We start from the raw sequence: 144,179 nt of genomic DNA, 5'->3' as shown, positions 1-144,179 counted from the left end.
ATTAGGTTTATTGGAATCATTAGACATGATTCAAAAGAGATGTTTGACTGGGTATAAATTATGTAAAGGACAATTTATTTTGGGACTTATGGGGAAATTTTCAAGGTCACTAGAAGAGCAAAAGCAAATTACATGGCTGTAAAACAGATTTTGGTGGAATGATAGCAAAACCCCTGATGATAAGTCACAAAATAAGGACAAATTAATACACACAGAGATAAAAGATTGAATAAAACACTTTGAGATTGTTATCAAGCCATTATGTTTGTAATTATGGTCATAAGTTTGTTGAGGTGGGCAATCAATTGTGTTTCATAATTAAATGTCTTTAAAAATGAGTATTTCAGTGCTGATACTAACCAGAAACTTGTAAAAATATTTTACTTATGAGCTTGCAATGTGAGAAGTGGCCTACAATACTCAACTGATTTTGTTATGCAAAATATTAGAAGGTAAAATATGAAATACGACTATTTTTTAAACAAGGAAACACACATACAATTGCACAACCAAATGTAGCAAATACAGTGCAATTCTGGTTGCCTTGAAGTAAGCAAGTTTCCCCTTTACTAGGAATTTCATTTCTTGGTAGTTGTCAAGGAATCAAGGGACCAGTTGGAACTGAAACACTGGTCTTGCATTCCTCATGTAGCTTTATTGATTTTCAATAGGGTATCTCAGACTCCATATGTTTAAATTTCCAAATTCATTTTCATATGTGAAATCTGTCATATTCCAACTAAACCTGAAGTATGAAAGTTAAACAGTTAATGAATTTTATTTCAAAAAAGAATGATAGAATGAGTCCAGTCTGGTATTAAGTGTAGTGATAGCAGGATTTCATCCAGTAATTCTTGTGTTAAATTAAGATTTCTTGATCATATCTTGCTCAAAAATGTAATATATGATTTCACTTTCTCAAAATTGTGGCAGACATTGTTCCAATTGCTTATTGTTTGTACAATATATTGTAAAATATGTAATATATTGAAAAAAAATCTGTTTGAGACTGTACGGATAAACAAACATGAAATATTTACATATCAACAATGCTTCATGTTATAATAGTCTGAAGGTTTTTTGATTTTCTGAAGTGTCCTTTCTTCTTATGTTAGGAAATGATTTGAGGGTTCACAAAGTTAATAGGTGTCATGACATTTTTCTGGTTTTACACAGAAAGTTTTGAACATGGGAATGGTGAGAAACTTCTTCCATCCAGGCTTTTCTGCTGTGAGGAAGGACATGGCAATTTGTAATTTTTCCAAGATATAAACAATATATATATTCCAAGACACATGATCTTGGCAAATGACAACATAATGGACAAAACCTTACCAAATCTAGACATATGGGACTATTTACCTTAAACCTAATGTTAATTCTAATTAAGTTTTATTACTCAAAGTAGGCTGGGTTTTGCTATATTTTCTTAGTATTTTTTTCTTTTGCAAATGAGTAACATGAGCTACGTATATCTGTGAGACACCTCCATCTGATGCAAAATTGATGTTTATGTTTTTTTCCATCTTTGTTCTCTCTTCCTTATTTTCTGTCACCCTACCTGACAATCACAAATTTTAAAATGTACCATTTGACCTAGTAGCAGACAGCTTTGATTTTGCTTTGAAAAACAAGACATCTAGCTTATCATCTAAGCCACGGTCTATGATAAAGGACAAGAGTGGGTGCTTAGGAAATAGTATTCCTAAGTATGTCCTCCCAGGAACATCTTTCATAGAAACTTCACAAGGTGCAGTTGTATCCATACCATTATTTGTAATACTGCTAGATGAACATTTCTTCCAAAAATATGCCTAACTACTTTTGAACCTGTTTTTTATATCTTTATTATCCAGAATTTGCTGTGGCAATGAGTTAGCATTGTGAGAAAAAACTTTAAAGTGATTGTCTGTGATCACTTTAGCTACTTTTAAGTATTCATTGGTGTTTTCCACGTAAGGAGGGCCACTGAAATGCTTAAAAGCCTACAGGCATAGTGCTGATGGACAGGCAAAAAGTTTCATCAAATGTATATCAACCTCAGTCATTATCTTCCTTCTAATTCCTCTTATGGATCTATCCTTAAGAGGAATTATTGGGGAGCCAATAGAAACTCACCCGTCTAAATCCTTCTGGATTTTTTAAGAGTATAATGAGCATTTTCATTTCCCATCTTGAGACACTGTATGGTATCTCTTTACATTCCTCTTTCACCCTTGTCAAAAATGGATGGATGAAACAATATCTTCTGTCTTTCTAGCTTCTAAGAACATTGTTCAATGTATCTCATTAACATTTCTACAGTGGCTGAACAGGACTACTACAGAAATCTGAAGTACTAAAGAAAAGCTCACTGAAGTTAATGAAAAGATTTCCATTGACTCCACTGAGTACATGTCACTCAGGCTCCAGAAGAGCAAGGACCTGACAGCCTTCTTAAGAACATCTCCTTTTGTACGTTTATCACAGGCTAGAGGCTTTTCTTACAAGGCTAGAATGTCTGACATTGCTCTTGGATGTTAACCTTGAAGATACTGCATGAGTGTAAATAATGACATACTCTAAAGGCTGCCTATGTAACGATAATAGTGAAAACAGAAAACCCTGCTGATACATCAGTGCAAAACATAGCGTGTCACTTATCTAATGTATTATTTTGTTGCAGAAGCCAGACTGTTAAGGACACAATATCTTTCCAATCTGTTCAATTGTATTATCTGCCAGCTAGAATGTTATATCAGTGATCACAGGCACAACACAGCTGATGTAGTAGATATGTGTAAATGATATAGCTGATGCCAGGCCTGTAAATTTACCTTGATGTTTATCTGGAAGGAGAAGAAACAGCTCACCCTGAAATTCACAATGCCTCTAAATGAGGAAGTAGTAAGGAGGTAAAAGGTATAAGGAAGAACAATTTCACAGTAATTTTCTTACTTGTCCTATCTTGACTCAAATGAACCATCTGCTAGGGCTGGCTCTTCAGCTCCACAATAAGAATGACATTTAGCATGTAACCCCAGCCCAGAGCCCAACACAGAATTCACAATGTTAGTGTCTGTCCTTCAGAAAGATGCTAGGTGAGGAGAGAAAAAGATCCATCCATGTGTTACACTGGAGCCTGGCACAAAAGTGCCCAGGCTGAGTGACAACTAGGTGTAGAGGTATGCACACACCTTTAGAATATGAACAACTGATTGTCTGTCCTTCCCAGCATTTTGAACATCCTACTTCAATTTCCTAGTAGAAAATCTTCATTGCCAGGCCATAAGTAAGACTGAGAAGATGTGAGAATAGAACCATAACCATTCCTTCTGAAGAAGTTGTGCAAATGGTTGGTCAAAAAAAGCAAGGAACTATAGTGTGAAAGACAGCATACATAAGCACACATACCTACTGCCTTGTGATAAGGTCTCTCTGTTTGGAGGATGGAATCTCAGTAACTTCCTCTTTTGCCTACTAGGATGCCGTTTTGAAACCTTAAACAAAAAAATTGCATTTGACCATTGTTGAAAAATGGATCAAAAGAAGAATCCAAAGCTATTTAAAACTGCAGATGCAAAGAAATCTCCCCAGGGAAAAAGTGTTCTGCCAACATCTGCTGGCAAGTAAAGGTAGCTGCCAAGGTAGGCTAATCCTCATTTGCAATCATGTTATGTAAAGACTTGAGGCATTGTTAGCATTCCAAGACATTTTGATACTCTTTTATTCCGAATCAAAAACCTGTGGTGAGAGATCTCAGTTCAGTGTACCTGGGTGAACAGGTAACCATGCTGTAGCCTGTGACAGTGTGAAGTTTAAAAAGAGTAAAATCAAGAAAATGGGAAGGAGACATCAATTACTTTTCCCTGTCATGTTAAGAATTTAGTCAGGACCCCCTGGTTCCTCTGCAAGAGATGAAACTCTGCTGGGTTTGCTGGAAAAGGTGGGCAGAGAAGGGTGCTAATTACAGCAGTAAAGACAAGTGTTAATGATGGTACTATCATGACTGGGGCAAGAGATGAACCTTTCCAGCAGCTAGACTTCTCTATCATAGACTACAAAATAGAAGCCGGGAATAGTCTAACAGAGAGATACAGTGATAAGTTTTCCTAAGATTTCCTGCCCATACAAACACAAGGAAGCCTTTTTTTTTTTTTTTTTTTTCTGCAAGTGGGGAAGTCTTGTTCATTACTGAGTAACCAGACAGTGGTGTTTACTTTTTTCAAGTTTCTTCAGAATGCTTGAGACATATTAGTCATATATTTTGGTGGAAGAAATCTCCAGAAATTTTACCTCCAAATGTTCAGAGGACAACATGCAAAACTGCAATAAGGACAGATGTCTGTTGCTTCAGTGGCAGGTGGCATCTAGTATGTGGATGTTGACACCTGTTGCCGATAACAGTGTGCTAGGCTATACATAAAAGGCAGGGAATAAGACCAGGTTTTTTGAACAGTTGTAGGAGAACGGGAAGTTATCAACTTGGTTTGAGTGGAGCAAAGGTAAAGTCAGCTTCAGGGAGAAGAAAAGATGTTACTAATTTCATTGTCTTTACTAGCAGGAATATGATTCGTGCTTGATCCAGAGTGATTTTTATCTGCTTAGCAGGTAGTTAGGGGAAAAATGAGAAATGAGCACTGAGGGAAGGGAATTTTGTTTATGCACTAAAAATTCCTACATGTGTGCCTTTCAATTTTGAAATCATGCCGTGCTTACCTAGGTCATAAACATCTAATTCACAATAGAACTAATTAATGGATTTGCAGTGGTGACATATTTTTAATTTTTTTTATAATGTTATTCATAGTTTTTAAAACCTTAGTATGAAACTTCAAGATCAAGAAATGATGGCAACTTTTATTCCTATAACATGAGACAAAAAAGAAAAAAATCTGAAAAGTATTCAGAAATACTTGAGCATTAGAAAACTAAAATAATTCTTTTCACTAAAGCATTACATGGAAAATTAGCTCTTTCTATAACCATTTCTGGTCTCATAACAGTGCAACAACCATTATCATTTGCAATTGTGAAGGCATTTGGAATTCGAAATCTATGGCACTTTTTGATGGATTGTGACATGCAGAAATACATTTCAGTTTATCAGTGCTACTAAGTATGAAAGTGTGAGTAGCAGAAGCCTTGTGTGGACAACGAAAGCCTAGGGTTCAAAATGGTGTAGTAAAAGAATACCCGATGGGGAACGAAGCCTGTGGATTTCAATTTATTAATTGAATTAATGTGGAAATACTGAACAAGTCTATTTTAACTATTAATAATTCAATCCAATTCCATCCATGGCATTGTGAAGTAAAATGTATTTCCTGAACTTTTTTTGGAAGAGATTTTCTGCAGTAATTAAATACCTTGTTTGTACCAGTTTCAGATTCAATATTCAATTTCAAACATATTTTTTTTTGAAACTGCAGAACATTTTTCATCTAATTGCTGGATTCCTTTATGATGCAAAAAGTTAGGCAATTAAAAATGGTGCCAAAAAGACCAATGATCAAAGCTCTTCAGCCAGCAGGTTATTTCAGTGAATATAAGCACCTAATATACTTTCAAATAACTCAACCCTAGTTACTTATTAAAATCTTGACCTTCATTCTTCGCAAAAGTTAGCCATTAATTTATGCTTTTCAGTGTGATGAAATTAAAATGACCATTAATTGCCCAAGCTGAATTTTCCTGTTATAAAAATAGTTATTAACAGTTGCAATTAAATTAAAAAAATTATGATGCAGAAAATGGCAAAATCTGAACTAAGCATTCCAAGGTATCTCTAAAAATGAGATGTTAAATAAATAATGTACAGTATACCATTATGTTACCATTCTGTAGTTTTCTAGACCATAGTAATATCTAGTAATACATATTAAAAAATACCCCATTTATCTCTGAAGTGCTGATCCATTTACAGGAGGTACAAAATCCTGACAATAAGCCTGGCCATAGCAGCTCTTCCAAGATGACAGCTGCTAAAGGGGTCATGCGGATACTATCGAGGAGATATTTAATTACATGAAATAGTATTTGAATGGTTTTGTTCAAAGTATGTTTGACTTTTTAAAGTAAAATTATGTTTCTCAATGGATCATTTTGGTGGTACGTCACGTATTTTTGGGGGATGTTATTTAAAATTATTATTTGGTTAATTTAACTGTCCTTAATAAATGTTTATCTGAATAAATATCTAATGTGGAAAATATACAAATGAACTTTTTTAGGACTGTTCCTAAAATAAATGTCTGAAGACTAATCCATGAGCACCGATTTCTAATATATAGTTGAACATGCACAATTCCTTTTCTTCGGCCTATTCAAAAGATACGTTATAAATAAGTAGTTTTCCCATATTGTTAAAATAATCTTAGGGAGATGAATGATCTCATACACACATCCTTCATTTTTGTGGTCACACAGGTTAGTATCATGATTTTCTTTTGCAACCATACTACATCACAGTTTTGTATGTATATGTTTATAAGTAATATTTCTACATTGCTAACTATCACTATTAAAGTGATGGTGATGACGAAGCTGGAGTCTTTAAAGAAGGAGATTAAGCAATGAACTATTAGAAATATTAGTTTTTTCAGCCCTTACCAAGCCTATTTTTGATAAATCTGTAATGTTGTAGATGGTAGCTACCCAATGGTGCACATACATGCAAAATGCAACAGAACAAAGAGAGGAATATTTCACACAGTAGAAAGGTGAAAACAAAATGTTTGGGTTAGTAGAGAAGCAAAGGTGGCAGAAGGCCTGCATGGATGCACAAGGATCTCCTCACTAAACTCCAACATAAAATAGAGGCATACAGGAGGTGGAAGCAGGGACAGATCACTCCGAAGAAAAGCTGGGCTATACAAGGGTAGGAAGGCTGAAGCCCGTCTGAATCTGGTCAGGGATGTGAAGGACAACGAGAAGGGCTTGTATCAGCAGCAAAAGGAAGACTGAAGAAAATGTAGGCCCACTGCTGAATGGGGCAGGGGTCCTGGTGACAAAGAAAAAGATTGAGGATGATAATCCAAGGTACACAATGACTTTCTTGCTTTGGTTTTTAGTGGTAAGACTGGACTTCAGCAATTCCAGGCCCTTGAGATGTGGGTAAACACTGGAGCAAGGAAGACTCACCTCTGATACAGAAGAAATAGGCTAGGGAACATTTTAAAAACTGGAGATGCCAAGTCCACAGGATTTGATGGCATGTGGCTACAAGTGTGAAGTGAGCTGGCTAATGTCCTTGTAGACTACTCTTAATTATCTTTAAAAAGGCCATCATGACTGGGGTACATTCCTGAGGACCGAAGGAGAGAAAGTGTCACTCCTGTCTTCAAGAAGGGCAGGAGGGTTGATCCACAGAATTACAGGACAGTCAGTCTCACTTCAATCAGAAGGTGATGGAGAAAACCCTCCTGGAAACCATTTCCAGACACATGAAGGACAGAAAAGTCATTGGGAGTAGTCGGCATGGATTTGCAAAGGGGAAATGATACCTGTCCAACCTCATTGCCTTCCACAATGAGATGAGTGGCTCAGTAGGTAAGGGGAGAGCAGTGAGTGTTGCTTATCTTGACTTGAGTGAGGCTACTGGCAGTCTTCATCACATCCTCATAGACAAACGAATGAGACATGTGCTAGATAAATGGACAGTGAGGTGGACGGGAAACTGCCAGCACTGCTGGGCTCGAAGGCCTTGTGATCAGTGGCATGAAGCTGGGCTGGAGGCTGGTCACTAGTGGTGTATCCCATGGGCTGATACTGGGTCCACTACCATTAAACATCTTCGTTAATGATGTAAGTGGTGTAGCAGACCAGCTGCACCCTTGGCAAGTTTGCAGACAATACAAAACCAAGAAGAGTGGTTGGATCACCAGGTGCCTGTGCTGCCCTTCAGAGGGACCTCAGCAGGCTGAAGAAATTAGCCTATGGGAATGTAATGACTGGGTATCCTGGTAGACAAAAAGCTGATCATGATCCAGTAATGAACATTTGTGCCAAAGGCCGATAACATTCAGGGCTGCATTGAAAAGAGCACCGCTGGCAGGTTGAGAGTGGCAATCGTTTCTCTCTACTTAGTACTTGAGGCAACATCTGGAGTACTGTGTCCAGTTCTGGGCTCCCTAGTACAAGAGAGACATGGACTTACTGGAGCAAGTCCAGTGAACGACCACAAAGATGATTAAGGGCTTGGAGCATCTGTCAGATGTAGGGTAGAGTCTGAGAGAGTTGGGATGATCCACTTTAGAGCAAATGTGGCTCAGGGATCTTTTCAATCGGAGTGAATGAAGAAGAGGGAACTAGACTGTTGTCATTAGTGCCTGCTGACGGGACAAGAGGCAATGGGTGCAAACTGAAACACAGAAAAAGGTGTTTAAAAATAAGAACAAACCTTTTTATAGTGAGAGTGGTCAAACACGAACAGATTGCCCAGAGAGGTGATGGAGACTTCATACTTGGAGATATTCAAAGCCAAACTGGACATAGTCCTGAGTTACCTGCATTAGTTGACCCTAATTTGAGCTGGGTGTTGGCCTGGATAGTCTCCACAGGACCCTTCCAATGTCATCCATTCTGTATTTCGGTGATTTTAATTCTACCATGAGTAGTTTTATCCTGCTTGGAACATGATTAAAAAACAAAATTACAGTGTTAAAAGTAAATGATATGCCCTGCTGATAGATAGAACATTCCTGAGACAGTGATTCTCTTGAAACAATGATTCTCTATCCCCTTCTCAGTCTATTAAACTGATGATATACATAATGATTTTATAGGTTTATGAGATTTGGAGAAAAGGTTATAAAAAATGCCCGATATTGTTATACATGTTCACACATAATAAGGTCAGCTACTGTTCACAGATCTTTGCAGATTACTAGGGAAATTTGGGAAGTAACTACGGAATAATGCTGCCCACAGGTTTCTTTTTTCTTAAGGAGAAACTGGTGCAGATGTTTTGTAGGTGTATACAGTATCTTTTGGCAGTGCACCTGGTTTTATTGGGGTTGTTTAGTTTGATTAAACAATAGGCATCATTTCATTCATCTATCTCAGATGACTTGTGGGCAAAACTTTGAACATATCTCTTTCAAGCAGAATCTCTATAATAAAATATTTCTTGTGATTCCTTAGTTTTGTTCATAAGTAGGCAGCACCTAATTTAAGATAATTAGATGCTTATTTCATGGTCTTTTGAAATCCTTTTCATTAATAGCAAATGAGCATCTCCCTAGATAGGCAGTCTCATATTCTGGCTATGTTCTGGGCATTTCTGCACAGTCTAGAAGTGTGCAGTGCTATAATTTAGGACAGATCTTTCCCTACCTCTCTAATTTGGCACCAGATTCCAAAGAATGTATCTGATGCGTGGTACTGATATTCAAACGGCAAGATATATCAGCAGCAAGAAATCTGGGGAGTCCTTACTAAAGGATAATATTTCTTTGGAGAATGAAAGACAGTCCTGATATCCATATAAAGGGAAAGAGATACGTAACTTGGGGGACAGACTGCTAGGTGTGCTCCCTGATAAGACAGTTTTTTATTAGCAATGAGAAGGTAGTTGAGGCTGGACTCAGAGTACATAATGACAGGTTGCCTGGACCCAGGAATATTGATCCATATGTAGAATTGGTCTTTTAAACTGTTACGCCAGTAGGCAGTTTGCAGTAATAGGAACCAATTAGGATATTCACAGTGGTGCTCAGATACATTTTCAAAGATGTATGGGACAAGTTGGGAATATGAGCCTTTTTGGTGAGTCCAAGACATCTGGAAAAGTTCTGGGATCTGGTGTTGGGCTTGTCACACCCTATCCTATTTAGTTGTTCTCAAATCTGTGTGCAAATGCATTGTGCTCTGACAAAAATGTAATATCATGGTTTAGCTACTTTTGTCCAGCCTTCCCTGACCTAGACCAGTCTGCCTTGGCTTCACCCATCCAGTTGCTGTTCCAGGTCTTGCTCTCTTTCTGTATCTGTGCCACTCCCCTGACTATTTGTACTGTTATTGCTGTGTTCTCACCTCTATCTGATATTCTGTGTGCTATTGCTGTATTTCATTAGTTCCTCTACCTTCTACCTGTCCAATGGCATGATATCAAAACCTGAAATTCCCCCAAAAACATGGTCATGCTTGTTCTTCCCCTCTTTTTCTCCTACAGTCTCAGCTCATCCTCTCATGTGTCCTATCACCAGGTCAAGCCAGTTCTGGAAGCTGAAATATTTAAATTTCCTCATGAATATCATGGGGTAGTGGAAATAAATGGCAGACAGAAGTTCAACACAGCCCATGTGAAAGTTATTTCTTGGAAAGTTTAAAACATTTTTTTTTTTCCTTTCTGATTTGGAGGTTTTCTGAAATGCAAAAGCTGGAAATACAACAGAATTTTAGAGAAACTGTTCCAATTATTACCTGCTTTCTACACCAAGGACTGGGAAAAAAGGGGTCTGAGTGGGAAAGAAGGTAGTAGTTAAAACTATTGAAGAACCTGAGTAAGTGAATAGGCAAGGCCAAAATACTGTGGTAGCGTGATCAATTGTAGCAGGATAAATTAGCTGAGGCTTTTCTCCCAAAGTTCTCTTATTGAGTCTGAGTCTTTGTGATGCTGCAGAACACAACGTTCCTAACAAACTAATCTATCTAACTAGCAATATTGGATTCCTGTGGCATTCAGATGAAATTAATGTAAACTGATCACTGTAGAATCCCTTCCTTTTCTGTAGCTATCTTTGAGAAAATTCATGTAAGGGGCAGCTTCCTTGTAAGCACTTTTGATTGTCTTAGAGTACAAGTGCATCACATGCTGAATTTGGGGAGAAAAGGTCTCATAATGCTGTAAATATGCATGGTCTTCCATGCATGAAGATGAATTGTGTTAGAAGATTTTTCAACACTAGTCAGACAGGAATGTTGCTTTCTCTCCATCTCGTATGATATGCATGTAAAGTGGCAGTGCAGGCACTATTTTAAGGTTTAAACGGTAACTGTCAAATGTTGGCCAGCCCATAAACTTTAATAAGATACATTTTCCTAGTTCTATATTTTAAATATGATAGACTTTTAATGAGAATATAAATTCCATGCCCACACCAAGCATGGTTAAGCCTGGTCTCATTACAGTGCCATAAATACAGAAACTCATATAGATACGTATTCACCTAACTTCTGAATGAATTTTATCTACTGTTTGATGTCACCTGACATGATCTTTTATATGCATCATACATGAAGAAAGAACAAGCCTGTCAGTCATGCAGTATCTCGTGCATGATCAGAAGTTCACCTGGGATTTCCTAGTGTATTCTTGATCTCTTATCCAAAGAGCATTCATTTTAATTTGCCAGCCTGCTTAAAGAAGATGCCTACAAAGATTAAACTTATATCTTTAAAGGAATGATCTAATAAGATAAATACATAAAGCTATATGCAATTGTGAAACTTTATCATGATTCCTGTGGGGTGATAGAAACATCAGGCTCTTGTTGCTTCTTGAATAAATTTGAGCTGTATTTACTGTAATATCAAAAGAGAACTCACATGCTATTCATGAAAGACTCAGAGTAACATAGCTCTGTTGGTATCTTATTTTAACAATACCTGTGTCTATTAAAATGGCAGCTACTCTGTGTTTTTAATTTACTGTGCGTGAGACTGCTTTTTCAGCCTCTCTAACAAGACACATAAAAATATATTTCCATTAATAATGTTAAACATGAACATATAATTTAACAGCCTACGTTTCTATGGGTATCTAAGTCAGATTTTAGTAGTGCCAAGCCAATAAAAAATTATATTACTTGAAGTATTTTGCTAGGAGAATCAGTGGTCTTAATAGATCCTGTTACATCACCCCCCTGAGCTATATGCAAATTAAGAGGAAAGACAAAGACAGGAAACGGAGATTGTGAATGTCAGCGTGAAGGTGCTATACTTGGTATGTATGTGTTTGAACACTGACCTCATTAAGTAATTTGTGGACTTTCAGAATTTCTTTGTGGAAAAGATTTGTGCTTGTTGATATTTGGCTAGACCTCAAGTTGCGCTGTGTTTAATTTAATCAATCACTTTCTGACAGTAAAGACACAACCCTGTATCACTGGAAAACAAAATGTGTTGACTTCAGGTCTCTATGTCAGATTTTGAGCAAAGGATCAAGAGTTCATATTTTTCCCAACTCAGCACATCTAGGTGCATATTTCAACAGAATGCTTTGGAGGGACTTTAACTTGTATAATTTGCTATTTTAATTTATAAAAACAATTCAAAATGAATTAGGAGTTTATCTGGTGTTTGCATGAGATACAGCCAATTCTCGGAAAAGTCAGGGCCAGTTTGCTGCAATTTGGAGAATAAAGTGGTGGGAGTTACTATGTAATAAGTCCAACTGAGTGTGAAAGAGCAAAACTTATTTTTAGTTTTTGTTTCAGAGTTCTGAAAATTAATTCTCATCCTCATTTAGGAGATGCTCATGTAATAACATAAAGCCTCTTAGTCCTTGGGGAAGTGCCATGGACAGTGCTTCCCATTACATCAGAGACTGAGCTGTCTGTACACTGAAATCAATACAGCCAAGAGGATGATTTGGTATATCCCCCTTCTCAGCTGTGATTCATCATTACTAGTCATTTAGCTTTCAAAGACTTTTTCCTCTAGTCTTACTGTCCTGAGCAACCAAAAATACATGCTTTAGGAGAACAGCACCTTACCAAATTATTTCTCCATTGAGAAACCAAGACCTGTTTACCTATTTCTACTTGAAAATCACCTACAGAAACTTCAGAAAAATTTAAGACCATCAGGATATGTCCCCATTCATTCTTTTTTTCCAACCACTGCTAACAATGTTAGCAGAGAATTCACAATGTAGCAGAGAAATTTTCGGAAGTAATGGCTAAAGGATGAATATGAGAGGGAGACAGGTAAAAGCTTGCACTAAAACCAGTGAGATTGATCTCATCTAATTCCAGCCATGTAATAATTAGGCTTCTGAACTAATCTATTTGTTTAGGCTCTTTCTGTAGTCAGAAGGAACAAATAATTAGCTCATGGGGGTGGTTCAACCATGGATAATTAGTGCTATTGTTCAACAATTCAGCTCCACATTACACCGCTAGGTATCTATTTTATGGTGACCTGAATCACTCTTTCTATTTCTATTGATTCTGTTGACTAATAGTCCACTGATGATAATGAAAGTTTAAGAAACAGTATACCTGCAGACATCTATGTGTAAGCACCTGCACTTGGGTGTCTTAATTCTGAATTGAATTCCTTCAAGCCTGGGTAGCAGGCAGAGAGAATCACTGCAGAGACTTCCATTATTAACTGATCTGTTGTGCGCTGCCATCTACACACTCTTAATTCACCCTAAATGTGAGACAAATGTATTATCTTAAGTTTCAGTGAAAGAAGTCTAATTTAATGCACTTGAAGCACATTTGAGACAGGCTAGTAATACACATGGGATTGGGTACCTCAGTGAAATAGGTTTACTCTGATACATCTATGTTAACTCAAACTGACTGAGCAATAATGCTGAGTTAGTGCTATTTTTATTCATCAGTCCCTGTTGTAACTGCCTGAACCAGAACAAATCCTCCCTGAATGAAAAGAGACAGAAATGTGTCCATTTAAGCTCATTCTCCTTGTTGCCTGGAAGAAATGCAAAGCTCTTCTACTTTGCATTGTATAATTACTATTTATTGAGCAGAAAGGAAGGAGGAAAAACAGAAAAACTGATTCATTATCCCAGTGATCAGACAATTTATCTGAACTATTTATTTATCTAATTTCTTTTAGTCTTTACTTCATGGTTCTGGAGACTTAATCCAAGAAAGACTGATTAAAAGACATGTAGGTTCTCAACAGTTTACTCAGCTGGATAAGGCAGAGCTTTTGAGGTTCTAATGTTTAAATTTATGTGCCTGAGGTTGAACTAATATGTAGTGCATACTCTTAGAGGCTGGTAAATCTACAAAGGACAGCACAGTGGAGTATCACTTCTCAGATGAAGGACAACTGTGTGTAGCACTAAGCTTGAGGAAACACACCCTCACTTATATATTTAATAAAGCTGCTTTAACTTGCACTCTTTTGCACTACCAGGCTCAATGCCTGGTTTGGCACACCGACCTGCATCTGAATGCACCCAGTGCACTCATGGCCTTCATGGGTCTGGTCAAATACTCTGCCAAAACCTCAAGAGCCATACTTCTCTGAGCATCTTTGAGATATCCCATTTTTTTTGGAGTAAATCCATACAAAGCAAAATAATTCTTGGCTGGAAACAGTGAGATGACATAAAAGCTAAAAAACTTGAGCAGATGTTTGATTTAGGAAGTATATGAATGCTACTGTGATTGAATGTTTTATTAGGTGATTCATGATAGCTGTATTAAATTTAGGTTGTGCTTGTTTACTTTTGGACAGAATTTTTCTTTCTATTTTACTACCATCTTAGCAGTGATGGAAAGAATCATGTTGAGACTGAGTTCTAGCATCACCTTCAACATTTCTAGGCAAAGCTGTTGTTCTGATATACTAGGAATGTGATAAACTTTGCACGTTTACACATTTCAGGACTTGAAAGGGCCTAAACTTCATCCTGAACTTCAACAGAAACCAAGCTGAAAGGTAAGTATTTTATAAAATCTATCTTTCAGAAGAGGCAAAGAAGAAACACAGCAGAAAAAGAAAGTGCACCCCCCCCCAAAAAAAATGGTACCATAATCAAAGAATATTAAAATATTTCCAAAATTAGGTATTCACAAGAGCTAACTTCCAAGAAAGTTTCCCTGAACTTTAATACTATAATGTCCATTATCAATAAAGAAAGTATATGGAAATCCATAAGATAAACTTAATTTAGTTTATCTAGAAGTTGATTTGGAGGATCCATCTGTAGGCAAGCTGTCATCCTCTCTCTTGCCTTGGCCTTTTACAAGTACATCAGTAAGATAGAGCCTATTGAATGGTTTTGTTATTGGTTACTTTGAAAGGCTTTGAATGTCGAAACAGGAGAGAATAGCTATCAAGCTCACTGGAAAAAAAGGTTTAAGTGCCACATCTATACATCTTTTAAATACTTCAAGGGATAGTGACTTCTATATAAAGATAACCACTATTTTATATATATATATAAATATAAATATATATATAATATTATATATATATAGATAGCATATATATAAGATAACCACTTCCCTGTTCCAGTGCTTGATAACCCTTTCGATGAAAAAATTTTTCCTGATATCCAATCTAAACCTCCTCTGGTATAACTTGAGGCCATTTCCTCCTGTTCTGTTGATTGATACTTGGGAGAAGAGACTGACTCCCACTTTGCTACAACCTCCTTTCAGGTAGTTGTACAGAGTGATAAGGTCTCCCCTGAGCCTCCTTTTCTCCAGGTTAAGCAACCCCAGTTCCTTCAGCCACTCCTTGTAACACTTGTGCTCCAGACCCTTCACTAGCTTTGCTGCCCTTCTTTGGACACATTCCAGCACATCAATGTCTTTTCTGTAGTGAGGGGCAAGAAACTGAATACAAGATTCAAAATTCAGCCTCACCAGTGTGGAATACAGGAAGGCAATCACTTCCCTTCTCCTGCCAGCCACACTGTTTCTGGCACAAGCCAGGTGGCCTCCCTGGCCACCTGGGCACACTGCTGTCTCATGTTCAGATGGCTGATGACCAGCACCTCCAGGGCCTTTTCTGCAGGTCAGCTTTCCAGCCCCTCTTCCCCAAGCCTGTAGCATGTCATGGGGTTGCTGTGACCTGAATGCACAAGCCGGCACTTTTCCCTGTTGAACCTCATACAATTGGCCTTGGCCTATTGGTCCAGCCTGTCCAGATTCCTCCACAAAGCCTTCCCACCCTCAAGCAGACCAACACTCCTGCCCAACTTGGTGTCATCTACAAACTTACTGAGGGTGCACTTGATCCTTCCGCCCAGATCATTGATAAGGATGCTAAACAGAACTGGCCCCAATACTAAGCTCTGAGGAACACCAGTTATGACCACTTGCCAACTGATTGTAACTCCATTCACCACCACTCTTTGGGCCTGGCCATCCAGCCAGTTTATTACTGAGTAGAACTCAGTACAGGTACAGCTGTCCAAGCCATGAGGAAGACTAAGACAGCAGATCATTTCAATACTTATTTAACTCATTGACAGGACTGACTCTGGACAAAAGAATTGCTACGGTGCCTCTGGGGAGTTGCAGTTCTGAGTCATGCAAGAACACCATATAAGCTCTGCCCTTCAGCTGCACTGTCTCTCCTTCAGTATCTGTATACCATTAATGGAGATCTTTATGGTTCTCAGGAGCCTGGATAGAGCATAGTGCATATAGAAATAAACCCAAGCCATCAAATGAGTTAATTGCAGTTTTACCAATGAACAGTTTTCAAAATTCAGTTCCTTTGTGCAGAAAACTTTACCCACCCTCTAACAGGCAAGTAAAAGTTTTATTCATATGTTGTAACTTTACTGAGGTTATACAGCTGTGGTGGTGCATCTTGCCCTGTCCCCAGGGCCGCTCTGCAATTTCAGCAATCCCTGTTAGGCCTTAGCCCCTGTGTAATGAGTTGGGCAGCTAAGGGTCCCCTGACCATACTCTTGCATGGCTGAGGTGGGAAGCAGAACTGACTGTACCAGAAACATTCATTATCTGAATCCAAGTAGTACAGTATTTTTTAAAAATATTTTTTGAAAACTCCAGTAATTGTTGACTCGGATTGTGGTCAGGATGAAAATTTACTGTTGACTAAAGCCAATCATCACTGAGGCTATAAACAGCATTCCCAAGTGAAGCCCTTTTGAGCTCTCCTGGACCACAGCACGTTGTGAGCAGCGTCTCCCTCTGAGTGGGACACCTCTCAGAGCTCACACTCTCAAGTTTCTGAAATTAGGAGGATTGTCTCTGAAACCTGATGATGGAGCCTGGCTGATACCCCCACTCCTTGAGGCTCAACCCTCCACCTGTTGAGAAATGCAAAGGCATTCGATGTGAGTATTTCACTGAAGTCAGGGTGAACATTTAACGAGTATCACAGAATCACAGAATCACAGCATGATCAGGGTTGGAAGGACCTCTGGAGATCATCTAGTTCAGTCCCCTGCTAAAGCAGGTCCACCCACAGCAGGTAACATGGAGCCATTTCCAGGTGCCTTTTGAATGCCTCCAGAGGAGACTCCACAGCCCCTCTGGGCAGCCTGTGCCAGGGCTCTGGCACCCTCAAAGGAAAGAAGTTCTTCCTCATATTCAATAGGAACTTCTTCTGTTGCAGTTTGTGCCCATTGCCCCTTGTCCTGTCACTGGGCACCACTGAAAAGAGCCCAGTCCCATCCTCTTGACATCTGCCCTTAAGGTACCTGTAGGCATTGATAAGATCCCCTCTCAGTCTTGTCTTAGGCTAAACAGGGCCAGCTCCCTCAGCCTTCCCTCATAAAGGAGATGCTCCAGTCCCCTCATCATATTTGTAGCCCTCCTCTGGGCCTTCTCCAGTAGTTCCCAGTCTCTCTAGAACTGGGGAGCCCAGCACTGGACACAGCACCCCAGATGCGGCCTCACCAGGGCAGAGCAGAGGGGCAGGATCACCTCCCTCCACCTGCTGGCCATGATCCTCCTGATGCACCCCAGGGTCCCACTGGCCTTGGCCACCAGGGCACACTGCTGGCCCATGGGCACCTTGCTGCCCACCAGAGCTCCCAGGCCCTTCCCCGCAGAGCTGCCTCCCAGCAGGCCAGCCCCAGCCTGTACTGGTGCGGGGGGTTATTCCTGCCCAGGGGCAGGACCCTCCACTTGCCTTTGCTGAACTCCATGAGGTCCCTCTGCGCCCAGCTCCCCAGCCTGCCCAGGTCTCGCTGAATGGCAGCGCAGCCTGCTGGGGTCTCAGCCACTCCTCCCAGTGCTGTGTCACCAGCAAACGTGCTGAGGGGACACTGTCCCTTCATCCAGGGCACTGGTGAATCAGTTGAACAGGACTGGACCCCGTACTGACCCCTGGGAACCCCGCGAGCTACAGGCCTCCAGCCAGACTCTGCATCACCGATCACAACCCCTGAGCTCTGCCACTCAGCCGGTTCTCAGCCCACCCCACTGCCCACCCATCTCACCCACACTGCCTGAGCTTGGCTATGAGGGTGTTATGGTAGACAGTGTCAAAAGTCTTGGTATAAATTTAAAATATAAATATAAAAAAGTGTACCTTTGTACATATATATATCTACACACAAACACAGCTATTCCTTTGTGTCTGTGTCGTGTGTGTGAATTGATTTAGGTACCTCATTAATAAGTATAGAATAAATGTTACCATCTTGGATCTGCAATTAGGTTACTGTTGTGATTGTAGTAAATCCTGTTGATCCACTTTATAAATGATAAATTAGTCAATGATTAAGTGCTGTTAAAATCTTATGATAAACCTTAAACTGTGAATAAACCTTAGACATTCTTTAGACGTAAACCTAAGACTAGGATTAGATCTAGCCACACTGAAACTCTAATAATGGTTTGGAAAGCAAGGGTGTCCACTCTAAAGCTTGTGACTCAACGGGAGGTTTTACAGTTTCCCTTACTCTTTTACATCTTTAGTCACTGTGTAAATCATTCCAGTTTAGTTTTACTTTGATTCTTCTTAGTGTGATTTATCTATGTAATAAGTAATAGAGTGAACCTTGCCACTGAACCTCATAAAGTCATACTCCCACAAATTAATATTAAAGGAATTTTGCTAATACCTTTAATGGTGATTCTTTAAGTGACCTAAACTACTCATATGTGACAACAGCTTAGTTATTTTTGTATAAACAATTTTATCATTAGAGAGAAAAAGTATGAATAAAACATTTATTGAACTATGTGTTCATTCATGTAACTCTGCATTTGTTGGTAGAAGCAACATCTTTGACAGTTGTGATATTTCAGTGCGTACTAGCAAATATGTTGGTGCATCAGTCAGAGTTGGTTTGTGAAATATATGAAATAACTTTGTAAAAGTCTATGACAACTATAGTATGTAGTCAGGTAATCATGGAAATTTTACCTCACCTAATGTAGAACTGAAATTCAGTTGCCTAAACATTTGCTGCTTTATCAGATACTTGCAGTGTTCTGTTTGGTTTCCAGTAGGTGCTGCAGATGGGTATGAGCCTAACTTCTGTGTTGTCTCTGTTGGTTCCAAGAGGATACCTCAGATAATCTTTAGCATCTCTATATAGGCACCTGAATCATTCCTGAAATATCTAAAATCTGTCCTTTTAAATCTAGGATAATTATGCTTTTTATAGTCAATGGAGAGAAAAATATACTTACAGAGGGTGACTCAGGTAACTATCTCATCTTGGACACCTATTTTATGATTCTATGAATCATTTGGTGAAGATGCCTCTTATACTCCATTGCATATAAAGGGAGTGACTGAGTTAAACTTAGGCATCTAACTTCTTAGACTTGGTTGTTAGATGCAATTAATCTTTTCTGTACTCACAACTAACACTGTAACTTAGCATCATAGTTTAAATATATGTTGGTGTCCTGGTTTCAGCTGGGATAGAGTTAATTTTCTTGGTGGCTGATGTAGTGCTGTGTTTTGGATTCGGTGTGGGAACAATGTGGTCGGGGACTTTTTGGTTTCTCAGGCCCTGCCAGCGAGAGGGCTGGAGTGGCACAGGAAACTGGGAGGGGACACAGCTAGGACAGCTGAGCCAAACAAGCCAAAGAGGTATCCCATACCATGGGGTGTCATGCTTCGTATATAAGCCGGTGGTGGTGGTGGGTTGGCCAGGGCTGCCGATTGTTGCGTGGGGACTGGCTGGACATTAGTCAGTGGGTGTGTGAGCAATTGCATTGAATGTCACTAGTTTTCTTTTCCCCCTTCCCTTTGGATTTCCTTCCTCGCCCCTTCCCCTTCTTTTCATTATAACTGTTATTGTTATAATTACCATTGTCCTTTCATTTTTATTTTATTTCAGTTATTAAATTATTCTTATCTCAACCTCATTCCTTTCTGATTCTCATCCCCACCTCTCTGGGTGAGGGGGTAGTGAGTGAGCAGCTGTGTGATACTTAATTACTGGCTGGGATTAAACTATGACAGTTGCCTTTATTTTTGGTCTAAAAACCACTGAAGATGAGCTTAATTTTTCAACTGATTTTAACAGCTGTTCAATCAATCTTAGACTGAAAACTCCGGGGAAAAAAAGAATAAAATCCTGAGAAAGGAAAATGGTTTTGTAAATGGAAAGGTTTGTACAGAAATTGGTTTTGCACTCCTAAATTTTGTAATTCTAGAATAGAATGTAAAATGTTTGTTTCTTCTAAAATCTTACAGTGCCTCCATGTTTGATATTGTGCTGTCAACAAGAGATTCTGAAAAAATCATGGACAAGGCATGTCTACACTCTAGCAACAGAAGTCTGTATAGGAAAATTGGGTCATGATTCCACAGCAGAGTGTGGAAGAATGAGCTCAAACTAACTAATGTAAAGCTCAGCTCTTTCTGATCTATGCTGCAATAAAGGCAAGAGACTTGAATTTCATCTATAAGTACCTACATAAGGAACAGAAATCTGCTAATAGAAAGCTCTCCAAATCTAGCAGGCAAGGTTATAACAAAATCTAAAGATTGGAGTCTGAGGTAAGTAAAATTTGGATTATGATTTAAAGCATGAGTGAGTTAGGTACTACAAAAACTTTAGGTAAAGAAAACATCAGGAAAACCTGGTGGCCACTGTTATGCAAGAGATCAGAGCAGAGAATCACAGTGGCCTTCTAAATCTTGGAGTTTCTACAGCCAGAAATTACATGATGACTGAAATAGAAAAAGTATTCAACAGGGCCATTGCTGAACCTGGTAGAAGACATTGCCTTTTCTCTGTGGAACTTGCTGATGATCAAAGATTTATCCTCAGTGACAAGAGTTAGGAATCCAAAAGGAAACTGTATCTTTAGTATTCCTTCAAACCTCTCCAGGGATTATAATTGTCACACTTGCTACTGTGGTATATAAAAGTGGTGATCTCTCTTCTCAAGTTTCTTTTAAATGAAGAGCAATTCTTGTTCCAAGCTGAATAAGCCAGAATTTTAAGTGGTCGTTAGACTCTGGTACACTTGATATCTCAAGCAGCTCATGCTAGCTTGATGTAGGATCGTTCCCCTTAGCTGACTCCTTCCTTGCTCGCTTGCTAGCAGGAAAAGCCTTCTCCACTTTAGATTTAGCCTGGTGCTGTCTCCTGCCTTTTATTTTTATATCAAGTCTTGACAACAAATGGAACAAAATGAAACCTGTTCAGAGCCTGAGTGTCAGAAATCTTTAGCTCTTTTACATGGCCATGCACTCCAGGCCTGGTGCAGCTAGAAGAGGCCATGTGGCTGTTATGGCTTCATGAGTCCATCTGGCTCACTTGTAGCGTGTTACACTGCTGATCTGATAAAAAGCTTTTATTAGTAGGAATGATTTGTGGGGAGTATTTTGGAAATTCAGCTTAAAATTGTTTGTTGTTATTTTCACTGCTAAACTGGAAGCTCTTCATGACTGAGTAGATGTGGGTTTATGACACACTTTGTCTGAAAAATGCCATAAAGATGCATTGTAATTTATGTGTACTTCTTTATTTGCTTCATAATATCTACTAAATTCAGGAGGTCAATGCTTACTAAACCTAACTTGGGTTTACTAGCAGAGGATTTTACTAATACAGTCACCATAAAAGACAAGTGAGAAGTGACTACAAAGCCCACAAAGGTCTGATTTACCCAGCAGATTTACTGAGAGAAAGCTCTAAGCAGGAGTTAGCGTATGTGAATGGGCATAGGCAAGCTTCTGCTGAGTAAAATGTATTTATGGTATTATGTGGACAATCATGTGTTTTTATCAACTGTGTTTAAACACAGATTATTTTCCAGTCTTCTGTCACTTCAAATAGAAAAAAAAGATAAGATGAATTACGAAATCACTGCTTTGATATTAGAGGTGAGACTACATTTTGGAAGCTATGCAAAGCTAATGTAATAACAAGTCTTCATTAACACTGGGCTATAGCAGATTACTCGCCTTTATGCAGGCTAGCACATAAGGTGAGTGAAGCATGTGTTTTGTAGCAAGGCTCAGTGATATTTTCTGAAAGCAAAGAATTAGAAAGGGTAAGAAATCTAGTTCCATTCAAGATTAGCATATGTTAAACCTGTTTATTAATCTTTTATATTTATACAGGTAAGAGTAAGTGCATGGGTGCACATGGATTTTCTGTATTTAGAATGTAAGTTGAATATAGCTTTTATAACATAATTCTCCAGATATTTCTGGAAACAGACCTGGAAACAGGTACTGTTTTCAAGGTTCCTTATTAAAGAGATTTTATTGATCACTGTCTATATCATTAATAAAGATATTGAACAGTACTGGTCCTGATATGGAGGGATACCACTTGACACTGTTTTCCATTTGGACATCGAATCATTGACTGCAACTCCTCATATGCAGCCATCCAACCAATTCCCCATCCATCAAATAGTCCATCCATCAGATCCGTCTTTCCTATTAGAGATATGGTTGTTGTCTGGGACCATACCAACAGCCTTCTAGAGGTCCAGATAAATTACATCAGTTGCTTTCCCTTAGCCACCAATGCAGTCACTTCATCATAGAAAGCCACCTGGTTAGTCAGTGCTGGGCATCCTGCTCTAGGTGACCCCACTCTAGGTGGGAGGTTGAACTAGCCTATCTCCAGAGGTGCCATTCAAACTTAACACTTTTGTGTTTTTGTGACTTCATGATCATAATTTAGGAAAGTGACATATTAAAGGGGAGTGTTATTTCAGTGGTGTCTCTCTTTTCAGTCCAGGGGTAAAATTGTAAAAGTGCCTAAACATGTAATCCACAAAGTTCTTTGAGAACGGAAAATATTTTTATTCAGTATTATCTGTAGTAGGCTGCACGATATATTAGTGAAAAATACTTCCTTGTTTAAACTTTGAATTTGATGCAGCCTGATTAAGAAAATTAAAAAGACATCACTTGCTCACATGTGGAGATAACTGAACTTATTTGGTGAGGCTCTTTATCAGCAATAATGCTGTGAACTGGGAAAACCTACATGTACTCTCACTGCTTGCCCAATTTATTATCATCATCCGTAAGCTGTTATAATTATAGAAAAATGTTGTAAATCAGGACAAACCAGATTAGTGTGAAAAATATTAGTCATTGGTTTTATTAGACTTACTCCAAGACAATGAGTTTTCCTTCTTCAATATATAGATAACCCTTTGGATTGAGTTTTGAGATTGTAAGGAGAAACCTTGACAACTGAATTTGAGTTACAATTTTTTCCAACCAGCTACCCTATTTCACTATGGTTCAACTTTCAGAAAGTAGTCCACTACAACTTGATATGAGCATGTTAGATGTAACTGTCAAAGAATTATCTTTGTTATCTATTAACAAGAGTGTCCTGCTTTCAGCTGGGATAGAGTTAATTTTCTTAGTAGCTGGTGCAGTGCTGTGCTTTGGGTTTGGTTTGAGAACAATGTTGGTAGCACACAGATGGTTTTGGTTGTTGCTGGGTGATGTGATGCTAAGTCAGGGACTTCTCAGTGTCTCAGGCCCTGCCAGCGAGAGGGCTGGAGGGGCACAGGAAACTGGGAGGGGACACAGTCAGGACAGCTGACCTGAACAAGCCATAGGGATATTCCATACCATGTGACGTCATGCTAAGTGTATAAGCTGGGGGAAGAAGAGGGAAGGTGGGGACATTCAGCATTATGGCGTTTGTCTTCCCAAGTTACCATTATGCGTGATGCAGCCCTGCTTCCCTGGGGATGGCTGAACACCTGCCGGCCAGTGGGAAGTGGTGAATTAATTCCTTGTTTTGCTTTGCTTGTGTGCGTGGCTTTTGCTTTACCTATTGAACTGTCTTTGTCTCAACCCACAAGTTTTCTCACTTTTTTCTCTTCCAGTCCTCACCCCCATTTCACTGTGAGGGGAGTGAGAGAGCAGCTGCATGGTACTTTTATTACCAGCCAGGGTTATACCACGACACAAGAGCTGTTATGTTTATTTACTGATTATCTAAGCTAGTAAAATGGGGTGCTTTTATTCAGCACTTTGTCCAACAAAATGAAAATCCTATCCTATGTGTTACCATTACTTTTTCATATTATTTGATTTCAAAGTAACACATGTGGGTAGCATTCAGTATAAAGCATAAACTTAGCAAATGTGAAGAGTGAATACAATTTTAAACTATAATTTTATTGATCATAAAGAGAAGCATTGAGAGAAGCAATATAAATTTGTGCAAACAGAATAGCAGAACTGTGGTACTCCTTCAGCAATGTAATATACATCTTTTCAGCAGGACTTTAAAGCAGACTTTTAGCAGTTCTGAAGTTGTAGTGCTGCTAAGACTAATAGGCCCAGATTTATCTCTCCTAATTTAGGTGCTTAACTGAGGAGCTTTGCTGTTCAATGAAGAGAGGAAATGACAGGTATTTCCAGATGGTAATTCACTCAGATCTATGTTCTCAGATAGATTGAATTACTGAAGACACCTATTTCTTTTCATCATTGAGGGTGAAAGTCCTGGGTAATTAGACAACTTAGCCATCTTAGCTGAGTATTTAAGTATAAGGAATATAATGTACTCTCAAATTTGGCTTAGCTATGGATCTGAATTTTCACTGGATCTAAAATCATTCCTGAAATTCTACCAGTGAAGGGTCAGAAACAAATGCAATTTGTGTGGATTTTTACCTGCATCCATCTTTGGGATGCCAATCTCAGTGGGTCTAGAAAAGGGAAAGAATAACAGCCCTCAACCATTCTTCCTACCTAACTGATTTAAGAAAAGAGGGGGGGTAGCCTTGCAAAGGGCAGATCAGTTTATGTTATTTCTAGTGTCCAGAAGTACAATGCTTTCTCCATGTCTCCCAAGGACTGATGTAGCTCTACTCTGTTTCTATTTCCTGCACTTACAAATTAACGCAATTTTTCCTTTTGCTAGAGATAGGCAAGAAATACTTTTTCCATGCTGGGAAAATGAAATTAACAAAATATTGCCATCATGAATTATAACTAACTCTTCAAACTTTCAATTAATATTTATCCAAGGAAATCAAGTACCCTGTCAGTTAAAATGTCTTTTTTGTCTAATTTTTACATGTGTCATTTTGTTCTGTGCCCTAAAAAGACTACTACTCTAATTTGCTTACATTTAAGATCTGGAAGAGATATTAAACAGAGAAGATACATCTTTACCTATGGCACTTTCAAAGCTATAAAAAAAAAATCCAAAGAAAATCATTATAATTGTATTACTTGTGAACATTTTTTGCTTTAAGCATACACCATTTATTATGAAAAAAAGCATTTTCTTAAAAAATGCTTTGCTAGCTTTACTTAGTTTTTGGTTTTGTGTCCTTACAAAATTCCATCCTTCAGGTAAGTGAATCTCTGCAGGGATCAGATTGGACCTACTAACTATGCTGATGTCTAAGTTTTACCATTGGCTCTTTCAACACAAAGATGAGGCCTATTGTTCTGCCTATCTCCTTAAATTGTCACGCCACTGCTGTCAGTATGGTAAATTTTAACTGCACAGCAATTCAGAACAAGAATAAAGAACAGAAAAGATTAGCTCCATTGCATTTCAGAATTTGCTAGTGCATCATTTGAATGATTCAGTTCTTGTGTTGTTTTTAAGCTTATTTTCTAGAAAGTGTTCAGCAATTCAGTGTTTGAAAGTCAGTTCTTGCATCTATAAAATTTCATATGCTTGATCCCCAGCTGTTTCAACAATTCTAAATCATTATCCACTCTTGAAAATTTAGACCAGGCTTCAACATTTTTAATTCTGTGGCTTGTTATTGGTAAAGGTAGGTGAGAGCTGAAGAAGTATGTGATCAGATGAATACCCAAGATGTGAATCAACAGCAGCAAGATTTGCACATCTCTTTAGTTACCTGAAAACAGAGATAAAGGTACACAGAAGAGTCAATATAAACTACAGCTGTAACTCATGTAGTAAGTGAAAACAATCTTCAAAGTCAATTGCCAGTTGAAATATACATAATTCAAGAGTTCTTTCAGAATTTTTAGGTGTTTCAGTTTTCTTAAAATCTTGCTCCAACAGGCTGCATACACTTAAAAAATTTAGTCTTCTGTCATACATGAAGACGATGTCAAAACAACAGAAAGACATGAGGCCTAATTAGATTAAACAATCATCTCCTATTTAAAAGTATTTAAAGTACTATGGAGTTGTGCTCTTCAATAGAACAGTTTTATTCAGGTTGGGTTTTTTTTGTGGAAGGGGGGTTATTGACGCTAATTTTTTCTAGAGGATTTTTATTTCTTATGGAGTGACTATATGCAGAATAGTTGGTCATCTACCAGGAGCTGAAGAGCCAGTGTCCCCCAGCCTAAGGAGACTTCAATATATGCAGAGAATGACATGCACTGTGGTTCCTGTGACAGGAGCAATTGTTTCTATCAATTCTTTCAGCTTTCTAATGTTTTATACAGATTATGCCTTGTTAGACAGGTTTCATAAATTTCCAGTCTCATCCACATACTGAGTCACTTTCTCAGAAGTTCTGGATAGATCTGATAGAAAAGATGCAATACTAAGTATGCTTTGTAGTCCATGTCTCCCCATTAAACTTCCCACTAGGTCTTTATGCATATTTAGTGAAGACTAAAATCTTAGGAAATGTGGCACATCAGTACCCTGCCAAAAAAGAGCAATAGTATAGCAGGCAGGCTTTTGGGGATTATCAGTAATGAGGGAATAGGTACTTTTTGTTGTCTAGCAGAAACTTCCCTTTTATTAATTCAAAAAGAATATTCAACTTTGGATCATTTTACGAACAAGAACCTTTTGCAAGATCTTGTCCTAGGTGGCATTGACATGCTCCTTTCTTGATGGACCTTGTCCTTCTCTATTGACAGTTTTCAGCCAGAATGGATGCTGAACTGTTTCTGATAAATCAAAGTCAGACATAAACTACTTAAGACATATGATTTGTCTATTATGCCCTTTCCTGAGTACTGACAGATGCAGGCATGCTGGACTGAACCTATTTTATTCTGGTGTTAGACAGCTTTCAAGCAAAATGTCTTTTATTTATAAACAGTTCCTTTGACTTTTAGAAACTTGATGGAACTTTATGAACACCTTTAGCTTTTCCTGACTTTTCTGATTTTAAGTCAATATTACGTTAACATATTTTAACCAAAAATCATGCGTAATGTTTCATTTATGTTAGTCTTGTTTTTCTTGCACCTACTTTCAGGAGTGGAATCTTTCTCAAGATTTGAAAGTAATTTCTTTATTTCTGATATTTATATACAAGTTCATGAGGTATCATGGGGAAAATATGCATTGGACTGGAGTGTTTCATAGTGGCAAAAAGTATAAATTGTGAACTTTCAAGGAAAAAATTCCTTAAAATTTCCTTAATTTCTTTTATGTCACCCTACTTCATTTTATTCACAAACTGAAAAAGAATTATCACACTAGAAACAATGAGCCACCAAATAGAGGCAAGTAATGGATGAAGAATTAAACTTCCAAGTTTACCAAGTTTCCAAATCCACCAAGTAGAGCAGATTTGCTAATTAGTTAGTCGAAGAACCTTGCCTTTATCTCCCAAAGAACATACGGATAAAATCTCAATTCATTCTCAAACTTTAACTGTTGGTGGTATAGTTGTTATTCTTTCTGCATCATCTGTTTCAAATCATCTGTAAACTTAGGTCCCCCAAGAGGCCAAACAGAAACAGAACTTCACTCTTAAGATTTAAATGTGTATGGTTTGGTCTTCTACCAGTGAGACCAACTGGAGTTTTGTTGTTGACTTGGACAAACTACCTTCTTTGATGGAAAACTGTTGTGTACATTTCTAGTATCAGAGTTTATATGAATGGAAACTAATGGTCTTTTACTTTCTTATTCTTTTGCTATGCCTATCAGATGATAGCATCACATTTGCTTAATTTAGAGATTATGGTCCAGATTGTCAACTGGGATATGAAACAATGAATACAAATAGAAAACCTTAGAACTGATTATGCATTTCCAATTTAAAGAGCTGAAAGTCTGGTTATGTTTCATGTTTCACTAAACACTCTTCCATAGTAAACAAATAAACTAGGTTCACTATCCTCTAGCTTCTAGACACAGCTGAAAGAAATGAGAAAGAACAAATGTGTGGTGTTAAAGGATCATATTGCTCCATTCATTTTCATGCGTTAAAAAATGAATGAGTGCTCTGCAATTTACAGCTGAACCAGGAGGAGAAATCACATGGAAGACATATTTTCAATGAACATCCTCCTCATTGGCAGTCCAAATATTTTGTTAACATAGAGGTTAAAATTCAAGTAAGCTTCAGATATAGAAATACTGTGTTCCTATATGTGTTGTATGACTGAAACAGAAGAAACTCTCTGCAGTATGCACCAAATGCCAAAGGCACAAAATGTGCCTCTACATAGTAATGCTCAGAGACATTGAAGATTTGTGAGGCCATATTGAGGTATGTGTGGCTCCACCTGCCCCAGCCTTTGCCAGCCAATTTTTGTCTGACCCATCTTGAAAAATGCATACACATTAAGGCATAGGATCAGTACAGGGAACCTGTGTTCCATTTAAGCATACCCATAATGCAGTCCAAAGGTCAAATGTGTAGGCCAAGATCTTCCTGAAGGGTGATGGGATCTTTGTGGATGATGGGAGCTGAATTAGATCATATGATAGCCCTCCTTTCCAAGCAGACACAGAGCTAAAATCAAAGTAAGCTTTGGAGAACACTGCTGATGAACCTGGCATTAAAAAGATGGCAGCACTTCTTTGCTGCAGATTGTTACAGATTGTTATCTACAGCAGCTGATCTTGGAAAAAATACAAAGCCTTTTCTGCACAATGTTTACAAATCTGAAGGTAGATGCTTACACCATAGTTCACCAGGCTGTTGCATAGATGCTTGAAGATGCCTTCAACAGGATATTTAATGGGCCTATTCCACTTATGGGGTGGTTTAGAAAGATTTATGATTCTCCGTCTATTGCCTGAGCAGGCCATGCACAAAACAGCTCTGACCTGATAATAAATTAGGCACTTCATGACTAAACCTTTGCTAATGAGAGCAGAATACTCTGTGTACATGTCCAAAGAAGCCACTGAGTACTTCTGTTGAGGAGCTAGAAATGGACCCATTCAAGCGGATTCCTGAGGCTGAACCTTCAATTAACTAAGAGAAGATAAATGCAGGTCATTAGAGACTAAACCAAATAAATATGTGTGTCAAAAGGACATTTATCCAATAGGTACTTGCATCAGCACATAAGGAAGCAAAAGAAAAAGTTTATTATCAAAATTAATTTTGGACTCTGTGCTTTACCTATTATTTACATTTTGCTAATTCCTTGTTGCTTTTGCTCTCTCTCACCTTAATATAAATTGTTTTGTCTTATTATACGACAGATTTAAGTAGTGCTTGAGAATAGGAAAGTGTTGACTACCTTTGGCCTTCAGAGGAAGGGTTTCATTTTCCCAGGTGCTTGAATGAATACTCATCTGGTTTTGTTTTGTAATTTTACAAAGAACTCATAGATTTTGAACCTGACCCTTCCTGTTGCTGACAAAACTTGGCAAAATTGTTTCAGTGATATAATACAGAAATGCAACGCTGAGTTGTGCCTCTCCCTGTGATATAATGCACCTACAGTGACCTTACAGAGAGTGACTCATAATATAAATTTATTATAGACTTAAAGAAAAACAGTACTGCTTTAATCTGAAGGAAAGTAGAAGCAAGTAATTGTACTACAAGTGCAGCTATCTTCCTGCATCCAAGAGGGAAAATAAAAATTAGACTGCTAGCTTTGCTTTATGAAGAGAAGAAGCTTCAGTCATTTTATGTCATTTATAGCAAAGTATGTGTTTCAAGCAGGTTATCTGTGGTTCCAACAGAAGAAGTTGCTCTCTTGTATGTGCAATAAACTGGAGAATGGGGTTAGTATCAGAAGCAGAAGAAAATGCAATATTGGGAGGTAAGGAATAGGATATGGAAATAAATACCCGATATTAACTCTTCCCCTAAAAACATCCATGGAAATTGGGCAATATGAAAGTCAAGAAAACATTAATAATTATATCATTAAAGTTTTCAGTGCCTAATATTATTGATTAGAATATTGATTACTTTATGATGAAAAAAAAGTAGAAGTCATTCAAATGAAGGCACAATTCAGATCCAGAATTTCAGAGGGAAAGCTCTGAGTACAATTTCCTTTACACTGATCTCTTTGTATACTTTTTATGGTGGTTTAAATTAGCCATATGGAAAAAAGAAGGTAAATGTAATTAAAAGTACAGACCAATAAGGATATGTGTGGAAAACTAGACCATAATATAGATAGAAAATAAAAACAGATTTGATGATATATAATGTCTATTCTGAAACAAAAAATAATAGCATACTTAACTGCTGTATTCCATTAAAATGTCTACTACAAGTGAAAGTATCTCTGATAAGGCCGACTCAACAAGCTCTCTCCACTTGCCTAGACTATTGCATTATACTTAATCTGTAATTACATTTCTTTTTTAAGCATTGTGTATCACACACCATGTCTGTGGTTGCAGTCACATGTCTAACAAGCATACAAAAATGCTTCCAAGGATATTTTTTAAAACATCCATGAAAGTAATTTATAAGCAAGGTAAGAGCAGCAGTCCTCCACAGGTGCACTGCTGCTAATTTCTACTCTTAGTTTTTATCAGGGTCCTTGGATTTCCTTTATCCTGACAATGATACCAGACTCCTCTGTTTCCATTTCCCTGTCTATTTTTCTTACATGGTTCAAATTTCTTGATCTTTCTCTAGCTGGAACCAAAACATGACCTACTCCCTATTCTCCTCAGTTGTCTCCACCATATATATACTTATGTGCCCTTGAACTGTCTGTTCTAATGGACCTGAATTGCCTGCAGATGAGGACAGAGAAATTTGATGTATATGTAGTGGGAAAATTTAATTTCATGGAATACATAGTATGTTGGTTTTTGGTGGGTGGATCTGTGGGATTCTGAAGTGATGGATCACACAGAGGCAAACTTTATTGCTGAGAATTGAAACCTGTTTTTAATGCCCATGAAGAAGACTTCCCTAACTGCTGTGTATGTGAATATAATTTCTACAGCTGGAATAGCTTTTCTTTGGGCCCTTTTATGGACTAACTTGTGGTCAGGATTTTGCAAATCCTGAATGTCAAAGAGTTAGTAGAGTAAGTGAAAGACAGAAGATAATGCTAAAAGCAATTTTTTCCTGAATTATTAATCCTTAAAGGGTTATTTTTTGTGTTAGTTTTTAAATTAATATATCATGAAACCTCACAAACAGCTCTGTGATCTGGTTGTGAGACAGTACACGGATAGGAAGGAACAACTGATATGAGGGCAGGGAGAGAGTGGTATGCCATCTGCATGCAGTAGCTCTACTGCTGAAGAACATCGCATTTAACCATACCTTGGAACTTCTTAAGAGTGGGCAGCTTCCCTAATAGTGGACATGCTGATTTACTCATTTCTGGATTTCTGAGTTTATTCTGTCCCCATCTTTTTCCACTTAATAATGGTTTCAAGATTCAGCTTATGAATAAAGAAGCATTACTTGATAAAAATAGCCATGGAAGGTAATTTGTTGCCCAAATTCCTGGTGAGGGAATCCAATACATTTTGCTGAAAAATCACAGTTTTTAATATATTTTTAAATTTTATTTTGTTTGTTTGTGTTATGATTAAGTTTATTAAAGGACTCAATGCAGTCCTGAAACTTTAATGAAGAAACACATGTTGGAATATACAAGATCACTAATCTGGTATGGTATAAATCTTTCATTCTAAGTGACTTTTAAATATTGGAAAATTGGACATACCTCACCACTTTTACAATTATGTTTATGGTTCTAACAAGTTACGTTACACCTTTCTTCAAATTTTGACTCTAGCTAAATATAAAAATGAGTGTTTGGTTTTACTGGAAACAGAATCCTCTTCCTTACGTTATTATAGAGAGATTCCCAGCTGTAAGCTTTGAGTTTACACTTTTTTACATAGAAACTCCGTGTTTAGTGAATTAAAGATGAAAGTACTTGATAAAATTTGTTGACAAGGCAAGTCTTGTAGGGAACAAAAAGCACCTTGGAGGACTCATAATGATTTTGGTAAATTGGAGAAATGGTCTGTAACAGTAAGAAGAAAACTATTACAAACAGACTGTTGAGACGAAGAGTCAGATACAAAATGTAGATTAATAAATATAAAATACAGCATAATAACTCCTGCTTTTTTAAGAATGTGGATATTATAAATGAATAGGAAGGAAAGAAAGAAGGCTTTATAACTGAACTTACAAATGAAGTCAAGGATAAGCATTACTAATAACAAAATACCTGTGCTAGAACTGTTTTTTTAGGCACCATAACCTCAGCCTTTCAGAAAGCTCTAATGAAATCTACAATTAATTGAACCGCAGAGAGAGGTCTAAGTCGGACATAAAATATCTAGCTTTTTTATTGTCAGAAGGAGAATTATTTGCGTTCTAATGAGGATTTCACAGAGAAATCTTTGTGGGAATATTTTTTATTAGTTGATTTCTTATCTGTCAGCTAAATCTTAAGATGAATAAGCCTCATGTAATGGTGAGTTAGCCTTGGCTAGCAGCCCAACTCCCACCCAGATGCTCACTCACTTCGCATCCTCAGTGGGATGGGGGGCAAAAATAGGATAAGAGAGATCATGAGTTGAGATAAATTCAGGGAGCTCACTTACCAATGACCATTACAGGTAAAGAAGACCTGACTTGGGGAAAAATAATTTAATTTGTTACCAATTAAAATAGATTTGTGTACTGAAAAGCATACATTAAACCAACACTTTTCCTACCCCCTCTCCTGACTCTATCACCCCCCTGAGAGGCACGGGGGGGGGATGGGGAACAGGGCAGTACACAGGGATTCTTTTCTGCTGCTCCCTCCTCCTCATACTTTTCCTCTGCATCATTGTGGGTCCTTTCCATGGGCTGCAGTCACTCAGGATAAATCTGCTCTGGTGTGGGGTTTCCATGGGCTGCGATTCCTTCAGAGAATATCCTCCTGCTCCAGTGTGGGGTCCTCCAAGGGCTGCAGTGTGGGTATCTGCTTCACTGTGGTGTCTCCACAGGCTGCAGGGTAATGTCTGCTTTGATGCATGGAGCAACTCCTACCCTCCTTCTGCTCTCACCTCAGGGTTCACACGATAAGTTTGCATTCTTTTTTTTCCCCTTCTCCTCTGCCTTTTTGGTGGTTTTGCCCTTTCTTCAATGTTTCCCAAGGCCCCAGCTCCTCACAAGGCCACAGGCCCAGCCGTGCCCTGCAGGGGTGGTTGAGGCCGGTGGGAACCGGCTGTGCCCGGCCCGGGGCAGCCCCGGCCGCTCCTCACAGGGGCCCTGCAGCCCCCGCCAGCGCCTGGGCACCTGCGCCCAGACATGTACATAAGTACACACTCAACAAGCTGACTGCACCTTAAGAAGATAAGGTCATCTTTAGGTAGGTCTGTTACTGGGTCCACTCAGAAATTGTACAGAAAGAGGAGATTCTTGGCAAGGAAAAAGTAGAGTAGTTTCAACATATAAGTTTTCCCTCCAAGGAATCACCAAATATCTTGATGTTCACCTGCCTTTTTTGAGAAAGCCTCAGTGTGGTGGTTGAAAACTCAGGCAAAACCTCTCCCTTTAATTTTATCTAACAGGTGCATAATCATGTTGAACACTTAAAATTTCAATATCACAGGTGTATGTACACCTTCTTTTAGAGGCAGAGAGAGTAGAAAGGTGCATCCTTTTAAAATCCTTATATTTACCATCTCCATTGTATATGCATCTGTACATGTCCCATCCCTGGGAAATGTTCAAGGTCAGGTTGGATGGGGCTCTGAGCAACCTGATCTAGCTGAAGATGTCCCTGTTCATTGCAGGGGTATTGGGCTAGGTGACCTTTAAAGATCCCTTCCAACCCAAAGCATTCCATGATTCTATGATCATATGATCTTATTTTTTAAATTACAGTAATTTATTCCTTTTTCTTGACTCAAGTTTCTTACAGTCATTTCTTTAAATAAAAGGTAGGGGACCCAAATGTCTACTGAGATATGGACCTTAGTCACTAACATTTATACGTGTTTCTAGGGGTGACAGATTTAATTTTCATTTGTTCTAACTTCCTTCATTCTTAACCAGATGTTACTGCTTTTTCTAGGTAATGTATCTAATCAAGGCAATCTCATACACATCCTGGGTACTTCTACACCATTCACAGTACCAAGTTTGCTGTACAATAAGCAGAAGTGAGGCAAGGATATAAGGCCATGACCCTTCAGAGTGCTGCATGCTATATTAGCAGGGAGCAGCCATCTAGCCATTAAACAGGACATTACAAAGATTGCTCTGTTTCCCATTAATTTCATAAGCCTCACACCGAGTTATCTGTGAATGCATGTGTATCACTTACAGTCACTTTTCTTAATAAATGATTCATATTTAATGGGAATAATAAGTGTTGCTGCAAGTTTGCAATATGATTTTTTTTTCACTGCAATTTCCTTCTCACTGTTTTTTCAAAACACTTAATCTTCCATGCTAATAATTAGCAAATTCTTGTTAGCTGAAGGGGAAATCGTATCTTACGGTATTTGCACCAGATAAACAAGATCCATTATAACCCATCTCAGTACTATATTTTGCAGGACATGGGAAATTAATTCCCAAAGCATAAAACTGTGCATTATTTTTTTATCACAAGCTAAAAAAATTGTCTCTCCTGATCTTCTATTGTAAATATTTTCATTTGTCTTTAGTATGGCTTAAATGGTAAAGGAGAAATGAAATAAAAAAATCTGATGAACTCGATCATAAATAATGTACAGTACCTGAGGCAGTTTATGCCCTCAGCTGTGCATGTGCTGCTTTTCAACATATGTATTTTGCATATAAATTGGACGATTTGGTTTAGTCAGTAATGCTTTAATTTGATTCTAAGAACAGTGACAGTCTCTTAAAACTAATCTTCTTGTGATAGACTTCAGCACGAGCCACAAAAGATGTAAGTGAACCAACAAAGAAGGGTGGAAACAGAATTGCAGAAGTGCTGAGGTTAGAAGGGACCTCTGGAGACCATTAAATCCAATCCCCTTTTCATTGCAAGGTCACCTAGAACAGAATGCCCAGAACCATGTCCAGCCTGACTGAACATTTCCAAGGATGGAGACTCCACGATGTCTCTGGGCAACCTGTGCCAGTGTTTGACCACTCTTACTGTAAAAAGGTTTTTCTTATGTTCATAGAGAACATCCGATGTTTCAGCTTGTGTCCATTGCCTCTTGTTCTGTCAGTGAGTATTACTGAGAAGTGCCTGGCTCTCTTTTCTTCATTCCCTCCCATCATGTATTTATAGACATTGACAAGACCTCCACCTCCTGCACCTTCTGTTCTCCAAGCTGCAGAGAGCAACATTTTCTCTGCTGTTCTTCCTTTGTCCACCAAGCCAGTCATCTCTTTGCAGAAGGCTATCAGGTTGGTTAACATCCTAGAGCAGAACATACAAGATTTATGAAAGTTAAGAGTTTGATCGTAACAGTGTTCCAGATCTGGTTCTTAACCTAAATAAAAGAAGACTTTAAGAAGGACCTTTAGATCCAAATACAAGTGGACTACACGCTCTTAGAAATACTTACTCAGATCCAGACCTGGCAATCCAGAATATGATACATATCCAGTTTCAGAATCTATGTAATTGTAATCCAGAAGATCACGTGGTAATATCTCCAGAAAGTACATTACTGGATATGTACATCAAATATGTTTCATTGCATTACAGAACCACACAATCAATTGCTCCAAGACAATGTATGCTTTGTTTACTGTACTGCTTCCTGCTTGATCCTGGGATGATTGGGCAGTGGGTGGTTGAACTTGTGCCCCACTACACACCTCCTTCCACTGCTGTTGCTGAGAAATGACCCCTGCTGAGTTGCAAACTGAGTGCCAGATAAAATGAAGGAGAGGTACTTACAAATGAACAGTAGGTAACAGCTGTGGAATTGTACCTAATGAAGAAAGGAACAGGAGCACTGAGAAGATCACACCACAAATGTGATACTCTGGAGTGATAAACTGGTGGACTGTCATGATTAAGGCAGGTGATGGTAAGGGACATGCATGCTATAGCACTCACCCAGATGCCCATCATGTCCTTTGGAAAACAGAATTAGCAAGAGTGACCTTGTGATTCAATGCTGCAAGAATATGCTATTGCAACGCATTCCAAGATATTCTGATAGTCATACTGATGATGTAGTCTAGTTGTCCACATACATGTGAATTTTAATTGTTTTTATGCATACACTTTAAAGAAAATATCTTTCTTTTTATTATTATTATTTATCAGAGAAGATAAGAAAAAGTGTAATTCTGTGTTTTTGTGTATGCTTCTTTGAAATAACTTCTTTTATTCTGAAAAGGAGTATTTCCTTTCTGATACCATAAAGTGGCCATTACACCATCTTTATTCCAAAATGTGATATAAATCAAGTGGGAACTGGTCTTCAACTTATGACTTTTAAAATTCCACATAAAAATACCTCTTAATGTGAATCCAGTGGATACAGTTTTACAAATCTACCACATGCAGTGATTCTTCTGAAAGAATAAAAATAACCTCTGTCTGTGGTCTTTAATAAAGTTATGAAAACAGCTATAAGTTTTTAACATAGAAATATTTATTACAAATAGATTGTACACCTATAACAAATATGTGCCATCAACAGAGGAACAAATATTCACTTTCTGTATAGTTAAGCAATACCCATATGCAAGACAGCGAGTGTGGTCTCCATACCACTAGTTGTTATGGAGACTCTTTGACCATTAGTTAAATTAGTTAACAATTAGTTAAAACTATTTGTTAGTCCATTATAATCAATTAATAACCAAAATAAAAATAATGATTGAGAACTTTCTGCAGTCTCATAAGGTAATAGATCTACTGAATTTAAACGGGAACCTTTATAAGCTCCAATCTCTTCACCGTATACTTCCCTTGTGAAAAGGGTTGCCTACCTTACAGGCACTTCTTCATGTACCTAATTTTGTGTAAGTAGATAATGCAATTGTTATTGGTTATGACATCAGTTATGTTATGATATCAGTTGTGGACACATCTGTAGAAGAATGAAAGTGAACTGTTAAATGTTTCACAAAAATATAACTTTTATATCTTACTGTATTTTTTGTATCTTAGTATATTTCAGGGAAAGGAAATGTTACTTAAGTAATTTTCACACTGTCATATGAATTTTCTCTGAATGTTAGGCATCATACACTCTACAATTATGCCCCAATAACTTAGTATTATACACAGATCTATTAAGGCATTATGTCACTTCTGGGAAATTATTTTATTTAATTTGACTATAATCCAAGACATTATATAGATTTAATTGTATCAGCATTTTAGCTTGAACTATATGCCATGGCAGCACTTTATTTTAGAAGGCACAAGAACAATCTAATTAGTATTATAAATACAAAATAAATGGCAATGAAAGTGGAAGTGGCTGGGTAGACCTATCTATTACATGAATAGACATAATAAGGTAATAATTAGTATTTTAAAAACTCAGTTCTTAGCCATGTAAAAAAGCAGTGAATATCTTATTTACCAATATTCACTATTTAGTTTTAAATCTTACATTAGGAGGGAGTAAAATTAAAAACAGAAGAGAAACTAACATATTTACTGAATCAGAATTTAAGATCTGTGAGACATCAACATAATGATACTTTCTGATTAATCTTTTTTATTTCCTGGTAAGTAACATTCAAACTTACATAATGATTTTGCAAGTGTGTTATTGAAGTCATGTGACCACGATGGACAAATATGTTTTTTAGATTCAATTTGTCCTGCAAATTTAGTGATGCTTACCGTATTTTTTGGACTACTGACAAATGTAGGAAAGAAAGCTGTAGAATGCATGTCATCAAAAGAAAGCTCAGCTAGTCTTGCTGGAATACTTATTAAGCATATGTATATTGCAAAAATCATGCTGAAATATCAGTGCATCTTATTGCAAATAAATGTGTATATTTTCTCACTATTCAGGATTATGTAAAATGCACACAGCCCTTCTCTATCCAAATTTATTTTAAGTGTATAATTGAAATATAGCAAGGTCTCACCTCCTGCCTGTTACTGATGGAAAATTCATAGCCTTGCAGTTTTTCATAACCTGTTTAACACCTTCTCAAATATGGGTAGTTTACTACATTCAAGTTTTTCTGTCAGAGTAGCAAAACTCCTTCCTTCCTTCTCAAATTTCTTATCTATGCATTTAGAATTGATTTTAAATACATTCAATTAAAATTTGTTTCCACTTCAGCTGTGATAATTTCTTTTTACCACCCCCCTTCAAGTTAACAGCCCAGCCTTTGTTGTTGCATACAATGTGCTTGTCTTTCTTGAAGCAAAGCATTCACTTCAGTTTTAGATTCTGTCTAGATTATTTTTGGTGCTTATGTCATTAAGCTCCTTTCCTTCCTTCCTTCCTTCCTTCAATTCTTTCTTTCTTTCTTTCTTCCTTTCTCTCTTTCTTGCTTCCTTTCCTTTCTTTCTTTCTTCCTTCCTTCTTTTTCTTTCTTTCTTCCTTCTCTCCTTTTTTCTTTCTCTCTTTTCCTTTCTTTCTCTTTCTTTCTTTCTTTCTTTCTTTCTGTCTTTCTGTCTTTCTTTCTTTCCTTTTTTCTTTCTTTCTGTCTTTCTTTCTGTCTTCCTTTTTTCTTTATTTTCTTCCTTTCTTCCTTTTCTTTCTTCTTTCCTTTCTTTCACTTTATTTTCCTCCCTTTCTTTCCTTTCTTTCTTTCTTCCTTCCTTCCTTCCTTCCTGCATTTCTCCCTTTCTCTGTTCCTGTCTTCCTTCTTTCCATTCTTCCTTTCTCTCTTTCCCTTTGTTTTTCTTTCTCTCTCTCCATTCTTTCTTTCTTTCTTTCTTTCTTTCTTTCTTTCTTTCTTTCTTTCTTTCTTTCTTTCTTTTCTGTCTTCCTCCTTTTTTTCCTTTCCTTTCTTCCTTTCCTTTCCTTCATTCCTTCCTTCCTTTCATTCTTGCCTTTTTTCCCTTCCATATTTCTTTTTCTTTCTTTCTTTCTTTCCTTTTTTCTTCCTTAGTTCTTATTTTCTTTTTCTTTCTTTCTTCCTTCCTTCCTTTCTTTTTTTCTTCTTTCCTTTCTTTCTTCCTTACCTCCTGCATTTCCCCCTTTCTCTGTTCCTGTCTTCCTTCTTTCCATTCTTCCTTTCTCTCTTTCCCTTTGTTTTTCTTTCTCTCTCTCCATTCTTTCTTTCTTTCTTTCCTCTCTTCCTTCTTTTCATTCTTCCTTTCCTTCCTTTCTTCCTTCCTTCTTTCCTTCCTTTCTTCCTCCCTTCCTTAATTCTTTCCTTTCCTTTCTTCTTCCTTCTTTCTTTCTTTCTTTCTTTCTTTCTTTCTTTCTTTCTTTCTTTCTTTCTTTCTTTCTCTCTCTCCATTCTTTCTTTCTTTCTTTCTTTCTTTCTTTCTTTCTTTCTTTCTTTTCTTTCTTTCTTTCTTTCTTTCTTTCTTTCTTTCTTTTTCTTCCTTCCTTCCTTCCTTCCTTCCTTTCTCTCTTCCTTCCTTTCTCTCTTCCTTTCTTCCTTTCTCTTTTTCTCTCTTTCTTCCTTTCTTCCTTTCTCTTTTTCTCTCTTTCTTCCTTTCTTCCTTTCCTTTGTGTCAATGCAGAAACTACCACTGGTTTACATAGAAAACCTGCAAAAACTTGGGTCAACAAAAATGTTAGCATCTCTTATTCTAAGTGTCCACATTATGACTTAACAATTTTCATTTACTTGATCAGTTTGGTCGTCATACCATCTGTTTGTGCTTTTGGTTTATTCCTAAAATATATTTTGAAATTATTTTTCATCCCTCTAGATCTGGTGTGCTACACAAACTTCCCATGTGCTCAAGGATGTTGCTGATAGTTTTTCCATATCTGACTTGTGATTCAGCAGCAATAGGAAAGAAATAGTGTTGTAAGTGATGTACAGTAGAAATAAAAAAAAATAAATTAAAACCTCAAGAGCAATTTGGAATGATCTGCTGCTTCTGCATCTACAGCATTATATCTCTTCACATTTTTAGTCTCCCAGGACAGTAGCTAGTGAAGATGAAACCTGGAAAATTACCATAGACACCAAAATTTAGTTGAAAATTACTTCCATAGAAAACAGAGTATTTATTTTTAAATTCAACTATAATTTTCCCTTTAGAGTAAACAGAGTAAAGCTAATATGTCAGAATAGTTTTCCCCCACTGGATTTTATATTTACCAACAAATATCTCAGTACTGTCACTTTTTATTTTCTGCTACCACTGACTGTAAAACATCTTTATTGTTTAGATTTACTGTAAGCTTTCAGACAATATTAGTGTCTGAAATCTTTGCTCTGGTAAACAAAACCATACAGAAAGGGACATGTTGGGAAGTGGCATAGTAAATTAAACTATAGCTAAGTGTCTAATCATAATTATATGAAGAAATTATCAGAAGAAGGTGAAATGATTCTCCTAATACGTTAGTGTTCAGGAATTCAAGTCTATAAATTGGCTACTACTTAAGATTATAGACTTCTTATTCTGCACAGAAGCAAGTAATTAACTTTATGTTCCGTTCTTATGACTCTCAGGCTCTTGTCCTTTTAATTATAAGATCCAGAGGGCAGCTTTAATGTTACTATTATCTCTATTAAACTTTGAATAAAGGTTGCATTGAAAATTGATATATTAGCCATATGCAATAGCCTGCTAGCTTCTTAAAAGATGTAAAGTGCTATTCTGATAAAGTAGCCAAACATTAGGAAGAAAGTGTTTTCATTTCCTTTCTGTACACATACAAACATTTACTTTATTAAATGCCAGATTGGTCATTTTAAATAAACAGTTATTATTTTGATTATCTATATTAGCATATTTTAGAAATATGTTTTTTATTGTTTCTGATCATGCTACCATAGGCTCAATTTCTACACTGAAATACACAAGTATTCAGTATGACATTACAGATTTGTGGAAAAGGACAAAGAAAAATTAAACATTTTTTGTAGATCTGAAAAAAACAGTATCTTTTCTTCCATTGTTCTGAAAGGAATAATGTATATTTTGCAAAGCTGCACACCCTTGGCTTGGTTTAAAAAAAATATGTATTGATTACAATTTGGTGAAGGTTTGCCATTGCTGTTTCTGTTAAAGGAAAACAAAATATTCCACAAAAAATATCTAAAAGTTTTTTAAACTAAAAAAAAAACCCAACAAAACTCTGTGAAATTCAGACAACTCTGAAGCATTCAAAAATTTCTATCTTTGTTTTTTCCTGACTATTCTTTTGATTCCCACAGGTACAGAGCAAACACAGCATTCAACAGCCTTGGGAGCTGTTGTTTGCACTTCCATTAGATGGGCCTGACAGGTGGCAAGTTCTTATTAGATAAATAATCAAAGAATACCACAGGCTAGGACATCTTTCATCTTTTAACTTTCAGATTATAAAGATGCTGCTCTCATTTCCTCAAGACAAAACAACAAATGACAGCAAACATGAACAAGAAGGATTTTTGTAGCTTAGTGTCTGGGAAAGTATACCAGAACGTCCAGGTTTTGGGTCCTAGTTCCAAGATTGTTTTTGCATTTCAGATAAAAAAATCCATCATCTGAAAGACTTTTGTAGCAGGGAGCAGTACCCGTGCTCCTTACCCTTTAGGCAGCTGTGCTCTTCATTAGACCGTTGTGCCACACTGTCCTTCCTTTGATCTTCTATTTCTGTGAATCTTACAATTTTCTTTTCAGGGTGGCCCAGTTTCAGCAGGAGACACACAAAGGTGGATAGACCTGCCCTCTGTGACCCTGTGAGTGTTCAAAAGCCAGAAGTAGGTGGGAGGTGCACTGCCCCCTCCTTCAGGGGCTTGAGCACACCCTCCAACTCTCTGCAGACTCTGCACAGAGAGTGCCAAACCACAGGCTCGTGTTTGGCTTCTGGCGAGTGAGTGGCTAACATGTAGAATTAACTGCACCAGTTTCTGGTGGCCCTGTGTTGGATCTGACACTGTGCTATAATGTCTGTAGATATTTTAGCTAGATAAACCAGTTCTCCCTAAAACACTCTCAGCATCATGTTACAAAGAGGACACAAATTAATGTATTAATCCTATCTATACCAAAACAATATATAATAAGCTCCAGAGAGGGGGGGAAAGGTTATCCCTTTTATTTACTGCTATAACTCATATAAAGACTACTTAAGTTGGCAGTGCTTGTAAAAACCATCCACAAAACCACTAAGTCACAATAAAGACACGCCTACAGTGCCAACCGCTGTTTGGTGAAGGGGTATGAAGATAATAGTATGAAAACGGACAGTTGTGCACCAGCCAACAGTTCTATACTGAAACGGTCCACTTGCGGTTTGATAGCTTTAGGGACTGGAATACTGCTTTGGCTTTACGGCTGGGCTGCAGTCTCTTCTGAGCATTCTTACAATTCATGATGCTTGCAGCAACTGCATTGTTTAGTATGGGTGATGAAAATATGGGATTTAAAGGAGGAAATATAGGTAACCTTGGGATTATTTTTTTTACCTGATGAGGAAAGCCCTTCAATAAATAATTAAAGAGTGTTAGCAGAGGAGGAAGATTGCCAGGATAAAAGCTGTTGTTTTGGTGAGACCTGTACTGCTTTTAATACTGCTTGATGGCAAAACATTTTAGATAAAAAGATATAATTTAGATGAGTGTTTGAATGGTGGCCTTATTACTTGGCTGTATTATATATTCAGGTGGGTGAATTAAATAATTGAAGAAATTCTTGGCTGCATCAGACCTTTTAACATCTCTTAGTTTAAAGGGCAAGATTACTAAATTATTTAGCTCACTTCATAGATTTTGGCACTGGAATAATAAGGAGCAGAACAAAGTCACCACACAGTTTTGCAAACATATATCGTGAAAGGATAAATTAAGGAAGTGTAGGAGTTACACGGCTATGAGGAAAACTCCGACCAAGAGTTGATTTCTGGATGAATCAATTAGTCCATAGAACTGAAAAACACAGATTGGTCTCCCAAGCCTTTGCCTATTATACTTAACTTACACTAGGCAGCATAGCTTCTAAAGGAGGAACGGAGAAGAGATGAACAGCCACATATATATATTTGTGCTGGTTTTTGCTGAGCTAGTTAATTTTCTTTGTAATAGCTGGTATGAGGCTAGGTTTTGGATTTGTGCTGAAAACAGTGTTGATAACCCAGGGATGTTTTAGATATTGCTGAGCAGCGCTTACACAGAGCCAAGGCCTTTTCTGCCTCTCACCCCACCCCACCAGCCAGTGCACAAGGAGCTGGGAGGGGACACAGCCAGGATAGCCGACCCCAACTGACCCCAGGGATATCCCAGACCATATGATGTCGTGCTCCACAACAAAACTAGGGGGAAGCTTGTCAGGGAAGCTGTTGCTCAGGGACTGACTGGGCATCATTCGGTTGGTGATAAGCAATTGTTTTCATTTGCATCACTCATTTTTCTTGGTTTTTATTTCTGTCTCTTTTTGTTATTTTCCCTTTCATTACATTAACAATAATAACAATAGCAATAATAAAAATAATATTTCAGTTATTAAACTGTTTTTATCTCAACCCATGGTTTTTTTTCACTTTTACCCTTCTAAATTTCATCCCCCGTCCCACCATGGGAAAGTGAGCGACCCACTTTGTTGCTGGCTGTGGTTAAACCATGGCAATATGAAATGTTCAGATAATTTCTTCACATGGTGTTCATGTACGTTTTCTTTAGATTTTCAGTCCTGTAAGTAAAAGCATATTCTCCAATACACTTGTCTGATTACTTAGAGGTGTTCCTTACAGCATCAAGGAGCCTTGAAAGGGATACTGAAGAACATGAGAGGGCTTATGATCAAAGGTTGTGATTACCTGCCAGCTAAAAGAGATAGGTCTCTGAATTTTCTCATCAGGGTGTGGCGTTGACTATTCTGTCATATATGGAGTTGTTCATGGTTGCTTTCAGCAGGGTAATGCTTTAGAAATTATTTTGTTTGGTCACTTTTGTGGGAGGCTTCTTCTCACATTGTTTTTCTGTAGGACCCTACTATGCCATTATGTTTATTTTAGCCAAACTCATGTGCCAAGGGATGTACAGGCGCCTTGGTACAGTTTCAGACAAGAAAACAGATGAATGGATTTGCTAAAATGAAATCTTATCAGATTAAGCTAAATGTCTGAAGATGTACCAGGCTACACAAATCTACATGATGTTGGTCTTATCAAAACATTTCTGTTGGAACATTTTACATTGTTTTTTGTCTGAAAAGTGTCCCATTCATACAGAATTTTTTTTCTATAAGTCAAACAGCTATAATTCAAATTTGCAAGTCTGAAACAATGGCAAATGTTCAAGTAGCCCTCAGTCACTAGGTGCTGAGTTTTACCTCAACTAAGGTAAGCCCCTGAGCCAACATCCAGAGAGTCATTTAGATAACTCATTCCTTAGTCTCCTGTATTTCAACTGATACAGAAGTAATGCACCTAAATAGTAGTGAAGATCCTATATACCTCTCTGGATTATTACTTCTTTTGAACTAGAGTCATTAAAAAAATAATTAGCAGTCTGTTGTTGGCAGCTGCACACTATTACCTCAGCAGTAAGGTTATGGAATCTGATTTGTTTGTACTGTTTGTACAGTATAGGAAGGCTTCCTAAAATCAAGATCCATGTCGTGTACTGCTTCATTTCTGCTGCATTATTCCAGTGCCATCACAAACATTCATCAAGTATGACCTTCATTTAATTAGACCATCCAGTTTCCTCTTAGTATTATTTCCTATTATATATGTATGGGATGTATGTTAGTCACCCTGCAGCCTCTGGTACTTGCTGTAGCCTGATGTTTCACATTTTTTCTTTTGCTGCTTTCACAAAGTTAATGGACTCTATATGGTCCTGGTTCCTATTAAACTTTTTATGTTCTTAAAGATTTATGTCCATAAAGACTTTAGGACGATGTAGAAGTCTTGTTTAGAAGAAAAAAACAAAAAACAAAAACCAAAAAAAACCCCACAGAACCCAGGCATTTTCAAGCCCTGTTGTTACTCTCAATCTTCTGCAAATAGGTAAATACAATAGTGTATTTCACACATAGTTTTTCTTGCTGGACAAGAAAAAGGACAGGTGCAAACCAGCACCAACTCCAGTTTCTACTTTCTCATGTAAACAGTGGCTTTGACTTTATGACGAGAATGTTGAAGGCATTCACAACCCACTTAGGAGAGAAAAAAATGAATATTGTCATTTTGACCAGATGAGCTTGAGAGTATCTTTCCAACTTTCCACAGAGTGGCTGAGCTTTCTAATTAATCATTTGGATACCTATAAAAGAGCCAGAGGAATATTTTGTGTCAGTTGCTCACAAATAAGGAAATATCAAGTGGTGACAGAGAATGACGACAGAAGTTAGAAAACAAATCAAGCTTGTTGGAATATTTCCATTACAATCAATGAGACTATATTTACATTGAAAATACAAATATATGCCTATGCTGATACCAGAAGTTGTACAAGCCTCAGAATCATAGTGCAAAATAACGACTCTATGATGATATCACATAACATGACAGAGAGAAGCAGCATATTACAATAGATATTTTTGGAGTATAAGTCATGCTAAAGGAATATAGATTTAGTTCCTATGTAGACAACTCCAGAAGTATAAAATTAGCTGCCTTAAAGATTTTGACAGCATTAAATGTAAACACAACCTTTCTGCATGACCAACTTTCTTCATAAGCCCTGGGAACAGCTCTCTGATGTCACTTCCAGTCCAAACTAAAAAGACATGAATCTTATGTTTGCTTCTCTGTCATCACAGTTTCTTGACCACCTAAGGCCTCTTTTTTCAGCAGCAGTCATACCAATTAGATCTGCAAGAACACACCGAGAAAGGCTACAAGCCAGACTCCCTGTTCCCTCAGTTGGGCAGAATTAGCTGTAAAAAAAAGTGTGAAATAACCAAAACGGCTGAGAAAACACAACACAGTCTCCCTGGTAAAATAATACTTGGTCTTTGGAAGCAAAGAGTTGTGGCTTGGGAGCTGCTGGCTATATACAGTACGTGACAGAGGAAAATTTTTGCTTACAGATGCCTCAGCTCTGTCAACTTCGAGTAGTGGAGCAAACACATATACACGCTTACACTTAAAAAACCCTGTGGTTTACTAAGATTGTTTCATTTCAGCAACATGTTATTTAATTAGCTTTAAAGTGTAAAAAGTCATGAACAAATCTGTAGAGAACAATGCCCCAAAGTCCCCTTTCTTGAGTGAGTCACTATATACCACTGCATTAGGAATCCACACATACTTGCAGAGTTTTCTTTTTTGTGACTCTCTCCTTGCTAAAATGTTGCATCCTTCTGTGCAGAGGTCTTACTTTCAGCAAGAAAGATGTGACTTCCCCTCCACCCCACCCTGTCTTCTGTGGACTCCCAGCAACCTGCAAAGCTCACTGAGAAAAATCTGAACCCTGGACCCTGTAAAACCTGATACCACAAGTTGGCAATTTCATCTTTTCCAACCTTTTTCTAAATAAAATGAACTCTGTGTGTATTTGATAGTCATCGTTAGTTTATGCTTAGCAGATTGGGTTTTAAGGTGGCAGTTCAATATCTGCAGAGAAGTTTAACCTTTTAAAATTTTCTGGGGAAAACACAGGCCCTGTGGACTTTTAGGTGTCTGAGAGCTTATTTGGAATTTATGGGTCTCAACTTTAACCTCACGTTCCTTGAATTATGCTTGTAGTCTGCCTTAAATGCCATGGGGTTTTTATGTTTAGTGTAATTAATATACAGTTAGTTCCTCTTATTTTAAGTGCAGCCAAAACAATAAGCTGCTGCTCAGTTTGAGCAAGGACAGAAATACAGTGCTGCATACTTTTTTCCCTATTTAACTGAAAGTGATTTGTAAGAGATTTAAAGTTACATAATGCCAAAGTGACAGAAAACACATTCAGTGTATAAGCACCTTTCTAATCCTACCCTGGATTGCAATGTTATTTGCACCGATGAAGGTAGAAGGTAATTCTGCTGAAATCAGATGAGTTATTCTCACGTATGTGGGTTGCCATAAAGCACAAAGAATGGTGGTGTGGCCTCCAAAAAACCACAATTTTAGTATTTATTATTTGACAGGATACAAAAGTAAGAGTGAAACTAAGAGTAGTTACTCTTCATCTGTAGTCAGGATTAGCTGATTGAATTCTACATTTATCAAAGAACTTAATTAGAAAAAGAGATCTGACAGAGCAATGTTTTCCTCTTCACAAAAGTAGTTTCAAATATGCTTTCTGAGATTTAAAGAGAAATCACAGCAAAATTGTAATCCAAACAGGAGAAATGTAAGCAAAAAAACCAATTTAAAACAAAATGATTCTCCTGTTTTCCAAACTTGTCCATGAGACATGAGTCCTGGACTTGTATTAGCATCTCATTGTGTCAGTGCAGACCTTTGAAGGCTATTCAGGGAAGAAAAGAAATTACCAGGTAGTTTGACTGGGAAAGATGTTTCTGGTCTCCTTTTCATTGTAATTTCACAGAGAGTCTTTGATAAAAGGATGCTATAAATGTAGGCTTAGGAGTGGAAGGAAGCAATACAAATCCATTTTTCCAGACTTTTTATGCCCTAGAACTGTGGTTCCCAAGAAAATAAGAGCCTTGCTAGCATGCAGCACAAGCTAACAATTACAGCCTGACCTGTGTTGACTCTATGGGAGAGAATGAGCCAGTGGTACTAGACCTGGAGCCTGAACAGGATGGAGGGAAGAAGAGCTGAACCCAGTGACAAACAGACGAATAACTTTCAGTACTCTCAGGTATGAAGAAGTTACTTAGAAAAATATTGGATTCTGTTGATGTTGAGGCTCAGACATCCCTATTAGTATATTAGCAGAAGCCAGGGGACTTTTCTTGTAATGTTTTTTTTGAATATTCAACTGAAAAAAAACCTCAGGGCATAATGCTCTGTGAGTTTTCCAGACTAGCACAGTTATTGATGCACACGGAAGCTAATGATATCTCAAAAATAAATTACCTGAGTACTGAAGCAGAGATAGGTATGAAAACTAAAGTCTTCACTTTCAGTAGTGATTTTCTCTAGGAGAATTTTTAATTGCTATATTGAGCAATTCTGTGATATGGTATAGTCTAACATATGTTGACTTGCACAATTAACACATTTTTGCTTGTGTTTCTAGTACCTGAAAAAGTTGACTGAGTCTAAACAATTGTTTTCTAATTTATATTATTATATATGAAAACATTAATGGTTCAGATATTTATTCACTATATTTAAATTTGTTTAAACTTGGGGCATATCCAGGATGCAGTGGAAACAGGGCAAGTCTAATTGATTTCAAACTTCCAACTTGTTTCCTCTTTTGATGCTCAGCCTGGTGTTAGAAGTAATGTACATTGTTGTTCTTGGAACCCAGTAATAGCTAAGGATCTGATACTTGTGTGATTCTACTTTATTTTCCATCATTATTCTCAGGTATAAACAGGCTAAGTCTTTCAGAGGCTGAGTTTAAATCCAGCCATGCAGTTACACCAGTTTCAGTATGTCAAGATTTGTCCCACGTTCTTGTCTGAAATATTTTGTTTAGGTGTTTGGAGTCAAACTGATCTGTTTCATATTAACTTGGTTAATAGACATGTAATGTAATATAATAGAACAATAAAGCTTCTATCTCAGAGCAAGTTATATAGAGAATAAGAGAATGGGTTGGGTTGGGAAGGACCTTAAAGATTGTCTAGTTCCAACCCCCTGCCATAGACATGCACATACATTCCAGTTCTGTATCTTGTAATTATCCAATAAGCAATCCTGCAGTCTCTGTTTTCACTTTATTACAGTGTTCTGTGTTCTTTTTACATGGGATGAATAATAATGACAACAGATATTTTATGTCAATTAATTATCAAGTAATGTTTTCACAAAGATGTTTTCTCCTATTCACAACTATATAGATGGCCAGGCCATATTAATAGAATTAATTATTTGCAATTTTGCCCATTATTTCATGAATAATTTATCTGGAAATAATTGGTCCCGGTTCTCAGATGCTTTTAATCAGAAGAGCTCTATTGGAACCTGGAGAATTTTACTGATTAAAACCAGCTGAAAATTTGACCCATCTCCTGCCATGATGGCCTTAGTGTTGAACATAGGCTTCAACACAGTATTAATTTGTATAAGCTAAGATTGATTTACTTTTTAACTTTTGTTAACTTTCTGAACGCGAGTACTCTTACAACCTTAGTGATATCTTAATAGTGTAGCATTTGAGTTGATTTAATTGGCTAAACCTTGAAAATCTTTTCAACAAGGCGTCAGTTGCTCAAGAAAACATACACTTCTAAGAAAACCAGACACAATCCATGATGTTTTAAGGGCAACATAAGGACAATCCCTTTTATATACTGATCATGACACTCAGTGTCAATCATAAGTACTATGCTCTCAGTTCCTACTCTCCTTTCTGTAGGTACTATTGCAATTGAAAGATTCACATTCAAGGTAACTTTGTACTGGCCTTCCCATGGCACCACAGTAAGGGACGTTAGAGTTGAGAAAGAAGTGTCTTTGTCCCAAGTGTCTTTATTCTACCAGTAACAAATATAGTCACCGAGAAGCAGCTCCTGCAGATAGTAGGTGGATCAACATCTCAGCATGTGCATTATCTAATGAAGCTGGGTGATAATTCTAGCGTGTCGTTTGGAAAAGATCACAAAATTCAGATTGTGAGGTTTCTGCTTAATGCTCTAATTTGTAAGCAGACTAGCAAGAGTAAAGGACGTCTGAATTGTGTAGATTTCTGCTATATTGTAAAAGACTTTCAAATAAAAATGGAAAAGTAAATAGTTTAAGAGGAGTTAAAGGTTATTTTTGACCAAAGCTTTTTGAAGGAAAGGTGATGTTCTCCCTCATTAAATTGCAAGAAAAGTTCTCTCCTGTTCCTTCTATCAGAAACAACAATGGTGAAACCAAATTAGACTGCGGCGTGAAGAACCTTTAACAGCATTTGTGAGGCCCCATTTTCACTTCAGCAGAAGGGACAATATTCCTCAAGAAAATGCTGAGATTGAAAATGGCAGAATGTATTTATAAATGCACTTCCTCAGTTTTATTGAGGAAGTTGGGAACTAGTTTGTGGGTCTCCATGTGAATGGGCAGGGGGAGGAGGAAAGAATGGGGTTCCACAAAACTAGGCACCAGAAAACAATTCTCTTCAGAGATAATTCGTACTCAAGGTACCAAAGGCACCCATTTTCCACATTCCTACCCATAATAGAAGCTTATCATGAAATACTGGTACCATCCAATTTGATTTGTTAGAGAGTGACCTGGTAAACATTGAATTAGTTTTGATATTGTTAACCAAAAGGAAACAACATGCCTGGAGGAAAAAGTAAATTGAAATCCCCCCAAAGATGCTCACACATTATTGGAAAAATAATTTTCTTCTAATTATTCATATTGTTGTGGTAATTCAATGAATTTTGTGCCCTGACATCTAATTTAGTGTCAAAATTATGGATGTTGGTAATGTTGGCTAATGCCAATGTGTTTTGGTTGTTATTGTTCTTCATTTTGAAATTGGTTAGGTAATTTTTTGGGCAGATATTATTTACTACACCATCTAGAAATCTTTCTGCTTCAATGGAGTGGGTAGCAGATTTTCATGTACAGACATTATGGAATTTCACAATTGACTGTGAGGAATCTTTTAGGTGTTAGTTGGTTTTGTTAATCCTAATTTATTGCTTTGCTATGGGAAAAACACCATATTAGTTTAGGGCTAGCTAATTGTGTGCATCTCTTCTTTTTTGGGCTGAAGGTAAATTAAGAGTAAGAATAAGTGAATTCAAATGTATTTGAAGAATCACTTCAATTTCTTTCAATAAATTATAATTTAGCTAGTTTGAATTATTATTTCTTTGATGTTCATGTTTTGTGCTTGTGTGCTACAACAGAAAAATTTTATTCCATATGAAAATAACAAAACCATCTAAAATCATCTGATTTAGTATCTATGCCTCATATTCTAAGTGCCTGGTTTCAGTCATATAGACCTTTTCATAGATTCAGCTCTACACCACTTCAGAATTTTAATTGCTTTTTCAGCAGGTAGGTGGATTTCTTTCATAATAATGAGATAGAACAACTAAAGGACTTGGTGATGGGGACAGTTTAATATTACTTTCAATTACAGCTCAGTTTATTAATTTGTAAAGGAATTACTGAAATTCCTGATTTCTATTACTTACCATTCATTAATTTAATTGTGAATTATGTTGATACCTCAAACATAACTCCTGCTTCATATTGGACGACAGCAGGAACCAAATAACCATTTTGGTTGGATCTATAAATGTTTTTCTTTTTTCTTTTCAAGGAAAGGCATGTTTCCTTTCTCCACTATGTTAGGATCTTTAATGACAGCCTTATTTTAGTAAAAAAATGGTCCATCCCAATACTTAGGAAAATTATTATAAGTGTTAGGACATCACCTTGGGTAAACAGGAAGCTAACAACATGGAAGTGAGGACAAACTACGAAGAAGGGATAGAAAAACACTGTCTGGGAATGCAGTGGTGGTGGTAGGAAAGCCAAAGTACTTCTGCATTTGAAACTGGCAAGGGCAACAAGAACTTCTACCACTGCATTATAGTAAAAGATTAACAAGAAAAAGTGTGGGGTCATTGCTGAATAAGGTGGATGACTTCGTGACAGCAGTTGAAGACAAGGTGATGCTTTCTAAGCCTTGTTGTTCAGTATATAAACTAGCAAAAGGGGAATGTTGCATCCATCTTCAAAAAGGGCAAGAAAACAGTGAACTATTCAGCCTCATTTCTGTCCTGATAAAATCCCAAAGCATGTCCCCCACAAAACCATTTATAAGCACATAAAGGAGATGACTGGGTGATTAGCCAGCATGGATTGATCAAGGGTGAAACTGATTGCCTTCTATGGTGAAATAAGCTGTGGATCTGTTGATCCATGGATGAAGGGGGAGAGGTGGATGTTGTCTATTCTGATTTTAGCAAGGTTTTTGACATGGTGTCCCAGAGTATCCTTGTATCCAAGTTAATATGTTACAGTCTAGATTAGGGGTGTATTCGGTGGGTGAAGTGTCAGGTTCAGATGGTGTGGTGTAATGGTCCATATGCTGCTTGGATGCTGGTCACAAATGGAGTACCATGGGTTCTGTCCTGGGACCATTCTGTTTAAAATATCTGTCCATGACTGGAGGAGGCAGTGGAGCGTACTCTTTATTCAGTACTTTTAAAATACACATTAGGTACAATCCAAATACTCATTAAACTGCATCTGGAAAACTACCCAGTTTTAGGCCTCCCCCAATACAAGAAAGAATGGAGTGAGTTCAGCAAGGGCCACCGAGATGGAAGGGGGCTGGAGCACTTGTCCTGTGAAAAGAGGCTGGCCTCATGCGTCCCTGAGAAGATACCATTTCAGGGGGAGTGAGAAGAGGAGGGTGTGCCTGGAGGCTGTATATCCAAGAGGAAATTTTGGAGAAAAGAGCCATGCTGTCTATACTGAAGTGCATGGTGGGATAACTGAAGACAATGGTCTTGAATTAAAACAGTAAGTTCAGACTGGGTGAAAGGAAAATAGTTTCCATAGTGATGGCAACCAAGCGGTGGAGCAGGTTGCCCAGAGAGGCTATGCAGTTTTTAGCCTGGGATGTTTTCAAGTCTCATACGGATGGAGGCCTCGGCAATATGGTGTGGTCTCATAACTAACCCTGCCTTGGGCAGAGGAGTTGGACTAAAAACCTCCCTGAGGTCCCTTCCATCCTGAATATTTCTGTGAGATTCTGATTCCCAGACACTCCTCGTGGGTTTAGGTTGACAACTCCCATTGATTCTGAATGGCAAATTTACACATTATTAGTCACTTACAAATATACCTGATGGTGTCTGCTCTCAGGCCAAGTATATAGGGTAGTACGTGAACTGCACCCTGCACTTTGTGCTAGACACCACACAGAACCACATCTTCACTAAAATTATTTTTGGTAGTTTGAAAACAATTTGGGCATTACAAAAATATTTGCCTTTGTGCTCTTGAATAGTTAATTTTGCAGAGCAAAGAAGTGCAAAATTCAAACATCACAACACGTTCTCATTTTATGTCCATTAACTTATGATTTCGTTGCATCTGTGAACAAGCTAGATAAATCAGGAAGAGCTAGCCACTGAAGTACAGAAGCAAGAACACATCATGATATCTTTGAAATGGTTTCATTATCTCTGACTGTATCGTTCTTCTTTCTTAGTCTGTCAACGTTATTCCTGTATTGTGAGGTCAAATGTTCTAAATTAATCAGTTCAAGCTTTTCTGGTGTATTCTAATGCAGTTTGCTCTTTCAGTTTTCTATTTTTAATGGAATTACCTTGACTCACTGCATTTAGAAATTTCTCCCATCCAAACCCTAATTATCCTGTAAGTACTAATAAAAGTACAATGTTACAACTGTAGATAGTTTTAGGTATCCTTCAGCTATAGTCATACTGTAGAAAGTTTTTCTTTCAATTACAAAAATAATATTTAGTTGGCTTTCCATTAAGAAGTCATGATTTTTGTTATGAGTACACCTTCAATATCTTTTACTCCTTTATTAATTTTTATTCCTTAAGAAAAGTTGCTTCAGGCATATATATGTATAATATATATATATATTTACCATTTTAATAACATACACTTCCTCAGCAGATAATAGCACATGTTTGTCATCTAACAATTTTTATGAGCATCATTACTGAGAGTGTAACACAAATGTAGCTCATGTTTTAGAGGAATTACATATTTCAGAGCTAGTAAGTGTAGGAACTGCCTTGGCAGGCAAAGAATCTCATTAGTGAGAGATCACCAGGTGTTCATAAGGATATTTTCCTTATGGGACAAAGAGAAAGGAAGAAAAATGTTTTTTTTTTTCAAATGACAAATTTTGCTATTTCTTTAACATGAATTGGCAGTGCAGCAGAACCCAGGTTCATACCTCTTCCTGTGAAAAACAGGAGACAATTTTCTGGCAAGGAAGAAACACCCTTTGTAGAAAAATAGGCCTGGTTATCAATTTTAAATAGGAATCACTATTAAAGCTCCCCCAAAAGGCCTGCATTTTTCTGAGTAATTGACTTCTTGAAGAAGTTATTGAATTCAAAAGAGATACTAAACTGTAACCAAATGGCATATACTTTCAGGAAGTTTTGTCCATCTAACAGCAAGTAGTTTTGTAAAGGTAGTGCCCAGCTTTGAACACCTTTTCAAAAATAAAAATTCCAGTCATTCGGATAGGTAACATTTCACATGGAGGATTCAAATGAATTGTAGCAGGTTAGAAACACATCAGCATAACTCATTCAGTGGGTTCCAGTAAGAAATGAGTAAACAGAGACCTATGGTGGGAAAGAAAAGTCTACGTCAAATCATTTTAGACAACTACAGGTAACTCTACAGAAATGTATTACATTTCCCACTAATAAAACTGCACAAAACAGTTGTATCCAGCTGAGAAACTGATGCTGGAATAAATGCAACACAACTTCTTTTTTTTGCTAAAAAAAAAAAAAAAAAAGAGGCTTTTTCATTTTTGTAATTATCTTGTGGCTTTTGTCTTTTCAATTAAAAATAGTTTTGTCTAATAATATGGGTCTTTATCAAAATATTTGCAGCAGAGACTGAGAATCACATGATAGTGGATAGAAGTGAAAGACCAGAAATCTTCCCCAGAAGTTGTATTGAATTTACCTTTCATTTTAACGTGATTCTGAGGATTTGGAATTGTCACTGGAAAGAATTGTGCAGCTTTTGTTAGACACTGAGTATAATTTGATCTCACCTGCATCAACAAACTTCACCCCAGTAGCATTCTGAAACTCTAAAGTCAGGGAATTTTTGTCATAGTACATGGTCCATAAACATAAATACCTGATACAGTAGTTTCAAACTTTTCAGCCCCTAAAGGTTTGGGTTTTTAACTTTCCTTTTAGATATGGAATATCTATGGACTCTTGTAGTACCTATAGGGAAGTTGCTTTCTCTAATTAGCCTCTGTAGCTGGTTGAGAACCACTGACCTCATCACTGCCAGTGTAAGATGTTGAGGTTTACTGTTTGGAAGGATTGACTGACATTTCCTGTGTTCTAACCATTTACTTGTTTGGGGTTTTTGTTTGTTTGTTTTTTGATTTTTTGTTTGTTTGTTTGTTTTAGCAAGGACAGCTATATATTCTCCACCCTAGCCATGTGTAATAAAGGTGTGTTGCTATCTGATGACATTTCTGATATTAAATAGTAGAGACATTTTAGTCTATTTTAAAACAGTAATCACTGCACAAAATGTTGGTAGACAGATCTTTGACTTTGATTGTATATCCTTAACACAAATATACACATATTCTATGCTGGAATCAGGACCAGAACACAAAGTAATAATTCCTTGAACATTTTTGTATGTTTTGCTCAGAGTATTTAACCTATATTTGAAAAGACCATGTGGAACATATATGTTCCTGAATGAGTATTATATTTGCACATAACTTCAGAGCAGACAATATGACTTTCAGAAATACATTAAATGTTTCTGTATCTGCCTAGCCAGGTAGGCTATTGATATTAAAGCTAATGTCTTTATATAGGAGGAATGAACTCCTGATTTTCAAGTAATAGAGGTAAAACTTTGGGTCCTTTGAAGTCCAATGGAATTTTTTACTTTATTTCAGTGGGACCAGACTTTTTCCCAGAGTCTTTCTCTTGTTCATTGTATAATCCTTATTGAATCACCAAAGCTTGGTACCTTACTTTGTTCACATTTACATTGCTTACTGCATTCTTACCCCTTTCACATGTGATACATGCCCAGTAAAGTGTGGACTTCCATTAGAGAAAGCTGCTGCCTTTAAATAGCTCTCTCTAGGCTGGTAGATTCTGTGTCTCGTTAACCATCAGATCCACAGATTTCTGTGTCTAGTCATTTCTTGTGACACAGCCTCACCTGAAGCGCATCATCTCCTCGGGCACATGACTGAATGCTTTCATTAATCATGACATTCGCATTAGTCAGACACTGAGGTCATCCTTGCTAACAGCTAGATGTCAGCAGAGAAAATTCCATGGGCCTAATGGAACTTGCATTTAGAACCGTAATGTCTAAAAAAATCTTCTGATTCCTGATGTTATAGTTTTTCTGTGTCAGTAGAAATCCCCATCCTTTAAAACTTAAACTCAGTAATATTCAATCTCCTTTTAGCTACATTGAAATGTATTGTGTTCTGTGAGTATGTATTAACTGTTATTAACAAATATTACAAATTATTTGTGTTTTAAAGCTAAGCCTCATGTTGAAAAGGTATAGAAAGGAGAGTCATGGAGAAAGAAATCTTGTGGATCAGAGAAAATACGCATGGGTGTCTCCAAACCTTGGGCACACTCAGAAAAATATTTTCTATTTTGGAATGCATTTTCTCAACTCTTAAATCAATTATACCAGTCAAAACTGGTCTTGATGTACATTCAACATGTATTTCTGTAATATATCTGTTCAGAAAAAATACAGTAACTGGTCATTTATTACACTAACAAAACCCCTTTTAATGGTGCCAGGAATAACTGTACATTTTCCGCAAGAAAAAAAGGAATGTTTTTGCTATGTAAATAATAGATAAAGAACAACAACAACAAAAAAAGTATAATCCAGCTATCTTCTCTCCAGGGAAAAATAAACCCCTATAAGCCCAATTTGTGTAGAAAGATCCATTAGGCAGGAAGTTAGTAAGCCAGAGTCTGTCCTATGACTCTGAAGGGAATAAGTTAATGTTGGGAGTTTAGTGCCTTAAATAAGAAATTGCGGAAGGAAGGAAGAAATTTCAGCATTTCATTATTTCTCATTAGCAATTTGCTCTAAAAACACTTTGTCTGGACAAACATTTTACTAGTGTATAAGCTGGAAGAACACTGAGTGTTATAATAAAGCTGTTACTATCAAAAGACTACCTTGTGACTCCCTGAACTTCCACTCTGGATGTGTTCTGCATCCCCAGGGGGCTTGCAGAGGTGTGTCATTTTAATACACACCAGGAAAAAAGAATAAGGTCTGGAATATCATTTGTCTGAAAGGTTAGGTTCTCAACTGGGTTATGTTCAAGGAGATTTCTAAGCCTCAGAAGACTGTAACTTTATATGTTCTGGATACAGGTATGGCATTTCACCACTTTTATTCCATTAAGCATGATGGTCTGTGTTGTTGCTTTTTTAGGCACAAAGCTGCATTTTGAATGGCTAAAGGAATTAAGACACATCTCCTTCCAGGACAGCAAAATGTGAAAGCAGTGGGATGTTTCAGATATCCTGACACACTGTGCATGCAAATTCAGTGTTCCCAATCTTATGAAAATGCATATGGATAAGGTTTGGTTGTCATATAATAAACTTACGTGATTATTTGTGTTTCTGTGCCTGACTCTGAAGTCAATGCAGAAATACAGAATCATGGAATCATTTAGGTTGGAAAAGACCCTTAATATCATCAAGTCCAACTGTAAACCTAACCTAGGAAGTCCACCACTAAACCATGTCCCTAAGAACCACGCATATATGTGCACTCAAAAGCACACACAGTTCCTAATGTATTTTCTGCTGAAGAAAATGCAAGCCTTTCCACTGATGGTGATGCTGGCCGGCTGGGACCATATATACAGGTCCACTCGTTCACAGGATGGTTTTAATTGTTGTTTGTATGATACTTAGAAGGTGGCTAGTGACTGTATTTTCTAATTCTTCTTCTCATTGCCTTTCTCCCTTTTCAATCAGGATATAGAACCTGAAAAATCATTAGATGCAGAAAGGTAGAGTAGGAATAGGACCAAGGATCACGAGAGAGAAAAAAATCACAACTGGAAAAGCAGTATGGCACGAAAGCCCTTTTTCTTATAATGTAGGACAGATTTCTCTAACCCAGTAGAAGCCAGAATCCCTTAGGTATTTCAGAAATCCCACTTTGTTTGCATCTAATAAGGCTGTTCTCACAGATGGGTCTGACATGCTGCTGATTGCTTATGAAGACCTTAGGACCCCACAAGGAACATGCCTGATACAAAGCTTTTCGGAAAATTACCCGGCTCGGATTTCCTGGAAAAGCAGTCACAACAGTACATAAAAGAGCAAAGTACTAAGAGTGTGATATGACTCTCATCAAATTCACACTGGGATGGATCACTTCTTAAAAACACAATGCAATATGTTCCTGATGGATTCAGTCATGCCTGTATTACAAATCAGTCCTGCAAGGATGACTGTGCATCTTAAACTTCTGTGACATAAAGATCAAAAATAACAAAATGGTCTTTGATATTTGTGGTGGATTGTGCAACTGTTTAATGGGTTTATTCCCAGTTACTGCACATTATGTTCCTTCAAAAAGAGTAGGCCAGGCTGTCTGTGGAAAGGAAGGCTGGTGGTTTGGTTTGTTCTGCCTGCTGAACACTGGGTTGTGTCAGGAACTGCCTGCAAGGAGGGGGACAGCTTCTCTCCTGACAGTAACAGGGGTGCTTCGTGGGAAGGCCACTTCAGATTGTTAGGTAGGGTAGGGAGAGTCAAAAGGGAGGAGTAGAAGTCATCTCAGCAAACTAACTGTCCTCAGCAAGGGCAGGAGTTGTCTTAGCAAGGGTGGTTGTGGGGGAAAGCAGACATACAGCCTGGCCTGAAGAAAAACAGGTATCAAAACTAATGCTCAGAACCCAAAAATGAGTCTGGAGATCATTTTGTAACCTAGAAGACCTCTTGAGGCTGTTAATTTAAAACCATGGTGGGGAAACACACTAGTGCTGGACACAGAGAGTGTTTTTCTGCTTTGTCTTGTGCTTAGTCCCAAGTCTAAAACCTATGCATCGTGCCTTCCATATTCTGTCAAATATAGATTATGTCTGTATTTGTATCACATTATATGCTAGCAATGAAGTCTACACGGTGGTGGGGAAGAAGCTTTCTCTCACATGTTGAAGTGACTACCAGTACAGAATTACTGTGATATCCATAGCTGTTCTGTAAGTGCTAGCTACAGAGAAGCCCCACAATTGCTATTTTAATTATTTGGGAACTCACAAGACTAAATTCTGTTAAGTTATTATACCCTAGTATATATACTAGTTATTTTCACTGGCATGACATTAATAAGGGTTGAAGATTAAGGACTCACAGACAGGGTAGAAATTTTTCCTAAGGTTTCTGATGCAATACTCAAATTTTTTTTCTGCATACCCTCCAACCCTCAAAGACTTTTGGTGTGATATCCTATACTTTATGCAAGATGAGGCTGGCAAAACCTGTACAGGTTGACCTCACATAGCATGCAACGTACAGTAAATGTGAGCATGCTCAACTGCATTATGAACCGCAACCTAAGAGCCAGTCACTTTATCACAGTTCCTTGCTGACATTTCCCTGGCAATCCATGGCAGTACAACCATAGAGCTATACTGTTATGATTCTAACCCACTTTAGCATAATCCTCAATCGGCCAGCACACTGTGGCTGCACATCATTAAACAGTCAGGCACTGTTTAGCATCATTTCATCTTGATCCAATCTCTGCTGGCAGCCATACCTTCCTGTTTATTCTGCATATTCACAGTTCTGCAGCCCTCAGACCACTCTGTACTGTACTGCACTGTACTGCATACTCAGTCTTGTGCCTCAGCAACATGTCTTCTTATGTGCTTCTCTACCAACCCTACCCCTTGTTTAGAAGGTGACAGAAGACAGCTCCTTTTTCAATACTGCTTAATAGCATGTGATGATCCATATGTCCCAAACTACTCCCTATAGCAAGTACCGAAGTCGTACTTTGTTCAAAATAACTCAGCTTGCTGACTGGAATAATATTCCCACAAAAATGCAGGGGATGTAGAAATTTGGAAAAGCAAGTTAATTCTCTTATTTTTTGTTCAGTCTCAGTGTTTGAAGTTAGGGTTTCTTTTTCATTCTTTTTTCATTCCAGAAGGTTGTAATTGCCCCTTTGTTATATTTTTTGCCTCCATCATTTGGATAGATCCAATTTAATTTGCAGCATTTCACTGATACCATTGCCTTTCAGACAGCACAGTGCCACAACATATAATGTTGTATGCCTAAGCACAACTGAAGGGTGGCAAATTATTTGCCTTGTGGGAATTACCACACAGGGACAGATAAAAATAAGAACCTTTTAATTGATTTGGGGTCTGGAGAAAATGTATGCTAAGCAGCACCCTGAGGCTTCCATAGGAGGTGTGGATGGCTGCCTTGAGGTCAAGAGAACCCCTGGGTTACTGTAGGACCTGAAGGAGGGTGAGGGGTGAGCTTCTGTTCTTCAGAGTATGACAAGTATATACGGTAAAAGCTTTGAAGTTTCTAGTAGAATACCTTTAACTTCAATATAGATAAATATTTTTGCCACAGGACAAATTTTCCATTTAAAATGTATAATGAAGATATTCGCCCTTAGAAAAGGCAATGTCCTCATGAAAAGCTTACAACACTTACTCATTGTTTCTTGGGGAAAAAACCACAACTTTCGGATTTCTTGCTAGAAGATAATTTCTCCTTTCTGTATGCAAAACCTCTGAACATAAAATACCTTCATTTACCAAGACATATATTTATACAGATGCTAATATTTTGACATTTACGTAGCATCTGTTGTTTAAAGAAAAATCATATCTATACACCAGGAATTTAAGCTACTTTCCTATGCTATGGGCAAAAGAGAAAAGGAATCATTTCAGCTGTTCTTAGACTTCAGCAACAGCTGAAATGTTGCTGCAGTTTGCCTGTGGCAGACCACAGTCATTACTTCACAGCTTGTCTGTCACAAGACGTAACCACTAATATCTGATAGTAAGAAACTAAAGAGAAAAACGTGTTGCTAACTAAAGAAACAATTTTTTTTTGTGGCAGAGCTAATTTAAGAATTTGCCTGAAATCTCTGGCTCGCTCAATTGGGACGTGGCAAGGTATCAAAAAAACCCTCTAAAATAAAAACCTTGTCTTGATCTCCCTTTTTGTAAACTAAACAGATATAGTTCCTTTTATTTGTTACTGTTCTTGCAATTTTTATACAAATACTGTACACAAAACAGTGTGTAGGCAAGGCTGCTACCATACCTACAAGTTCCAGATTCCAGGTCTCCTCTTTATAAATAATTTTCTTATACATCAATCTATTATACCAATAACGCCTAGAAAATTTGCTTGAGACTACAAAAGTAGTTTAAGGTATATACTTGGAGAGGGAACCTGAGTCTTCTTAATTCCCTCCTGTACCCTTTCCACTGGATTCCTCTACCACACCATGACATACTGTCCCAGTTAAGCAAATTCTGTTCCCATTCCCATGTTATGAGACACATTCCAGTAATATATGTGTCTTTTAAATTTAAATAGCATAATAGCTCAAATCTAACCTCTTATCATGACTAAGTGTCTTTCCATTCCAGCACTTGGAATTAGAGAGCCCCCAGCTATCTCCTTACTGTGATTACTCTGCCACATTGAAGTTAACTGAAGTCTGGAAATTCCTAGAGTGTTTCAAGTTGAAAAATCCAGAATGTACTCTCACACTTATCCATGTGAAGATCTTACTGTTCCACCATCAGGAAAACACAAAATCTTTATAAAAAGTAAGGACAAAAGCTGAAAACATCTGCTTAAAAAAAGACAAGAAAAAAAGGATCAAATATACTGCAAAAGCATCTGCAGTTAGTTGGTTAAGTAACATATCTACTAAGAAATTAAGGTATTCACAAGGTAGAGGCCACTGTGCATAGCTGGTTCTCAAGACAGCCAGCTGCCAGTCCTACATTTAAGTGCCACAGTCCTCACCCTTGGCACTCATGGGAAAAAATTTCAGGATGACTGTCCAAAGAATTTTAAATACAGGTGGTTACCTCAAATCTGTGTGGTTCAATGAGGTCTACAAGGACTATAATGTATAATGTTTCTATCCTGCTAGCTAATAAGAAAAGCAATTTATGGCCATGCATCCTTTCTTTTCCAACTGGTGTTAAACAGGACATAAGCCCTAAGCTCTAGGTACTCAGTGTCACTTAGGGAAAGGGGCTTTTGTCCTCACTTTGCAATGGTCTGGCTCCATTTCCAGTTTAGGAGGAGCCTATACTCCTTTGTGTGGGACTAGTACATTCTTTTCAGCCTTGCATTTAAACCTAAAGTCTTTTTCCCACCATGTACATCTCCCTAAATTGATCTCTATTGTGGATACTTTTTTACTGCTTCCGCATGCTTACACTGTTGGGCTTTTTCCCCCATGGTAACCTAATAACTGATGGTAATCACACCTGTCTTGATCCCTGCTTCATTCTAACAGGTAGTTTAAGTAAAAAAAAAGATAAAAATACAAGAATGTTCTGTATACTACATGCATATCTTTTATAGCATATTGCTGACCTTGAACTTAGGAACTTAGGAAATCCACTTTTTGATTCTTTCCATTGTATTTCTGAAGGGAAACAGAAGAAACAAAGAAACAAAACAAAACAAAACAAAAAGATTTTGTTATATCTCTGGCCCCTTTCTTTTAGCTCCTACTCTCAGATCAGCCTTAAAATAATGTTTAGAAAGTGGCAGGAACTGGCTCAACAGCAGTGCCAAACAGTACAGGGCAGATAAGACTGCACTTAGTAAATAGGATCCAGAACAGGGTTTTCCTCAGGCAAAAAGCAAAGCAAAGATATTTAGTGGTAAGGATGATTGGGTGGAGGAAAAAAAACAGTAAAGATGAAGAGAAAATAGCAGAGATTCAATTCAAATCATTGGGACAGAAAGTTTAGAGTTAAAAGTAGATTAAAAACAAGAACAGAGAAGGAAAAGGTGGGCATATTGTTAGGACAACTGGAATAATTTTACTGAATAACTGTGGATTTGTAGTCATGCTTTGGAGGATGACAGAAATGCAAATCACAGTTGCAGTACATAAACAGGAATGATGACAGAAGGCAAGAATATTTGAGAAAGTCAAAACCTCAGTGACATCCAAGACTGTACCAGGTGTTTTCCCATATTGCATGTATTATCTGTCTGGAATGAATAGCATGTAAGGCAGTCTCAGAGGATTTAAGGTACCTGTGATACTTTTTTCCTTTGGGGCTACCAGAATTTTTTTCATTTCTCTGTCTCCTACCAGCCTGTAAAGTCTCTGGAGAAAAGTCCAGCGTCTGGATGGGGCAATAGATGTGTAGGCACTTCACAAATCAGCATCAACCATATTCCCAAAATAACCCTGATCAAGCTGTTCACAGATGGATGGGCATCAAAAACCATTGCTTTGTATAGAGAATACATCAGGATTTCTCTCCCAAACGTCTAGCAATGGTGGTTTCTCATATTTGTGAGTTGGCAGCAATTAAATCCCACACTTTAGGTAAGGACATAACAGAGTGTACAGCGGATTCTTAGCAGATATTTTGTTTTCCCACACTTGAACTTATTGCATCTGTATACAGCTACATGTGACTCAGCCTCTGTGTTCAGGTCAGAAAGTTGGAAACTCTTCATAAGTGATAGATCAGCTCTCTGCTAGAGGAGGTTTGTCACCAAACATATTAATTTTCCTCTGTTATGAAGACATGGTATGGAGACAATTTTATTAGATAACAAACACACCATAACTCACATACTGAAAGGATACCCTTACACTATTTCTGTCTTGGTAAGTGCTAGAACGCCCTTATTTGTCTTGCACTGCAAGAAGTATTTTGATTGAAATTCTGGTGCTAGTAAAGCAAACATGGTTCTGCCCTTGACTTCACCAGAGTGAAATTTTGTTGTGTATTTATTACCTGATGAAATGCTCATATACAGGGGCAACTGTCCCTTTATCAGCAATAGTATAAGTTGAGAATATTTCTGTTTGGTGCACACATAAACTGAGGTTAACAATTACATAGGTAATTGTTGCTAAACCCCACCCCAAAATATCTCCTACTAACAACAGTTTCAGGGAAAAAGATGTCAGTAAGTCAAAGCGGATCAATACCAAAAAGTCTTTGCAAAGAACATCTTTCTGTTAATTCTTAGTGAGACAATCAATATTTGACTTCTCTTTTAATAGTGGTATGTACAATGTAGCATGAGGGCTGGAGCATTTCCTTTGAGAAGAGGACAGCACTGAGTCAAGTACTGCAGCATGAGTGACACCTAGCAGAGGGGCTGGCTGGTAGCTATGGACCATGGCAGTCACAATCCATGAGAAGCTTGTTTAAAAAAAAAAAAAAAAGAAAAAGATTTCCAGTGTAAACAAAGTACTCCTTACATTGTTACATAGCTGAATCTGTGATTAAGAGTGTAACGAATCTGGAAGCTCCAGTGAGACCGTTTGTTCCAGGCAATTTAGAGGAATACAGCTGAATGAGCCACAGAATGGTAGAGACTGAGAATTTGTTGCCTAAGATGAGAGCAGGTACTGCATGCTAGTGTCCTAGCACTGACTGTATCCTTGCATATCACAAGGGTGAACAAGCAACTGTAAGCTCTACCAATTTCATTTACTATTACCTGCAGCAGGAGCAGTCTGTTTCCACAAAGGTTAAAAAAAAAAAAAAAGTGCTCAGTTTTCTCTATCTGGATCATCAAAGCCAGGCTTAGTTCTTACAAGTTATGCACTTTATAAGGAGCTAAATAAAAAGGTAGCAAGAGTCTTGTAAACAAGAAGAATGTTGTCATTTTTCAGACTACAGGATGTAGGATGATCACAAATGACAGGAGAACAATACAGAGCAAAGATTATGGAAACTGAATTGGTGCAGTCTACTGAAAATGGAAGCCCTAAATAAACAGCCTCAGAAAATTTCAGACCTGGAAAGTCCTGTTTAAAAGATCACAGGATCACAGGTCGCTTGGCAATTCTACACAAGAAAGCAAGGTAAGTTTTATTACACTGGGATGTCTAAATGAAAACAGAGCCAAGTGGGGTTATTGAAAGTGTGATTCAGGAAACAAGTCCAAGGTTGGAACACCTAACCTGGGTAGAGACATCACCTCTCATTGTTTAAATTTAGAGGAATCCTAAGCTTTTACTATTTTGAACATAAAGCCATCCATCTTGATTTAAAAAAACAGATCAAGAAACCAGAAGAACTGAACCAGATTTTCTAGTATATCCAATGGATACCCTGAAAAGGTTAGGTTTCCATCACAACATAAAGAATCCATATTTAGGTCCAAAATATCAGGGTCAGTTGTTTCTTTATACTTTTCCACTTTTCTCATATGCACCATGAGAGTATTAGAGCTGACCTAAAAGCATTCTTAAAAGATTTAAGTTTATATAAAGAGCCTTTTTTGGAAAAACTGAACTTTGCTTGTGGCATAAAAATGGAGCAGGAGTAAGAAAATAAAATAAATAAAACCAGGGAAAATGAAAAAGTTTAAGGCCACTCTGAGTAAACAACATGTAAGCTGTTTATAAAGAGAAAGAAACAAGATATTACCACCATGAAGGAAAATAAATTACCAAAGCAAAATAAATTAACTCCTTGGATGGACAAAAACTGAAGCAACTTGAAAACTTGAAACTGAAATTATCTGTTCTTGAAGAAATAATAAGTTCAGGGAATACTCATAATAATTTCCCAAACACTGTGAACTATAAATGAGAATTGTAAAGGAGTTTACAGATTTTCTTCAAAAAGTTTCAGTGGGAAATTCAGCAGAGATGTGATCTCTGCTACATGCCTGGAAATAATCCACAATGGTTAAAAGAACACTAGATGCAAGGGCAGTCATTACTAATGAAATGAGAGTGCTGTAATCAAGTAGACAGAGTCATCAGGTAAAACAATGTCAAAACAGATCTGGTAAACAGGCAGACATGTTAATCAAGGGAACATTCAAAGTGTCATTAGCAAATGCTCAGTTGGAAGGATTTTCAGGTATAGAACTCTTTACAAAGCAGAGCTACATATAAAGAAATATGTCAGAAGATAATGAATTCACACCAAGTAAGGCTTCACAGTTAACAGTAGCGCTAACAGTACTCTGTGTGCCATAATTTGACTGAAGGGTGGCTTGAAGGAGAAGTTGCCATGGCAAGTGAAAAAAAAAAAGCACAAGAAAAAAAATACTTTGTGCATTCATTTCAGTGACAGGGTGTAACGTTAAAGGCCATAGATGTCTGATCTATTGATGAGTAAAAATGTGTATCTCAGCGAAGGATACCAGACTTTCTGAAGAATGTTAGCTATTAAAGTAATACTGGATGCGGTAGTAAATTGATATGAAATCCTATGGAGAAGGTTGGGCTGAAATAGGAATTCATCTATGACCACGTACTTTGAAACAACTAAGATAGGCATTCACGAGCTGGTGAACTGTGGGAAGGTGGATTAACTTCTGTGGGCTTCAGTGTCATGGATAATGCTATTATGGTGAGTCAGTAAATTGTTAACATCCCTTTTCCACAATAAGCACAACTCTTCAGATCAGTACTTCAAATGAAATGAATCCTCTTGCAGTGATGCTGGCTGGGGCCAGTCTGCCTGGGGAGCAGCTCTCTTGAAGAGGTCCTGGGGGTCCTGGTGGGCAGCGAGCTGAGCCTGAGCCAGCAGTGATGGCCAACAGCAGCCTGTGCTATATTAGTGGGAGTACAACCAGCTGACTGAGGGAAGGGACTGTCCCTCTCTACTTAGTCCTTGCTGCTTCCATTGTTGGAGATTTTCAAGACCTGACTAGGTAATACTCTGAACAATCTGGCCTGGTCTCAGAGCTAACCATGCTTTAAGCAAGACATTGACCTAGAAACCTCCTGAGATCCCTTTCACACTCAGTTATTCTATGATCCTAATAACCCTAATCAAGGGAAAAGATATAATTAGTTTAATAAAATGATGGACAAAAGGAGAGACTATGTGGATGCAGAAGGGTCATCGTCATGCTTTTTGCAGGTTTTTTGCTTTGGAGGAGGAATATGATACATAATCAGTATGCATAGACAATAGAAAACTAACCTCAAAGACCTCTGGTTTTAGAGAAATTTTAAAGGGTTCTAAATAACTTCGGCAAAAACTTAGCTTTCATATTTTCTGATTAAAATGAAACTGATCAGAAGTTTGTGATCATCACTTAGGTTGTGGCCTAAGACTCACAAGAAAAAAGTCATGTTTATATTGAACTCTTTCATGCCCTGCATCATTTCAGCACTGTTGGAAAAATTGTGCAGAGACCTCAGTCAAGAAGTATCACTGCCCTGGTATTCCACCTGGCCATACCTACAATTCAATAGAATCACAGAACCATAGAATGGTTTGGGTTGGAAGGGATCTTAAAAATCATCTAATTCCAACCCCCCTGCCATGGGCAGGGACACCTTCCACTAGACCAGGTTGCTCAAAGCCCCATCCAGCCTGGCCTTGAACACTTCCAGGGATGGGGCATCCACAGCTTCTCTGGGCAACCTGTTCCAGTGTCTCACCACCCTCACAGTAAATAATTTCTTCCTAATATGAAATCTAAATCTACCCTCTTTCAGTTTAAAGCCATTCACCCTTGTCCTATTGCTACAGGCCCTACTAAAATGTCTGTTCTTATCTTTCTTATGTGCAGCCTTTAGGCACTGGCAGGCTGCTATAAGGTCGCCCCAGAGCCGTCTCTTCTCCAGGCTGAATAACCCCAACTCTCTCAGCCTATCTCCATAGGAGAGGTGCTCCAGCCCTCTGATCATCTTTGTAGGCCTTCTCTGGACTCACTCCAACAGGTCCATGTCCTTCTTATGTTGGGGGCTCCAGAGCTGAACACAGTACTGCATGTGGGGTCTCATGAGAGCAGAGCAGAGGGGGAGTATATCCTCCCCTGACCTGATGGCCACGCTTCTTTTTATGTAGCCCAGGATACAGTTCACTTTCTGGGCTGCAAGCACACATTGCCAGGCCATGTTGAGCTTTTTGTCCATCAGCACCCACAAGTCCTTCTCCTCAGGGCTGCTCTCAGTCCATTCTCCACCCAGCCTGTATTAATACAGGGGGTTATCCTGATACAGATGCAGGACCTTGCACTTGGCCTTGTTGAACTTCGTGAGGTTTGCATGGGCTCACTTCTCAAGCTTGTCAGGGTCCCTCTGGATGGCACCCCTTCCGTCTAGAGTATCAACCACACCTCTCAGCTTGGTGTTGTCAGCAAACTTGCTGAGAGTGCACTCAATCCCAGTGTCCATGTTGCTCACAAAGATGTTGAACAGCATGGGTCCTGGCACAGATCCCTGAGGAATGCTACTTGTCACTGGTTTCCACTTGGACATTGAGCTATTGATCACAACTCTTTGAGTGTGACCACCCAGCCAATTACTTATCCACTGAGTAGTCCACCCACCATATCCATGCCTCTACAGTTTAGAGAAAAGGATGTTGTGTGGGTCAGTATTTAATGCTTTGTACAAGTCCAAGTAGATGAAGTTATTTTTCCCTCATCAGTCAACAATGTAACCCCATCACAGAAGGCCACAAAATTTGTCAGGCATGATTTGCCCGTAGTGAAGCTATGTTGGCTGTCACCAATCACCACCATATTTTCACTGTATCTTAACATGATTTCCAGGAGGATCTGCTCCATAGCCTCGCTGGGCACAGAGGTGAGACTGACCAGCCTGTAGTTCCCTGGGTCTTCCATTTTTCCCTTTTTAAAAATGGGGGTAACATTTCCCCTTTTCTAGTCAGTGGGAACTTCACTGGAGTGCCATGACCTCTGAAATATAGTGGTTTCGCCACTTCATCCACTAGTTCCCTAAGGACCCGTGGATGCATCTCATCAGGTCCCATGCACTTATGCACTTTCAGGTTCCTTAGATGATCTTGAACTGGATCTTCTCCTACAGCAGGCTTTCTTCATTCTCCCAGTCCCTGCCTTTGCCTTCTGTGACTTGGTTGCTGTGGCTGGAGCACTTGTTGGTGGAGACTGAGGCAAAAACGTCAATGAGTACCTCAGCCTTGTCCATGTCCTGGGTAACCAGGTCTTCCTTTTCCTTCTGGAAATGGCCCACATTTTCCCTAGTCTTTCCTTTATCACTGACCCTATAGAAGCTTTTCTTATCACACTTGATGTCCCTGGCCAGATTTCATTCTGTCAGGGCTTTAGCTTTTCTAACCTGACCGCTGGCTGCTCAGACAATTTCTCTGTATTCCTTCCAGGCTACCTGTCCTTGCTCCCACCCTCTGCAGGCTTCCGTTTTTGTGTTTGAGTTTTTTCCAGGAGCTCCTTCTTCATCCATGCATGCCTCCTGGTGTTTTTGTCTGACATCCTCTTTCTTGGGATGCATTGCTCCTGAGCTTGGAGGAGGTGATCCTTGAATATTACCCAGCTTTCTTGGGCCCCTCTTCCCTCCAGGGATTTATCCTATGGTACTCTATCAAGCAGATCCCTGAAGAAGCTAAAGTCAGATACACTGAAAATTATAGAAAGTTATAATAAAGTGAATTTAAATAAAAGCTGTATGTCTTACTGTGGAAGGTGAACGTCAGTTTGGGACTATGTAATAAACCAAAAGGTGCAGCTTTTCTTCAGATTTTAAAACAAAATGCCTCTTTCTGATGAGGGAATCTAAATAGATAAATGAATGCCTGAGTCCTATGAGGACTATAATCCTATAATGGATCTCCAAGAAGGCAAAGTGACCTCTTCATTTTTCAGTCCTGGATACTGTTGCTTTCTGTAGTGATCTTAACCAAAGACTGTTGTATGATGAGGAGTTACTGATCCATAGAACAGCTGACCCAAGTAGGTGTAACTGTATGCTTTACTGCATATATTATTTGGCCTCTAGGACTGTGCTGTGTGGCACAAATCCCTTTGACATAAGATCACCAGTGATGATGCCACTGGCATGTCCTAGTATTTATCTTTAAGCGAAGCAGCATATTTTCATATAAATATAATTTGTTCAACAGCAGAAATGACAAATAGTGTTGTTTACTGGTAGGAAAACCCAATAATCACTGTAATGCTGTTGAACCTCACCATGGACAGGATGTGTGCCATGTGCTGTGCCCTGACCAGAGGTCCATCAGATGCTGCATTGTCACAGCATTCCCAGAATCAGAATGTGTGTAAGAATTTTTAATATGGTATAGAAATTCTGGGTTAATAAAATAGTTGTCTTTCATGAAAGTCTGTGTGGTTTTCTTGTTGGGATCCAAAAGTAACCAGCATGTCCTGGTACAAAACACCTTCCAAAAGGAAAAATCATTATTGGACAGCTACTTCTTAGTTAATTGTGAGCAAAAGAAGACCAAAGATCTCTAAAGCAGTTGATTTATAGTTTCTTTAGTTCCCTAATTATGGCCTGCCCAGACTGCAGACACTTCATATGTCTATTCTTGAGTAATCAACCTGAGGTCAGCCCAGCACCAGTACTGAGAAAACTTTTCTGTCACAGTCTACAGATGAAGTTCTGTAACAGTTTAAAACTTGTGCAGAAGAGAAAAGGGGAACAAGAGGTTTCAGTCTGGACATAGTCTAACAGGGAAGGATTCAGATATTGTCTTTTCTTTGCCATTTGTAGTTTGTAATGGCACTGACCTATTCCATTCAATATTAGCAGCCCAGCTAGGTGGTTCTAGGTAGGCCTGGGTGTGCTCAGACTTCAACTTCACTGCAACATACAGTCCTGGCCAGCTGGAATGATAACCTTTAGCTGGCACAGGGCTGTGTAACAGGCAGAATGGGTGTGGAAAGCTGTCCTGAGCTCTCCACAAAGCCCAGGAAGCTAAAATGCATTAAGGTTAGAGATTAAATGACTGACAGATCTATAGAGTCAAATAAAATCAATGACATTTTGAACTAGAAGGGGGGGAAAAAGGGGGGAAAAAAAAGAATCCTGTGAAGTCAGATAAATTCTATAAGGGCGACCAATTTTGTACAGCTCTGGTGGTGTACTGAGATGCAGGGTGTAGGGTCTCCAGGGCCAGCTTGAAGTGCTAAAATAATGTAGGAAAATAAAGAGTTACAAAAAGAAATGTTTCACTTGGGAACAGAGCAAGCAATAAACCTAGCCAGACACAATGTTTTTGGCTTATGATGTGAGAGAACATACAACATATCACAAGAGCTTATGAGTGTGTGAAGCAGGAAGCCCAGATATACTTAGCAGACATAAGTATTATTTCCCCAACACCAACTTTCTTTCTAGTTCCATTGTTTCCTGGTTTAATTATGCCTTGAAGCACAATAGCTTTTCCCTTATAAGTGATTTTATCTCTGGTGACTCCATATAAAGATGCTTTTAATACTGTTATACTGTTACATATCATGTGGCAATCCCTTATATAGGTTTCTTATGCAATTTGTAAACAAATACTTCCTTGTGTTCCTTTCTATGTAATTACACCTTCTAGCATTCTGAGGTAAGTAAAACCAGAATACCTTATTAACCACTATTTTATAGATCTATTTTAGTCTTTCAGTCTCTCCTCTAATAAAGGGTTTTCCATGACATTATTTTTATCATGTACTTCCCCTTACAACTCCACTGTAATATTATTCATTAATCTGTTTGAAGTGACTAGGTGAGACTCCTTGTTAAGGCATGACATTGTTTAAGACGTTGTTGTCACAGTCTTTCATGTGGACCAGTTTTTAATGTCAGTATTCAGATCTTTCCCTACTGCTCTGTGCCGCCCCCCCCCCCCCCCCCCCCCCCCCCCCCCCCATCCCAAGCAGTTAGTTAAGTAGTCTCCAAGAAGTTGCACAGAGTGGAATCTTTTTTTAGCAAGGTTAACTTTCTCAGGAACAAAGTTTCTTTGACAATTTGCAGCCTACTGGGCCTAGTTTTATAATGTAGTGGATTAATCTTAATTTTTTGGTTACATAGTTCTTCTCCATCTTTCTTTCTTGTATGATGAAAAGGAATTTTGTGGATGTATATAAAAAGGCTATTTAAGACACCTAAGTCTGTGCATTGTGTTCTAGGGTATGTTGTTTCTAGAAATTAACTTGTTTCTCACCTTGAAGGTTCATTGTATCTTACCCAGTGTCTACTTAGTTTCATAGTAACCTGTTTAGTTGGTTGTTTGAAATACTTTCTGAAGTCCTAATAAATTTGTTAGATATCCCTTACTGGCTAGCCGAAATATCACAATCATTACTGCCCATTACAAACCCATATGATTTTAACAAGGTAATTTATGGTTCTTGCATCAATTATATTTTTAGGATTCTTGTTCATATTCACGTGTTCATTTTTGGTGGTACATTGAAGGTTGTCACTGATCATATCCTTCAAATTTGTCATTGATTTTTAAGCTAAGCTAAGCAGCTCAACTATTTAATGGTTAAATTCTTTCAAAACTGTCAGATGCAAGCTGATATGTTATGCCATGGGTGCTCTATGCTGTAAGATAATCATTTAGAATTACAGAATCATAGAATGGTTTGGGTTGGAAGACGCCTTTAAACGTTATCTAGTCCAACACCCCCTGCAATAGGCTGGGACATCTTCAACTAGATCAGGTTGCTCAGAGCCCCATCCAACATGGCCTTGACCAGGCATGAGGCATCTACTGCCTCTTTGGGCAATCTGTTCCAGTGCTTCACCACCCTCATTGTAAAACATTTCTTCCTTATATCTAGTTTGAATCTACCCTCTCAGTTTAAAACCATTATCCCTTGTCCTATTGCAACAGGCCTTACTAAAATGTCTGTCCCCATTTTTCTTACAAGCGCCCTTATACTGAATATACACTGAACAACCCCAGCTCTTTCAGCCTGTCTTCACAGGGGAGGTGTTTCATCCCTCGGATAGTTTTTGTGACCCCTCCTCTGGACCCACTCCAACAGGTCCATGTCTTTATTGCACTGAGGACTGCAGAGGTCAATACAGTACTCCAGGTGGGGTCTCACGAGAGCACAGTAGAGGGGCAGGATCACCTCCCTCGACGTGCTGGCCACAATTCTTTTGATGTAGCCCAGGATACAGTTGACTTTCTGGGCTGTAAGCACACATTGCTGGCTCATATCTGGCTTTTCATTCACCTGCACCCCCAGTTCTTCTCCTCAGGGCTGCTCTCAATCTGTTCTCCACTGAGACTATATTTCTACTGGAGGCTGTCCCAATCCAGGTGCAGGACCTTGCACTTGGCCTTGTTGAACCTCATGAGGTTCGCATGGGCCTACTTCTCAAGCTTGTCAGGGTCCCTCTGGATGGCAACCTGCCTATCAGGTGTGTCAACTGAACCACTCAGCTTGGCGTCATCTGCAAATTTACTGAGGGTGCACTCAATCCTATTCTTTATGTCATTGATGAAGATATTTAACAATACTGGTCCTAGTATGGACTCCTGAGGAGTCTCCATCTGGAGATCCATTAAACTATTGACCACTACTGTTCTCCAGTTTAGCTCCTTAACTGTCTTTTTGGATGCTTCTGCATTCAGTGGGGCCTTAAATGTACCTGAAAAAATTAGCCTCCATCCTGGTTGTCACTTTCAACAAAGAGAATCATGATACATAATCATTAATTCCTTTCCTCCAATTCCTTTGTTTTTCTGTTTTGTTCAGATTCAGATCTCTTCCACAAGGTTTTTGTGTGATTCAAAAATTCAATATTCGTTTCTAATTCTAATACTTCTCCCAAAGGATTGTGGATAGCCCTTACCTGGTGTTGACACTGCTGATGTTCCTGGGCTAGAATGAATCATCTCCTGGGCACACTACAAAAAGAACTTCTTGCTGAAATACCTAGTACCACATTTATCTTCAAAAAAGACATTAACCTATTTAGAAGCAAAAGAGCTCTTCTGACTGGAAGGAGGATACCCAAGCCTGGACACCTAATCTATATGTTAAAAACTGTGATTCATGTAAACAGAGTGCTCATCAGACCTCATGCATGCACACAAGAAGAATGTGCATGTTTCCCTAGCGAGTCTTCAAGATGACACATGAAAATAATTGGACAAGTTTGGGTTGCTAAATGAACAAATACCTGGAGATACCAAAGCAAGGGTATTTCTGATGGATTTCTAGCTGAATTGTTTAACTTGCTCCTTTGGGCAAAGGAAAGCTAGAATTACTTTAGAGCTTGCACTGCTGCTATTCTATCAATATTTGCTTGCTTGACGTCTAGTACTGCCTTTCAAATTCCCTGTAATGTTGTATCTTGTATTTCGCCTGTCAGAATTTACACTGCTTTCTTTTAAATTTGAGTACCATCCTGCTGCTGCTCTTTGTGGAAAAGAGCTTCAGCTTTCATAAATTACCACACCTACAGAATGGAGCTGTGAGAGCTTTATAACTGAATATTCAAACACTTTAACCCTTCCAAAGCTGACATTTTTTTGCCATAAAGCACCGATTTTTCTATGTTTTTAAAGGCCTGAAAGTGTTCTTACACTTTGTAACCAGAGATATCTTTAAACTGCACCAATGGATACATTCCCAAAACACTCACAGAGGTCTCAGCAGATCAGATATTTGTCCCGATCACCATTGTGCCCCAGACATCTCCAGCTACAGCCATGCTCACGCTGTGTTAGAAACAGCTGTTTGATACGGGGTAAAGTAGAGACTGAAACCTCAAGCAAGCCAACATCAGGTGTAATCCCTGACTGCATACTTCATCTGTTGCTGCCATCAGAAAGCAAACAGAATTGCTAATTTTTACAGAAATTGAAAACTTGAATTTTATCAGTTGGACAGAAATTTCCATTTTGAATTAAAATGGAAATTATTTGAAATCAATAAAGAAGAGGAAAATTATTAAGATACTGGAAAGCTACAAAATAGAGTCTAATTTATGCAGATTACAGAGCTTTCGAAGTACAGAAATACTCCTTAATTCAAAGGAAACAGATGAACTGCTATCTAAAAATGGCAAAAAAACTGCCTTGACTTTCATGTTGGAAGGACATTTATTTTCTGCAGTTTTTGCAATGAGCTAAAATGAGCAATTTATTTTGTATTTATTTATCTTCAGACATGTTTCTATTTATGGCCACGTTGCACGCTCAATGGAGTCTTAAAATAGCAAGGCCGGGCTCACGGGCTGACTCAGTGGATCAGCATGTGGAGCAGGGCAAACGCAGCCGCTGCCCGCCGGGAGCAGGGCTGCATGGCAGCACGTGAACGTCGCTCCTTCCCGCTGGGTGTCTGTGGGCTTCTGCGGGAGCCGCTGGTCCTGTCCCCCCATCGCATTGCTGAAATAGCCACAGTTAATATTTGACATCCCTGTTGGTCTTATCAATTGAAAGGCTAAAAGCTAAGTAAATGTTGGTGGAAAATATTGTCTCTCAAATTTTGTGAGCATTGGGATCAACTTGAAGAACAACGATGGTTAAGAGTGAAATGTTTCCACTGCAACCTCCGGCAGCACACGCACCGTGCGGACTAGTCACAGTTTTCTCTGTTCAGTAACACTGGCCAAGTGCAGGGCCCCTGTGAGGAGTGACCGGGGCTGCCCTGGGCCGGGCACAGCCAGTTCCTGCAGGCTCCAGCCACCACAGCCAGGCCCCACGGCCTTGTGAGGTGGTGGGGCCTCCGGGTAAACCTGTTTATAAAAGGTCAAAATCCTGCCTTGCAGGATGTGAGAAAAAAACATGAGAGAAAGAGCCCTGTGAGCACCGAGGTGAGAGCAGAAGGAGGGGCAGGAGGTGCTCCAGGCACTGGAGCAGAGATTCCCCTGCAGCCGGTGGGAGACACCACAGTGGAGCAGGTATTTCCCAGCACCTGTGGACGACCACGGTGGAGCAGACATCCACATTGCAGCCCATGGAAGACCCTACACTGGGGCAGGTAGATATTTCCCAAAGGAACCACAGGCTATGGTGGAGCGGGTGTATCCTAAAAGACTGCAGCCCATGGAAAGACCTACGTTGTACCATCGAGACTGGGGAGGAGGCAGAGGAGTTGGGAATGAAGGAGTGAAGCTGAGCTGGGGAAGAAGGGGTAGATGGAGAGACAGTATTTTTTCGTTTTTCTTTTCCTTTTTTTTTTTTTTTCTCCCACTACCTAAATCTATTTTAATTGCCAAGAAATTAAACTAATTTTTCTTCAAGTTGAGTCTGTTTTGCCCATGATGGTTAAAGGTAAGTCATCTTCTCATCTTTATCTCAACCCACAAGCTTTTCCACCTTATTTTCCCACCAGTCCTGTTGAGGAAAGGGAGTGAGAGAGTGGCTGGGCAGTGGCCAGGCAGGCAGCCAACTTCAACCCACCACCGACATCTCTCATGAACACTAAATTAACTAATTTCTTTTTTAAAGAAATAAATTACTTTTTTTTTTTTCATTTGATGCATTTCTCAATTCTGAAAATAAAAGGCAATGTGTGATAGAAACTCGCATTCTAGGAGCTCATTGCTTGCTAATGGAGAGCAAAAGTTATTGCCGGAAGACTGTTAGATTTTTCTAGTCTAGCAACTTTGCATGTCATGTAAGTGCACTTGCAAACCAGTATCTGCCATCCTTTTTCACAGACTATGTGCAAGAAATTGTGTTGCCTGTTTGAGGCCAATCATTTTCTGATGAACAGGATAACTCAGTTCTAATGCCAACAAGACTTTAATTAGAATTTACGTAAGTTTGTCTTCTCCTTTTGTAAGGAGGTCTGTCAGGACTGTATAGTTATTTTGTAAAACCCAAAAGACTTTTTATACTTCTAAGCATATATTATGAATGCACTTTAACTTTAATTAGAAGATGGGTTGTTTTATACACTAGTTTCTTCTTAAGATGCTTTCTGGTAAGTATGGAGAGTGAAAATTCTCTGAGTACCTTCCTGTTCCACCTATTTCTCCATCGATTTTCAAAGCCAGATCCAAAGGGCCTGGCCAGGTAGCTTCATTTTAGAGAACATGGCATCAGGTGATTAAAACGATAGTGGCAGACTTGTCAAAGTAGCTTCAGGTGAATATTGACATGTTTCATCTGTGAATAAACACTCCAAAGTCTTATACGGTGAAGGTATGCATAACTCTATGCAAATAAATGAAATTAATTACATTCAATCAAATACCAGCTTCTAAATAGACCTTTCTTAAAAGGAATCTGGTTTTTTATGTTATGCTTCTAAGAAATTCTTCCTCAAAACCTAGACAAGACAGATTACTTATGAGCTAATATTGTATCTGCTGCCAAGAGTCTGAGATCCCATAGAAAATGGAAGAAATTAGTGCAGTTTTATTAAAAACAAGCAAACAATCAAACCTTAGCATTGCAATGGGAAGATATTGTAGCTCTCACAGCATTGTTTTTCTGTGCTCTGCTGTCCCCAAGGAAAGTACGTATTGAAATGGACGTCATTGGTACAGATGCTCAGCAGCTACTTCCGAATATAGTTAAGAATAGACTGTTCCGCAATATTTTTCTAAATGAATTACCAGGTGCATTTTTGATATAAGACAATGTTTTCTTACATTTCTATTTTCTTTTGGAAAACTGTCCAAATTGCTTTTTCTTTACCTGTTTTTATTAAGTTTTTATAACTTCTGTATATTTGATATCTTTCTTTTGTGATTAATGCTGTGGATTTGTAGTAACATATTATGTTGTTTAGTCTTCTGCTGAAAAAAAAGTGGTTTATCCCCTGACAGCAGAAGCTTCATCTGAATTCGCTCTGAAAATACATGGTGAATCTTTGGCATCAAACCATGTGTTGTGGTTAATTTATTCAGTTGGTCTTTTTTATTTTTATTTTATTTTATTTTATTTTATTTTTGCTTTTCTCATCACTACACAAGCTTTCTCTGTTCCAAGTTTTCATCTTTGTTAGTATTGTTATTTCCTTCTCTCTCTCATTAATTTATTGGGGAAAGTTTGAGTTTTTCTTATTTACTAACTTCAACATTAAATTACTGATTTATCGCAACTTTGTTATATATTTAAAAATAATCCAATACTCAGCCAGAAAAATATATGAATAATTCTTTACAGAGTAACACTCTTCTGCTGGAAGCATAACAAGAAATAAGTATCTCCCATACTGCCAGTTAAATGGTGAGGGATTAAGTTTATTGACAGGCAGGGAAATGCTGATTGTGGCTATACTGTTGTTGCTAGCTGAATTCTGTGCTATTTTAAGGAAAGTATTGATGTGAAAATTTTAATTATAGAATCGATAGTGAGAGATCAGTTTACTAGGACCTCATTCTTTGAATATCCATAATTTTCTAACCCTCCTCCCTCCATATCTTATGGTAACAATAAGTTAATAAACATGAACTGCAAGGGAGGAATATCTGCTTCCTTTCAGGTCAGCAAGAATATTATCCAATATTATATACCAAAATCTGGCTGACTGAGTACAGCGTAGGCATTAGAAAAGTTCCTGCTGTAAATTTAACATTGGCCATATCATTATTCACAAATATGAAACAAAAGGAAAAAGCATGAACCATCTGAACTGTGTATTTCAGTATCATCACACTGATTTTTTATATCAATATTTCCAGCACAGATCCATGAAAGAAAACTAAAGTTTATGCTGAATCTATCTTCTGTTAGGTGGAGAGTGAAAGTGACCTCTCAGAAACTCAGAATGGGAATATTGTTCAATGGTCTTATAGTGGTGTTACATTTGCCATAATTCAGTCAACTTTTAAAGAAGACATAATGACATAATGTTTAAAAGGATCAACAAGTGAAATAACTAGGAGGACCATTGCAATGCAGAAGATGGTAAAATAGGCAACCGGATTTGCTACTGGGATTTGATAATTTTCAGGAATTGTGTGTCTTTTGGATGTAGCAACAAGTGTCAGTATAGGTAAATACGAGATTAGATATACCTTGAAGAGAAGACATAGTCAAACATTATTAGATTATTTCACATACAGTCTGGAGTTAACTAGAAAATGGGTAATAGAAAGTTACCAGATAAGGTGCTGAAGTAAGTCTATTAGTGAGCAGATGGCTTGTGCTTCTGTGTGCACGTTTTGTAAATTGCTTAGATCCTTGTTTACAGTAAAGAAATTCATGAGAAATGAGAATCAGATTATCACAGTCACATAGCCACAACCACTAAAATTTACACAGAGCTGCTTTAGTTCTGGTTTTCCTATGATTTGTGTTGTAGTGGCAAATTGTATTACAGCACTTCTTGGCTGGACTTATTCACAGCTACTTTTCCAGGTTACTATAGGTCATATGTTTTCATGCACCTTTTTTAGCCATATATGAGACTGGGTTTGTGTCTTTTGTTTTAGGGAGAGTACGATAGCACTTTTTTTCTAAACAACTATATTGGTATATTAGTAAGCTTGTTTAGTTCTTTCTCTGGGTTTGTATCTTTATAGTTTATCCTTAGTCACATCTATATGAAGTTAATCTATGCTATATTTAGCATATTTATTTGTATGCAGACAGATATTTCCTTGAACAAACTGACCAGACGTTCTGAATGTGACATCAGATTAAAAATATTGCAGAGTGTTTTTGCTGAGGACTTGTTAAAGTTATGTTGTTAGAAATCACTGGTACGTGAAAGAAATATGCAGTCATTTCCCACTGGATTTGTTTCCATAGTGATGAGAAGGTTTTGATATTAGCAACTCTGTAGATATGTAAAATTTGGGTTTTGATCCAATTCCTAAAATCACCTTTTGGAATTAAGTTTTTGTGTTCTGCTGGTATCATTCTAACTATGTATAGCAACACAATCTATGACCATTTTTCTTTGAAGACTATGATGTGGGGATGAGAATTACCTTCATTAGTTTAGACACTTAAAATTAATTGTCTAAGTCTAAACTAGTCACTTTAAACTCCTTTTATATTCAATAGAAAAAACAATCTGCCACTTCCAGGGGAAGTTCTTATTATTATACAATAATATTCTATGCAAAGTTGCATAGAATGAATTTTACCCAACATCTGGGGCTTGTTTTCAGTGCTATGTTACTTTGAGGCGTTGTTTGTGTTGCCTGTTATCTGACATCTGGACACACGTAGGAACCTTTTGCTTGAAGTGGTACATTACACTTGAAACACACATGATTTTGTGTGGCTTGAACATTGTTTTGATGTGTGATCACTCTTGTTTAGCCTAAGCTATCTCAAGAAAGGTTAACCTGTGCATAGATAACTTCAGTAAAACACCGTGGAGAAAAAAATCCTAGGAATGTAACTGACTCACATCATTACTTTTCTATCATTGGAAGACTAACCTTGACAGCACCTCGGACCTGATCATGCTCTGCACCAGGCAATCAAAATATTTCTGAAGCCCAACTATAGGCTTCAGTGCAAATCAGTGAATAATGTCTTGGGAGTCAAGAAATGTTAAGCTACCATCTGATGATCTAAACACGTAGATGCTCAGATACTGGTCTGAGCCCCACTGGGCATATAGCAATGAGCCACAGTCTGAATTATTCCCAAATTCAGTTCAGTGTCTTATTCAGTATCTCACGCTCCCTATTCATGAACTGGGCTTGTTCAAAATCCAATGCATATGAAAAAATTGTAATGAGATGAGACTTTGAGACTAGGAAAATTGTGGCTTTGAGTATAATGTCTTGCTGGGAAGTGTGGTTAGATGAAAGACAACAGGTGTTACTATGAATTTATTTAATGTCACTGATGTTGAGGACTTTGGTTGGTTTTGCTGTTTAGGAGCACAGGCAAGAATGCTGAACATTTACTGGGTGCTTTTCCAAAGTTTCTTTCAGTCCAAACCATAAATAAGATGGCTTGTATTCCCTGTGCTGGAATTCCCTCCGGGTTTTCTGGGTACTTTGTACAAACGCTAACCTTTCACATCCAAGGATAACATTTCTGCAGTTTTTTCCCACAGAATTCAATCAGTAAATAAGTTCCATCTTTCTGATTTGTTATGCTAAACCCCTTGAAGTTGTAAGCCATTAAAATCTTTCCTAACAACTCAGTCATGGTAGGCATAAACTTATTTTCTTTAAGGACTCCCATGGTCTGATACTTATACTGCATTAGAATCTTTCCATATGTTTCTTCTTTGCCTTTGTTTGGTTTTTTATTTTTAATTTTTTTTTTTTAGAGATGTGTGAGCTCCTCAAGATTTTCAAAATATAGTTGATGCAAAATAAGATAAGTGTCATTCTCCACGGTGGAGAAAGCTGCTGGAAAAGTTGAATCTTCCTGATTAGCACTACCAAGTGCAGTGTGAAAGCTTTGGTCGCAGCCCCACATCTAAGCTAGGGTTGTTTCTGTAACTGTTTCTGGTTATCTCCATATGTGGGCACTGTTTTTTGTGCAATGTGAATACCAATGCATGGAGTTAACCAGGAACTGTCAGTCGGAAATGTCTCCATATATAGAAAATTATACAAATACATTGTTTTGCTGTTTCAGATTAATGGCTCTCTTAAAATCATGCTATAACTTCTTGGATCTTTCCCACATAAGCATGTTTGGCTTAGTTGCTTTTTGTACACAGTTTCCAAGAAGCTTCTGAAGAATCCACCCATGTTCTTCCCTTCCATAGTGACTCTGGTATTTAGAGTAAAACGTTTAATCTGCTTCATTTCCCATACAGTTTTGCAGAGGTATACTGAAAAACATGTATCCCATTATCCAATAACCCCACTTGTGTCTGAATAAAGGTAATATCTTTCTAACATGCAGGCTTCAGAACACATAGAACCTGTTTGGATAAAATTTTAAAAGGTAGAGGCTTCCAAGAGAAGTTACGAGAATGACCATTGAATTAAAATATGTGTCTCCTAGAAAAAGAATTTAAAATTTTGTCTCAGTTAAATTACTAAAGGCGATGATACAGCATAACTTGCCCTCAGGCATTTCTAAATAACTATACAAGCAGCAGAAATGTGGTTGTGGAGGGCATTCAAGTATAACATGGAGATAACAAGGACCAGAGGTGGCTCACAAAATTACAAGGTTTCAGATTAGAACTAAAGATGCTGTCTTTTCAGAAATGCAACTACCCATTAAAGTACCTTACTACATATGCTGAAAATGTTTCCTATCAAGAGTGGATCTTTTTCTAAAAAATAAGTACAACATAGGCACCCACCAGCAAACATAAAGGAATGATAAAGGGCAAATGCTCACATTAAAAATTCTGATTATTGTCCCAGCTTCTCCAGCCTGACCATAAAATGTTTTGGTGAAAGAAAGCCAAAGTCAAAGAACAAAGTGGAAGGAAACTACCCCTCTGTGTGGATTTAAGAGATACACTCCTGTGGGCAGAAGAGCAAAGGAGAAAAATTAAGTTGGAGCTCTGAACTGTGAAAGGCTTCTCAAGGCCATGACAAAATGATGATCATTTTGGGCTACGATAGGTATGTGGGCAGCTTGTTTGCTTTTGTTTTCTCTCTGGTATTTGTCCTTACTGCTACATAGACAGTGTTTTTGTTCAGACAAAGCTCTTTGGCAACTGTATGACAGGTCACAACCTCCTGAAAGGCACACAACATACATCTAAACTCTGTGGGATAAGAAGGGTAGCAAAACTTAAACTTACAAGGTACCTTAAATCCTTTTATGGTCTAGTGAAGGAATTCCAAGCACTCACCCCAACACAGTTTGATGTGAGCATCAAGCTTAATGATTATCTGAGTAACTGTGACAATGATTAGACAACCCTCTGGTTAATCAGTCATGACACGTGGCTATCATCTTTTCTTTAAGGAAATGGCTCAGCACCAGCTTTTTTATTTTGCCTTGTTGTCTGTGTGTTTTCAGCAATACCTTCTCTTCCATTCCAGGACCTCAGGTGTGACAGCCTATAGTGGAAATAGCCAATCAAACTTACAGTCTGAATAAGAATTATCCCGATTTCTTTTCTCTGGTAATCGTCAAACCTTCTTTTTCTTGACACATAGAACGAGACCACCTCCTTGATTTTTTTTCTTCTCTGAAGGACTAGTTTGTCAAATGGAAAGAATAACTCTATGTTATTTCTACCTCTTTCTTTTTTGTTTGGTTTTTCAGGTGGAGTTTTTCTTTGGTTTTAAATTTCTGGCCTTGCCCTTCATAACAGCAAGTTTTCAACAGCAGCTTTCCCAGAATACATCAAGTAACTTTCATTACCTACCAAGCTCTGGTCCCTGTTGTGACTATTAAAATCTGATTGATTGAAAATCTAGAATTAATTGATTTTAAACAAGGAGAATAGTTTTAGGGCCAAGTTGATTTTTTCCTTCTGTATCCAGCTGAAGTCCGCACAGAAGGCAGCATATGCCATGTATTTATATATACTTTGTTTATTTAGAAGATTTTGTGCTTCACAGCTGTTATAGTCAGTTCGTCATAGTACTGTACTTTGCCTGAACCTCAGTAGTGGAACGGATGGGCAGAAAAATGAATATTTGGCTCAAATGCACCCTGATGCAATGAAGATTGATAGCTTGTAGTTTCCAATTGGCCTTCTCTATCTGTAGATAAGGGAGGTGGCAAAGAATCCACCTGAGTGCATTGCATTGCATTTTGGTTTCTCAGTCTCAGTCCAAAATTCAGATATATTTTTTTCAGTTTGGAAGCTAAGCTGAGCAGGAAATGAAATTACTGCCAGGACATCCAGTTGTTCATACCATGGACTGGAGCAGCAAGAATGACATAAGGGAATTCCAGCAACTCATCTGTTTAATTGTGCGACTGGGACCCATTTGGCAACCAGTCTTAATCATTGCCCATACTCTTCCAGTCACACCAAGGAACTGCTCAGTTCAGTCTAATTCCTATAACATACATTCAGCAGGACATCCCATGTTAGGGTTTTCTTCCACCTGGCTACATATCCTATCATATTTCTGAAAAGTTCCATGGTGTGAAAGACCCAACATAGGTCCCACCAGATAAACAGTTATGTTCCTCCTAGTAAGCAGAGACAGTGTGATAATAAAAAGTCTGCTAATATATTGTGCAAATTATTTCCAGGTTTGTTCCATTTCCCAACACACAAGGTTTTATTTTTAATAATCCATTGAGAAATGGACAGGAAAAAGAAGAATTTCTTCATTGACCAAACATCACAGGCAGATACCTCATTTCTTCTCAAACGAAAAAAGAACGTCAAGCACACCACCACCACCACCACCACCCTCCCAAATTAACCAACCAACCAACCAAAACCCCCAAAACCCCCAACCTCCCCAAAATGTTTAGTTGAGCAGGATAGGGTGCAAGCAGAGGCAGAAGGAAGAGGAAGGTTAGTGAAAAGGTGAAGAGGGAATCCGAAGTGAAGGGAGCTGGTCAGGCATCTCTGTTGTGGCAAAACAAAAGGAAAGTTTAAAAAGAAAAAAATGGAGCTAGGTTACTGAGAAATGGGAAAGAAGATAAGGAAGGGAAGTGTCCACAGGCAAATAACGAAGCAAAAAATTAATCTAAGTATCGAGTCCTGTAAGGAATATTAGAGGACAAGAGGGAAAGAGCCAATAAGTAGGAAGGGCAAAAAGAAAAGTTTAAGGGGAAATGTAGAGGACAGTGAAGCAACATATTTCAGGAGCCCATGTTATATGTATTTTTGTCTGAGAGACAAAGGTGAATTTGAATGACTGAATAGATTCAGCAAAACTAGACCCAACATACAGGTGTGCTTAAAACATGAATCACCCTGGATAAATGAGTCAATGGCTCTTTTCTAGGTTGTTTATTGTCTGCAGACCAAAGAAGGTTAGAGGTAAATAAGGCACAGATGATTATTGTCACAGGCAGTTACCTGAAATGAAATCCACCTCCAAGCTACACTTGATCAAATGGCTCATTCTTAATATTTGTTCCAAGGTTAGCTTTCCTGTGGCAGATCAACCTGTGATGAGCCAGACAGGTACTCTTTGTTGTCAAGTACTGTTTGAATGTTTTCAACAAACACTTCTCAGATTTCTGTTTGCCATTGGGTATTTGTGCTGTGTGAACAATCAAGAAAATTAACATGTGTGAAGATATTATTTGTTGGTGGGATCTAACCTACCTAATTTAGGAACTTTATTTGTGCCTGTTTTTAAGTACCTAGGAAGCTAGTTGGGATTCCCCGCCAGTCGCAGGTGGAGGGCTTTGGGGATCTCCAGAAGGCAGTCCTGTGCACTTCAGTTTGATGACTACATGTTGACTCTTAAAGATTTATAATACTATCTGCATGGGATTTTCATGAAGCCTTGGCATCTCAGGGTGCCCAAATTCTGTTCACTTGGCATTACTATTCAAATAAAACCACATACATAAAAAAATAAAAATTAGATATTCAGGAGCTTCCACCTTGTTCTTTTTGAGATTTAGTCATTGTAGATGACATGGTTTCTGATGAGAGAGATTGTAAACTCATCTCCAAGCTATTTATTTCTAAAATGGATTTTGTTTGGGATATGCTTACAAATGAAGTGTATGTGGTTTTACTCTAGCAAGTCTTATAAAATAATGGATTTATCAACTTAAAGTAAAGGTATTTTAAAGCTTATTAGGGGAAAATATGTAAAAGCTGCATAGGTATAATTATTTTGGGGGAATACAGATAGATATTAAAATAACTGAGAATTTCTTCATTATTTTAACTGTCTATAAATCACCTCTAGGAGCATATCTCCTTCTTTATTTTAGAATACTTGCAAAAATATGAAGTGGAAGAAGCAAAAGCTGGGAAAAATGAGAAAAAAAAAGTTACTCAAAGAATGAAAAGGATACAAAAAATCTAAGAACAAACATAAAACTCTCTACTAACTTTACACAGATTCATGTTTCAGTTTTAGGTCTTCTGTACTGCTGAAGTCATTCAGTAGATATAAGATAAATAGATAATAAATGTATATACATTTAGAATTCTGATCAAGACCAGCATGGTTATACATGAGCAATTGAACTCTCCTCTCATTAGCCAGAAGGCTTCTGAATTTCATGCAGTGGCCGTCAGCCAGTGTGGCAGGACTGTTTAGGCCTGCCAAAGCTATAACCTGATGGCACTCTCTCACACAGCATAAAAATGCTGTGCAAAAAGTTGGAGAAGATTTTATTTTTTATAGCAATATGATAGCAAGTTATATTTCTCTTAGACATATGACATGCTTATGTATAGCACTGGGATTGAAGGCAGACTTATGTCTTAGAGCAGTACAGCTATCTTTTTCATTTCCCATGCAAACAGACAGAAAGCTGGCGTAGGGGAAAAAGTGTGCTGTAAAATTAATTCTAAAGGAACAAATAATTCCCTAAAAAGTCTGTATATAACAGCGCTCCATTTTAACATAGTTAAATTGCTTCAGTCTAAAACAAAGATAAAATTTTTACAGTTCTCATTGTCATTATCAAAACCCATAGGATGAAGTATAACTTAGCAAAATATTATGATTGCTGCATTTTTTATATAGTTACTTTAGAACTGCTGAGCCAATTAAAAAAAAAACCATCAGAAACTGTGTTTGCATATACCAGATTCCATTGTCACATGCACAGGGTAAAAAATAGGCAACTACTGAGCTATTAAGTTTGATAGCCATGCTACTGAGAACTGCTAGCTTTTGGAAGAGCATGTCAATTTATATATATATATATATATATACAGAAAAAATACAGATGTAGCAAAAGCACAGTGAGCATGATTAGTATGGATAATCTTTAAGCTTTTGTGGTGGGTTGATCACAGCTACCAGCCAAACCCCCACCCCTTGCTCACTCCTCTCTACAGGAGATAGGATGAAAATAGAAGGAAGACAAGAAGAGTCATAGATGAAGATAGTGATGTTTTGATAGAAAAAGCAAAATGTGTGTGGGCAAGCAAAACAAAAAGAGGAATTTGTTCACTGCTTCCTTTTGGCAGGTGTCCAGCCCCATCCTGGAAAGCAGGGTCTTTTGACCTGTAGCATTTACTTGGGAATACAAATGTCATAACCATGAGAAACACCCTTTTTCCTCCTTTCCCTGAGATTTTTATTGCTGAGTGTGACATCACTTGTTGTAGAATATCCCTTTGATCAGTTGTGGTCACCTGTGCCAGCTGTGTTTCCCTACAAACTCTTGCTCCTCTGATCTGTGGCTGTAATGGCCATGCTGCTAGAATGCTGGTAAATAGCCCAAAGTTCGTTTGCATGAAAGTATCTCTATCAGGAGTGTTCTGGTTTTCACAGTCTGTTATGACCCATGACTTGGATAGGTGCAGACTCCAAAAGAACGTATCTACTGCATTTACAGAGTGTTCTGTGAAGGTACTGTGGAAGAAAATATTCCAGTGGGGCCTTGAAAATAGCCTGCTCTCTTTAGGGCTATACAGGGCTAAAAGGGACTGCTTAGAGAGTGGTGGCTTTATGAAATTTGAACGATGCTTTACTTGTCCACATTATGACATGCTGCTTTCATTTTCATTAGGCTGAATAGCGTGTCTTTTGCCCTAAGGCGAAGTCCAGATTTCATAATTTTGAGAATAGATTGTCAGTTATTTGGGTATCTAGTATAATTTTAGAATATTGTGAGGTTTTGTCACATACACAGAGCACACAGAAACTGTCCCAAATCACAGAATATGGACCCCAATCTAGAGTGTTTCTAGTCATTTTGCTTCCAGTGTATGTTTTCATGATCAGTAGCACAGAGGGCTGAGCACTCTGAGTTCAGCAAAATCTGGGATATTACACAAGTTTCAGGCTTCAGTGATACAGTCTGGGATGGCAGCCATGGATACAGCTCTGGCAAAAGTATGAACTCTTATAAATGTTAATCATTGAGAGCAATTCAAAGCCTGACATGCAAGTTATTTCTTCTTTCCTCAGCCTAAGTTTCTGACTGAAAAATATATTTATTTAACAAAGTTGATCTAATCACCCCCTGGCTGTAATTGCCAGAATATAACTAACTAACTAAATATTGAAGGTGGCAAATACATCCTTGTCTTTCACACTTTTGCACGCTACCTGTGCTCTACAACTACTTAGATTTTAACTTCTTTCCTTGTGTTAAATAATTTCTCTTTTTTTCATTTTTTTTGTCATCAGTATAAGGCAGTATTTAGAGCCAAAACTATCAATAATAATAATTATACAGCACTTAAAAGTGAGGTTACTTTGCAGATGAGGAATGCAGCACATTATCCTGATGAAATTCTATGATGTTCTAATATTTCTTGACCAGTTGAAAGTAGACACAAACTTGAAAGGAGCCTTATGAGAGGAGATAGAAGAAAGTGGGAAAAGAAACAGTACAGGCAGCTGCACAGTCTGTGCAAGGGCTTTTATAAACCATTGCTGCTGTTTGGAAATCACTTTGATGTGAAATTGAATTAGGTAATCTGTCTCTCAGCTTACCTTTCCACCATGTCCTCATCTCACCCCTCCAATGATTTTTGATAAGTAAGTTACAAATGTGCAAGAAGCCTTTTAAAGCATTTAACTACTTGATCAAACCAAATTATGTCACTCTCACCCACTTTTTTTTTAGTTGTAAAAGAACTGAGAAAAGATGTATCTGTAAAATGAAATTCACTGCCTTGAAGCCTTGACTCCAGCCTGCATACCAGTCTTTTGTAGAGTTCTCTGAACATGACAGGAAACAGGAAAGGTGTAGCTGTGTTGCTGTCCCCAGTGAGATGCTGTGAGAAGAGACAGTGACACATTAACCTGCCTTTACTGCTTCTAGTTTTTGTGATCAGCTTTCCTTTCACTCTCATCTTCGCCTGTATCCACCTACCTCTGTCTTACAGTGAGGTTGCAGGCATCCATTTCATTTGGCCTTTTAATTATTTCAGGCTACTATCAAACAGTTTAGCCATATTTTATATTAAAAAGCAAATTTATGATCATATGCTAGCACCCAGCATATTATGATTTTGAAACAAATATGTGTGCATATGCTAATATAGACAAGAACTAATGGATAAACTAATGCATGTGAATATCAAATTAAATATAATCTAAATGTATAGAGTATCACTGAATTCTAAAACGCCCCAAAAAATAGTTAAATCTAAGGCATGCTTCTAGTAGTACCTTTAATTCTTAGGTTCTCTAGTATTTCTAATTGTTATCCATATTGGCATGTTTTATTGTGATATTGCATATTTTATCAAATGGATATTTGAACGTATGCAGTACATTATGTCTTGAGAGGTGGGTACATGGCTCATTCCAACAGGTCATTGGGATTTTAACTTGATAATGGTTGTCAGTGCTATGACATGCTGAACTGTAGTACCAAAGAACCTTGTCTGAACTAGACTCTTGTTTTGTTTTGTTTTTTCCTGGTGGAGCACACATAAAATACAAAAGGGGCTTGCAAACTCAGTGTAAGACAGAGGTAGGTGGATACAGGCAAAGATGGGAGTGAAAGGAAAGCTGATCACAAACCCTGCTGCTTTGCACATCAGGAACTTAACTGGATTTTTTGTTGTCTTGCAGATGTGAAAAATCAGCGGGAATCAAAGATGGTTCCTCAGACAAGGTAACATTAGGAGGAACTTTTTTCCTCCCTATGTCAACCAGCAAGACTAGAGCAAAGATAATTTTGTCAGTCCGTTTGTTTGCACGCCTCCTGTACACTGAATCAAGCATAAGGTTTTGTCTTTGTGGTCATAGCATTTTGCAGTCCTGTTCTCTCTTAACTGATCTATCTGCCACTTTCCCCCACTTCAACCCCACAACACCAGTCTCTCTCCTTAGCTTTTAAAACTGCCAAACACATACCACTGTGCTTTATTTTGTAATACTTCCATAGTCAGGATTAAATCCTTAAAAATAAATACAAAACTAATTCAGTTGTGTCATGGTTTAACCCCAGCCAGCAACTAAGCTGCTCACTCACTCCCTGCTCCCAGGTGGGATGGGGAGGAGAATTGGAAAAAAGGTAAAACTTGAGGGTTGAGACAAGAACAGTTTAATAATTGAGATACAGTAAAATATAATAACAACAACAACAACAATAGTAATAATAATAGTAACAGTTATAATGAAAAAGAGGAATAAAACCCAAGAGAAACAAATGATGGACAATACAGTTGCTCACCACCTGCTGACTGATGCCGAGCCACTCCCCAGGCAGCGATCAGCGGGGCCCAGCCAACTCCCCACAGTTTATATACTCAGCATGACGTTATGTGATACGGAGTATCCCTTTGGCTAGTTCAGGTCAGCTGTCCTGGCTACGCTCCTTCCTGGCTTCTTTTGCATCTGCTCGCTGGCAGAGCATGGGAAACCTGAAAAGTCCTTGACTTAGACTAAGCACTACTTAGCAACAACTAAAACATCCGTGTTACCAACATTATTCTCATTCTAAATCCAAAATGCAGCACTGTACCAGCCACTAGGAAGAAAATTAACTATCACATCTGAAACCGGGACAATTTCTCAATATCAGAAAGAAACTTTCAGGAACTGAGGTATGACCGCTTCAGAACTTGAGCAAGAATTAAGTGTATAAAAGAGAAAAGAAAATCTGCATTCTAGAGTTTTGATGAAGAGCAAATAGGTCCCAACCTGGATGTGCGATCTGGAAGAAAGTTATAAAAGCTGACTTTCAAATTACAGGCTTTTCAAATGGAAAGGATGAGTCCTTCTGAGAAAGAGCAAGTGTTATGGTTGAGGGTAACTGGAACATTGCAATTGTGTTTGAAATGCTAGACAGAATGAAAGCATTCCTTGCATACTCATTCTAACAATACACACTTTCCCCCAGTATTTTGCTAAGCTACGTCTTCTGCTCTCTCTGAAACTTCACAGTGAAAAAGTTAATTGGCTTCCTTGACAGTTCATTCAGTAAAATCACTATCACAATCTCCGCATTAAACTGCCTATTATTTTTTTTTTTATTTTTTTCTGCAATATAGGTTCAATTTTTGCTATAGAGTAATAGTAAAATTTTTGACAGGTGATTAGTAGGACTACTGGAAATTACATTCTTTATCTTGTAGAGGGAAACCAGTATATAAACATATCAGGCACAGTTTGTTTTCTGGTATGCTGGCCGGTCTTACTAACAATTCCAGAGTGGGTCTTTCTCTTGAATACTAAAATCTAGCAAGGCAGGAAAGTTGCATCCATCACTAACACCTCTCATAATGCAATTTATTACTAGATATTTTAGATCTTATGCATTAGACAGCAACTATTGTAGTCCTAAATTAACAACAAAAAATAGATATTTTTAAATAAACTGTGGATGAATTAAGCTTAACTAAAAAATAGTAGCTGAATAATGTCTTTGGTTTATCCAGTGCCACTCCTATGCAGAATGTTTTTGTTTCTTCCCCAGTTTTCTTGTGCATTTAATTCAAATGTCATTTTCTTGCTTTTGTCATTCAGTCTGTGGCTCCTTATTTGAGGCGCATCCATTGTACTCTGTGAAGATACCCATGACAGCTTATCCCATGGATAAGCCCTCAAAAACAAAAAAAAGGTAAGGCAAAAGGGGTCAATGTCTCTTCCTGTGTAATGTTTTATAAAGCAATGATCATTACATTAACATAGTTATTGATATAAATATATATATATATATAAGCGCTACTATCAGTGAAACATAGCTTCTGGAGAAGCACATATCCTTGGTTTGAAGATATCAGGAGAAAGCATGTACGATCCCTTTTTCCAGTTTATTTTCCTTTGGTAGGTATTCCCTTTCAACCAATTGGCTTTGATATCTCACTTTTTTTGCTTCATCCTAAAGTAAAGAACAATAAAAACTTTTACTTTTTATGCAGATGGTACATAACTCATCTAGAATCCTATTGGTTGCTAACATTAAAGTCTTTGGTATGGCCAGAATGGTAAGCTTGCAGAATCAATGCATAAGACTATTTGATTTTCAAAAATTATTATCGGTTTTCTTCAACATGTGCATATAAACCATTTGAAAATGACAGCATCTTCTGAAGATGTGCTAAATATTTCCTAAAATTGCATTTTTTAATTTGGGTGTCCATAAATGTTAATGCCCTTTGGAAACTCTGTGACTCATGATAGTGACTTGACTTCTGAGGCTATACCAATTCTTTTGTACAGACTTTGCTGTTTATAAAGTTCCAGCAGGCATGAATGAAAACAGTAGAATATAGCCAAGTTTATCATCTAAAGCAAAAATCATACTGATTTCTGCAAAGCTACTTCAAATTTATAGCACTACAAACTGGAGACCAACTGGAACAGATGGTAATAATTATTAATGGTAAATACATTTAATGAAAATAAAATAAAGAAGGTTGTGTGGCAACAAATACCTGAGGAAGTTAGGGATAGTAAATTTATTTCATTGTCTAAGTCTCTGCATGTTGAAGTACCAGTTTCCAGATGTATTATACATGTTTGTGGATTTTTTATGCTTTGTTCTTGATAGTAAAATGGAATTGAAAGTTGGAGCTGGACAGAAAATGATTTTCACATCCCCAAAGAATTATTTTTTTTATTATTTTCAAACATTTTTCCCAGACTAAACCAGGATGAAAAATTGGACTGTCAAATGTGTTTAAGAACTGAAATTAAAAGATAAAGAACAGATTTTATTTAAGAAACAATAAATAGAGTTTTCAAGGTTTTTTCAGCCTAGGAAACAAATGTATGGCTGGATATGATGAGAGCTGCTGAGGAGGCAGATAGGCAATTATTCATTGTTTCAAATGAAAAAAGTGTTGGGAGCATGAAATAAAGCTTGCAAGTGGCATAAAGTGCATAGCTATTCTTGAAATGCTCCATTATAAGATACTGTAGAAGCTGAAAGTTTGCCTATGTTCAAAAACAGGGATTATGTCCTAGAAGAAAAGTCATCCATGCTTATTAAATATTTGGTGGTCGCTGAGCAATAAATTCTTGCATTTCAGAATGTAGTCTGAAGAAGCAGAACTGTTTGCGTGTTCCTATACTCTCTCCTAAGGATTTGCTGTTCTATACCTTTAATCTGACTTAACACAGGCATATACTTTTGTATTTTTACATTTATCATATGTAAAATGCACAGGCACAGATGAACATTGAAATGAAATCAAATTGAATTGTTTCCTTCTGCTAATTTTGAAAAAAAAAAAATAAAATTGGGGGAGTCTTTGAAATATTTTTCTTAGTTGCTGTAAGTAAGGTTCTCTTAATCGGGGAAAAATAGTCTTTTTTTGAGAAAATACTGTAACAGAGAATTTCAGAATTTCAAAAACCAACTCAAAGGCTGGTAATGGAAATTTGTCAGAAGTTTCCCTCTCTGAAAAACTGTATCAATTTGGGTGAATTGGTGTTTCTAAGGAAAGAAATACTAACAAGGTTATTCTAAACCATTTCTTTGTTTAGATTCTGGATAAATTGTTAATCTTTTAGCAATTAATTTGAATTAAAAAAACATCTTGCTATAATGAAAGTATTCTGAAACTAATAATAGACATTGGCAGAGTACCTTGTCTTCAGGGCATTTTGTATATTAACATGAGCCATGCCATGCACCAGTGCTGTTAGATTACCCACGTAAGAAATCAGACCTATGAACATGCTGGATATTTCCTTATTTGGAGAAGGGAATGTACAGGACCCATACAATGATTAATAAAGCACATCCCTTCTATCTCCATAAAGTAAATTAGAGAAACTCCATAAACAGGGTGAGGAAATCAGCATCTTCTACATCAGACTTGACTAATGATAGGTTCTCTGCCCTTAGCAAAAGTTTGAGAACAAACTCGTACTAAGACATTTCAAACTCAACACATATACTCACATATAGGAAACATCTGTGTCCTTGTCTGCACATGCGTGTGTATGCATTATATATTTGAATACGTGAAAGAATATAATCTAGTCTTAAAATGGCAAGTAATTATGTCTGACACTGGTTCTGTAAAGTCAGTGGACTTGTCCTACACTCATTTCGATTCTATTTACCGCCAAACCCCCTAACTCCTTTAATGACTTATGAAATCACAGAACTACCCTGATGCTACCTGTGGAAAAAAGACAGTACAGATCATTTAATATTTATATTGTCTTTTTCTTTATTTTATTAACTTGATAGATTCACTGATAATGGAAGTATTGTTGCAACAGTATCTTTCAATTCAACTATTTAAATGTGTACCTAGTGGATTTGCTATTAACAAACTAAGAATAACATACATGTAACATATTGTAAAGCATTATGTTTTGAAATCTATCAGATAGATTCCAGTTTCACACTAGATGTGGAATCCCTGTTCAGTTTCTGATGGGAATATGTTCCCAAACCATTTTTATCACTCTCGCAACAAAACCTAAAATTACCAGAGGAATAGTATAGATAACGCAAAAGCCTGGGGAGCAGTAACAGTGAACTGAAAGTCACTGGGATGGTACTACTTGACTCACTCAGTCCTCTGAGACAAGCAAAAAATATGCCAACTATATTAAATCTTGCAAACCATATTAAATATGCTATATATTTTATCCGTATGTATAAAAAAGATGCATGTAATATAGTGAGACATATACATAGATGGTGAATTGCATCCTGACTTTGGTTTATGTAGGATGAACAGCAGAATGAAGTCTTCTGGGAACACTCTGGACAAACAGGCAAATGCAGCCGCTGAGTACGTAAATTGAGGAAATTGAGTAGGATAAAAAAAAAATCTGTAAGTAGTTTTTACTAATGCTGCCACTTCTGGAATAGAGGAATTTATTGAAATGGTGTGGTTATCTACAAATAGGCACTTCTAGGGTATTATTCATCTCATCTCAAATGTACAAAGTACCCAGTGAATCACAAATGAAAAGAGTCTCTTTTTCCCACTGACTATAACAACAGCTTAGTGTAACTACCTTGCAGAAAGCCATCTGGATTGTAATTTAAGAGAGCAAAATCTCACCCCCTCTGTCGTGTTTTGGGGTGTGTGGTCTGTACAGGCTGTTTATCCCTGAAGAGCGTTCATGGAAGAATGATTAGAAAACAAATAAGCTGATGTTATTTTGTAACACCGAAAGCACTCAATCTGTTTTACTTATAAAAAAGAAACACAAAGTGGGGGCAAATAATGTTTTAAATGTAGCAAGAAAAAATATAATTAATGCTGAAAGTCACAATTAAGAAATAAGATGTGGGTGGTTTTGACTACAAGGATGGCTTATTAAAAGAAAAATGCACAAACATTGTTGGTATCTGGGCATCTTTCAATGACATTGCATGATTTGGGGTATTTGAAGATATTCCTCACTTCAAACAAAAATTAATTTAAAGATGTTTTAAGAGTGCCATTGCTTCTTTTTGATAAGAGATTGTGTTGAATTTAAAGGTAACTCTTTCTGATATTATAATTCCTTAAATTTTGAATCAATCTATGAAACCAATGTAAATAGTACACAATTAGTCAATAATAGTGGAAGACAAGTGAGGAAAATCTTAACAGAAAGAACTTCTGTTTTCATGAGTCATTAGATATCATCAGTACCTGCTACGGTAAGTTTCTTCAGTAATTTCACTGCTTCCTAGACACAAAAAGTTTGATAGAGTCAGCTTCAAGGATGACCACCAAAGACTGTGCAACTGAGAGATGGTATAGATAGTGCCTGAGGTGTGAATGTAAGATTAAGGTACCTTTTATTCATACATCTGGTATCATAACATATAGGAATACCATCAGAGAATAGGCAACTGTTGGAAAACAGAATCTGACTTTAGAGACTAACCTTAAGTCATTGGTTTTGCATATTGAAAAAACTCTTCCATTATGCAGTGGAGTTGAACATGTTTTTTTAGTAAGCTTTTAATGCTGCAAAGCAACAGTATTCATCAAAAAAGTTGAGTAAGATACCCAGTAAATCACAATCCTGTCTTGGAGTTTATATTACGATTTACCAAAATTAGCTGAGATGCCTAAAGTGTTCCCCCTTTTTCTTCAGGACATCATAAGTTTCCAAGCCCTGGAGTGCATTCTCCCTAATTAGGTAGCTTTCCAAAAGTCACATATAATTTATAAGGATTTGGATAATCAGTCTGTCTTCAAAGCTGGCTGGTAGTTGCAGGGATATAATGCAGTGTTTAGAGAAAGCAGAGGAATCTCATCTTCTTCAAGGTGCAGGGGATTATATCTGGGTGGGGATTTACCAGGGGCCTACAGCTAAGAGGGCTACGACCTCTCCATTAGCAAGCGTGGAATAACACAAACGTGGCACTGCGTGAGGAAGCAGCAGTCCAACAGCACAACCCCTTCCTGCTCCCTCATCATCCCTGTAGCAAACAAAATCATGTCTTAGGCAGAAAACGAACCGTGGGCTTGGATAGCATTGATTATTTAGTGTATTAGCAGAGGGCAAAGTTTACATGCAGTATCAATTAGGAAATATTTGGCAATGAAAACAAGGCCAAAGGCCTTTTTGTTTTATGGCCAAATCCTGCTCACTTTCCTCACATGAACAGCTCTAATGAAGTCAGCTGGAGCTCAGTGATTTCACTCCAATCCTTAAATCTCTTGTAAGCTGTAGCTGAAATCTGAAAGTATTTTAAAAGGAAACTGTTAAACTCTGTGCCTAGTTACAGATTTTGCTGCTTCCTTTATCATCCTCTTCTCAGATCACCTCTATCCAAATGCTCCAAAAAAAGCCCTGTAGATATTTTCTTCTCATTCTTTTTCTTTAAATACTGTAATTCATATTTATTTCCCTTAATTCTGTTATAGGTTTCTTAGAAATTCAACACTGTAGTGATCAGAGCTGCTCTTTGAGCTTTCCCACAGTGTGGGAAGATTCAGAATTACTGAATGCTGTATCACACGTTAAAAGATAGATTTCCCTTTCTATAGGTTAAGTTGTACCAGCAAAAGCAGCGGTTTGTCAGAGTACTTTTCTAGGGAAAGGGTGCCGACGACTGGGGTGGGATAGACGAATTGTGTGACGTGTTAGTGCTGGGGTGCAAGTGCTCTTTGACCAGCAAATACCTTAATGCAAGGTAGTCATGGCTCAGGACTCCTTTGTTCTTTGTCTGCCTTTTGATTAATCAGCCCTCTGAGCAGCCGGGGTGTGAATCCCCACAGCAGGGCAGTGCCTGCCCCTGCCCCTGCCTCTGCCCCTGGGTAAGGACAGCTCTCCCGCTGCTACCCTGCTGCTGCCTCCTGTCTTTGCAGTCAGAGCATCCCCTTTCTTTTGTAACATGCACATCCAGCTTTACCAAAGAAAGAAGAGACCAGAGAAGATGACAATGCTGTTTCTCCCCCCTACTCAAAGAGTTAGCAAAACCTTGTCTTTGGCTATGATTGCTAATATTAATCAGAAATGCCAATACAAATTCAACCTTTCAGTTTGCTACTGATTTGGATGACTTTGAATGTATTAATTATTAGTAATTCCTAATCAATATGTTTGGTGATCATATATGATCCTGTTATTCAAATAAGAGAATAGTAATAACTAACTAGGAGCCTGCTTTTTTTTTTTTTTCTTTTTTGAAACAAAATGCAATCATGGCAAACTCTTTCATTGGCAAAAGCATTAGACTATTTTCTTGCAAAGAACTAAATTACTTGGAAACTGTTCAGACCTAACACCTTCCTAATACTTGGGTTGTCACGTAACAGTTTCCTGTGATTTCTTAAATTTCTCACATGAGCCTTTGGATTCACAGAAAAGTGAGCAATGGGACAAATTACTCATTTTATGAAAAGTAGAGGAAAAAAAATTTCTGATTAAGCCTCTTGTACCACGCTCTCGTGTTTTGTGTTTTCTGTTATATATAGAGATTGTGCAAAGCTTCAGTTGAGCTTTGGATATTAAATTCTGTGTGGTAAGGAGAGTAATATTTTACTAGAACACTAAGGATAGCACAAAAGGGTTCAAATGCTCCTTTTATTTACATTTGAAAAAGATCTTTCATTAAGTCTGAAATATTTTTGAGAAATAATTGAGCTAAAATACTGGTTTTGTTGAGGATTTTTCTTGCTCAAAATAAGTTAGAAAGAAATGAGAAGTTAATGCATAATAGAATTTCAAGCTTTCTTACAGCCAGGTGGCTTGATTTAGCTATGGGAGCAAAACTCCAAATCATGGAGAATAAGGATCTAAACACAACTAGGTATCCTGAATCCATGTTTTTAGGGAAATGGAACTTTTAAGTTATTTCTTTGAAATCTCATTTTCCTTCTGTATCAGAAATGAAACACTGCCAACTCCTTGCAGTTTTGAGGGATCAGGGCTGTTTCCCAGCTTCTCTAGAAGTCTGATCTCACACTGAAGTCAGAGGTACAAGCCTGTCTTTATAGACTCTGTCCACTACATCTCCACTAAATGTCTCCAATAAACACCCCTAATTTGAATCTTGTTACTGCTGTTTCTGAGTTCCTATCTACCAGCTGGACAACAACCTCAAAGTGAAGTCTTGAACAGGATCCTGTGCCCAGAGTCAGGGAATGGAGCAGCTGATGCTCCATGATGATTTGTCTGCATCCCATGTGGTGGCAGGAGTCATCTGTTTTATTTCATGTCTGCAAAGCAATAGAGAATTACAGTTTGGCTTGTCAGGCTATTTCGCTCTCTGAAGTCTTTGCACCTCTTGAACAAATAAATCTCATCCATTTTGTCTTATCAGCTCCTTTTCTTCCAAAGCATCACCATCTGATAAAAATGCTTTCTTAAATGTTATACATGTAGGCAGCATGGACTGTACATGTTCGGTTATTTGTTTATCTCAAAACTGATAGGTAGGCTTAAACTTATTTCTTAAACATTATTTCTATAGCTTTTGAAATTTGACTGCTGTGAATTCTGTCATTCTGGCAGTCTCTAAACTTTTACAAGGTATAAAACAACTCTGGGGTTTTTCATGGAGACAATAAAAACATTTCCAATCTGACAACAAAGTAATTATTTGGACAAAACTCCATTTTGTTGCATGTGTCTGTTATGCCTCCCAAAAATTCATTCTGATACTTGTTCCTCCTCATTTGCCTAAAATGGCTTCTCTTCAATGAGAACAAGTAGAAAGTTAGACTGCAAAATAATTTAAGTCTGAATGGTCTCTGTTTATGTTTCCTCCACTCTTGAGCCCAATCTCTAGCCAAGCCAAGGCTGGACTGCTTCATGCTGCCGAATGTAGTGCATCCTGATTGTTCCAGTCTGAGTAATTAGCTGCAGTAATCATCAGTCCTTAAAGATCCATTAAAATGGTATAAATCTAGGGTAAATCTCTGTCAATTTGTTTTTGTCAAAACAAAGCATGAGAAATGGATAAAATCATGAACTTGATTTTGACCTCAAACATAAAACTTCAAGACCTGTCAATTTAAAAAAGACTGGGCTTGAAGTTTTATGTTTGAGACCAAAATCAAGTTCATGATTTTATCCATTTCTGATGCTTTGTTTCCCATCTCATTAGTATTGAACAGTGTTAATGCTGACTTAAAAAATCCAATGGGTCCTGATAAATATTTCCAACAGATCTTTGTGTGTTTAGATTTTTGGGATTTTTTTCATTAGAAAAACAGTTGTTTTTTGAAGGTGTGGTGTTAGTTTTAGTATGAATTTCTTTTTCTTCTGCTATACATGTTTGTTTGGATACTTCCTATATTTTAAAATTATGAAACCTTATACCAGGAGATCAAGCAAGTTCTAACAAAAACAAAGATATTCAGGAAAATAGATGAGAGAAAGGTACTTTAAGCCATGCCACGATTTTCTTTTTGGTTTCAAATGATTTGATTTCAGGACTTTCTTGGTAGAAAACACTAAATACTCTAAGTATGCATCTTATATCTCTTTGTTTTCCCTAATTATGAATGAGTAAGCCCCAGGGACACTGGGAATAACAATTCCTGATTTTTATTTTATAGCGGGAACAGAAAAAGGACACATCATTTTGCAGGTGTTGAAAAAGTCTGAGCCTGAGGCTAGCTCACTTACATTTTCAGACAAAAAGGGGATCCCACAGCAAAATATCCCCCAGGTTCTCACAGAACTGAAGAATATAGAACTAGAACCAGTGAAAGTTTGGGGAAGAATCTCATTTTTAACATAAATTGTTGGTTTGAACCAGCCACAGTTTTTGTTTGAATCGTGGTTTGAATCCATTCATTTTATTTTGACCTGCATGTGGATTCTGTTGCATAAATTTTATTGTCCTTTTTTATACTTCTGTATTAAAGCACAAGTTTATTTCTGCCCCTACAGGTACGTGCCAAACCCCTTGTCTTTGCTCTGTGGGTGTGAGTCATGGTCTGCATACACTGCGGCTGGCAGTCAGTCTGTCCCAGTGCCATACAGCAGTGCCGCTGTCATATGCTGACTGCAGAATTGTTAGGTTACATCCAAAGGCTTCCACATGGAGGGAAGAGGTTGCCACACTATATGCAGAGCATGCCAGAGCGTGCAGGAGCTGGCCGTGGCACTGAGGCGTGAAGCCAAGCTTGCAGGAGCATGGAGGATGCACTGTTTTCCAGCCAAGCGCGCGCTTCCACAGTGGCAGCTGTAGCCAGGGGGAGCCTGGTTATGGATGGCTTGTGTCCTGTAGCGTAAGCGCCCAGCCTAAAAAGCATTGAACACGTGCAAACTCTGGTTTTGTTTCTGCTCTCTCTCCTTTTACTCCTGGGGGAGGGTAGAAAGGAATTAGATGAGGAGGGGGAGGAAAAAGGCACTTCACAGAACTCCTGCAGCTTTCCCTGTTTATCAGCAGGCAGCTAATGAGCCCTGCTGTGCCCCACGCAATCCTCTAGAAGTACATTTTTCTGAGTAACCCCCACATGCAATGCTGCAGGCTGGGGGAAGAGCGGCTGGAAAGCTGCCCAGCAGAAAAAGACCTGGGGGTGCTGGTCAACAGCTAGCTGAACATGAGCCAGCAGTGTGCCCAGGTGGCCAAGATGGCCAACAGCATCCTGGCTTGTGCCAGAGATAGTGTGGCCAGCAGGACTAGGGCAGTGGTTGTCCACCTGTACTCCACACTGGTAAGGCTGGACCTCAAGTATAGTATTGTGTTTGGCTTTGGGCCTCTCACTTCAAGAGGAAGTAGAGGTGCTGGAGTGTGTCCAGAGGAGGGCAACAGGGCTGGGGAAGGGTCTGGAGCACAGGTCTGATGAGCAGCAGCTGAGGGAACTGGGGTTGTTTAGCCTGGAGAGGAGGAGGCTGAGGGGAGACATCATTGCTCTCTACAACTACTTGAAAGGAGGTTGTAGGCATCTTCTCCTAAATAACAAGTGATAAGACAAGAGGAAATGGCCTCAAGTTACACCAGAGGAGGTTTATATTGCATATCAGGAAAAATTTCTTCCCCAAGAGGGTGGTCAAGCATTGGAACAGGCTCCTAGGGAGGTGGTTGAGTCACCATCCATGGAGGTATTAAGACATGCAGATGTGGAACTTTAGGGACATGGTGCGGTTGGACTTGATAATCTTAAAGGTCTTTTCCAATCTAAATGATTCTATGATTCTGTGATTCTCTTAGTACCTACTTACAGCACAGAAATGGCGGACACATCCTGAAGGAGACCATCCAGTCAGAGGGTCACAGGGCTCTTCCCTGGCTGAGATGACTTTTTTGGTTGTACAGCTGAGGTCTGGTTGCACTTTTATGTATACTCCTCTCAGGGACTTCTTCCAGTGCTAGGATCACTAATTTAGGTGGCAACAGATGCCCTGGGCTCACACCTGCGCATCAGCTGAACAGTGTTAAAATGTGAAGAACACAAGTTTTGAGTCCAGCTGGGCATCACAATTAATGTTACTACTTCTCTGCCTAGATTTTGATTTAATGAGTTAATTTTTTTCACCTCCTGATTTTTGTGGGTTTAGATTCAGAGCTCTCTTATTCTGCTTTGTTCTATTTTTTTTTTTTTTGAGACAAAAATCAGTCATTTCACCACTGCTACTGTCTGACTCTGTCAGCTTTCAGTGAGATCATCTCTACCTCTCCTGAATCAAACTAAACTGGAAGCAGCTTTTTACTCAGTGAGTCAGTTTTGCTGTATTTTTTTCTAATGTTGCGGTTGTAATTTTTTGCTTTGGGTATGCCATAAAATGTATATGTAAAACATGAAAGAGTATCTCCTTTTAAAACAACAGAGTGTACTGCAGTTAATTAAAACGATGTCAACTTTCCAACTGCATGATCTGAGCTGACCTGTATCAAATGAATTAGAACAGCACCCACTGTGATGGACTTTGGCATGTTGCCATTGTTTTATTTCCCTGTAGTTTTGTTAAACCTTTAGGGAGGTTTAGGGGAGGCATTTCAGAATAATCACTGTATCCCTCAATATAAGACAGAGTAAGCATAGTAAAATTAGTGTTTAGGTTAGGAACACCAGCTGATTTATTTAATAAATCAAAGAAACAAGCTAACTCAGTTGTCTCAAGCATTTACCCTTCAGATGTCATTTATCTTTCTCTTGTCTAATTTAATTTTTCTCCTCATTTCTATTTGACAGAAATATTAAATTTATAACTGAATATCTAGGTGGGGAAAGCTGAAATTCAAATGTACAGCACACAACATGATCCTCTCTATGGAACATCAGATAAGGAGTTGGGAATATCAAACATTCAGGTCATGGTATTCTTGGCAGCTGGCGGGTTTTACAGAATTAAAGGGATGTCTACCCACAATCCCATCTCTAATGCGTTGGCTCAGTATCAAATCTGATAGTTTTACCCCACACTGCTGGCACATTGCTCCTTCAGTCCATGGGACCTGCAGTCAAGATAGCTAATCTTGTGAATTGTGGCAGTAATTTCTGACAATTAGACACGTGGCAGGTAAAAGCATCTAGCAAACCTTACCCTCAGGGATGCACAGTCCACGAAGTCATAGGAGAGAGATTCTTTGCCTTCAGAATTTCTCTGACTTCTGCATCACCTGGTGTTCTCTCTCTGGAGTTTTCTTCATGTCTGTACTTAGTCACAGAAGAAAGCATTTTGGGCCTCTGTAATTCCATCACAGAAACTTTTTATGTGCTCTTAGATGTTTGTGTAAGAAACCTCTGAGCACATTACCAAGCCTGAGAAACAACTAAAGCAAGATGGGTGCCAGAGAACAAGAGGTCTCTGGAAAGCACTGGAGGTTTAAAAATTACATGATCTTAATTACTCTGAAGTCTGCATGTTTTCATTTCTTTAATTGGAAGGCGATCCATGTCACTCAGATCAACTGCACATTTTCAGATTGTTTGGCTATAACCTAAGAGAGGTGGTGCTGTGTTATTGTTATGACTAATTCTGCCCATGTATTGGAATACTAGACAGGAATATGCAGAAATAGTATTGGCAAGTTTCAAATAAATGATCAGGGCACTTTCTTCCTTTAACATGCTTACCTAAATGACCCATTTGAACTGTTCCTTTCAATTTAGCTGTAGTGTCAAGTAACCATGACCTTTTCTGAAAGTTATGGGAATTAAAGGTAATTACCTAGCTATTTGGTCTTTGGAAACTCATAGTGTATTTCCTGCACTGGGGCAGTGTTACAATATAACACCTTATAGAGGGAAGAAAAAAAGCTTAATTCCAAATTAACTATTCTGTCCCCCAAGCAGGAGGTAGCTGGATTAATATTATCCATGACTACATTGCTACATGACTACAACTTCTATCCAGCTATGAAAAGCCTGGTTTTTCAAGCAGACTGATTTATTTACCTGCATAGAACAGAGGTATTAAGCTGTGTAGTGAATCTTTGGCTTAACATCAACAATATCCAGGAAGCTTGAACTGTCTTTCTGGACATTACATAATAGAGATTGCCAAAAAAATCTTCAACAATTCCAGAGCCAAAATCCACCTTACTTTTTTATAAAACCAACAAATAACATCTACAATTATATTAGCTGGATCAGGTTCTAACCTCAAAATCATTATGAAGAAAACTTCCTTTACTTTATAATGAATGAAAATAATATCTAAATGCTTGTTTAAGATGCTATGGACATTTTGGCGAACATTTAAACAGCAAACGTATTATCATTTGGAGCATTTTATTGTGAGAATACAATGAATCACATCAGAGTAACATTTATGGCTGGCATGACAGTAATTGTTAGCTCTTTCATGAAGTTCTGAATTCCATCATGCAGTACAAATAGTGAGTGAGTGTAGAGGAATGAAGGCAGTGGGTTGATTAGCATTGATAACATGCAGCTGTGGCCTTGCCTCGAAGGCAGTGGGTTGATTAACATGGATGATATGCAGGTGTAGCTCGTTCCTGCTAAACAGTTAAATAGCCCTGAGGATGGTGGGAGAGGTGGCTGGATGGAGGAGGAGCAGTGTGGTCTGGTATCTGGAGGAAGGAGAAACAGCATAGACAGTAGAATCTGACTGAGGGTAAAAGCCTTGTTACAACTTACTGGTTTGATTGTGCTGCAACAATTTGTGCCCTGTATGAGGTTGAGTTTGAGTGTATGAGGTTGAGTTTGAGTGTATGAGGTTGAGTTTGAGTGTATGAGGTTGAGTTTGAGTGTATGAGGTTGAGTTTGAGTGTATGAGGTTGAGTTTGAGTGTATGAGGTTGAGTTTGAGTGTATGAGGTTGAGTTTGAGTGTATGAGGTTGAGTTTGAGTGTATGAGGTTGAGTTTGAGTGTATGAGGTTGAGTTTGAGTGTATGAGGTTGAGTTTGAGTGTATGAGGTTGAGTTTGAGTGTATGAGGTTGAGTTTGAGTGTATGAGGTTGAGTTTGAGTGTATGAGGTTGAGTTTGAGTGTATGAGGTGACTACAACAACTGGTGCCTGATGTAGCTGAGACAATTGGGAGAACCTGTGACCTATAACAGGCATTGTGAGACATGAGCCATTGACAACTAATTGATGTGGATGTATTGCAATATTTGTTATCTATCTTAACTCAAATTGCAACTAGTAAGAGCTGTAGTATGTGGTGTTGGCAAACAATGGAGATGCCATTATGACTTTAAGGCAGTTCTGATCAAGTTTGAGCAATTTCTTTAGCCCTCTTACTGTGGCTGAAAGCTCCAATTTCTTCTGCCTCTCTGCAGAACTGAGGAGCTTAGACCCTGCGCATTGCTAGCTACACCTACGCAGGTGCTGTTTGGCTTGGAGCACTGGAAGGGTGACCTAGCACTATAGACATACTCTTAGAAAAAGCAGTCAAAAGGACAAAGCTGGTAATGTCCCTTAGCAGATCTACCAATAGACAGGGCTCTATGGGACTGGCAAGATTGTTTAAGACTTTTTGCCAAACCTTTAGTTTAATTGCCATCTTCTAGCTTAAACTCTGACACCGATATGCTTTTGTCTCGTATGTTAACGAGGCACAGAAAGAACATTACTCTCTGAAATACTACTGCTGTGGTTTAGATTTATTTATATGAACTTTTGGTTTTTGTCTTCAGTAAGGCATCTCACAGAAAGACTGTATTCATGGGATAGCATACACTGAACAACTTTTTATTTCTCAAAACACTTTCGGCTGTTAGCAGGCTAACTCTGCACACTGACAACAACAAAGACTGTTGTTGTCAAGGCTTAAAATCATAATAGCAGTCTCCATAGTACACTGTTCAGAAGTTAATGTATTTTAAATCACTGTGGCTTGCCTGTAACAGGACCTACTGCACATGCCACATTACCTTTCCTCCCAGCACATGCTTCATGGTCTGTTACCACCCACTGCTCTTGGACAGTTCTGGCTGCTTTGTAGTAAGAAGCTACTGCAAACAGTCATTGAATACTTTGGAGTGTTTGCTTACCTAAGCAAACCCTTTTCTTGTGACTGGCTCTAGTAATTTGTGCACTGAGCAAAAAAACTGGCTCATTCTACCACCTCCTACCATCTCATGATTTCCTCAGGTTTCCTCCCAAACACTTCCGTTTTCTCATACTGTACACCCCACACAGATTAATCCTCTTCCCCAGTCATCAAATATCTTGTATCTCACACGTTGTCATGAGCAATCTCTCTGGAGGGGAATTCCTGTTAAATGTCCTTCTGAGTAAGTAGCTGAGTGTGATAATAATGCTCTACATGAAACCATGGGAAAATATGAGATCTGGGGCCTGGATTCCTGATCTGAGTAGATCTTCTATAGTTATCCAGGTGATTCAAGGTGCTTTATTTTATCTTTTGCTTTCCTGAATATCTGCAAGATACCAGAATAAAAATCCCACTATTAGTAAGGCTCCCAGGTGCACTGTATAGTCTTTTATCAAGAAAGGGTAGGTGGTGTATGACTTCCATGTATTGGGCTGGAGGCATTGCAGTGGTTCTAGTAACTCATGTGTCTTGGATAACTGTGCTGAGAGGTGCTGCTCTGTGTGGGTATAGAACAGTGTGCTTAATCCAGGCATTAACTTAGAACTGTGTAAAAAAACCCAAACCAACAAAAACCAAAACTGATGAACTCTTGACGTTTTTTAGTAGGAGATCACTCTGTGTATGGGGACTGTCTTTTTGATAGGGGCTAACTGTGAAGATTGAAAGATGGGCTTTTACATTTAATTGCTGTTGTTTGCACTGCCAATAAAGCTAAATCCAGGAAAGTAAGTTAAAGTAATTTGAAAAAGTAACTTGAATCTTTAGCAAAAGATTCTATCAGAACAGTGAGACTACTCCACTTTTTATGTTAAAACATTCAGCACATTATAAAATGGTGTGCAAAAAGAGTTATGATGAGTCATAGGAATGATTCATTCAGTCCCAGTTCTGGCTACAAGAAAATGTGGATAGCATGTCAGCAGTAGTTTGGATAACAGGACACTTGATTTAAAAAATAGTGATATAGAAACAAGAGGGAAAGGCACCTGCAATGGCAATATGTTATTTTTAGCTGAGTTTTCTAAGAAAGTAACATATATGTGACCATGTTTTCTGTGCCTTTCAGTCTTCTTCCCATCCCTCTTCCTTCTTCGGTAAATAGTGGTAAATAAAACCCTGCTCATCATATCTTTTTATTGGAAATATTTTAATGTTTTTATCTGTGATCTAGCAAAGAAGAGTGCTTGTATTTAATAAAAACCGATAGAGATCATCAAATTAGAAGAATAACCACAGAAACACTGTGGCAGAAGAGGATGGGGCAAGATGTGCCCTTTGCAATTGCATACAAGCACATTAAATTACACCAAAAAACCCTCACCCCCACAGCTCTGAAGCAGAGAAATCCTTATAGCCCCGTGTCATTCCATTTTGATATTAAAAGGAGAATAGGGCAGAACCTCTGAAACTTTTGAGCTAATCTTTTTGAAACAAAGTACCTCTTAATTCTTCATAATTCTGCCTTAAGCATGGGAAAGTAGAAATTAGTTGAATTAAATTAAGGAGCTGGATTTGCACAGTTCTTAGGAGTTGAGTATAAACTGGACATTCATTTATAGCAGGGATCCTCAAACTTTTTAACCAGGGGCCGACGCGCGGATGAAGTGGCAGGCAGTCATCTGCGGCTGTTTGGTTCCCCCCCCCCAACCCCGGCGGGGGGGTCTGTAAATACCGGGGGCCGGATTGAGGACCCTGGGGGGCTGTATCCAGCCCGCGGGCTGGAGTTTGTGGACCCCTGGTTTATAGGATACGCAGGAAGATCATTGCTCCCTGTTACAAACCTTAATACATATTTCATATTAAAACCACAACATTTATCCCTAGTGCGTGTTAGAGCTGCCAGCAGATAAGGCCTCTGACAAGGTCTTCAGTTGAGGTTAACTGAACAGTATGTGGAGAACTAGTGGCCATGAAATGAGACCTTGCTGGCCATGACAGATAGCACTGTGGGAAACTGACCAAAGTTACAGAGTGCTGTGACCTTTGATGGATTTCAGAGGTGTTCAGAGTGTTCGTGAAAAATGTCAATACTTCAGAGGCAATTGAAGGGGAGCATTGGGGTCCTTCACAGGGGCGGACTCCTGCAAGACCAGCAGTACCTGGGACACTATATCACTTATGCTACGTAAAGCGTTTTATATGAGGAATGTGGCTAAACTGGCACCAGTGTGTGGAAAGCAGGTAAATGTTTGTTTGGAAGGAGGCTGGGATGGAGAAAGGGATGTACAAGGGTGGGATGGCAAAAAGGAGGATCAAGAAATGGGAGAAGTGGTATATAAATCATGTGATCATTGCTGCTTAGAGTTACCTGCCAGGCAGTGTTGTGATTGATCACCACAGTATAAACAAGGGCATTAAAGCAAACCTGCTGTTCTGACCATACCACCTGAGGTGAACCTGCTGCTGTGGTCAGGTGAAAACTCAGAGAGGCTTTTCCTGGCTGAGAGGGAATACCTGACTGAATGTCGGATTCAGTGGAGGGCTGACCCTGGCTGGATGCCAGGTGCCCACCAAAGCTGCTTTATCACTCCTCTCCTCAGCTGGACAGGGGGCATGCTGTGAGCATACACCAACTACCTGAATACTTCTACTGACTATTCCAGATTCCTCATTTTAAACCTATGATTTCCTAATTATTTTTTTTAAATGGGTTATTTCCCAAATTAATTTGTCATATGATTTCAGTGCTATCCCTCTCCGGACTCTGGTTGGTCTTTTAGCTTCAAAAATCCCACTTTTCAATACAGATCAACACGGGAAATACTCAAGGAATGAGCATTATAAGGAAACAGAGCAAGCGTAGACGGGTTTTTCCTTAATATGTCTCCCAGCTCTAGAGATTTTCTGAGCAGGGGGGTTACCTCTGAATGACTATATTAAAAAATAGTTTTACAAAATCAGACTGTTAATTTATTTTATATCAGTAGATTGTTTCTAGGCTACCAGGATTTTTTATGTAATTCTTTGGAGTTCTAGGAATGGCTTTTTCTATAAATGCTCTTACAAGATCATGACACAACTTCCAGCCCATGCTTAATAGAGCTCCTCCTCACTAGGGAGTAAACGAGTATAGCTTGACCTTAGAAATCTCACAATGTCCCAAAGTACTACTTGGCAGGATGTGAGAGAGAGGAGCATGCAAAAATATTTCATAAACCACAAGATTTTCTGTTTGTGGAATGATAGTAATACTTTGTATTTACATACTGCAATTCAATCTTCTTTAGCAATATTAGTTTAACCTCCTGTCACTCCTGATAGTATTAGTATATTTTTTCTTATGTCATAAATGAGGAAACAAGTCCAAAGAGAGTAAATAATCTGCCTTTAACTATTTTGGTGAACATAAGAGAGAATGAAAGTTAATCCAGTGCCTCAGTCCCAGTTCTGTGCCTTACACACAATGTTCCAGCCAAGGATAACACACAATTCCCATTTTGCTGTGGTTTTTATCTGACACATGCTATGTGTGAAATTTATTAAAACTTGTAAATGTTAGTAACGGAAACAGTGGTGTCAACTACACAGGTCATTGTCTGGTGATGGCAAATTAATGTAATACTTGTCATATGATAGTTACATACTACATTCTTTGTTTTGTTGGTTTCAGCTAATAGATCATAAACACCATCTTCATCTTCTGTTTGCAAAGCTGGTTAGGTCCTCAATATCAACATCTTTTCAATAAATACTCTGTCATTTGGCCTTAAGAAAAGCTGCAGCATTGGCCAAAAGGGACAGTAAGATAACTGCCTTCTGACCAATCTGGAGGAACAGCTCTCTTACTCTGAAGAATACATCCAAGTTTATGCCACATGAGGAAGATCATGCACTTTAAAAATAATCTTAGTTGCTAAGACCTAATAAAGCAGTTTACTTGCCTTTTCCACTGTCTTTTTGCTTAGGTCACTGATGGTGGACCTTGCCTTTTTGGAGGCAGCTTTCTGCCAGAGCTGTCTCAGTTAAGCATCCCCTTCTCTAATTTTTTGGTTCTGTCACAGGCAAATTCTTGGCATAGTGGTATATGGCAAACGATACAGCAACAGTTTCTTTAGATAAGTTACCTCCATCAAGAACACAGACTTATTTTAATATAACTTAATTTTAATTCTGAACTGTTGTTACCAGATCTATCTTTGACCCTGCACTAAGCCTGTAGAGAAATTTGATGTCAAAATGTCAGTTTGCTCAACCATTTGTTAGCCTTATTGTTGCAGTGGAACTTTATTTTGTCATCCACAACAGCTGAAAATGGCTTATTCTGCCAACTGTTCATAGAATTGCAGACAGGTGTTTCTTCATAAACTCATAAAAGTTAAAATATTATAGCAAAGCTTAGCTATACCAAGAATTATGTGTTATAGGAGTAAATTTTGCATGATTTCTGGCCTGGACTTCAAAGAGGCCCTTGAACAATGAGCATCACCAGATGCCTCTGCTCCTTTTAGTATGTATATAGTGCTGAGATCCCAGTAGATTACCTACCCTGTTGCTACACCTAGGAGAAAAGTGGGGGGTGAGTAGGATGTGGAAACAACTATCCCTATAGACATTTTTTCCTTTTATGTACAGGCTTTGGGAGTGTAGGGATGGATAAAACAAGAAGTAATAAAAAATGGGGATGAATGGTTTAGAAGAATATTTTCACTTCTCATTTTCAAGACTAGTTATATCCAGTATTAATAATATTATTAGGTAATATTAAAATTAATAATAATAGTATTAAAATAAGTAGAACTGAATTAAATTTTTCTGCGATTGTCTCAACAAGAATATTACAAATCTATGAAGGTACAGGTTAATAGTGAACCCCATGTTCACTCTTGTTTATTTGAACTGATTTCATTTTCTCCTGGTTTTTTTTATCTTTCATCAGAACATGTGCCTCATGTTTGTGCTATTCAGTGCACATCAGGCAAATTTTCTGCTTTGTTCTGAGCTCTACTAACATACTACAGGTCTGACAACAAGGCCAATATACTGAGAAACCAGGGATGCTATATCAATATTAAACTTTATGACATCAAAAGAAATTTATCTATCTACATAGAAATTACTGAACAATTCAATGGAGTACAGAGATGCCTTATTAATGCCTTTGATGCCTCCTGCACAGTGTATTTTTTGTTGTTATTGTAACAAACTGAAATTTCAAATATTCATGGTAAAGCAGGTAAAGCCTTTTCATTTATGTGGACATTAACCACGCAGGCTGTGTTTTGCTTGGACACAGTTAAGTGTAATCCAGTATCAGTGAGGTAAGGTAAATCCTGGCAGTACTCCTCTGCAATCACAAGTAAACTCCTTATTTTGTGTTTCATTCCATCGCTTGTACCATGAGAAATATCTGAGGCAAAAAGTTGGTATTCTTTGTGCCATCACAGAGTAGCAATTTGATTTTGTCCATAATTTTCTGGATATCCCAAAATGTTTGCTGTATAACATTCACAAGGAAACAGTTTAACATGGCGGTTAAAGAACTGAAGCTTAATGCACTACTCATAGCTTTGGTGAGAGTGATTATGGTGTCCTCGTTTTGGTATAATGCTGCTTACACCAAACAACTGAGCAATACACTGTGACAGGCAGAACAAGAGCTTAATCAGAAACCTTGAGAATGTATGTTGCAGTGGCTAGTTCAGGTAAAACTAGTATAAAGTTTCAGGTTTTTTTCATTTACCTCAAGTGCCATGAAGTTCTATGCAGTAATGAGACACCTGCATGAGCAGTCATGCACTGTTCTTTTGCTGCAGACATTTACTATGAGCTGCTTCTCAGTCCAAATGAAATGTGGATACCATGATCTGCATGAAGCCTTTGATTTCAGTCTCCAAATTCTACACTTCCAAGTTAATCTTGAGCCTCCTTTGGAAGGCTAAACATCAACTCTGCCTGCAGTATCACCTGCAACATACATTTACAGGAGTTATTGGAGAGAACAGGGAACTCAGTGTTAAAACTGTATGTCTGATGTGCATGCCAAGCCCCTGATGAGGGTCACTGTTCTCTAGTGACAGATTTGATTTATCTTAGACTTTAGCTGTCTGTTACAGACCATTTTTATCAGATTAAGACCACAGTGGTGACTTGTGCCGTTGGCATCTGGAGTAGTAGTGCCATATGTGTATGAGAGTCAGCAGATTCAACTTACTTGAAAGCATCTTGTAAGAGAAACATAAGGAAATTGGTGGAAATATTTGGATCAATTGTTTTCATCTTCAGCTTAAAAATAGGTATAAATTTTCCAACATTAGTAAAACTCAAAAAAAAAAAAAAAAGGCTAAGTGCCACATTATAAAGTTAGAGTGAACTGAAGGGAGCAGAAAGGCTTGAGAGAGAGCTGATATCAGAAGATTGACCAATATGAAAGAGATGACTGATTTTAGGCCAGCCACTTCCAGCCTGCAGTTATAGCTTCCTCCAAGTTCTCAATCCTTTGTAGTTTAGCTGAAGATCATGAGATCATAGTGAGTCTGCTAATAGAAGCTGCTACCATGAAATAGTCACAAACTTAATATAACTTCCCACAGCAGCCATGTAGTTATCTCTTCGTTCCATATGCATTCCTCTTTTGGCTAAATGTGACCATCCTAATTCAACGTGCTTTTCACAGCAAAAAAACAGATGGCTCCAGGGACACTTTCTAACAGTTCTAACTCAAAGTCAGGATACTGGTTCTATTCTACTCTGGAAAGAACAGGAGAATAACACAATGACCTTATATTTAGCATACTTTCCCAAGGTTCTCACTGAAAATTAAAAATATTTTATGTATCTCCGTTTAATGCAGAACTGATTTTGTGTGGGAAGACAGGGAATTAGCTATCCAGACATATTATTGTGTCTCTAAATATTGCAGGAAAGGTTAATTGTCTACAGTGGAAGAGGCTGTACTACAACTGATTTATTTGCCACTGCCATACCTAAACTTTAACAAATGAATATGTTAAAGTAAATTCAACACTACAATATTCCCCAACTAAAGCAAGCTATTCTGAAAACCTTCAAACATATGAAGTTCATCACTGAACTTTAGTTCTTCATTGCTTTACAATAACCAACATAGCTTTCCCTAAATATGTGACAAGGTCAACACTGGGCTGGAAAGAATTAAAATCCCTGGCACTGCTCAAATTTAGGACCTAGTATGTCTCACATTCCCAGATTAATCTGAGGGTCTCCCATTATCCCAAATTCTATTCCCTGAGGCTATCAGCATCCAAGCAAACATCAACAAAGAAAACAGGACAAGAGAAAAAAATTGTCCTAGACATCATCCAGTCAAGCAAGTTGTGTATAAAAAGAAAACCTACTGCCACCACAGATATAATTGTGTGATCCCAACTTCATCTGCATCACTCTGATATGTGTTAGTGTAGTCTCCAACCTTTTCCTAGCCCACCTATAACCTAACTCACAGGTTATAGTAAACTATATGTAGCTGTACAGTGTAATTCACACTTAAGTCTCCAGGAGGAAAACACCAGAGGTAGGCAAATGATACACAAAGTTGCATTAGGTATAATAAAACTTCCTTCTCTCTGATGGAATCTGTATTGGGTTTGTGTGGCAAGTTTTTTTTTTTTTCTTCTTCCTGTGAGGCGGTGGGGAGCTCTACAGGGATGGCTTCTGTAAGAATCTGCCAGAAGCTTCCCCTGTGTCTGACAGAGCCAACACCAGCTGGCTCCAAGATGGGCCCACTGCTGGCCAGAGCTGAGTCCATCAACAATGGTGGTGGCGCTTCTGGGATAACGTAGTTAAGAAGCGGGGGAAAAACCCTGCACAACAAATTGCAGCTGGAGAAAGGAGTGAGAATAAGGAGTGAAACAACTCTGCAGACACCAAGGTTAGTGCAGAAGAGGGGGAGGAGGTACTCCAGGCACCAAACAGAGATTACACAACTGTAGTATCCATCTTACACCTGAGACAATCTGCAGCTGCTACAAGGTTGTTTCACCCATTAGGAATCCATCAGATATTTGACCACCAGGTGGCATATAAACTATGTAAAATATCACAAAGGGATTGCAGATATTATGATATAATTACCTCTTTTTTAAGAATATGGGTATTCAAATACTTACTGATCCTAGCTATCAACTTTGAATATTATCTGTATATTTTTAAAAAGTAGCTAATAGCTCTTAAAATGTATTAGTTTGCAATGTTATCCCATGAGGAAGGGCCCATATATGACACATTAATCAGCTTTGCTAATCACATTATATCATACCTTTAATCAAGTTTTGTTTTTGTGAATAACAAATGACTTCACAGATGGAAAAAAATAGGTTATGTTATATTGATTTGCATAGAAACACAACCAACCACTTTAAGAAGCCAGCCAAAACTCAACTATTTTCCATTGTTAAAAACACATTTTAGGAAACTTTTTGTAAGCTGTAGTGTAACTTCCAGTGTAAAGATAGAAATGTTCTCAATGATATCAGTTCCTACGTTCTTACCATAAGAAAGTGTAGAGAAAATGGCTTTTAGGGCCAACAGAAAGGCAAGGTAAGTGGTGTTAATAAGAAAACAGAGGGCCTGAGGTGGCAGACACAAATTCTGAAATTAATGTAGAGACTTTCCTATGGTGAGATTCATGACAACTTTGTAGGTTTGAGAGGCTTTTCCCACCTTGCTTTTATGGGGTGGATGCAAATATCGCATACAAATTTCCACAATGACACATATATACTAGGCACTAGTCCATGTTACTCTTTTTCAAATTTCTTTAACTTTTGCTCTTTCCTGCTGCTTCCTTTGTTCCCTTCTTCATCCTCTCCACTGCATTGCTAGAGGTCCCCTAAACTCCAATTTCATCATTTTTACTGTAGTTTTAAATGATGACACAGAGAAGTCGGAAATTTTCTTTTTAATCTTTGTTTCTTCCTTTGGCAATGTTCCTTACTTTCTCTTCCCTGCTCATATTTTTTGAGCTTTCATTCTTTTCATCTTGTCCCGACACTCTGACTGTTCCTTTATTATCTTACTCAGTGCCCTCTATTTTTTTGTGTCTCTTTAACGTTGCCTTCCTTGAGTTTCTGTTTTAAGTTCCTTTCTCTTTTATTTTCTAATATTAATTTTTTATTAGTTTTAAGACTGTTTTGTCATTTCTGATGCAAGTTGTTTAATCTATCCAACTTCTGTCTCAGCCTCATATTTCTGGATAACCAACTGAACTTCTCACCCTCCCCCATGACCCCCTCCTCACTCTCTCTTCTCTGTCACCATTAAGAACTTGTGGCAGATTAGTTTAATCCATCCATGATTCATGCCTGATACAGAGTCAGATTAATGTAAAAAATGTATTATAAAAATTGCTTGCAGCTTTGTAAGCAGGATGAACTGGTTTGGGGTTGACACCTTCAGTCTAGGCCAATAGCAGAGAAAAATATGTAGTTAACAGTTTACAATATAAATCTCTTCCTAAGGTGAAGTTAATCCAAATGAAGATGTAAAGGCTTCCTGAGTAATATGTATTGTCTACATGCACTTTCAGGAAAACTTGTTTGCAGACTTTCCTGCGTGCAAGAACCAGTTGTTCTAAACCAGGAAGGTATGGAGATCCCAGCGTGTAGTTTCTGTGGGACTCAAAAGGATTGAATAGGGCACCTCAGAAACTAGTGGAGTGGCAAAGGTACCTTACAGCAGTGGACCGTAGCTCTGCTTTCCTTGCTTCCAATGGTGCAGAGCACAGAACGGGACCTGCAAGGAGACATGGTGCTTTCTGTTGCTTTAATGAAGTCCAGGTGGAATCTTGTCAGTTATGGACAAGCACAGATTAGGAATGTTAAGTAGACCTCCTCTTCTGATCTGTTTTTCCCAGTAAGAGTTGTTTTACTCAGCTATCGAAGTTCTATAATAATAGAAAAAATTAAAGTAGACAGAAAATCAAAGTAAGCTTTAGCCTCTAAGAAAAGGATAGCAGAAGGTAGAATGACTTTTTTTTTTTCCAACAGTTATGTCAGAAACATAGTCAATAGATTATTCAAAGTATCAATTGAGCAAATTAATTAAATTAATATCTAGATTCAGGGAATCCTTAAAGTTCTTAGCCATGTTTTATAAAAGACTTCAAAGGTTAATAAAATGTGTATGACAAAATCCTTATGCCTGAAAGGGCTTCACTTTTTATATGCTAAAACATCTTCCCACTGAAATCTTATGGAGCTCAGTTTCTTGCATTTAATCAAACCACCCAAATAAATTTACAATCTTGTATGATCATGTATCTTAAGTCATAAGAGTTGTTTTTTCACTTTAAAAATCCTTTGTTACATTTCTTTGCATCCTATGCAATTTCAAATGCTTGATGTAATGCTTTGAAATAATTTGAAAAAGCATTCAAGCAGAAGCTGTGGGTTTTTTTCCACTAGCTAACAAGACTACGTTCATTTGTTACACACAGAATGCCTTCTCTTTTCATGGTTTATCTGATGCCAATAGAGTTCAACATCAGGCTTCTCACTTTCAGCTGGATGCTATGGGCAAAGTCAAATCATTTGCTGTTAACATTGTAAAGCACTGCATACTCTTAGGACACGCTACAAATAATAATGTTTATTCATCGAGTGTCTGGAAACACACTCAGAAGTGATTCTTCCTTTTATTTGTTTGGTGACTGCATGCTGCTAGATCTTTGGGATCAATAAAAGCAAATGCTTAGTCAGAGCTAAGAATGTAAAAAAAATTCAATAATTTTTTTCTTATTCTAGTTGATGGAAAACTTCAGTGAGGAACTTTGATGCACTAAAGGCACTGTCATCAGTTAAAATGGATCTTCTAAGCCCTCAATACAATATGCAGTTTCATTTACATCACTCACTGATGATACATTTTACTCACTTCTCTATATGTCACCCCATACACTAGGCTGTATAAAAGCATTAAATAAGTCCTTCAGATTTCATGGATGCATGTTCCCAGCATTAAAAGTATAAAAGTAATGGGATTTGCAAGTCGTACGGCATTGGAGGGAGTTTGCCATATCATATTACTATGACGTCCAGAACAGCTCTCCTCAGCTGATGGTGATACTTGCCCTACGAAGCCTGAGGTCTGGTGGTGTATCAGGCAGATATCCTTCTCATAGCTCTAAATAAACCAGCACTTATACTAGAAGTTGTGGAAGTGTGTCAGGGCAACGTTCACTCCAAACTCATTAGCTCAAAGGCAGGTCTAAATAGCCTCAAAGCAGACCTGCTAGTGCACCTGCATCACTTCAAAAGTCTGAACTACCACAACACAGTGACTAGGTAGAAAGATAGCATTGCTTGCTGCTGTCTCAGGTACCTCCAATTTCCCACAGCATTTAAAGGCTCTAAACAACTGCCTCTTGCATCTGCTTTGCCATTTCATATGCTTTGCCCAAATCTTTTACCTCATTCTAACCCCAAACTTTTTATTAGACTACCTGCACTTCTACTATCCCTGTTTTATAGATATTAAATATTTACCATTTGCATAAATGAGCAGTTAAAAGCAGTTTAAAAGTAGTTTGGTCAGTTACATTTTCTCCTTGGCGACAGGCCCCCTCTTCAGTTTTCTGTGCTGGCTTTTCTTATCTGCCTGTGTGGTGCATCCAATTAAAGAAAGGCCAGATTTTATACTTGGATCTTAACAGTGAAGGAAAATGCGACACTGACAGAATTTTAAAGATAATTGCTTCCTGGTACTGATTTTTATTTAGGTATAAGACAGTGTTCAGCACACCATTTTTAATCATATTTTACATTTCTGTGCATCTTTAACAAGCCCACTCAACTGAATGGTGAACTAGATGATGTAATACAACCTTGATACATAACAGCTTGCTTTAACAAGTTAACACCTGTCAGCTGAGCAGCTATAACTCACTGTTTCCACATCCAGGGTCCTCTGTGGGCAGCTCACATTTTTTGACAGCTTAAGCTGTTGCCTGCACCTCACAGCTATAGGGAACTGAGTGGGAATTGCTGCCCGCAGCTCCATTCCAGGCACAGGAACTCGGGAGATGTGGTGTCTCGGTGGTCCTGAGCAGGTGCTAACACCTGTGAAACCACTGCATTCATAACAGAGGAATGGTGGCTCTGCAAGTGTAGTGAGGCTAAGCTTGTCTCTATCATGGGATGGAGGTTTTGCCAAAATGATCCCTTTTCAGAAAAAGATCTTCAAGAGCAGAGATGGTGACAACTTTGAGAACAGTGCCCATTGTTAATGACAGATGAAAGAGACATCAAAGGAAGGGTAATCAGAGATGGATTTTCATTACCCTCCTTTCTGCCCACTGAAATGACTAACATGAAATTCCCAAAATTGTTATCCCTGCTTATCATCGATTTTCCTTTCTAGAAGGAAATAAGACAAGTAAGACCTGTATTTTGCCCCTGAATTTTCATTTCAGCTACTGATGGCCTATTTTAACTCCTTTAGCTACTTTTTGGCCTCAAAATAATTTTGAAAGAGGTCCTACACTTCAATGGCATGCTGTAGCTTTCAATACTGTTATTAGTGTCCCTCTAACTTCCAAGGGAGGGTTTCTTTCCATAGTTTCTCAAGGCGGATGTTTTGATAGTATGAGAAGCTTTGCTTTCACTGTCCTTTAGAAATGATTCCTTCTAATTATATACCAAGATCTGAAACAGCCAAGCTGCATTAGTTACTTTGCTTCACATAAATATATTAGTATCTACAATGCAATTAGAAATGTTAAACCTTAGTTCTAGAGAAAAAACCCTGCTTTTCTACTGTCACCTCTTTTTGAAAAGTTCATAAAGCTTTTAATAAAGCAAAGCATGTTCTAAATGTTTTTATTAAAAATATAAAAATTATTGGAATTCAAGTAGACAGAAATATTTATCCCAGTAAAATATGTAAAATATTTTGGACATATTATAGGCAGTCATATAGTTACACATGACTGTAACATCAGAAGTTACCATTATGATCAGTCAGTCCAACTTTGATGTAGAACAGTGCCACTACTTTTCACAATATGTGCATTAAATTAATTCTTTTTTTCGCTTACTATCCTTTACCCAGAGGATTTAATGCCCTTTTTTTTTTCTTTAATATAACCTCCCACTACACATCACTGCTTATTCATTCTTTCCTTTCTTTTATTCATTCTTTCCTTTCTCCCCCCCCCCCCCCCCCCCCGCCCCAGTATTAATTTTCTTTCAGAAACAGATATTTTAACTGAAGAAACTTATGTAATCATCACTTTGCATACCATGGGGCTAAGACAACTTTGTATCTCAGACTCATGAAAGCAATGCAGTGTCCTGCACCTGTCTGAAGCAGCTCCATCAGCAATATAACTCCTTGCCTCCTCAGGATCACATAAGTGACCCCAGAGCTGCATCAAGGAAAGCACTTTTCTATTCCTTATGGACAGCCTTCCAGGGCCAGTTAAAGGGGGCCAGACTAGCTATATTGCTGATTGCCATGACTTTTTAGACACTTCACAAGGTGCATGTTCAGAGTCATGTGCAGCTGAAGGAAAGTCACATGTGAAAAGAAAAATTGGGCATGGAAGAAGATGATATCCATCATGTCTGAGATCAGTTTTATGCAGCAGATAACCAACATGAGAGAATAACCAGAGTGACAGAATGACATCTGTCATAGAAGGAAATTAATTGCCCTCTAGAGATGCTTTTTGTCTTTCTCTGAAGTGTCAATGATTAACTTGAACTACAAATCTTACTTTTGAGATGCCAAAATTACAGAAAATGAATGCTACCTAAATGTGTGATCTTTCCAGTAGGTATGGTGAACAAAAAGCATTGGGACATATTGAAACAAAATATCTTTACTGTCCAGCTGGCAGAAGCAGATTATTTAACTGCAAGAGATTTTTATTTTTATTTTTTGCTGTAACTTCCTCAAGAAATGTATTCCCCAGGCAGACTGACTATATTTCAGTTACATGAAGTGTATCTCACATTTTGTAATTTTTCACTCAATGTAATCAGCATTTGAAAAGAATTCATTGAATTTTAATGTTATTGAATTTGAATTTTAAAAGCATTTTGAAAACTGGAAGCAAAAAATCAGAACATGAAAATATGTTATGAAATAATAAATGATGAACCTCTGTAAAACAGTATTACACTGGAAAGCAAGCAATCAACAGAATTTCCTCTTAGAGGCATGTATGCTTCACAAAATACCTGCCTACCTGACCAGAAAATACTGTTGTTATCTTACAAGTTATAAAACCTTGCAATATCTCTTTCAAATAACAAACTCTGAAATTAAGCCATTTATGGTTCTTCTAAAGTTTGTCAGCTGTATTTCATAGTTGTAGCTGATACTGCCCCAACAATTTATATGGTTTGCTATTAACAGGTCTATCAGAATGTAATTATTTCATGGCCACCTTTTCCTTAAATCTAAGTTGAGTGCAATAGAAGTAGAGTTTTAATTATTATAATGCAAAGAAGCTTACAATTTTATTTTTTTTTTGGAGCAGTCTGGTTATCACATAAAAAAGAAGATATATTTGGCTGGTACAATCAGGAGGAATGTAAAGCTCCCACGCCTGCCTTCAATAATTGATGAAGTGGGTCAGTGACATTTTACAGGGCTGTGATTGAATTGCACCCTTGAGGATAAATAGCGCATAAACCTTTTCCGCCAGCTCTTTGGTAAGTTAATATTGGCAATTCCAATTTAACGCTTATGAATGTAAGTATTGCAGGCTAAGTGATATAAAAGAACAGCCACAGCTATTGTCTTTGGTTGGTGCTCTTTCCCACAAACACTATTGAATCCAATGAAAAACAGAGAACTCATCTGTCAAAGAAATGCATGTGACTGGGCTCGTTCTGGGCAGAGGGGAGTGCTCTGGAAGAATTTAGAATTTCTTGTATGATGAAAAATGCAGATTTTTATCAAAAGTGCCTGTCATTAGCCCATTTGGGAAATATTCTTGTTGATTCCTTGGTGAGGTGGTACATTGAATGGTTGTGAGGTTTCAGATGCGTGTTAGTGTTGACAAATTCTATTAATAATTTACAGTAAAAGGAAATATTTTATTAATGCCATCTGAAATCAATGCACAAAATTAAAATGAAGCATTCCCAATTGTTTAACTAAGCTATGGGGCATGGTTGGAGAAAACAGGTATTTAATTTTTAGAATACATTGTTCATTTATTTTTAAACATTTCATTTAAGCATAAATGAAATTCTTTCATGCTGTCATTATGAATATTTAATTTCTTCAATGTCACATATAACTTTTATATAAACACACACGTAATTAGCTTTTAGCTTCAACTGAAAGAATCTGGAGCTTACTAACAAATCTGCACGGTTGCGTACAAGTAAATTGATATCAGCAGTTTCTCCAGACTGCATTTCACAGGCAGTGTTTTTCTCCACTGTTTGGACTTTTCTGGGCTTTGTTGGTGCTAGTGAACTAAACAGGGACAGGGCTGAAGCTCAGTCTCTGGTCTTGTGGGTATCTACATCATTTAATGCTAGTGCACTACTTGATATCATTTTGGTCCATGGCAGGCATCGTTTTCCCAGAAAGTGCTTGGGCTCAGCCTGTGCATAGCCTAGGGCTGTCCTGGTGGGCTGTACGGACAGTGCTGCCTTGCTTTGGGGAAGATAAGTTTTTAGCCATACAGATGCAAGCCATACCATGTCACTTGTCCTCAGGGTCAGAGAATGGTGTCTGACCCATTTTATTCACTAGCAGAGATGCAGACATACCCCATAGCTACTTTAAGAGCGCTGATTGAATGCCAGCTCCATTTGCAAGGGTGGCTACGTCCCTGTGGCATGCCGTGGACTGGAGGGGAGCTCCACGGACCTCTGCTGATGGATGCCACAGTGCAGCTGGTAGCTCTAAACTTGGTTTAAGAAACACTGTAAAGTTTAATGCAAAGCATTGGGGACATAAGGCCAATTTCTACAAAAACAGTTCATGCAAGACTCCTATTGAATTCAAGAGAAATTTTGCCAAGATGAGGTTTGTTAATTAGCTCTGTTGCCATTGAAAATGTAAAGCTTAAAACTCAGGGAATGGAGTGTCCTCACAAACGATTGACCATCCACTTGCTTTTCCTGAAGCAAACCACTGTGCTTGGTGTGAATACTGAGGGGCCATGTGGACCACTCCTTTGGAAATACACAGGCTTGAATGTAATGATGGATTTACCAGGGCATGGAAGGGAGAACAGTCATAGCATATACATTATAGGCAGCACATATGCTCAGTGTCACACACAGATTTGCTGTCACCACTGTGGCTGCATCCAGCCCCAGGAACTTGTGCCTTTCCTGAACATATGGTCGGAGCTTAGTCCCAGGAGTTCATAATCATGGCATGTATGCTTTGTAAAAGGGATGAATAGTTTTACTGGGAAGCAGTTTAATCAGTCTGTTGAAAACTTTCTTGGCTGGAAAGCTTAAAACTGGATAATGAAACTGAACCTGTAAGACCACTTGTGAAAAAAACTTGTTTTGTTTCTGTACCTGTTTGAAAATGTAATATTGGGAAAACATCATCTTAGATTTTAAATTCACTAGGTGAGAGCAGACCCAGCTACCTAAGCCTCCTAATTATAAGCATCTGGTATCACTTTTTATGTGATAGGCATATTAATTCGAGCTAGTTGGGACTTTAGGAAAATTACTGTGGGATTTTTAAATTGGAGAGTGCTCATTCCATGCTCATTCATGCTTTGCAAATATGCATTTATTTCTATAAAGCTTACATCTTAGAGATTTTTTTAATTCAGCACAAGACTGGGTCAAGAAAGCCCCTGTCGAGAAAGCCCTTTATCCCAGAGCCTGGTGGTGGTACTTGGAAGTATAGGAGGTTCCATTACCACGTGGGCCTGTAGCTCCCTCTCTTTTTTTTTTCCTTTTGAAGAACTTTCATTCTGGCATATAATGAAAAATGATATCGAACCTTTGGGTTTTGTGTGTGCTGTTGTGTGTGCCAAAATTCTTGGGTTTTCAGCCAACAAAGATCAATCTTGGTAATCCTGCTTTAGGAATGCAAGTCCTACCTGCTGCCACTACTCCAGGCCTCTCATCTATCTTGGATGCTTGGCAGGGGCAAGAAAGAATGGCTGAAGGCAACTGTTCACTTCAGTAGTTCACTTACCTAAAAGAGCAAATATTCTGCAAAGAAATCCTCTCATTTCACCTTTCTTAAACCAATAAATGCTGTGCAGTCTTGAACTGTACTCTTCCTACGTAAGAGTCCTTGCCAGGACTATATTGATACTGGTATTTATTTAATTTTAAAGGGCATTTGGATTTCAATGGTGTCAGTACATATGCCTGCCAAAGAGTATGGCACCATGGGCATGACTTTAAAAACACTGTGCACAAGAAGTTGCAAAACCTGTATTTTCCTAAGCATAGTTATTCACTATTAGTCAAAGAAATACCTTTGGAAGTCTCTAAAACATCCCTGTTGTAAGTGCGGACAGAGGTGCTCCCAGTGCCTCTCAGATGCTTTTCCCAGTAAGGCTGATGCCGATATCCTCACCAAGCTCAACTGCAATTTGAGTGGAGTCACAATCTTGATTTCTGCTGGCTGTGTTAGCTGGCCTTAAATCCTTTAAACTTTAAGGAAAGGCTTTTATATCTATGAAGTAGCCCATACAGAATTCCAGGTAAGCCTGGGATTGTAGCCTGGCTGACAATATCCACAGTGTGGTGAGAAAAGGGATGTCAAATATTCTTTTTCTCCCAGTAACCTTGAAGTGACAATTCCTGTGCTTGAAAATCTTATACTGTCCTGTACTTTAAAAGTAAGGTATAACTTCTTAAAATATTTAAAATAAGCATTCCTATCATGAAATATATTTATTCAGATTTGAAAATGACATGTATAACTGTTTGAAAGCTAATTACTTATTTCTGGTGGTATCTGTAAACTTTCAGGATTCAGAAAAGAAAATGAATTCAGTTATGTCTCTAGTTATGTTAAATTACTGGATTGAACTGTTCCCCTAAACCCCATTTTGCCATGGCAAAATTCCCATTGAAATCAACTGGACTTCTGTAACAGTTAATTTTTCAATTATCTCTATGGGAATTATTAATGTCAATAAAATTTTTGGTGAATTAGGTCCATGGCATATACGCAGGGCTCTAACTTTCTGTTTCATCTTCTGATTTTCATACTTTGTCTAGAATATGGAATTTAGGAAGAAAACAGCCACAGGAGAGATATCCACATTGCTAAGAGATTATTTTTATTTAAAAAATCAGTATTAATTGAAATTTTTCACCAGCTCAACAGATATAACTGTAGGGAGTTTATTAAAATTATTATTAAGAAATTGTTATTCATTATAATTCTGCTTTCACTGCAAGAAAAAATATTATTGTAAAAAAACAGATAAGTAAAGTATTATACTAAGATCAGTGGAGTTTATTGTATGGCAATGAAAGATTATATATACATCATGGAGTTTTTGTCGAGTAGCAAGATGGATAAGATGTCTTGTTTAATACCCATTAAACAGTTAAAAAAAAAATAAATTCCACAACATACAAAAATTTGTGAGTCACTGAAAAAAAAAAGGCAGACAGAAGATAGTCTACCTGTAGACGAAATTTTTCTTTCTCAATAGTTTCACGTTCTTTTAAACTCTTGTGATGTAAACAAATTTGCATTTATAGAGCTTTGCTGGCCAACACGAAGTCTCAGACAAATTAAAAATTACAGGGAAATTTTTTTCCACAAGTATCTGAAATACAGATACTACCTTCCTGGTGAAAAATAACATGCTGTACAAAGATTTGAAAGGTATAGTTTTGAATGGACTGGGGAATTTTTCAGGTTTTGCTGCTTAAAACTTCTGATACATGCCAAACAAAATAGAGCACACTTGTACGTATTTGGCATATGGTGCAGCATGGTGGTATTCAGAAAAAGGTCCAGCAACATTTTATTTTATTTTTTTGCCTATTACTAATTTGCTTTTAGAAAATCCATTAATTTATTTCAGAGATTAGGAGTTAATAGGAGTCTACATATTTTTCAGGATATTTTTTATTTACCTGTGTATTTAATGTAAAGTTTTGGGAACATAAAGGTAAATTCTACAAAACTAATTCAGGCAAAACACCTGTTGCATTCAAGAGAAATTTGGCCATAGTTAGTCTTGGGGATTAGCTTTATTGCCATTGAAGAGCCTTGTTACACTGATGGTGATCAGACACTGGCACAGGGTGCCCAGAGAGGATGCGTTGCCTTTATTCTTGGGGAAATTCCAAACGCACTTTATATAAACTGGGCATCCTTCTCTGGATGACCCTGCTTTGAGCAGAGAGGGTGGATTAGGCAACTGCAGAGGACCCTTCCAGCCCCAACTGCTTTTTGTTTTGTGATTCTGTTTTAAAAACATTTTCAAAGACAGACTATTTTTCAGTTTTTGTATATTTGTTTCTGGAAAACTGAGTTGGTACAAAGAAGGAAGATTAAAGTTAAAATAACTCCTCCCCTGAAGACAGGGAAAAACTGTTATAAAACCTCTTACAGTTTCTCGGTAGGTTGATGGAAGACACTTAGAAGATCATTGCATCCTCTTATTTAGCACTAACCGATTGCTTGAGACATAGGGAATCAAATCTCTCTAAAAAAGATGATGCCATAGGAGCAGCTAGCAGAAAAGAATGGTTTGGGGGGCTGATTAAAAGCCAATCTCCACTGTGATAATATTCCTGATGCACAGGGGAAACTAACCTGTAAACAGGGGTCAGTTGACCTAAAGACCAGGGGCAGGTATTAAAAAGATTCAAAGACTTAACCAAGGCTTCTCCATCCATATTTTGTAGCTAAACCATGACCTGACTTTCAAACATGTTGACCACAGATATGTATAAAGAGGTGCATTGGGTAAGACCAAAACTCCTGTCTCTGAAAGTGGATGGTCAAGGATACTTAAGGAAGAAGGCTAATAACACAGCAAAATAGAAAGAGTAATTTCCTTCACTGAAACCTTTGAGCACCCCTCAGTCTCAGCCTGCGAATTTTTTAAGCCAAAGTGCCACATTAATGAATTTAAGAACCAAAAAGTGTGTTGTGGCCATGAGAGAGATAAGCCCAACATCAAAGCTGTAAACCAAGGAATTTCCAGACATGTTCCAGTGAATCTTCAGTTAGTGAGATTGCCCTGAGTTGAAATTACTGAATTTTGTTGTACCACTGGTTAATTTTCTTTCTTCTAGATGATGTCAGGGCAAGAAGTACAGCTTACCACATCCAGACCTTGTTGATCTGATCTGTAAGTAATGTAAAAATACATACTCTCAAAATACAGGACCTACCTCTACTTTCAAGAAGAAGCAATAATGATTGGACAAACACCTATCTTTCATCTTTTAAAAGGAACAAATTATTAATAAAAGTATTAATTGGATAACCTCCCCATATGCTCTTATAAGATTATCTTATTTTTTTACTGAAGATGATCAAATACTTCAGGAACTGGGGCCTTTACATTTATTAGGAATATATTATAGGATCCATCCCCTTTAGATTATTGGTTGGAATACACACCAGGTCAGTGATTAATGAAAATTGTTATTATTTCATGGTTGTTCAGTGACCTGTCTGGAAGGAACCGATGTCCTCTGTTTTATTTTGGCAGGTGTACGATCATGTCTGAAAGCCAACAGAATTGTGTAGCTGTCCTCCATGTCTGTGCTACTAAATCCATGACCTCTGCAGGAGGTCATGGATTTAGTAGTTCTGGAAGCTAAACACTTCATTGCTTCTCAAGACCTTTTCTCTGAAATACCGCTGACTTACAGTGCTGTGCCGTGATTGCCTTTATTGGTCTGCTGCAAAGATGAGAACTTTCAGACATAAGGGAAATCTTTCTAGATGATAAAGCCTTCAAGTATTTGAGAAAACTGACAGGCTGGACTTACATTTTTAGAACAATTTGGGCAAATATTTATCAGGAATGGTTTAATGTCACAGGCTTGCAACACAATTGAGGTTCTCTGGGGCTGTGAATTGTTTGTGATGCCTCTGCAAAAAAACTAAGAAAGCCCACATTACCTATGTGAAAAGACAGAAGATTTTTTGGGGTGCAGGAATAGAAGCTCAAACAGAGTTGGTGCTGCCTAACAGCAGGAATGTGGATGATCTCTTGGAGTAATTTCCAGCCTATGTTTTCTATGAAGCTATGATTTCATAATGTTATTGATTCGACTCTTTCCATCAGTTCCACCACCAGAATCAGATGGAGGTACATTAAAATAAGAACTGTAGGACTGAATGTCTGTATGAACATCAGTGTCAGTCCCCAAGGAATGCAGCGGAAGTGAATATTTGAAAGATAATTCTAGCTGATGGCAAGATGATAGCAAAGCATGCTTTAATAAATACACAACAACAAATTAATATGCTACAATTCCAAAATCCTAACGAGAAGTTGGGTTTCCAGTTGGGAGCCTGTATGCTTGTGAAATTTAACAGTAATTGTTTCCTACCGTACCTGTGACACACACTGTGCTACATTACCTATTGTATGTCCTTTAAATGATGAATGTGTTTGTCCCTCGCAATCTCATGAGCATAATGATTTGTTTACTTTTTTCACTTTCACTGCTAATCCATATTAGAAAGTTTAACCTAGTAAACAAACTAGAATCCAATCAAAGAAAGAGGTAATAAGTGTCTAGAAGCCTGAAGCTAGGCTGGCTAAAAGGATTGTTTATCAGAACAAATGCTCAGTGGTGTAACTGTTTGTTAGAAGTTTAGTATTGTATGCAAAAATGTATGCTTTTCCTTCACTTAGACATTTAATCCATCTATTTATTTTCCTTCCACATAATAACAGAACACATTTCAATAACACCATTGCCATAAACTGATAAAAATTTAGCATAAAAACTTGAAATTGTTCTGATTTATCAGAAGCTTCATCAGTTTTGAAAACTGTTTTGAGAGCTATACTGCAGTGATTTAGCCTTGAAAAGAAATAGTTTTGGGTTTTAAGCATTTGTAGTACATCTTCAGAAAGCCTGATGTATTGAACTTCATGCAAAGTAAGAACAGGAGATGCAATGCGTTAGTTCCCAAACTGAGTGGAAAGAAAGTTTGATTTATTAGCACTTGATCCTGTGAATCATGTACCCACCCACAGCTTCATAGATTAGGTGTTTGCCGCTCTAAGTTTGAGCTGAGAATTTAATGAAACAGGATTTGATGAATTCTATAAAGTTTTCTTCTCTATAATTAGGTTGTTATACATATGGAAATAAAAGGATTTAATTTCCAGTCATCTCTCTTGCTATTTTTCTGTGTAATGTTTAGAAGCTGAAGAGTGAAGGCTGAAACAGAGACCTGAAAAGTTATGATAATGCTAATATGTCAAAAAGCACAGGACATAATATTTTGTCCCTATGCTTGCCTTCAATGCCTTCAACACCTTCAACCAAGTCAAACAGAAGCCCATGTATCTGTTCTCTTTACTTCACCATGATGGAACTACTGCTAAATGTATCACAAATGAAAGTTTAATATGAGTGTACATTTATTTATATATTAGTGTTTTATTACATAATGCTAATTTTCACATTGAAGTGTGTCCAAAAGTGATAAAATAAACCTTGCCATATTATTTTTGTTACTAGTAGAATAACCGTTTATTGATCTTCTAAGCAGTCATTTGATTGATAGTTCTGAAATTGCCATAGTTCTCATTATTAAATGAAGAAAAGGCTGTTATTTAGGTATATATGGAGGATTAGAAAGTTTGTTGCAATATGACTATATTTTTCAAGGAACATGGAAGTGTTGCAATACTCTTAAAGACATAAATAAAAGCTTGACAATTTTTTATTTAGAAAACATGATAACACAAGATAATAATTTCTCAGAGCTAGAAAAAGCAAATTAAAGCTTAATTTACACCAAAGTTAAGAGGAAACTGAAGAACTGGGATTGAAAAGTATTGACAGAAAGGAGAAATGAGAATCAGTCTAAGAGTACAATCTGTGAATCATGGTAACTTAATAATTGCTCCATTTGATTTGTTTACAGGAGGGAGCAAGAAGGGTGAGAAATCGGATCAGACACATTAGTCTGCTGACTAAGACTGTAGGCTTCAGTAGACTGTGAGTGAAAATAATGGATTATATATGTTTTTCATGACCCAGTTTTCTGACAACCAGTTTATTCTATATGCGCTGACACCACTCCTGATACATACAACCTCAGAGAATAAACTCAGCTATAATTTGAAATGTGCTGGCAATGAGAAGAAATTAAATTAAATTGTATATAGAGGATAAATGTTCAAACCTGAATCAGTATTAAAACCCAGATTTGTTTACACTTATGGCATCAGGGTTGTTCTTAGGTCAGTCTTTACAAAAAGAGCTCAATACATGCAGTGTGAGTCTACACTTTCCCTGTTTTTAATCTAATCAAAATTTGCATCTAGTAAATATGAATCAACCATATATAAGTGCATAGAAAAGCAAAGTGTTATTAAATAATCTAATTAAAATTTACATCTAGTAAATATGGATCAACCATATATAAGTGCACAGAAAAGCAAAGTGTTGTTAAATATGCATACTACTGACTTAATCATAGGAGTTAAGGGGAAACTTGAGAAAACTAGGATTTTTTGGTATGTTTTTCTTCTCCTTAATCTAATCAGACAACACTAAAAGCCCAAGAGGTATATAAACTTCAGTAACTAGTTATATTAAACCTGTGTTTACTTAGATGATTTGTATGAGATAAATAAGTAATTACCCAAAGGACATTAAAAAATGGAATATATGAGACTGCATGTGAGCAAGCTAACACAAGGCAGAGAGCCTGACTGGTGCATATTTAATAAGAAGAATTCCCTGTGCTTTTATATCGTCTTCTATTCTATAGAAGTCCTTATATCACCTTTATCACCATAGTAACTCAGCACTTTGCAGTCTTCTCCTTCTATTCGTTGTATTATTTTATCAGTTTAGTAAAGGATAAAGTGTTTCCCAGATCATCCACCATTTGGTACCCTGCCTTGTGGGCATCCTGCCAAGAAATATTGTGAATAATATAATAATTCAGCAATCTTCTCCAGAATAAGAAGTGATCCCTGATTTATACTACCGTACAATCAATTTATCATTGTATTTCATCATAATATTTAAAACTGAATTAATCATGAGTGCTTAACATCTTTTAACCACTTGATAAACATTTCTGTATCCTTCTGAGTCTGGAGTATCAATTACTATGGTCATAAACCTCGCACAGGTTGAAGATTGGCTCTAAACTGTCTCTGTCAAAAAGCTGCATTCAAAGAAAACAGTCATTATTTAAGCTCACTAGAGGGTATTTTTAAAATTTTCCTCTATTACAGTACCCCCAAAAGGAAGGAAGGTGCCAGGAAAGCATGTTTTGTAGCCTCACTTTGCTATATTATTAAATATGAACAGCCATAACAGACTAGAAAAAATTAGAAGGTATTTTCATTTTCATGCATATTTAGTCATTTCCCTTTGAGCTATAGCATATGAAATTAGATAAATATGTAGTTACTAATTAAATGTTACATGCTCTCAGAGTGGATACATCAGTTAAAAGGAAAGAAAATCTGCAGTTAGCTAGTTTCATACAAACAGGAATGGTAAAGATTATATCAGTGAGTAAAAACAGTTTAATAGATTGTATTCAAAAAATTAGGATATTTCTCTGTCATTTAAGCATTTTTTTCAAAGATACCACCTCCATAGTTTCTAAATATGCGTTTGGCTTACTTTTATTTATTCATACTGAAGCAGTGTGCCTAGAGGCTTTGTCAAAAAGCTTGAGTTTATCTGCATGAATACATACCTCACTACCTTGAAACAAAGCTGACGTTTCTGGGGTTTGATCATTTCACTGCAAACCATACATACATTTGTCCTAGCTTTTATTTAACATTGCAAAGCGTTCTTCTTCTGTGTCGCAATACTTCAGTTTTGTGCTTACAGATTAATCATAATATATGATAGCTAGGCTGGATGACCCAGAGAAGCATTTTAGCTTTTATTCTGAATATAACTTTCCAAAGTCTACCTTTTGATTTGGTTTTATTCTTAGCAGCACTTCTTTACGCACACTGTTTCTTAATGTTACCAGCAAAGGCTCAGAAGGATAAAAATGTTTTTTTCAACCATAAAGTACTATCATTACGTCAACAGATATCTGGTCTCACTAAATCCTGCCATAAGAAATTTAATTTAAATGAACATACTACTTTCAATCCATTAGAATTACTGTCATGACTTGCACAGTTTCACTCCATTAATTTCAGTCATGTTCTGTTCTTTCTCAGAGGAAGGCAAGGTACAAATAAAAGAGTATAAAATTCATCCCGCAGTGCTTCAGCCAAGAACTGCAACCATACAGCTCACAAGAGTGACTATGTGTGCTAATCAGTAGGGTAGGTGGGACCAGATCCTTTGGTTAATGCAGCCTGATAGAGCTTCAGGATCTGACTTGCAGATTTTAAAATATGAGATGATGAGTGGCTGGAGCAAGCTAAGTTGTTCAAACTACACTTAAATACTTACTGTGATATTTCCTTCAAATAAAGAGTTAAGGATGCCTGGTCTAGATAGATGAACCTAACATTTACAGAGGCTTATTTATCCAGCACCATAGACTCGGTGATTCCTTTTTCTGCATTGCCTCAGATGGCATTTATGTGCTTTCTCCACTGTAGGGAGTTTTTCTAGCCAGGTTTTCACACCAAATTTACTGATTTTCTTTCGCATACTCCTCTGATTAATCTTTCCTTACTTACCCAACAGCTGAGCATGATTAAACTCCAATGAAGAAAAGGAAAGATTCCACTACTAGGTATCTTGTGAAATGTTATTATTTATTTTTAACCCACAGGGAAAACTTATTTAACCGAATTAACTAAAAGACAGAAATAAAACCAAGTTATATACTTGTAAACGTCCCTTTAACATATCCAGTGATCTTATTTATTAGTTAGTCCTGTGTTGGCCCTGTTTTGAGCTTAGCTCCACAAGCCTGCTCTTGCTGCAGAATTTCTGAATCTGTTTTAGCACAATGGAAATGTTTGGTGTAGACTCAAGAGTTACAGGGCTAAAAGTGATGAAACAACGCTGTTTCCAATTCTCGTGAGCCACACAGGCTGGTGGTCCTGAACAAGCCTCTCTAGAGCTTCTGCCTCAGTGCAGGTGCCAAACGTGAATGCAGTGTAATGCTTCTTTTCCTAGTAGCAAATAAAAAAATTACACTTTCAGACTGTGGTTGGACAATAAGGAAGCTAAAAAGTGACAGATATGTTGTCTTAAAAGAAAACTTTCCCAAGTAGTACCAGAAGAGCTTCTTTTTTTGGGTATGTTAATGTGAATTGCAATTATTTATAATTTTGTGCAGAATGCAGTTTTTTAAAAAAATCCACCCTTAGCTGCTTGTTTCAGGAAGTGAGTCAGTTTTGCTCTGCTTTGATTATTTGGCAAGCGCATATCCCCTTGCTATTATGTACATTTTAGTCTGCATGTCCACCACTGGAACTTGAATGTGATTATGTTTGGCCCAGTAGGTTTATGTCTTTCAGAACTATAACATTACTTCACTTGAACAGTTATTAGAGCTGCAGAGATCTAACTACAATTGCTAAATGGGATAATGCAAAATGAATGAAGTGAAAGAACCCCTGGAGGCTTCTTGATGTTTACTCTTTCAAGTAATGCATTCTTCTTAGTCTGTCAGCTCATCACAACAGAGAATTATTTAGGGAACTGTGTGAACAGCATTGCTTCACAAGTCTTACAGGCACCCAGAATATAAAATGTACATTATACAATACAAGTCATAAATAGACATTTTCCTGTTTTCTCCAAACCTCTCTCACTACAATGGCTTGTCTCGTTACAGCAGTCCAAATGGGATAGCAAAAACATAAAGTAGCAGCATACAGTTGTGGTTTATATAGTATGTGCACACTCTGTTTACTGTCATAAATAAAGCTAACCTACTAGGCTGATTATCACTTATATCCTGCTGAGGATAAACTAAGACTGTGACATTTCATTCTTACCCAGTATCTTTTAATATTTTAAATATTTAATATCTATTATTTAGGTCAGCCACAGTAATGGTATTGTTAATGATGCTGCATGTTTTAACACTGAATACAAATTTATGCAAAAGTAGCTAACTCTACAGCATTGCAGGTGTGACTTGTGTGACGGGTGTTACAACTTAAGGATGTGCAATCCTAGTGACACCATTGGCATAACATGCAGGAAAAATTAGACAGACACCATTCCTGTGGAATTTTTGCACATGTGCTTAAAAGACACCTGTACAGTACTATGTATCACTAACAGAACAAAAATAAGTATTTGAAGTGAAAAATAATATATATGATTTAATAGCACTAGAGCTAATCTTCCTTGTATTATAAAGGCTAATAGTCCCTCCAAAGTCAAGGAAGATTCAGGCATATTTTCTAGAACTGTTCTAACCACTCTGAGCTGGGTGGAACAAGAGGTAGTCATCATCATCTGCACCCCTGAAGACGGAACAGCTTCTTGATGTGCAGTAATAGGAGAAGGCAAGTCATGGATTAATCTGTGACCTTCTAGGATGTAATGGTGCAACAGAGTGGCTATGCCTGTGCCGCGGCATAGTAAACCAAGTCAATAACATTTACCAGGGTACACAGTGGCAGCTATGACCCTGATCTCTGGACTAGCAGAAAGCTGAACTTCTTTTGACAGTTGCAAACACCCCTAAGGGTTGCCTGCTTCTGAACACAGCTATCAGCACCGAGCATGAACACACAGAATTCATGAAACAAATATGTCCCTATCACCAGCCTTCACACAATCTCAAGCTGTTATATGTTAAAACCTGTGCACTGTGAATAGAAAGTAGGAAAAAATGTTGACTTCTAGAGCCATGGTTTAACTAGATGAAGGTCATAAAATTCCCTTCTTTTAAAAATTGTTCTGTCTCCACCTAGTGCCATTGAGAACCTAATAAAGCATTGGAACAGTCTGCTGAGAGAGGTTATGTAGTCTCCATCCTTGGAGATTTTCAGTAACTAGCTGGACAAAGTCCTGAGCAACTACACTTTAATGTTGACCTTGTTCTAAGGACATCAGCCTAGATGATCTTGTGAGTTCCTCTCCAACCTAAATGGATCAGTGATTCTGTGATCTTTTGGGGTCACACAGGCTACCTGTAACCCTAACCTTTATGCTTGGCACCAAGGATAGATGAAAATAAATAACCCAGTATTGTCCATGTCTCTTCCACTGGGTCAGACAAACGGAGTAACAGGAGGCTGAGGTGATGGCTTTTTGCTGGACGATGGAAGGACAGGCAGAGCTGTTGTCTGCTGAAGTTGTGCAATGCAAGTTTTACCTTTGGATTTAAATTTATTGCAAAATTATTTCAAAATAATGAATCTGACCTATTGTCTTAGAGATCCGTTTCATGAATATAATTGCTTCCATTTTCTCCTAAACTGTGACATAGAAGGGACAAAATATACCATAACTAGCTTCTTTCTCTTCTCTGAAGATTCCAACACACTTATTTTGAAACAATTGGATTCAGAGACTTTGATGCCACTGGCACAGTGGCAAAATGTACAGATTACTATTTTCTTACTCTTGTTTGACTGCTGTTGCTGTAATTCTTTCATTTCATTAATATAAATTAAGGTTTATATCTTAATCCACGGATGTGTTTTAGAACAAACTGTTGAGTGTGCTTACATGCTCTGGGTTGCAAACCTCCATTGTGAAACAGAGTTTGCTAGTCTATGTTTAGCATTGCTGTGGTTATTTTTTATTTATTCCCATCTCATCATCCTATTATAGGCAATGAATGTATAAAACTGCAGAGGCTGATGTGTTCCTTGACTGTCCCCAAAGAAGACCCACTCTAATAGATAACCAGTTAAATGATGAAATACGAATATAAATATGCAACAAGCATCTGTAGTAAACATTACCTCAATCTTCATTCCTGTATTCAGAAAAAGAAGGCATTCCCTCATGAAAAAGATTTTTGGTATCTAGCTTTGTCACTATTCACAAGTTTTGGGGGAATGAGGATGTTTCAATTCAAATGTGCAGAGGAAACCATAATCTAAACATGTCACTTTTCCTACGTCAAAAGGAAAACCAGAAAACTCAAATTAAAAGCCTGCTTTCCTATGGACAGAAAGTGAAGTATATGTACTACCTTAATCTCTTGAATTATCTGCACTCCCCCCTTTTTTTCCCCTTCTTTGATGAAAAGGACTCCTGTGTTCTTCTTTTCTTTTTTTCTCATTCCTTGCATACTTCACTTTCCTAGGTATATTATACATTTCCTAAATCAGTTCTTGTTTATCTAGGTGACTTACATGAACTTCCTTTAATAAGTTTAGGTTTTTTAATGTCTTAATATTTAATATATTAGCCTCACAATTACTTTGTCAAGTGAGAAATTACTACAATTCTTTATTACTAATAGGAAACCTAGGCAGGGATCCCACAAAATAACAAATGTGCCTGACGTGGGAGCTGGATAGATAAGTCAGCGAGGGGATAAAAACATCTTTGCTTCCAGAGAAGACCTTAGTCATGAAGTAACAGTTTATTCCACAGAGATCTTAGTGAAAAAGGAGGTACAATCTACATGTCCTCTGGAAGCTGTGCAGCTGTTTAGAAAATAATGTAAATGGATTGCGAAAAGCACAACTGAGTCCTCTGTGCTTAAGCTTGTAATGCTCAAAGGGTGTGTAGGGAGCTCAGGTGCCTCACTTCAGTGTTGATTCCTCTTAAGAGATGGGACAGCTCCACTAGTTTTCCCTCCCTTTGCAGAAGCCTGTGGCTCCCTTCTCCCATCTCTTTTCAGCTTCCTCTGGCTCCTGCTGCCCATCAGTAATGTGATGGCACTAGCCTGTTCTTTGTCCACCTTCTGCCTCAGTGTCTGGAGCCCCAAGCAACTCTGCTGAATACAAATGAATAGTAATAGAATCTACTCCCTGTATCTGCTTTTGTTCTCAGGGCATTGCCCCTGGGCCCTTCAGTCTCTTACTATGTGAATTCAAGGAAAAGCATGTTTTTCCTCTAACAGTATCTATGAAACAAGTGAAACTAATATATTCATAATGAATTCTCTATTTAACTTTGACACAAACCCAAAATTTTGATGGCCTAGAATGTTTGAAGCTGATTTAGAAGATCGCATACTGTTGCTTAAAGATTTAGAAGGTTCCTTCTCTAAATATACTATACCAATCACAGTGCAGAGGACATGAATGACAATCCACTGCTTTCCAGATTGGACAACAGTTGTTTTATCTTCTGATAGAAAAACACATAGAATTCAAGGAGAGATTTGTAACCGTAATGTATGACATCAAGCCAAACCTTCTACATAATAAAACCACAGTTAAATCTAAGCAAGCAAAACCATCAAAATGTCTCTGGCACCACCTACAGAAGTAATTCAGTATTAGCTTTAAAGGTTTTCTGTTAAAAGAGAAGGAATAAAGACCAAAAAATGAAAAGGAATAATAATAAAATAAATAAATAAATGAGGAGCTTCAGGATCTAGAATTACATGGATGCTCAGCCCCCCACTGATGAAGTGCTGCTTATTAGTAGCTGCTGTGCTTTCCATGTAACATATTCAAACTCCAAAGTGTGCTTACGTGCTTGTGAATGGTTTACAGGAAACGATTAAGTGACAAGATACAATCTGTAATGTGTGGAAATCAGTCTTTACTATGGAGAACTTACTTTCTAGTACTGGAAGACTATGTATATAGATTAATCACATATTCACAGCTGGATTTTTGAATAGAGCCTCATTAAACTGGTATAAATATATACTATATTGTTGTGTGGTTGGTTTTTTTTCCTCATCAGCATCAAGATCAGTTTGGTACGGAAGAATGCTGTTTCATTATATCCACCCCAGCTGTGCTCTTCTTCCAAAGTCCCAGCATTTGCCAAATGTAAAACTTAGCACTTGCTAACAACAGTAAGCTGGTAAAGTTGATTGAACTGAAGTAATATGGAGAACAGACTAGGTAAGGAATAAAAAGAAAAAATGGAGAGAAAATTTTGGTTACAATATTCTTTGCTTCTTCACTAATTGCTGAGGATGTGGCAGTTATTATCATAAACAAAATAGACACTACTGAGCCCCACATCAATGAAAGTAAAAAAATAGATGTTTTGACACAAATGAAAGATAGCAGCAGAAAATACCAAATAACATTATGGTTGTATAAAAAGATACAGAAACAGCATGCTACATAGTTGTGTTGTACTCAGACCTCTATAAAGTATTTCCCAGTAATGGTGATTGATACTGATACTGAAATGGTGATACTGAAAAACTCAGTAAGGGCTTGTGCTTAAGTACGGGCTTAAATCTCAGTGGGAAAAAAAATATAAATCATGAGCTAAGTGATGACAAAGTCAAAAATATCTCTTTCATTTCATCAGGGTCAGATTTTATTTGTGGATTCCTTAGAGGTAAAGAAAGTATTTGTGTGTCCTCCAGACACCAGCCTGTGGCACAGCTGTGAGAGCAGGAGGCAGTGCAGAGCCATAGGGGTCTGCAGCCCAGTGGACCCAGTTGCTGGGCTGGGTGCCCAGGAGGCAGCCAGGGCAAGGCTGGCAGATGGCTGGCAGGTACGTCTGTTTTACCCTTAGAACTGTTCATGCTTAGTTATACCAAGTATGCAGCATCTCTGTGTCAGGTTGTGCTCCTCACTGGGCACTTCAAGAAAAGAAGCAAGGTGTGAATATGTTTATGGAGTAGCTTAGCCAAAATCTTTGTTTTTCATGATGTTTTATAACTTGCCACCTGACATTTTGTTCTGGAAGTTGCTGTGTAGTGTCCAGGTAGGTATAAGATTCAACAAAACTGCTGCATATATTCATATTTGCATTCTTCACACTTTATGGATATATAAAATGTCTATAAATGTTCTTTACTGGTACTTTTTATTGGAAGTAGCTCCCTGATGAAATAATTTCAGCTGATGGGCACTGATGTAGCTCAGAGGTAAATTTGACTTGAGATTGATTTTATATCATTGCATTTACTTAAAGATTTTTCTTTTTTTACCTAAAGCAAATTATATATAACCATCACATTTTGAAGTGAATGAGTAATTATTAAACTGGAGATTGTTATGATCCTATTAAAATAAGTCTATTCCTGTACTAAAAGCAATGATTCACTGTTCATAAGTGAGCTTGCTTAGACCACGACATTAAATGCTAATCCTTCAGCCAAACCAGAGCTAGAACGATTTTCTTCTTGAGCTGCAATATAAAATCCAAGTAAACAAACCATTTAACCAATGTAGGAGTCCCACTGATATCAAATATTAGTGACCTCAAGTCCCATATTGTCACAGAGGGCTCTGGAGAGTATATAATCCCACCTAGACTGTGAGGAAGTAGATAGCCCTTTAGCTGATGGACTGCAGAGTGCTATCCAGGTAGCAGTTTCCACCTGATGGAAACAAGGATAGAAAAGGAAGGGGATGTCAACCTCATTTGTGCAGCAGCTTCTTCCAGGTGTAGCATGTAATGTATTTACCAAAAGCAACATGCTTTTTTTCATGGGTGAACAGTTAAGTACCAGTGACATTATCTCCTGCTGTTAACAAAAAAAAAAAAAAAAAAGAAACAAAAAACCCCCACAAAAAAACCCCAAATACACTACCAAAAAAACCCACACCAAAAAAAAACAACAAACCCCCGAACTGCGAAATTACTTTAAGTCAAAAAAGACCATGCAAAAAACAATCTCTTATCTATTTTCAGTTGATTTGCTTTGAATATTTGAGACCACTTTTTGTATTGTCATTTTCACTTTCTTCTCTAAATTAGGAAATTTTTTCTTTTCTTGGGGAAAAATTTATGTCTGTCAGGCTTTGGTTACTTTTATTTAAATTCTTTTAACTGATCATATTTCACACTCATGGCATCTCCACTAACACATTACAGTTGATAACAGCGAGGAAAAGCTGCATCTATTATCTTTTATATAGGCAGTACAAGATTAACATGCTATTTTATTTACCTAATCTACTCTGTTTTATTATTTCCATAGCAACTATTGCAACTTATTCTGGATTTATCCAGTGTATGTAAGGTCAAAATCAGAACTTGATGGTGCAACAGCGATTTCTTTCATAACAAAAAGTTTTCATAGATAATAACTCAGTTTTGTATGCTCTGGGTTGGTTTCATCGAATTAACTTGAGATGCCAATTAATATGGACCACATAGCAGGTTATGTTATTGGAACAGTTTATTAATGCTTTCCCTTGAGTGAGAAGATTATTTAAATTGGTCAGTTAGCAGTCAGAAGGTCTGTCAGTTACAACTCTACTGCTAGCCTTCCATAGACTGGGTGGGTTTTTTGGTATGCTATAGAAAATGACTTTCATATAACTGTTTTCCTCTGAATTCATGGATTTGCTGTAAATCTCACTGGTGAGAGGGAAGTGTTCTTACACTGTTGACTGAGTAGGTTTTTTTGGCAGAGTTCTTAGCAACCCTGCATACTCTCAGTGACAAAGTGTTGATTTTCAGTCTTCCTATGAGATTGAGTAGGGATGGAGAAAGTTGTTTTCTTTTACTTTTTTTTTTTTTTTGTTTGGAAGCATGTGTTTCCAACACTGCTGTTGTCATATTGGCAGTGAACAGTGAAGATTAAGGTTTTGTTTTAGGAGGCAGATGCAATTCAGAAAGTTTTTTACTAATTTATATAGTGAGGTTACGTAACTTTTTTTCTTCTTCTTCTTTTTTCTTTTTTTTCTTTCTTCTTTTTTCTTTGGAGTCCTTATAGTATATTTGGCCCTCCAACAAAAAAATCACAATCATATCAGAAACTCCACTGATGGGCTTGAGGAATAAGCAATTAGAAATCTGTAAGATGCCACAGTCTGTGACTATGATGACTGATGCCCCAACAAAGAAGCTGAATGATTTTAGTTATAATATCCAAATGGTGCATTCCTCTAACCTCGTGCCACTGACTCACTACTTGATTAGGTACAGCACACAACAGCTCCAGTGATGAGAGAGGCAGCCTTCAAGGATAGATTGCAAGCTCTTCTTATCACAGACGTTCAGAAATCTGTAGGAGGTAGATGATCTTTTCTTGCGATTTCCACTGTCATTTACACCTCATTTTTCACTACATCAATATTTGCTAGATCTTCCAAAATCTTAGGCACAGAAGATTAAGATAGTCCTTGTAGTTAGTGCTAGAAAGAGTTAAGCTTTTCAAAAGTTACTTGTGGATTAGGCAATTCTCTGAACCTTGAATCCACACATGCACGTATGTAATCAAATATAAATACATTACAATATACTTCTGATTTAGAAAAGCCTGAAAGTATGAGAAATCTGAATTTTGAAGCTGAAAACTAATAAAATTGCAAACTGGAAGTGTTAAAGGGAGATTTTCATCCATTGTTATTCTGAAGTCTGAAAAATTATATTGCTTTGTGTAAACAGTATATGTTTACTTACACAGTCTCACATAGCACATTGCTAATAAAAATACAGCAACCAGAGTACTCCCAGCCTCCTTAGAAGTGAAATGGCATATTCACGCAAATTAACAGACTCTGGAAACAAATTGGTTTTATTTCAGAAATCAAAATATTGAACTGTCTTCTATAATTACATATATATATATATATATATAAATGATATAGCAGGTTCTAATAAGCCATCTGGTAGAACTTGCCATAATAGCATCACTTTCTAGGAAGGCAAGATTTTAGGCAATATTTTTTTGCTAAGCCTAACCTAACCTATATTGTAAGTCTGTTGACTCCGAAGGGGAGAACATCTTGTTCACTTCCTCTCTTCAGCAGCCTTTCACAGATCTGAAGAGAGTTTTCGTGTCTTGCCTCAGATTTCTCTTTCTTCCACTCAGCAGCTCACCCATGTAGTTCGTGAAGAGCAGAGATCCAGACTTGCATAACACTTCAGCTGAGGAAACAGTTTTGAAGAGGAGGAAAGATTATTTTACATGTCATGTAGGCTATGGCTCTCTTCATATGCTACAAGCTGTTCACCTGCAGCTCTAGAGCATGATAGCACTGGGTTTAATTGTATTGGTTGTTATCATCTCCAAATATTTCCTTTCTAAAACTGACAGCTTGTCAGTTGCTCACCGTTCTGTATTACTGAAGTAGATTGTCTAAGTGAATCTTCCATTTTACTTCATTAAATATCATAGTATTTTAATATTTTTTTTCAGTTTATCAAGATAATTTTAAATTCTAATGGTCTTTTAGCACGTGTGCAGTCCTTCCCTTACTGAACATCACCTGCTGTTTTCTCATCACTTATTTGCAAGTGTTCAAATTCTTTAATTTACTAATACTGTTTCTTACAACTGCAAAATGAATATGACAAAATGATCCTGCTTCTGCTGATCCATAAGCAATTCACTAAATCTGAACTACAAAGTTGAAGTATTCACAAAAAAACACTCATAAAATAGTTATATATTATTAATAGGATTAATCAACTCAGAATGCATACCTGGACACAGAAGGCAACACAATTTTTCTTTGAGTAATATAAGTAGTGTGAAAATAGTCTAGATGATTGCACGAATAACTGATTTTTAATATTGGCTAATTAAAATACTTTTTTTCTTATAGGAAAAATATACAAACCTTTTTTTGCAGTCAAATAAAACACCTGCTAGAGTGATTCAGAACATTTAATTTGAGCATTTTGTTTGTTTATTATTCAGTTATCTTTTTCATTACTTTTTGAAACTGTTGATAGACCTACTGCCAGACTTTAAAAAAGAAATCTTATAATGAAAGGGTTAAACACTGAAATAAGTTCAGTAAAGATATTGTGAAATCTCGACCTTAGAGACTTTCAAAACTCAACTAGGCAAGGCCCAGAGCAGACGGATCTAATTTTGACCTAACCCTGCTTTGAGTAGGAGGTTGAACTACAGAACACCCGGAGGTCCCTTCCACTCTATAGTTTCCTGTAATTCTATGTATAGTAAAGATGAAACATAGCAATAATATGCCTACTTGGTAAACATCAGTATCCATTGTTTCTTCGAAAATTAATAAGCCAGTATTTTTATGCCCAGTGTGCTTGTTATGCATACAAATAGATACGTTGATTAGCTGAAGGCAGGATGGGAACATTTCTTGAACATCTTGATAGCTGAGGAGATTATTTTGATTCTTGGTGGGAAGTTTCATCTCTTCAGATGTCTCTGAACATCAAAGACTCTATCATCAATACTTTTCTCTGGAGCATTTAAGTTCCAGTTCAAGGACTGAGCCGGATTTGCCAGCTGTGTTTGTTTTGCCTCATGGCCTCATTTGATGAACATGATTGTGGGTGTGAGTGGGCGGGTGGGAGCATGTACTTCACTCTGACTTTTAGCAATATATATAGATACCTTTCATTCCTCTTGTACTAAACATCGTCCTGTTTTTTTCTTCTGTGTCTAGACTGCTAATGGAGGATTATGATTGTATTTTTCCTTAATTCAGGTTTTTGGATTCAGCTGTTTTGGTCCAGTCCTCAGAAAGAGCAAGATCAGTGGATGCTGTTACAAGCAGTGGGCAGCAGTGGGGTGTTTGAACCAGTTTGGAACAGGACAGAATTGTTAGGTGAGAATAAGTTAGCAGCAAAATTGGTGCAGATAGGTTACTCTAAGGACATGGGCAAAGCAAGGTTTATAGGAGCTGGAGCTTCTAGTAGATACAGCTGGGCAAAGCAGAGAAGTGCAGGCAGGGCCAGCCCCAGCCCCTGACATCAAGCACCTCCCAGGGTCTGGGGACAGGTCGAGGCCAGGCTGGGACACGGGCTCGCAGCTGGGCCTGACTAACTGGGGCCCATGGCCAGGCAGGGCCGCGCCGTGGGGAGCTGGAGAATGGCTCTGCTGTGGCATCGCTGGGCCAGGGGCTGATGGCGCCGGCGGCTGGCGTGGGGTCCTGGGCGATGGGCAGGGTGGAGGGAGGCCATGGGGGGGCCAGGCAGGGACTGTTAGGGCTGGCAGTGCCCTTCGTCCAGACCCAGCACCCCTTACCCTCTTGTACACCCACACAGCGTAACAGTGACATTCAGCAGTACAGAACACGAAGATTCAGCATTGTGATGTGAATGCACCATGCTGGCAGGCTGTGGCCTAGCCTTGCCATCGTTTCAAGTATGCTTACTGAAACGCACCCCAAAGGAGTAACCAGCATATCTCAGGGGTGCTCCATGGAGCCCAGGGGAGTGAGCCAGAAGCTGTGTGCCACAGCTGCCAGCAGTGCCAGCAGATGAAGACACTAGCTCTCTGCCATGTGCACCCACCTCAGCCTCTGCCACCAGATCTGGGGCCAAGCTTCCCTTCCCAGCCCAGTCCGCGCATGCAGCGAAGGTGTACTTTCTGTTAACCCTTGAACTGGAGACAGTAACAGGCTAATAAATCTCTACACACAGCACGGTTACTAGGAGGGAAGACAGAGTGACATGCAGCTGTGTGACTCGACGTGGGATGTTACAGGTGCCTCTTGGTGGGTTGTCAGAGGCTCTGCTTGCAGCCTTGCTCTTGTGCTCACGATGAAGGCTGGCGGTCTTGTCATAGCATTTCTTCTGCCGAAATGTCCTGGCATACATCTATTTTTTAATGGTTTCAGACATTGCTATTCTCAGCTCACACAGTTTGACAGCTGCTGCCACTGATGTTTTGTTCTTCACTAAGGCTTTACCCTTCAGCTGCTCATCCTGATAAGTCTCTGTGTTCTCTGGTGTGAAAGTCTACACCAATGAAAGGTACAGCTCTGTTGAACTCACCTGCACCTCCCCCCCCTTTTTTTTTTTTTTTAATTATTTACAGTTCTTCCCCTTTTTAATGACTTTGCTGTTCACTCACTTGGCTGTGTCCAGCAGGGGACTGTCACCAAGTTCTTGGAAAAATATACTGAATCATACACGGACTGCCTCACCCTGATCAGTATACCTGGGTTTTACCAGAATCAGTTGAAAATTTTCTAGCAAAACTTTTCTAGTAGAAAATAGTTCAAATCTCCTTCCTTCCACCTTTCTTCTGCAACCAACTATCTTGTTTGAGAGATGAGCATCAACCTATGGGAAAAATCTCAGTAAAATTCACTTTTAACAAATACTCTGTCCTGGAGTGTCTGTGGAACAACCTGCATTCAGCCTCCAAAGACCCTTTGAAATGTACTGCATGGTGTATCTGAGTTTAAATTCACTGACTAGAACAGCTTTTCATTTGCTTAGGGACGGTGCCATAGTTAGCACATGATCCGCCAGCTTTTCTGAAGTAAAAAAATGTTAGCATTAAAATCTATGAAGAAAAAACAGAGGTCAGCATGTAAATTATAAGCTATAG

General features: G+C 37.9%; 1 long non-coding RNA gene across 1 annotated transcript; it reads left to right on the top strand.

Annotated features, from left to right (window-relative positions):
- Positions 1-75,823: 75,823 nt before the first annotated feature.
- LOC119150425 lies at positions 75,824-131,027 on the top strand. Its single transcript, XR_005105058.1, has 6 exons — positions 75,824-75,999; positions 89,513-89,555; positions 91,412-91,505; positions 94,582-94,686; positions 120,247-120,421; positions 128,808-131,027. It is a non-coding gene; the product is annotated as an uncharacterized LOC119150425 (long non-coding RNA).
- Positions 131,028-144,179: the final 13,152 nt, after the last annotated feature.

Source organism: Falco rusticolus, chromosome 6, assembly GCF_015220075.1.
Source record: "Falco rusticolus isolate bFalRus1 chromosome 6, bFalRus1.pri, whole genome shotgun sequence".
In the NCBI taxonomy this organism is placed as follows: Eukaryota; Metazoa; Chordata; class Aves; order Falconiformes; family Falconidae; genus Falco; species Falco rusticolus.
The sequence above is the reverse complement of the archived record's forward strand: the minus strand, read 5'-3'. Positions and strand labels throughout refer to the sequence as shown.